Below are 144179 nucleotides of genomic sequence, written 5' to 3' on the forward strand. Positions count from 1 at the left end.
GTTTGGCTGCTTTTCACTGCTGTGTTTATGCCGCTTTACACCCACTTGACTCACTTACAGAGAGATATCAATACATAGGTTTTAAGATTCTTACTGGTCAGATATATTCTTGGGCGGTGAATAGGGGGTGTTGAGTCCAGTTCACTGAGCGAGGAGTAGGTCTTGTCTATTACATATTGGGTTTATGGAACGGTATCTGAGCTAATTTGAAAGCCTTGTTTTATGCATCACCCCACCTCACCTTTCCCGTTAAGCAGCCATAGTGTGTTTTCTAAACGTGTGACTCTCTTCGGTTTTGTAATTCAGTTCAAGTGTAGCGGTTTTTACATTCCCTCTATAAGTGATATCTTATGACAAGTGTCTTTTTCTGTGTGACTTATTTCACTTAGAATCGTCGTACCTAAATCCTCTCATTATGCTGCTACTAGCCTTATGACGTTGATTTTATGGCTGAGTGATATTCCATTGTACATAAGGACCACAACTTCTTTATCCATTTTCCTCTTTCCTGGGATATTTAAGGTGCAACGAAGTGGAGGTTCTTGTCAAGAGAGCAGCCCTACACTTTGGGGTGCCTGTGTCTTGCTGATTTTTAGTTTTCCCAATTTATACGCCCATGAGTGGAAGTGCCCTATGCTCTCTAAGCTGAGTTTTTTAGATGTTTCAGGACACACCGTACACTTCTCCAGAGTGGCTGTTGGCAATTTACATCCCGCCCATCAGCGTAGCAAGGCTCCCATTTCTCCATGGCCTGTCCTGCATTGCTGGTTTTGAGACTTCATTCAGCATGGCCCTTTTGACCGATGGGAAGCGAGACTTCTTTGTAGCGCTGATTTGCCTTTCCAGGCTGCTTGGTTGGCCAAAAAGGGCGTATGCGTTTTTTCCTGAATATATTCAGGAAAAAACGCATACGCCCTTTTTGGCCAAGGGCATCATTGTCGAGGTTTTGCCGCTTTTCCTGTGCTTTCAAGGCGATTCGAATCTACCTCCTGAAATCTGTTTCCTGCAATTCTGCCTTGCTTTCAAATCCTCTTCGTTGCCTTTCCTCAAAATATTTGTGGACGAGAGTTATCATTTATAACTCTGCAGGTTTGTGAATTGCAGTGCCCCTGAGCTCCATTTTTCACCTCGCTTTCTTGGGAGCTGGCCGCAAAAGCGCAGGCTTGCTTCAGGCCCTATTCTGGTTCCGGTCGGCAGGCTGAGCCTGTGGTTAATTCTTCTTCCTGGTGGGAAAATAGAGTGACCTGTGCCTGTCCCAACACCTAGAGCTAGTCTGTCATTGGTTCCCCCTCTGACCGTTCATCCTCAGGAGAAATCGCAACCTGTACGGAACAGGAGGTTAAAGGTGCTGAGTCTCCAAGGAGGGAGATTGCTAGTAAAGCGGCTGGAATGGCGAACCCGAGCACAAGGAGATGAGAAATGAGGTGCGTTTTAGAAACCTTTCCCGATCACACGGTGTACCATCTTCTGGGTTTCTCATGCATGTTTTCGATGTAGGAAGATGCCCTTGAACCTGGAGATTTGGGACCCATGGGATGGGTACCACGCAGTATCACTTTAAAGGGTCTGCGTTTGCTCACCCAACCTCACCAAACCTCTCAGCCCCAAGAGTGTCCACCCTTACGTCTCCATCAGCTGTGGGTCTAGATATGGTCAATCCAGGTGGCATCACAGCCCCTGACCGAATTTTGTAAGAATTTCTCTCTCTTTCACTGTCTTTGTTTCACGGGTTTTTAAAAGGAATTGATTATTGTAATGGGGTTTGGCTGCTTTTCACTGCTGTGTTTATGCCGCTTTACACCCACTTGACTCACTTACAGAGAGATATCAATACATAGGTTTTAAGATTCTTACTGGTCAGATATATTCTTGGGCGGTGAATAGGGGGTGTTGAGTCCAGTTCACTGAGCGAGGAGTAGGTCTTGTCTATTACATATTGGGTTTATGGAACGGTATCTGAGCTAATTTGAAAGCCTTGTTTTATGCATCACCCCACCTCACCTTTCCCGTTAAGCAGCCATAGTGTGTTTTCTAAACGTGTGACTCTCTTCGGTTTTGTAATTCAGTTCAAGTGTAGCGGTTTTTACATTCCCTGTATAAGTGATATCTTATGACAAGTGTCTTTTTTTGTGTGCCTTATTTCACTTAGAATCGTCGTACCTAAATCCTCTCATCATGCTGCTACTAGCCTTATGACGTTGATTTCATGGCTGAGTGATATGCCATTGTACACAAGGACCACAACTTCTTTATCCATTTTTCTCTTTCCTGGGATATTTAAGGTGTAACGAAGTGGAGGTTCTTGTCAAGAGAGCAGCCCTACACTTTGGGGTGCCTGTGTCTTGCTGATTTTTAGTTTTCCCAATTTATACGCCCATGAGTGGAAGTGCCCTATGCTCTCTAAGCTGAGTTTTTTAGATGTTTCAGGACACACCGTACACTTCTCCAGAGTGGCTGTTGGCAATTTACATCCCGCCCATCAGCGTAGCAAGGCTCCCATTTCTCCATGGCCTGTCCTGCATTGCTGGTTTTGACACTTCATTCAGCATGGCCCTTTTGACCGATGGGAAGCGAGACTTCTTTGTAGCGCTGATTTGCCTTTCCAGGCTGCTTGGTTGGCCAAAAAGGGCGTATGCGTTTTTTCCTGAATATATTCAGGAAAAAACGCATACGCCCTTTTTGGCCAAGGGCATCATTGTCGAGGTTTGGCCGCTTTTCCTGTGCTTTCAAGGCGATTCGAATCTACCTCCTGAAATCTGTTTCCTGCAATTCTGCCTTGCTTTCAAATCCTCTTCGTTGCCTTCCCTCAATATATTTGTGGACGAGAGTTATCATTTATAACTCTGCAGGTTTGTGAATTGCAGTGCCCCTGAGCTCCATTTTTCACCTCGCTTTCCTGGGAGCTGGCCCCAAAAGCGCAGGATTGCTTCAGGCCCTGTTCTGGTTCCGGGCGGCAGGCTGAGCCTGTGGTTAATTCTTCTTCCTGGTGGGAAAATAGAGTGACCTGTGCCTGTCCCAACACCTAGAGCTAGTCTGTCATTGGTTCCCCCTCTGACCGTTCATCCTCAGGAGAAATCGCAACCTGTACGGAACAGGAGGTTAAAGGTGCTGAGTCTCCAAGGAGGGAGATTGCTAGTAAAGCGGCTGGAATGGCGAACCCGAGCACAAGGAGATGAGAAATGAGGTGCGTTTTAGAAACCTTTCCCGATCACACGGTGTACCATCTTCTGGGTTTCTCATGCATGTTTTCGATGTAGGAAGATGCCCTTGAACCTGGAGATTTGGGACCCATGGGATGGGTACCACGCAGTATCACTTTAAAGGGTCTGCGTTTGCTCACCCAACCTCACCAAACCTCTCAGCCCCAAGAGTGTCCACCCTTACGTCTCCATCAGCTGTGGGTCTAGATATGGTCAATCCAGGTGGCATCACAGCCCCTGACCGAATTTTGTAAGAATTTCTCTCTCTTTCACTGTCTTTGTTTCACGGGTTTTTAAAAGGAATTGATTATTGTAATGGGGTTTGGCTGCTTTTCACTGCTGTGTTTATGCCGCTTTACACCCACTTGACTCACTTACAGAGAGATATCAATACATAGCTTTTAAGATTCTTACTGGTCAGATATATTCTTGGGCGGTGAATAGGGGGTGTTGAGTCCAGTTCACTGAGCGAGGAGTAGGTCTTGTCTATTACATATTGGGTTTATGGAACGGTATCTGAGCTAATTTGAAAGCCTTGTTTTATGCATCACCCCACCTCACCTTTCCCGTTAAGCAGCCATAGTGTGTTTTCTAAACGTGTGACTCTCTTCGGTTTTGTAATTCAGTTCAAGTGTAGCGGTTTTTACATTCCCTCTATAAGTGATATCTTATGACAAGTGTCTTTTTCTGTGTGCCTTATTTCACTTAGAATCGTCGTACCTAAATCCTCTCATCATGCTGCTACTAGCCTTATGACGTTGATTTCATGGCTGAGTGATATGCCATTGTACACAAGGACCACAACTTCTTTATCCATTTTTCTCTTTCCTGGGATATTTAAGGTGTAACGAAGTGGAGGTTCTTGTCAAGAGAGCAGCCCTACACTTTGGGGTGCCTGTGTCTTGCTGATTTTTAGTTTTCCCAATTTATACGCCCATGAGTGGAAGTGCCCTATGCTCTCTAAGCTGAGTTTTTTAGATGTTTCAGGACACACCGTACACTTCTCCAGAGTGGCTGTTGGCAATTTACATCCCGCCCATCAGCGTAGCAAGGATCCCATTTCTCCATGGCCTGTTCTGCATTGCTGGTTTTGACACTTCATTCAGCATGGCCCTTTTGACCGCTCGGAAGCGAGACTTCTTTGTAGCGCTGATTTGCCTTTCCAGGCTGCTTGGTTGGCCAAAAAGGGCGTATGCGTTTTTTCCTGAATATATTCAGGAAAAAACGCATACGCCCTTTTTGGCCAAGGGCATCATTGTCGAGGTTTGGCCGCTTTTCCTGTGCTTTCAAGGAGATTCGAATCTACCTCCTGAAATCTGTTTCCTGCAATTCTGCCTTGCTTTCAAATCCTCTTCGTTGCCTTCCCTCAATATATTTGTGGACGAGAGTTATCATTTATAACTCTGCAGGTTTGTGAATTGCAGTGCCCCTGAGCTCCATTTTTCACCTCGCTTTCCTGGGAGCTGGCCCCAAAAGCGCAGGATTGCTTCAGGCCCTGTTCTGGTTCCGGGCGGCAGGCTGAGCCTGTGGTTAATTCTTCTTCCTGGTGGGAAAATAGAGTGACCTGTGCCTGTCCCAACACCTAGAGCTAGTCTGTCATTGGTTCCCCCTCTGACCGTTCATCCTCAGGAGAAATTGCAACCTGTACGGAACAGGAGGTTAAAGGTGCTGAGTCTCCAAGGAGGGAGATTGCTAGTAAAGCGGCTGGAATGGCGAACCCGAGCACAAGGAGATGAGAAATGAGGTGCGTTTTAGAAACCTTTCCCGATCACACGGTGTACCAGCTTCTGGGTTTCTCATGCATGTTTTCGATGTAGGAAGATGCCCTTGAACCTGGAGATTTGGGACCCATGGGATGGGTACCACGCAGTATTACTTTAAAGGGTCTGCGTTTGCTCACCCAACCTCACCAAACCTCTCAGCCCCAAGAGTGTCCACCCTTACGTCTCCATCAGCTGTGGGTCTAGATATGGTCAATCCAGGTGGCATCACAGCCCCTGACCGAATTTTGTAAGAATTTCTCTCTCTTTCACTGTCTTTGTTTCACGGGTTTTTAAAAGGAATTGATTATTGTAATGGGGTTTGGCTGCTTTTCACTGCTGTGTTTATGCCGCTTTACACCCACTTGACTCACTTACAGAGAGATATCAATACATAGGTTTTAAGATTCTTACTGGTCAGATATATTCTTGGGCGGTGAATAGGGGGTGTTGAGTCCAGTTCACTGAGCGAGGAGTAGGTCTTGTCTATTACATATTGGGTTTATGGAACGGTATCTGAGCTAATTTGAAAGCCTTGTTTTATGCATCACCCCACCTCACCTTTCCCGTTAAGCAGCCATAGTGTGTTTTCTAAACGTGTGACTCTCTTCGGTTTTGTAATTCAGTTCAAGTGTAGCGGTTTTTACATTCCCTCTATAAGTGATATCTTATGACAAGTGTCTTTTTCTGTGTGACTTATTTCACTTAGAATCGTCGTACCTAAATCCTCTCATTATGCTGCTACTAGCCTTATGACGTTGATTTTATGGCTGAGTGATATTCCATTGTACATAAGGACCACAACTTCTTTATCCATTTTCCTCTTTCCTGGGATATTTAAGGTGCAACGAAGTGGAGGTTCTTGTCAAGAGAGCAGCCCTACACTTTGGGGTGCCTGTGTCTTGCTGATTTTTAGTTTTCCCAATTTATACGCCCATGAGTGGAAGTGCCCTATGCTCTCTAAGCTGAGTTTTTTAGATGTTTCAGGACACACCGTACACTTCTCCAGAGTGGCTGTTGGCAATTTACATCCCGCCCATCAGCGTAGCAAGGCTCCCATTTCTCCATGGCCTGTCCTGCATTGCTGGTTTTGAGACTTCATTCAGCATGGCCCTTTTGACCGATGGGAAGCGAGACTTCTTTGTAGCGCTGATTTGCCTTTCCAGGCTGCTTGGTTGGCCAAAAAGGGCGTATGCGTTTTTTCCTGAATATATTCAGGAAAAAACGCATACGCCCTTTTTGGCCAAGGGCATCATTGTCGAGGTTTTGCCGCTTTTCCTGTGCTTTCAAGGCGATTCGAATCTACCTCCTGAAATCTGTTTCCTGCAATTCTGCCTTGCTTTCAAATCCTCTTCGTTGCCTTTCCTCAAAATATTTGTGGACGAGAGTTATCATTTATAACTCTGCAGGTTTGTGAATTGCAGTGCCCCTGAGCTCCATTTTTCACCTCGCTTTCTTGGGAGCTGGCCGCAAAAGCGCAGGCTTGCTTCAGGCCCTATTCTGGTTCCGGTCGGCAGGCTGAGCCTGTGGTTAATTCTTCTTCCTGGTGGGAAAATAGAGTGACCTGTGCCTGTCCCAACACCTAGAGCTAGTCTGTCATTGGTTCCCCCTCTGACCGTTCATCCTCAGGAGAAATCGCAACCTGTACGGAACAGGAGGTTAAAGGTGCTGAGTCTCCAAGGAGGGAGATTGCTAGTAAAGCGGCTGGAATGGCGAACCCGAGCACAAGGAGATGAGAAATGAGGTGCGTTTTAGAAACCTTTCCCGATCACACGGTGTACCATCTTCTGGGTTTCTCATGCATGTTTTCGATGTAGGAAGATGCCCTTGAACCTGGAGATTTGGGACCCATGGGATGGGTACCACGCAGTATCACTTTAAAGGGTCTGCGTTTGCTCACCCAACCTCACCAAACCTCTCAGCCCCAAGAGTGTCCACCCTTACGTCTCCATCAGCTGTGGGTCTAGATATGGTCAATCCAGGTGGCATCACAGCCCCTGACCGAATTTTGTAAGAATTTCTCTCTCTTTCACTGTCTTTGTTTCACGGGTTTTTAAAAGGAATTGATTATTGTAATGGGGTTTGGCTGCTTTTCACTGCTGTGTTTATGCCGCTTTACACCCACTTGACTCACTTACAGAGAGATATCAATACATAGGTTTTAAGATTCTTACTGGTCAGATATATTCTTGGGCGGTGAATAGGGGGTGTTGAGTCCAGTTCACTGAGCGAGGAGTAGGTCTTGTCTATTACATATTGGGTTTATGGAACGGTATCTGAGCTAATTTGAAAGCCTTGTTTTATGCATCACCCCACCTCACCTTTCCCGTTAAGCAGCCATAGTGTGTTTTCTAAACGTGTGACTCTCTTCGGTTTTGTAATTCAGTTCAAGTGTAGCGGTTTTTACATTCCCTCTATAAGTGATATCTTATGACAAGTGTCTTTTTCTGTGTGACTTATTTCACTTAGAATCGTCGTACCTAAATCCTCTCATTATGCTGCTACTAGCCTTATGACGTTGATTTTATGGCTGAGTGATATTCCATTGTACATAAGGACCACAACTTCTTTATCCATTTTTCTCTTTCCTGGGATATTTAAGGTGCAACGAAGTGGAGGTTCTTGTCAAGAGAGCAGCCCTACACTTTGGGGTGCCTGTGTCTTGCTGATTTTTAGTTTTCCCAATTTATACGCCCATGAGTGGAAGTGCCCTATGCTCTCTAAGCTGAGTTTTTTAGATGTTTCAGGACACACCGTACACTTCTCCAGAGTGGCTGTTGGCAATTTACATCCCGCCCATCAGCGTAGCAAGGCTCCCATTTCTCCATGGCCTGTCCTGCATTGCTGGTTTTGACACTTCATTCAGCATGGCCCTTTTGACCGATGGGAAGCGAGACTTCTTTGTAGCGCTGATTTGCCTTTCCAGGCTGCTTGGTTGGCCAAAAAGGGCGTATGCGTTTTTTCCTGAATATATTCAGGAAAAAACGCATACGCCCTTTTTGGCCAAGGGCATCATTGTCGAGGTTTTGCCGCTTTTCCTGTGCTTTCAAGGCGATTCGAATCTACCTCCTGAAATCTGTTTCCTGCAATTCTGCCTTGCTTTCAAATCCTCTTCGTTGCCTTCCCTCAAAATATTTGTGGACGAGAGTTATCATTTATAACTCTGCAGGTTTGTGAATTGCAGTGCCCCTGAGCTCCATTTTTCACCTCGCTTTCTTGGGAGCTGGCCGCAAAAGCGCAGGCTTGCTTCAGGCCCTATTCTGGTTCCGGTCGGCAGGCTGAGCCTGTGGTTAATTCTTCTTCCTGGTGGGAAAATAGAGTGACCTGTGCCTGTCCCAACACCTAGAGCTAGTCTGTCATTGGTTCCCCCTCTGACCGTTCATCCTCAGGAGAAATTGCAACCTGTACGGAACAGGAGGTTAAAGGTGCTGAGTCTCCAAGGAGGGAGATTGCCAGTAAAGCGGCTGGAATGGCGAACCCGAGCACAAGGAGATGAGAAATGAGGTGCGTTTTAGAAACCTTTCCCGATCACACGGTGTACCATCTTCTGGGTTTCTCATGCATGTTTTCGATGTAGGAAGATACCCTTGAACCTGGAGATTTGGGACCCATGGGATGGGTACAACGCAGTATTACTTTAAAGGGTCTGCGTTTGCTCACCCAACCTCACCAAACCTCTCAGCCCCAAGAGTGTCCACCCTTACGTCTCCATCAGCTGTGGGTCTAGATATGGTCAATCCAGGTGGCATCACAGCCCCTGACCGAATTTTGTAAGAATTTCTCTCTCTTTCACTATCTTTGTTTCACGGGTTTTTAAAAGGAATTGATTATTGTAATGGGGTTTGGCTGCTTTTCACTGCTGTGTTTATGCCGCTTTACACCCACTTGACTCACTTACAGAGAGATATCAATACATAGCTTTTAAGATTCTTACTGGTCAGATATATTCTTGGGCGGTGAATAGGGGGTGTTGAGTCCAGTTCACTGAGCGAGGAGTAGGTCTTGTCTATTACATATTGGGTTTATGGAACGGTATCTGAGCTAATTTGAAAGCCTTGTTTTATGCATCACCCCACCTCACCTTTCCCGTTAAGCAGCCATAGTGTGTTTTCTAAACGTGTGACTCTCTTCGGTTTTGTAATTCAGTTCAAGTGTAGCGGTTTTTACATTCCCTCTATAAGTGATATCTTATGACAAGTGTCTTTTTCTGTGTGCCTTATTTCACTTTGAATCGTCGTACCTAAATCCTCTCATCATGCTGCTACTAGCCTTATGACGTTGATTTCATGGCGGAGTGATATGCCATTGTATATAAGGACCACAACTTCTTTATCCATTTTTCTCTTTCCTGGGATATTTAAGGTGCAGCGAAGTGGAGGTTCTTGTCCAGAGAGCAGCCCTAAACTTTGGGGTGCGTGTGTCTTGCTGATTTTTAGTTTTCCCAATTTATACGCCCATGAGTGGAAGTGCCCTATGCTCTCTAAGCTGAGTTTTTTAGATGTTTCAGGACACACCGTACACTTCTCCAGAGTGGCTGTTGGCAATTTACATCCCGCCCATCAGCGTAGCAAGGCTCCCATTTCTCCATGGCCTGTCCTGCATTGCTGGTTTTGACACTTCATTCAGCATGGCCCTTTTGACCGATGGGAAGCGAGACTTCTTTGTAGCGCTGATTTGCCTTTCCAGGCTGCTTGGTTGGCCAAAAAGGGCGTATGCGTTTTTTCCTGAATATATTCAGGAAAAAACGCATACGCCCTTTTTGGCCAAGGGCATCATTGTCGAGGTTTGGCCGCTTTTCCTGTGCTTTCAAGGCGATTCGAATCTACCTCCTGAAATCTGTTTCCTGCAATTCTGCCTTGCTTTCAAATCCTCTTCGTTGCCTTCCCTCAATATATTTGTGGACGAGAGTTATCATTTATAACTCTGCAGGTTTGTGAATTGCAGTGCCCCTGAGCTCCATTTTTCACCTCGCTTTCTTGGGAGCTGGCCGCAAAAGCGCAGGATTGCTTCAGGCCCTGTTCTGGTTCCGGGCGGCAGGCTGAGCCTGTGGTTAATTCTTCTTCCTGATGGGAAAATAGAGTGACCTGTGCCTGTCCCAACACCTAGAGCTAGTCTGTCATTGATTCCCCCTCTGACCGTTCATCCTCAGGAGAAATTGCAACCTGTACGGAACAGGAGGTTTAAGGTGCTGAGTCTCCAAGGAGGGAGATTGCTAGTAAAGCGGCTGGAATGGCGAACCCGAGCACAAGGAGATGAGAAATGAGGTGCGTTTTAGAAACCTTTCCCGATCACACGGTGTACCATCTTCTGGGTTTCTCATGCATGTTTTCGATGTAGGAAGATGCCCTTGAACCTGGAGATTTGGGACCCATGGGATGGGTACCACGCAGTATCAGTTTAAAGGGTCTGCGTTTGCTCACCCAACCTCACCAAACCTCTCAGCCCCAAGAGTGTCCACCCTTACGTCTCCATCAGCTGTGGGTCTAGATATGGTCAATCCAGGTGGCATCACAGCCCCTGACCGAATTTTGTAAGAATTTCTCTCTCTTTCACTGTCTTTGTTTCACGGGTTTTTAAAAGGAATTGATTATTGTAATGGGGTTTGGCTGCTTTTCACTGCTGTGTTTATGCCGCTTTACACCCACTTGACTCACTTACAGAGAGATATCAATACATAGGTTTTAAGATTCTTACTGGTCAGATATATTCTTGGGCGGTGAATAGGGGGTGTTGAGTCCAGTTCACTGAGCGAGGAGTAGGTCTAGTCTATTACATATTGGGTTTATGGAACGGTATCTGAGCTAATTTGAAACCCTTGTTTTATGCATCACCCCACCTCACCTTTCCCGTTAAGCAGCCATAGTGTGTTTTCTAAACGTGTGACTCTCTTCGGTTTTGTAATTCAGTTCAAGTGTAGCGGTTTTTACATTCCCTCTATAAGTGATATCTTATGACAAGTGTCTTTTTCTGTGTGACTTATTTCACTTAGAATCGTCGTACCTAAATCCTCTCATCATGCTGCTACTAGCCTTATGACGTTGATTTCATGGCGGAGTGATATGCCATTGTACATAAGGACCACAACTTCTTTATCCATTTTTCTCTTTCCTGGGATATTTAAGGTGCAACGAAGTGGAGGTTCTTGTCAAGAGAGCAGCCCTACACTTTGGGGTGCCTGTGTCTTGCTGATTTTTAGTTTTCCCAATTTATACTCCCATGAGTGGAAGTGCCCTATGCTCTCTAAGCTGAGTTTTTTAGATGTTTCAGGACACACCGTACACTTCTCCAGAGTGACTGTTGGCAATTTACATCCCGCCCATCAGCGTAGACAAGGCTCCCATTTCTCCAAGGCCTGTCCTGCATTGCTGGTTTTGACACTTCATTCAGCATGGCCCTTTTGACCGCTGGGAAGCGAGACTTCTTTGTAGCGCTGATTTGCCTTTCCAGGCTGCTTGGTTGGCCAAAAAGGGCGTATGCGTTTTTTCCTGAATATGTTCAGGAAAAAACGCATACGCCCTTTTTGGCCAAGGGCATCATTGTCGAGGTTTTGCCGCTTTTCCTGTGCTTTCAAGGCGATTCGAATCTACCTCCTGAAATCTGTTTCCTGCAATTCTGCCTTGCTTTCAAATCCTCTTCGTTGCCTTCCCTCAATATATTTGTGGACGAGAGTTATCATTTATAACTCTGCAGGTTTGTGAATTGCAGTGCCCCTGAGCTCCATTTTTCACCTCGCTTTCCTGGGAGCTGGCCCCAAAAGCGCAGGATTGCTTCAGGCCCTGTTCTGGTTCCGGGCGGCAGGCTGAGCCTGTGGTTAATTCTTCTTCCTGGTGGGAAAATAGAGTGACCTGTGCCTGTCCCAACACCTAGAGCTAGTCTGTCATTGGTTCCCCCTCTGACCGTTCATCCTCAGGAGAAATCGCAACCTGTACGGAACAGGAGGTTAAAGGTGCTGAGTCTCCAAGGAGGGAGATTGCTAGTAAAGCGGCTGGAATGGCGAACCCGAGCACAAGGAGATGAGAAATGAGGTGCGTTTTAGAAACCTTTCCCGATCACACGGTGTACCATCTTCTGGGTTTCTCATGCATGTTTTCGATGTAGGAAGATGCCCTTGAACCTGGAGATTTGGGACCCATGGGATGGGTACCACGCAGTATCACTTTAAAGGGTCTGCGTTTGCTCACCCAACCTCACCAAACCTCTCAGCCCCAAGAGTGTCCACCCTTACGTCTCCATCAGCTGTGGGTCTAGATATGGTCAATCCAGGTGGCATCACAGCCCCTGACCGAATTTTGTAAGAATTTCTCTCTCTTTCACTGTCTTTGTTTCACGGGTTTTTAAAAGGAATTGATTATTGTAATGGGGTTTGGCTGCTTTTCACTGCTGTGTTTATGCCGCTTTACACCCACTTGACTCACTTACAGAGAGATATCAATACATAGGTTTTAAGATTCTTACTGGTCAGATATATTCTTGGGCGGTGAATAGGGGGTGTTGAGTCCAGTTCACTGAGCGAGGAGTAGGTCTTGTCTATTACATATTGGGTTTATGGAACGGTATCTGAGCTAATTTGAAAGCCTTGTTTTATGCATCACCCCACCTCACCTTTCCCGTTAAGCAGCCATAGTGTGTTTTCTAAACGTGTGACTCTCTTCGGTTTTGTAATTCAGTTCAAGTGTAGCGGTTTTTACATTCCCTCTATAAGTGATATCTTATGACAAGTGTCTTTTTCTGTGTGACTTATTTCACTTAGAATCGTCGTACCTAAATCCTCTCATCATGCTGCTACTAGCCTTATGACGTTGATTTTATGGCTGAGTGATATTCCATTGTACATAAGGACCACAACTTCTTTATCCATTTTTCTCTTTCCTGGGATATTTAAGGTGCAACGAAGTGGAGGTTCTTGTCAAGAGAGCAGCCCTACACTTTGGGGTGCCTGTGTCTTGCTGATTTTTAGTTTTCCCAATTTATACGCCCATGAGTGGAAGTGCCCTATGCTCTCTAAGCTGAGTTTTTTAGATGTTTCAGGACACACCGTACACTTCTCCAGAGTGGCTGTTGGCAATTTACATCCCGCCCATCAGCGTAGCAAGGCTCCCATTTCTCCATGGCCTGTCCTGCATTGCTGGTTTTGACACTTCATTCAGCATGGCCCTTTTGACCGATGGGAAGCGAGACTTCTTTGTAGCGCTGATTTGCCTTTCCAGGCTGCTTGGTTGGCCAAAAAGGGCGTATGCGTTTTTTCCTGAATATATTCAGGAAAAAACGCATACGCCCTTTTTGGCCAAGGGCATCATTGTCGAGGTTTTGCCGCTTTTCCTGTGCTTTCAAGGCGATTCGAATCTACCTCCTGAAATCTGTTTCCTGCAATTCTGCCTTGCTTTCAAATCCTCTTCGTTGCCTTCCCTCAAAATATTTGTGGACGAGAGTTATCATTTATAACTCTGCAGGTTTGTGAATTGCAGTGCCCCTGAGCTCCATTTTTCACCTCGCTTTCTTGGGAGCTGGCCGCAAAAGCGCAGGCTTGCTTCAGGCCCTATTCTGGTTCCGGTCGGCAGGCTGAGCCTGTGGTTAATTCTTCTTCCTGGTGGGAAAATAGAGTGACCTGTGCCTGTCCCAACACCTAGAGCTAGTCTGTCATTGGTTCCCCCTCTGACCGTTCATCCTCAGGAGAAATTGCAACCTGTACGGAACAGGAGGTTAAAGGTGCTGAGTCTCCAAGGAGGGAGATTGCTAGTAAAGCGGCTGGAATGGCGAACCCGAGCACAAGGAGATGAGAAATGAGGTGCGTTTTAGAAACCTTTCCCGATCACACGGTGTACCATCTTCTGGGTTTCTCATGCATGTTTTCGATGTAGGAAGATGCCCTTGAACCTGGAGATTTGGGACCCATGGGATGGGTACCACGCAGTATTACTTTAAAGGGTCTGCGTTTGCTCACCCAACCTCACCAAACCTCTCAGCCCCAAGAGTGTCCACCCTTACGTCTCCATCAGCTGTGGGTCTAGATATGGTCAATCCAGGTGGCATCACAGCCCCTGACCGAATTATTTAAGAATTTCTCGCTCTTTCACTGTCTTTGTTTCACGGGTTTTTAAAAGGAATTGATTATTGTAATGGGGTTTGGCTGCTTTTCACTGCTGTGTTTATGCCGCTTTACACCCACTTGACTCACTTACAGAGAGATATCAATACATAGGTTTTAAGATTCTTACTGGTCAGATATATTCTTGGGCGGTGAATAGGGGGTGTTGAGTCCAGTTCACTGAGCGAGGAGTAGGTCTTGTCTATTACATATTGGGTTTATGGAACGGTATCTGAGCTAATTTGAAAGCCTTGTTTTATGCATCACCCCACCTCACCTTTCCCGTTAAGCAGCCATAGTGTGTTTTCTAAACGTGTGACTCTCTTCGGTTTTGTAATTCAGTTCAAGTGTAGCGGTTTTTACATTCCCTCTATAAGTGATATCTTATGACAAGTGTCGTTTTCTGTGTGCCTTATTTCACTTAGAATCGTCGTACCTAAATCCTCTCATCATGCTGCTACTAGCCTTATGACGTTGATTTCATGGCTGAGTGATATGCCATTGTACACAAGGACCACAACTTCTTTATCCATTTTTCTCTTTCCTGGGATATTTAAGGTGTAACGAAGTGGAGGTTCTTGTCAAGAGAGCAGCCCTACACTTTGGGGTGCCTGTGTCTTGCTGATTTTTAGTTTTCCCAATTTATACGCCCATGAGTGGAAGTGCCCTATGCTCTCTAAGCTGAGTTTTTTAGATGTTTCAGGACACACCGTACACTTCTCCAGAGTGGCTGTTGGCAATTTACATCCCGCCCATCAGCGTAGCAAGGATCCCATTTCTCCATGGCCTGTTCTGCATTGCTGGTTTTGACACTTCATTCAGCATGGCCCTTTTGACCGCTCGGAAGCGAGACTTCTTTGTAGCGCTGATTTGCCTTTCCAGGCTGCTTGGTTGGCCAAAAAGGGCGTATGCGTTTTTTCCTGAATATGTTTAGGAAAAAACGCATACGCCCTTTTTGGCCAAGGGCATCATTGTCGAGTTTTGGCCGCTTTTCCTGTGCTTTCAAGGCGATTCGAATCTACCTCCTGAAATCTGTTTCCTGCAATTCTGCCTTGCTTTCAAATCCTCTTCGTTGCCTTCCCTCAATATATTTGTGGACGAGAGTTATCATTTATAACTCTGCAGGTTTGTGAATTGCAGTGCCCCTGAGCTCCATTTTTCACCTCGCTTTCCTGGGAGCTGGCCCCAAAAGCGCAGGATTGCTTCAGGCCCTGTTCTGGTTCCGGGCGGCAGGCTGAGCCTGTGGTTAATTCTTCTTCCTGATGGGAAAATAGAGTGACCTGTGCCTGTCCCAACACCTAGAGCTAGTCTGTCATTGGTTCCCCCTCTGACCGTTCATCCTCAGGAGAAATTGCAACCTGTACGGAACAGGAGGTTAAAGGAGCTGAGTCTCCAAGGAGGGAGATTGCTAGTAAAGCGGCTGGAATGGCGAACCCGAGCACAAGGAGATGAGAAATGAGGTGCGTTTTAGAAACCTTTCCCGATCACACGGTGTACCATCTTCTGGGTTTCTCATGCATGTTTTCGATGTAGGAAGATGCCCTTGAACCTGGAGATTTGGGACCCATGGGATGGGTACCACGCAGTATCACTTTAAAGGGTCTGCGTTTGCTCACCCAACCTCACCAAACCTCTCAGCCCCAAGAGTGTCCACCCTTACGTCTCCATCAGCTGTGGGTCTAGATATGGTCAATCCAGGTGGCATCACAGCCCCTGACCGAATTTTGTAAGAATTTCTCTCTCTTTCACTGTCTTTGTTTCACGGGTTTTTAAAAGGAATTGATTATTGTAATGGGGTTTGGCTGCTTTTCACTGCTGTGTTTATGCCGCTTTACACCCACTTGACTCACTTACAGAGAGATATCAATACATAGGTTTTAAGATTCTTACTGGTCAGATATATTCTTGGGCGGTGAATAGGGGGTGTTGAGTCCAGTTCACTGAGCGAGGAGTAGGTCTTGTCTATTACATATTGGGTTTATGGAACGGTATCTGAGCTAATTTGAAAGCCTTGTTTTATGCATCACCCCACCTCACCTTTCCCGTTAAGCAGCCATAGTGTGTTTTCTAAACGTGTGACTCTCTTCGGTTTTGTAATTCAGTTCAAGTGTAGCGGTTTTTACATTCCCTCTATAAGTGATATCTTATGACAAGTGTCTTTTTCTGTGTGACTTATTTCACTTAGAATCGTCGTACCTAAATCCTCTCATCATGCTGCTACTAGCCTTATGACGTTGATTTTATGGCTGAGTGATATTCCATTGTACATAAGGACCACAACTTCTTTATCCATTTTTCTCTTTCCTGGGATATTTAAGGTGCAACGAAGTGGAGGTTCTTGTCAAGAGAGCAGCCCTACACTTTGGGGTGCCTGTGTCTTGCTGATTTTTAGTTTTCCCAATTTATACGCCCATGAGTGGAAGTGCCCTATGCTCTCTAAGCTGAGTTTTTTAGATGTTTCAGGACACACCGTACACTTCTCCAGAGTGGCTGTTGGCAATTTACATCCCGCCCATCAGCGTAGCAAGGCTCCCATTTCTCCATGGCCTGTCCTGCATTGCTGGTTTTGACACTTCATTCAGCATGGCCCTTTTGACCGATGGGAAGCGAGACTTCTTTGTAGCGCTGATTTGCCTTTCCAGGCTGCTTGGTTGGCCAAAAAGGGCGTATGCGTTTTTTCCTGAATATATTCAGGAAAAAACGCATACGCCCTTTTTGGCCAAGGGCATCATTGTCGAGGTTTTGCCGCTTTTCCTGTGCTTTCAAGGCGATTCGAATCTACCTCCTGAAATCTGTTTCCTGCAATTCTGCCTTGCTTTCAAATCCTCTTCGTTGCCTTCCCTCAAAATATTTGTGGACGAGAGTTATCATTTATAACTCTGCAGGTTTGTGAATTGCAGTGCCCCTGAGCTCCATTTTTCACCTCGCTTTCTTGGGAGCTGGCCGCAAAAGCGCAGGCTTGCTTCAGGCCCTATTCTGGTTCCGGTCGGCAGGCTGAGCCTGTGGTTAATTCTTCTTCCTGGTGGGAAAATAGAGTGACCTGTGCCTGTCCCAACACCTAGAGCTAGTCTGTCATTGGTTCCCCCTCTGACCGTTCATCCTCAGGAGAAATTGCAACCTGTACGGAACAGGAGGTTAAAGGTGCTGAGTCTCCAAGGAGGGAGATTGCTAGTAAAGCGGCTGGAATGGCGAACCCGAGCACAAGGAGATGAGAAATGAGGTGCGTTTTAGAAACCTTTCCCGATCACACGGTGTACCATCTTCTGGGTTTCTCATGCATGTTTTCGATGTAGGAAGATGCCCTTGAACCTGGAGATTTGGGACCCATGGGATGGGTACCACGCAGTATTACTTTAAAGGGTCTGCGTTTGCTCACCCAACCTCACCAAACCTCTCAGCCCCAAGAGTGTCCACCCTTACGTCTCCATCAGCTGTGGGTCTAGATATGGTCAATCCAGGTGGCATCACAGCCCCTGACCGAATTATTTAAGAATTTCTCGCTCTTTCACTGTCTTTGTTTCACGGGTTTTTAAAAGGAATTGATTATTGTAATGGGGTTTGGCTGCTTTTCACTGCTGTGTTTATGCCGCTTTACACCCACTTGACTCACTTACAGAGAGATATCAATACATAGCTTTTAAGATTCTTACTGGTCAGATATATTCTTGGGCGGTGAATAGGGGGTGTTGAGTCCAGTTCACTGAGCGAGGAGTAGGTCTTGTCTATTACATATTGGGTTTATGGAACGGTATCTGAGCTAATTTGAAAGCCTTGTTTTATGCATCACCCCACCTCACCTTTCCCGTTAAGCAGCCATAGTGTGTTTTCTAAACGTGTGACTCTCTTCGGTTTTGTAATTCAGTTCAAGTGTAGCGGTTTTTACATTCCCTCTATAAGTGATATCTTATGACAAGTGTCGTTTTCTGTGTGCCTTATTTCACTTAGAATCGTCGTACCTAAATCCTCTCATCATGCTGCTACTAGCCTTATGACGTTGATTTCATGGCTGAGTGATATGCCATTGTACACAAGGACCACAACTTCTTTATCCATTTTTCTCTTTCCTGGGATATTTAAGGTGTAACGAAGTGGAGGTTCTTGTCAAGAGAGCAGCCGTACACTTTGGGGTGCCTGTGTCTTGCTGATTTTTAGTTTTCCCAATTTATACGCCCATGAGTGGAAGTGCCCTATGCTCTCTAAGCTGAGTTTTTTAGATGTTTCAGGACACACCGTACACTTCTCCAGAGTGGCTGTTGGCAATTTACATCCCGCCCATCAGCGTAGCAAGGATCCCATTTCTCCATGGCCTGTTCTGCATTGCTGGTTTTGACACTTCATTCAGCATGGCCCTTTTGACCGCTCGGAAGCGAGACTTCTTTGTAGCGCTGATTTGCCTTTCCAGGCTGCTTGGTTGGCCAAAAAGGGCGTATGCGTTTTTTCCTGAATATATTCAGGAAAAAACGCATACGCCCTTTTTGGCCAAGGGCATCATTGTCGAGTTTTGGCCGCTTTTCCTGTGCTTTCAAGGCGATTCGAATCTACCTCCTGAAATCTGTTTCCTGCAATTCTGCCTTGCTTTCAAATCCTCTTCGTTGCCTTCCCTCAATATATTTGTGGACGAGAGTTATCATTTATAACTCTGCAGGTTTGTGAATTGCAGTGCCCCTGAGCTCCATTTTTCACCTTGCTTTCCTGGGAGCTGGCCCCAAAAGCGCAGGATTGCTTCAGGCCCTGTTCTGGTTCCGGGCGGCAGGCTGAGCCTGTGGTTAATTCTTCTTCCTGATGGGAAAATAGAGTGACCTGTGCCTGTCCCAACACCTAGAGCTAGTCTGTCATTGGTTCCCCCTCTGACCGTTCATCCTCAGGAGAAATTGCAACCTGTACGGAACAGGAGGTTAAAGGAGCTGAGTCTCCAAGGAGGGAGATTGCTAGTAAAGCGGCTGGAATGGCGAACCCGAGCACAAGGAGATGAGAAATGAGGTGCGTTTTAGAAACCTTTCCCGATCACACGGTGTACCATCTTCTGGGTTTCTCATGCATGTTTTCGATGTAGGAAGATGCCCTTGAACCTGGAGATTTGGGACCCATGGGATGGGTACCACGCAGTATCACTTTAAAGCGTCTGCGTTTGCTCACCCAACCTCACCAAACCTCTCAGCCCCAAGAGTGTCCACCCTTACGTCTCCATCAGCTGTGGGTCTAGATATGGTCAATCCAGGTGGCATCACAGCCCCTGACCGAATTTTGTAAGAATTTCTCTCTCTTTCACTGTCTTTGTTTCACGGGTTTTTAAAAGGAATTGATTATTGTAATGGGGTTTGGCTGCTTTTCACTGCTGTGTTTATGCCGCTTTACACCCACTTGACTCACTTACAGAGAGATATCAATACATAGGTTTTAAGATTCTTACTGGTCAGATATATTCTTGGGCGGTGAATAGGGGGTGTTGAGTCCAGTTCACTGAGCGAGGAGTAGGTCTTGTCTATTACATATTGGGTTTATGGAACGGTATCTGAGCTAATTTGAAAGCCTTGTTTTATGCATCACCCCACCTCACCTTTCCCGTTAAGCAGCCATAGTGTGTTTTCTAAACGTGTGACTCTCTTCGGTTTTGTAATTCAGTTCAAGTGTAGCGGTTTTTACATTCCCTCTATAAGTGATATCTTATGACAAGTGTCTTTTTCTGTGTGACTTATTTCACTTAGAATCGTCGTACCTAAATCCTCTCATCATGCTGCTACTAGCCTTATGACGTTGATTTTATGGCTGAGTGATATTCCATTGTACATAAGGACCACAACTTCTTTATCCATTTTTCTCTTTCCTGGGATATTTAAGGTGCAACGAAGTGGAGGTTCTTGTCAAGAGAGCAGCCCTACACTTTGGGGTGCCTGTGTCTTGCTGATTTTTAGTTTTCCCAATTTATACGCCCATGAGTGGAAGTGCCCTATGCTCTCTAAGCTGAGTTTTTTAGATGTTTCAGGACACACCGTACACTTCTCCAGAGTGGCTGTTGGCAATTTACATCCCGCCCATCAGCGTAGCAAGGCTCCCATTTCTCCATGGCCTGTCCTGCATTGCTGGTTTTGACACTTCATTCAGCATGGCCCTTTTGACCGATGGGAAGCGAGACTTCTTTGTAGCGCTGATTTGCCTTTCCAGGCTGCTTGGTTGGCCAAAAAGGGCGTATGCGTTTTTTCCTGAATATATTCAGGAAAAAACGCATACGCCCTTTTTGGCCAAGGGCATCATTGTCGAGGTTTTGCCGCTTTTCCTGTGCTTTCAAGGCGATTCGAATCTACCTCCTGAAATCTGTTTCCTGCAATTCTGCCTTGCTTTCAAATCCTCTTCGTTGCCTTCCCTCAAAATATTTGTGGACGAGAGTTATCATTTATAACTCTGCAGGTTTGTGAATTGCAGTGCCCCTGAGCTCCATTTTTCACCTCGCTTTCTTGGGAGCTGGCCGCAAAAGCGCAGGCTTGCTTCAGGCCCTATTCTGGTTCCGGTCGGCAGGCTGAGCCTGTGGTTAATTCTTCTTCCTGGTGGGAAAATAGAGTGACCTGTGCCTGTCCCAACACCTAGAGCTAGTCTGTCATTGGTTCCCCCTCTGACCGTTCATCCTCAGGAGAAATTGCAACCTGTACGGAACAGGAGGTTAAAGGTGCTGAGTCTCCAAGGAGGGAGATTGCTAGTAAAGCGGCTGGAATGGCGAACCCGAGCACAAGGAGATGAGAAATGAGGTGCGTTTTAGAAACCTTTCCCGATCACACGGTGTACCATCTTCTGGGTTTCTCATGCATGTTTTCGATGTAGGAAGATGCCCTTGAACCTGGAGATTTGGGACCCATGGGATGGGTACCACGCAGTATTACTTTAAAGGGTCTGCGTTTGCTCACCCAACCTCACCAAACCTCTCAGCCCCAAGAGTGTCCACCCTTATGTCTCCGTCAGCTGTGGGTCTAGATATGGTCAATCCAGGTGGCATTACAGCCCCTGACCGAATTTTGTAAGAATTTCTCTCTCTTTCACTGTCTTTGTTTCACGGGTTTTTAAAAGGAAATGATTATTGTAATGGGGTTTGTCTGCTTTTCACTGCTGTGTTTATGCCGCTTTACACCCACTTGACTCACTGACAGAGAGATATCAATACATAGGTTTTAAGATTCTTACTGGTCAGATATATTCTTGGGCGGTGAATAGGGGGTGTTGAGTTCAGTTCACTGAGCAAGGAGTAGGTGTTGTCTATTACATATTGGGTTTATGGAACGGTATCTGAGCTAATTTGAAACCCTTGTTTTATGCATCACCCCACCTCACCTTTCCCGTTAAGCAGCCTTAGTGTGTTTTCTAAACGTGTGACTCTCTTCGGTTTTGTAATTCAGTTCAAGTGTAGCGGTTTTTACATTCCCTCTATAAGTGATATCTTATGACAAGTGTCTTTTTCTGTGTGACTTATTTCACTTTGAATCGTCGTACCTAAATCCTCTCATCATGCTGCTACTAGCCTTATGACGTTGATTTCATGGCGGAGTGATATGCCATTGTACATAAGGACCACAACTTCTTTATCCATTTTTCTCTTTCCTGGGATATTTAAGGTGCAACGAAGTGGAGGTTCTTGTCAAGAGAGCAGCCCTAAACTTTGGGGTGCCTGTGTCTTGCTGATTTTTACTTTTCCCAATTTATACGCCCATGAGTGGAAGTGCCCTATGCTCTCTAAGCTGAGTTTTTTAGATGTTTCAGGACACACCGTACACTTCTCCAGAGTGGCTGTTGGCAATTTACATCCCGCCCATCAGCGTAGCAAGGCTCCCATTTCTCCATGGCCTGTCCTGCATTGCTGGTTTTGACACTTCATTCAGCATGGCCCTTTTGACCGATGGGAAGCGAGACTTCTTTGTAGCGCTGATTTGCCTTTCCAGGCTGCTTGGTTGGCCAAAAAGGGCGTATGCGTTTTTTCCTGAATATATTCAGGAAAAAAGGCATACGCCCTTTTTGGCCAAGGGCATCATTGTCGAGGTTTTGCCGCTTTTCCTGTGCTTTCAAGGCGATTCGAATCTACCTCCTGAAATCTGTTTCCTGCAATTCTGCCTTGCTTTCAAATCCTCTTCGTTGCCTTCCCTCAATATATTTGTGGACGAGAGTTATCATTTATAACTCTGCAGGTTTGTGAATTGCAGTGCCCCTGAGCTCCATTTTTCACCTCGCTTTCTTGGGAGCTGGCCGCAAAACCGCAGGATTGCTTCAGGCCCTGTTCTGGTTCCGGGCAGCAGGCTGAGCCTGTGGTTAATTCTTCTTCCTGGTGGGAAAATAGAGTGACCTGTGCCTGTCCCAACACCTAGAGCTAGTCTGTCATTGGTTCCCCCTCTGACCGTTCATCCTCAGGAGAAATTGCAACCTGTACGGAACAGGAGGTTAAAGGTGCTGAGTCTCCAAGGAGGGAGATTGCTAGTAAAGCGGCTGGAATGGCGAACCCAAGCACAAGGAGATGAGAAATGAGGTGCGTTTTAGAAACCTTTCCCGATCACACGGTGTACCATCTTCTGGGTTTCTCATGCATGTTTTCGATGTAGGAAGATGCCCTTGAACCTGGAGATTTGGGACCCATGGGATGGGTACCACGCAGTATTACTTTAAAGGGTCTGCGTTTGCTCACCCAACCTCACCAAACCTCTCAGCCCCAAGAGTGTCCACCCTTACGTCTCCATCAGCTGTGGGTCTAGATATGGTCAATCCAGGTGGCATCACAGCCCCTGACCGAATTTTGTAAGAATTTCTCTCTCTTTCACTGTCTTTGTTTCACGGGTTTTTAAAAGGAATTGATTATTGTAATGGGGTTTGGCTGCTTTTCACTGCTGGGTTTATGCCGCTTTACACCCACTTGACTCACTGACAGAGAGATATCAATACATAGGTTTTAAGATTCTTATTGGTCAGATATATTCTTGGGCGGTGAATAGGGGGTGTTGAGTCCAGTTCACTGAGCGAGGAGTAGGTCTTGTCTATTACATATTGGGTTTATGGAACGGTATCTGAGCTAATTTGAAACCCTTGTTTTATGCATCACCCCACCTCACCTTTCCCGTTAAGCAGCCATAGTGTGTTTTCTAAACGTGTGACTCTCTTCGGTTTTGTAATTCAGTCCAAGTGTAGCGGTTTTTACATTCCCTCTATAAGTGATATCTTATGACAAGTGTCTTTTTCTGTGTGACTTATTTCACTTAGAATCGTCGTACCTAAATCCTCTCATCATGCTGCTACTAGCCTTATGACGTTGATTTCATGGCGGAGTGATATGCCATTGTACATAAGGACCACAACTTCTTTATCCATTTTTCTCTTTCCTGGGATATTTAAGGTGCAACGAAGTGGAGGTTCTTGTCAAGAGAGCAGCCCTAAACTTTGGGGTGCGTGTGTCTTGCTGATTTTTAGTTTTCCCAATTTATACGCCCATGAGTGGAAGTGCCCTATGCTCTCTAAGCTGAGTTTTTAGATGTTTCAGGACACACCGTACACTTCTCCAGAGTGGCTGTTGGCAATTTACATCCCGCCCATCAGCGTAGCAAGGCTCCCATTTCTCCATGGCCTGTCCTGCATTGCTGGTTTTGACACTTCAGTCAGCATGGCCCTTTTGACCGATGGGAAGCGAGACTTCTTTGTAGCGCTGATTTGCCTTTCCAGGCTGCTTGGTTGGCCAAAAAGGGCGTATGCGTTTCTTCCTGAATATATTCAGGAAAAAACGCATACGCCCTTTTTGGCCAAGGGCATCATTGTCGAGGTTTTGCCGCTTTTCCTGTGCTTTCAAGGCGATTCGAATCTACCTCCTGAAATCTGTTTCCTGCAATTCTGCCTTGCTTTCAAATCCTCTTCGTTGCCTTCCCTCAATATATTTGTGGACGAGAGTTATCATTTATATCTCTGAAGGTTTGTGAATTGCAGTGCCCCTGAGCTCCATTTTTCTCCTCGCTTTCCTGGGAGCTGGCCCCAAAAGCGCAGGATTGCTTCAGGCCCTGTTCTGGTTCCGGGCGGCAGGCTGAGCCTGTGGTTAATTCTTCTTCCTGGTGGGAAAATAGAGTGACCTGTGCCTGTCCCAACACCTAGAGCTAGTCTGTCAATGGTTCCCCCTCTGACCGTTCATCCTCAGGAGAAATTGCAACCTGTACGGAACAGGAGGTTAAAGGTGCTGAGTCTCCAAGGAGGGAGATTGCTAGTAAAGCGGCTGGAATGGCGAACCCGAGCACAAGGAGATGAGAAATGAGGTGCGTTTTAGAAACCTTTCCCGATCACACGGTGTACCATCTTCTGGGTTTCTCATGCATGTTTTCGATGTAGGAAGATGCCCTTGAACCTGGAGATTTGGGCCCCGTGGGATGGGTACCACGCAGTATTACTTTAAAGGGTCTGCGTTTGCTCACCCAACCTCACCAAACCTCTCAGCCCCAAGAGTGTCCACCCTTACGTCTCCATCAGCTGTGGGTCTAGATATGGTCAATCCAGGTGGCATCACAGCCCCTGACCGAATTTTGTAAGAATTTCTCTCTCTTTCACTGTCTTTGTTTCACGGGTTTTTAAAAGGCATTGATTATTGTAATGGGGTTTGGCTGCTTTTCACTGCTGTGTTTATGCCGCTTTACACCCACTTGACTCACTTACAGAGAGATATCAATACATAGGTTTTAAGATTCTTACTGGTCAGATATAGTCTTGGGCGGTGAATAGGGGGTGTTGAGTCCAGTTCACTGAGCAAGGAGTAGGTCTTGTCTATTACATATTGGGTTTATGGAACGGTATCTGAGCTAATTTGAAAGCCTTGTTTTATGCATCACCCCACCTCACCTTTCCCGTTAAGCAGCCATAGTGTGTTTTCTAAAAGTGTGACTCTCTTCGGTTTTGTAATTCAGTCCAAGTGTAGCGGTTTTTACATTCCCTCTATAAGTGATATCTTATGACAAGTGTCTTTTTCTGTGTGACTTATTTCACTTAGAATCGTCGTACCTAAATCCTCTCATCATGCTGCTACTAGCCTTATGACGTTGATTTCATGGCTGAGTGATATGCCATTGTACATAAGGACCACAACTTCTTTATCCATTTTTCTCTTTCCTGGGATATTTAAGGTGCAACGAAGTGGAGGTTCTTGTCAAGAGAGCAGCCCTAAACTTTGGGGTGCGTGTGTCTTGCTGATTTTTAGTTTTCCCAATTTATACGCCCATGAGTGGAAGTGCCCTATGCTCTCTAAGCTGAGTTTTTAGATGTTTCAGGACACACCGTACACTTCTCCAGAGTGGCTGTTGGCAATTTACATCCCGCCCATCAGCGTAGCAAGGCTCCCATTTCTCCATGGCCTGTCCTGCATTGCTGGTTTTGACACTTCAGTCAGCATGGCCCTTTTGACCGATGGGAAGCGAGACTTCTTTGTAGCGCTGATTTGCCTTTCCAGGCTGCTTGTTTGGCCAAAAAGGGCGTATGCGTTTCTTCCTGAATATATTCAGGAAAAAACGCATACGCCCTTTTTGGCCAAGGGCATCATTGTCGAGGTTTTGCCGCTTTTCCTGTGCTTTCAAGGCGATTCGAATCTACCTCCTGAAATCTGTTTCCTGCAATTCTGCCTTGCTTTCAAATCCTCTTCGTTGCCTTCCCTCAATATATTTGTGGACGAGAGTTATCATTTATATCTCTGAAGGTTTGTGAATTGCAGTGCCCCTGAGCTCCATTTTTCACCTCGCTTTCCTGGGAGCTGGCCCCAAAAGCGCAGGATTGCTTCAGGCCCTGTTCTGGTTCCGGGCGGCAGGCTGAGCCTGTGGTTAATTCTTCTTCCTGGTGGGAAAATAGAGTGACCTGTGCCTGTCCCAACACCTAGAGCTAGTCTGTCAATGGTTCCCCCTCTGACCGTTCATCCTCAGGAGAAATTGCAACCTGTACGGAACAGGAGGTTAAAGGTGCTGAGTCTCCAAGGAGGGAGATTGCTAGTAAAGCGGCTGGAATGGCGAACCCGAGCACAAGGAGATGAGAAATGAGGTGCGTTTTAGAAACCTTACCCGATCACACGGTGTACCATCTTCTGGGTTTCTCATGCATGTTTTCGATGTAGGAAGATGCCCTTGAACCTGGAGATTTGGGCCCCGTGGGATGGGTACCACGCAGTATTACTTTAAAGGGTCTGCGTTTGCTCACCCAACCTCACCAAACCTCTCAGCCCCAAGAGTGTCCACCCTTACGTCTCCATCAGCAGTGGGTCTAGATATGGTCAATCCAGGTGGCATCACAGCCCCTGACCGAATTTTGTAAGAATTTCTCTCTCTTTCACTGTCTTTGTTTCACGGGTTTTTAAAAGGAATTGATTATTGTAATGGGGTTTGGCTGCTTTTCACTGCTGTGTTTATGCCGCTATACACCCACTTGACTCACTTACAGAGAGATATCAATACATAGGTTTTAAGATTCTTACTGGTCAGATATATTCTTGGGCGGTGAATAGGGGGTGTTGAGTCCAGTTCACTGAGCGAGGAGTAGGTCTTGTCTATTACATATTGGGTTTATGGAACGGTATCTGAGCTAATTTGAAAGCCTTGTTTTATGCATCACCCCACCTCACCTTTCCCGTTAAGCAGCCATAGTGTGTTTTCTAAACGTGTGACTCTCTTCGGTTTTGTAATTCAGTCCAAGTGTAGCGGTTTTTACATTCCCTCTATAAGTGATATCTTATGACAAGTGTCTTTTTCTGTGTGACTTATTTCACTTAGAATCGTCGTACCTAAATCCTCTCATCATGCTGCTACTAGCCTTATGACGTTGATTTCATGGCTGAGTGATATGCCATTGTACATAAGGACCACAACTTCTTTATCCATTTTTCTCTTTCCTGGGATATTTAAGGTGTAACGAAGTGGAGGTTCTTGTCAAGAGAGCAGCCCTAAACTTTGGGGTGCCTGTGTCTTGCTGATTTTTAGTTTTCCCAATTTATACGCCCATGAGTGGAAGTGCCCTATGCTCTCTAAGCTGAGTTTTTAGATGTTTCAGGACACACCGTACAGTTCTCCAGAGTGGCTGTTGGCAATTTACATCCCGCCCATCAGCGTAGCAAGGCTCCCATTTCTCCATGGCCTGTCCTGCATTGCTGGTTTTGACACTTCAGTCACCATGGCCCTTTTGACCGATGGGAAGCGAGACTTCTTTGTAGCGCTGATTTGCCTTTCCAGGCTGCTTGGTTGGCCAAAAAGGGCGTATGCGTTTCTTCCTGAATATATTCAGGAAAAAACGCATACGCCCTTTTTGGCCAAGGGCATCATTGTCGAGGTTTTGCCGCTTTTCCTGTGCTTTCAAGGCGATTCGAATCTACCTCCTGAAATCTGTTTCCTGCAATTCTGCCTTGCTTTCAAATCCTCTTCGTTGCCTTCCCTCAATATATTTGTGGACGAGAGTTATCATTTATATCTCTGAAGGTTTGTGAATTGCAGTGCCCCTGAGCTCCATTTTTCACCTCGCTTTCCTGGGAGCTGGCCCCAAAAGCGCAGGATTGCTTCAGGCCCTGTTCTGGTTCCGGGCGGCAGGCTGAGCCTGTGGTTAATTCTTCTTCCTGGTGGGAAAATAGAGTGACCTGTGCCTGTCCAACACCTAGAGCTAGTCTGTCAATGGTTCCCCCTCTGACCGTTCATCCTCAGGAGAAATTGCAACCTGTACGGAACAGGAGGTTAAAGGTGCTGAGTCTCCAAGGAGGGAGATTGCTAGTAAAGCGGCTGGAATGGCGAACCCGAGCACAAGGAGATGAGAAATGAGGTGCGTTTTAGAAACCTTTCCCGATCACACGGTGTACCATCTTCTGGGTTTCTCATGCATGTTTTCGATGTAGGAAGATGCCCTTGAACCTGGAGATTTGGGACCCATGGGATGGGTACCACGCAATATTACTTTAAAGGGTCTGCGTTTGCTCACCCAACCTCACCAAACCTCTCAGCCCCAAGAGTGTCCACCCTTACGTCTCCATCAGCTGTGGGTCTAGATATGGTCAATCCAGGTGGCATCACAGCCCCTGACCGAATTTTGTAAGAATTTCTCTCTCTTTCACTGTCTTTGTTTCACGGGTTTTTAAAAGGAATTGATTATTGTAATGGGGTTTGGCTGCTTTTCACTGCTGGGTTTATGCCGCTTTACACCCACTTGACTCACTGACAGAGAGATATCAATACATAGGTTTTAAGATTCTTACTGGTCAGATATATTCTTGGGCGGTGAATAGGGGGTGTTGAGTCCAGTTCACTGAGCAAGGAGTAGGTGTTGTCTATTACATATTGGGTTTATGGAACGGTATCTGAGCTAATTTGAAACCCTTGTTTTATGCATCACCCCACCTCACCTTTCCCGTTAAGCAGCCTTAGTGTGTTTTCTAAACGTGTGACTCTCTTCGGTTTTGTAATTCAGTTCAAGTGTAGCGGTTTTTACATTCCCTCTATAAGTGATATCTTATGACAAGTGTCTTTTTCTGTGTGACTTATTTCACTTTGAATCGTCGTACCTAAATCCTCTCATCATGCTGCTACTAGCCTTATGACGTTGATTTCATGGCGGAGTGATATGCCATTGTACATAAGGACCACAACTTCTTTATCCATTTTTCTCTTTCCTGGGATATTTAAGGTGCAACGAAGTGGAGGTTCTTGTCAAGAGAGCAGCCCTAAACTTTGGGGTGCCTGTGTCTTGCTGATTTTTACTTTTCCCAATTTATACGCCCATGAGTGGAAGTGCCCTATGCTCTCTAAGCTGAGTTTTTTAGATGTTTCAGGACACACCGTACACTTCTCCAGAGTGGCTGTTGGCAATTTACATCCCGCCCATCAGCGTAGCAAGGCTCCCATTTCTCCATGGCCTGTCCTGCATTGCTGGTTTTGACACTTCATTCAGCATGGCCCTTTTGACCGATGGGAAGCGAGACTTCTTTGTAGCGCTGATTTGCCTTTCCAGGCTGCTTGGTTGGCCAAAAAGGGCGTATGCGTTTTTTCCTGAATATATTCAGGAAAAAAGGCATACGCCCTTTTTGGCCAAGGGCATCATTGTCGAGGTTTTGCCGCTTTTCCTGTGCTTTCAAGGCGATTCGAATCTACCTCCTGAAATCTGTTTCCTGCAATTCTGCCTTGCTTTCAAATCCTCTTCGTTGCCTTCCCTCAATATATTTGTGGACGAGAGTTATCATTTATAACTCTGCAGGTTTGTAAATTGCAGTGCCCCTGAGCTCCATTTTTCACCTCGCTTTCTTGGGAGCTGGCCGCAAAACCGCAGGATTGCTTCAGGCCCTGTTCTGGTTCCGGGCAGCAGGCTGAGCCTGTGGTTAATTCTTCTTCCTGGTGGGAAAATAGAGTGACCTGTGCCTGTCCCAACACCTAGAGCTAGTCTGTCATTGGTTCCCCCTCTGACCGTTCATCCTCAGGAGAAATTGCAACCTGTACGGAACAGGAGGTTAAAGGTGCTGAGTCTCCAAGGAGGGAGATTGCTAGTAAAGCGGCTGGAATGGCGAACCCAAGCACAAGGAGATGAGAAATGAGGTGCGTTTTAGAAACCTTTCCCGATCACACGGTGTACCATCTTCTGGGTTTCTCATGCATGTTTTCGATGTAGGAAGATGCCCTTGAACCTGGAGATTTGGGACCCATGGGATGGGTACCACGCAGTATTACTTTAAAGGGTCTGCGTTTGCTCACCCAACCTCACCAAACCTCTCAGCCCCAAGAGTGTCCACCCTTACGTCTCCATCAGCTGTGGGTCTAGATATGGTCAATCCAGGTGGCATCACAGCCCCTGACCGAATTTTGTAAGAATTTCTCTCTCTTTCACTGTCTTTGTTTCACGGGTTTTTAAAAGGAATTGATTATTGTAATGGGGTTTGGCTGCTTTTCACTGCTGGGTTTATGCCGCTTTACACCCACTTGACTCACTGACAGAGAGATATCAATACATAGGTTTTAAGATTCTTATTGGTCAGATATATTCTTGGGCGGTGAATAGGGGGTGTTGAGTCCAGTTCACTGAGCGAGGAGTAGGTCTTGTCTATTACATATTGGGTTTATGGAACGGTATCTGAGCTAATTTGAAACCCTTGTTTTATGCATCACCCCACCTCACCTTTCCCGTTAAGCAGCCATAGTGTGTTTTCTAAACGTGTGACTCTCTTCGGTTTTGTAATTCAGTCCAAGTGTAGCGGTTTTTACATTCCCTCTATAAGTGATATCTTATGACAAGTGTCTTTTTCTGTGTGACTTATTTCACTTAGAATCGTCGTACCTAAATCCTCTCATCATGCTGCTACTAGCCTTATGACGTTGATTTCATGGCTGAGTGATATGCCATTGTACATAAGGACCACAACTTCTTTATCCATTTTTCTCTTTCCTGGGATATTTAAGGTGCAACGAAGTGGAGGTTCTTGTCAAGAGAGCAGCCCTAAACTTTGGGGTGCGTGTGTCTTGCTGATTTTTAGTTTTCCCAATTTATACGCCCATGAGTGGAAGTGCCCTATGCTCTCTAAGCTGAGTTTTTAGATGTTTCAGGACACACCGTACACTTCTCCAGAGTGGCTGTTGGCAATTTACATCCCGCCCATCAGCGTAGCAAGGCTCCCATTTCTCCATGGCCTGTCCTGCATTGCTGGTTTTGACACTTCAGTCAGCATGGCCCTTTTGACCGATGGGAAGCGAGACTTCTTTGTAGCGCTGATTTGCCTTTCCAGGCTGCTTGTTTGGCCAAAAAGGGCGTATGCGTTTCTTCCTGAATATATTCAGGAAAAAACGCATACGCCCTTTTTGGCCAAGGGCATCATTGTCGAGGTTTTGCCGCTTTTCCTGTGCTTTCAAGGCGATTCGAATCTACCTCCTGAAATCTGTTTCCTGCAATTCTGCCTTGCTTTCAAATCCTCTTCGTTGCCTTCCCTCAATATATTTGTGGACGAGAGTTATCATTTATATCTCTGAAGGTTTGTGAATTGCAGTGCCCCTGAGCTCCATTTTTCACCTCGCTTTCCTGGGAGCTGGCCCCAAAAGCGCAGGATTGCTTCAGGCCCTGTTCTGGTTCCGGGCGGCAGGCTGAGCCTGTGGTTAATTCTTCTTCCTGGTGGGAAAATAGAGTGACCTGTGCCTGTCCCAACACCTAGAGCTAGTCTGTCAATGGTTCCCCCTCTGACCGTTCATCCTCAGGAGAAATTGCAACCTGTACGGAACAGGAGGTTAAAGGTGCTGAGTCTCCAAGGAGGGAGATTGCTAGTAAAGCGGCTGGAATGGCGAACCCGAGCACAAGGAGATGAGAAATGAGGTGCGTTTTAGAAACCTTTCCCGATCACACGGTGTACCATCTTCTGGGTTTCTCATGCATGTTTTCGATGTAGGAAGATGCCCTTGAACCTGGAGATTTGGGCCCCGTGGGATGGGTACCACGCAGTATTACTTTAAAGGGTCTGCGTTTGCTCACCCAACCTCACCAAACCTCTCAGCCCCAAGAGTGTCCACCCTTACGTCTCCATCAGCAGTGGGTCTAGATATGGTCAATCCAGGTGGCATCACAGCCCCTGACCGAATTTTGTAAGAATTTCTCTCTCTTTCACTGTCTTTGTTTCACGGGTTTTTAAAAGGAATTGATTATTGTAATGGGGTTTGGCTGCTTTTCACTGCTGTGTTTATGCCGCTATACACCCACTTGACTCACTTACAGAGAGATATCAATACATAGGTTTTAAGATTCTTACTGGTCAGATATATTCTTGGGCGGTGAATAGGGGGTGTTGAGTCCAGTTCACTGAGCGAGGAGTAGGTCTTGTCTATTACATATTGGGTTTATGGAACGGTATCTGAGCTAATTTGAAAGCCTTGTTTTATGCATCACCCCACCTCACCTTTCCCGTTAAGCAGCCATAGTGTGTTTTCTAAACGTGTGACTCTCTTCGGTTTTGTAATTCAGTTCAAGTGTAGCGGTTTTTACATTCCCTCTATAAGTGATATCTTATGACAAGTGTCTTTTTCTGTGTGACTTATTTCACTTTGAATCGTCGTACCTAAATCCTCTCATCATGCTGCTACTAGCCTTATGACGTTGATTTCATGGCGGAGTGATATGCCATTGTACATAAGGACCACAACTTCTTTATCCATTTTTCTCTTTCCTGGGATATTTAAGGTGCAACGAAGTGGAGGTTCTTGTCAAGAGAGCAGCCCTAAACGTTGGGGTGCCTGTGTCTTGCTGATTTTTAGTTTTCCCAATTTATACGCCCATGAGTGGAAGTGCCCTATGATCTCTAAGCTGAGTTTTTTAGATGTTTCAGGACACACCGTACACTTCTCCAGAGTGGCTGTTGGCAATTTACATCCCGCCCATCAGCGTAGCAAGGCTCCCATTTCTCCATGGCCTGTCCTGCATTGCTGGTTTTGACACTTCAGTCAGCATGGCTCTTTTGACCGATGGGAAGCGAGACTTCTTTGTAGCGCTGATTTGCCTTTCCAGGCTGCTTGGTTGGCCAAAAAGGGCGTATGCGTTTCTTACTGAATATATTCAGGAAAAAACGCATACGCCCTTTTTGGCCAAGGGCATCATTGTCGAGGTTTTGCCGCTTTTCCTGTGCTTTCAAGGCGATTCGAATCTACCTCCTGAAATCTGTTTCCTGCAATTCTGCCTTGCTTTCAAATCCTCTTCGTTGCCTTCCCTCAATATATTTGTGGACGAGAGTTATCATTTATATCTCTGAAGGTTTGTGAATTGCAGTGCCCCTGAGCTCCATTTTTCACCTCGCTTTCCTGGGAGCTGGCCCCAAAAGCGCAGGATTGCTTCAGGCCCTGTTCTGGTTCCAGGCGGCAGGCTGAGCCTGTGGTTAATTCTTCTTCCTGGTGGGAAAATAGAGTGACCTGTGCCTGTCCCAACACCTAGAGCTAGTCTGTCAATGGTTCCCCCTCTGACCGTTCATCCTCAGGAGAAATTGCAACCTGTACGGAACAGGAGGTTAAAGGTGCTGAGTCTCCAAGGAGGGAGATTGCTAGTAAAGCGGCTGGAATGGCGAACCCGAGCACAAGGAGATGAGAAATGAGGTGCGTTTTAGAAACCTTTCCCGATCACACGGTGTACCATCTTCTGGGTTTCTCATGCATGTTTTCGATGTAGGAAGATGCCCTTGAACCTGGAGATTTGGGACCCATGGGATGGGTACCACGCAGTATTACTTTAAAGGGTCTGCGTTTGCTCACCCAACCTCACCAAACCTCTCAGCCCCAAGAGTGTCCACCCTTACGTCTCCATCAGCTGTGGGTCTAGATATGGTCAATCCAGGTGGCATCACAGCCCCTGACCGAATTTTGTAAGAATTTCTCTCTCTTTCACTGTCTTTGTTTCACGGGTTTTTAAAAGGAATTGATTATTGTAATGGGGTTTGGCTGCTTTTCACTGCTGTGTTTATGCCGCTTTACACCCACTTGACTCACTTACAGAGAGATATCAATACATAGGTTTTAAGATTCTTACTGGTCAGATATAGTCTTGGGCGGTGAATAGGGGGTGTTGAGTCCAGTTCACTGAGCGAGGAGTAGGTCTTGTCTATTACATATTGGGTTTATGGAACGGTATCTGAGCTAATTTGAAAGCCTTGTTTTATGCATCACCCCACCTCACCTTTCCCGTTAAGCAGCCATAGTGTGTTTTCTAAACGTGTGACTCTCTTCGGTTTTGTAATTCAGTCCAAGTGTAGCGGTTTTTACATTCCCTCTATAAGTGATATCTTATGACAAGTGTCTTTTTCTGTGTGACTTATTTCACTTAGAATCGTCGTACCTAAATCCTCTCATCATGCTGCTACTAGCCTTATGACGTTGATTTCATGGCTGAGTGATATGCCATTGTACATAAGGACCACAACTTCTTTATCCATTTTTCTCTTTCCTGGGATATTTAAGGTGTAACGAAGTGGAGGTTCTTGTCAAGAGAGCAGCCCTAAACTTTGGGGTGCCTGTGTCTTGCTGATTTTTAGTTTTCCCAATTTATACGCCCATGAGTGGAAGTGCCCTATGCTCTCTAAGCTGAGTTTTTAGATGTTTCAGGACACACCGTACAGTTCTCCAGAGTGGCTGTTGGCAATTTACATCCCGCCCATCAGCGTAGCAAGGCTCCCATTTCTCCATGGCCTGTCCTGCATTGCTGGTTTTGACACTTCAGTCAGCATGGCCCTTTTGACCGATGGGAAGCGAGACTTCTTTGTAGCGCTGATTTGCCTTTCCAGGCTGCTTGGTTGGCCAAAAAGGGCGTATGCGTTTCTTCCTGAATATATTCAGGAAAAAACGCATACGCCCTTTTTGGCCAAGGGCATCATTGTCGAGGTTTTGCCGCTTTTCCTGTGCTTTCAAGGCGATTCGAATCTACCTCCTGAAATCTGTTTCCTGCAATTCTGCCTTGCTTTCAAATCCTCTTCGTTGCCTTCCCTCAATATATTTGTGGACGAGAGTTATCATTTATATCTCTGAAGGTTTGTGAATTGCAGTGCCCCTGAGCTCCATTTTTCACCTCGCTTTCCTGGGAGCTGGCCCCAAAAGCGCAGGATTGCTTCAGGCCCTGTTCTGGTTCCGGGCGGCAGGCTGAGCCTGTGGTTAATTCTTCTTCCTGGTGGGAAAATAGAGTGACCTGTGCCTGTCCAACACCTAGAGCTAGTCTGTCAATGGTTCCCCCTCTGACCGTTCATCCTCAGGAGAAATTGCAACCTGTACGGAACAGGAGGTTAAAGGTGCTGAGTCTCCAAGGAGGGAGATTGCTAGTAAAGCGGCTGGAATGGCGAACCCGAGCACAAGGAGATGAGAAATGAGGTGCGTTTTAGAAACCTTTCCCGATCACACGGTGTACCATCTTCTGGGTTTCTCATGCATGTTTTCGATGTAGGAAGATGCCCTTGAACCTGGAGATTTGGGACCCATGGGATGGGTACCACGCAATATTACTTTAAAGGGTCTGCGTTTGCTCACCCAACCTCACCAAACCTCTCAGCCCCAAGAGTGTCCACCCTTACGTCTCCATCAGCTGTGGGTCTAGATATGGTCAATCCAGGTGGCATCACAGCCCCTGACCGAATTTTGTAAGAATTTCTCTCTCTTTCACTGTCTTTGTTTCACGGGTTTTTAAAAGGCATTGATTATTGTAATGGGGTTTGGCTGCTTTTCACTGCTGTGTTTATGCCGCTTTACACCCACTTGACTCACTTACAGAGAGATATCAATACATAGGTTTTAAGATTCTTACTGGTCAGATATATTCTTGGGCGGTGAATAGGGGGTGTTGAGTCCAGTTCACTGAGCAAGGAGTAGGTCTTGTCTATTACATATTGGGTTTATGGAACGGTATCTGAGCTAATTTGAAACCCTTGTTTTATGCATCACCCCACCTCACCTTTCCCGTTAAGCAGCCATAGTGTGTTTTCTAAACGTGTGACTCTCTTCGGTTTTGTAATTCAGTTCAAGTGTAGCGGTTTTTACATTCCCTCTATAAGTGATATCTTATGACAAGTGTCTTTTTCTGTGTGACTTATTTCGCTTAGAATCGTCGTACCTAAATCCTCTCATCCTGTTGCTACTACCCTTATGACGTTGATTTCATGGCGGAGTGATATTCCATTGTACATAAGGACCACAACTTCTTTATCCATTTTTCTCTTTCCTGGGATATTTAAGGTGCAACGAAGTGGAGGTTCTTGTCAAGAGAGCAGCCCTAAACTTTGGGGTGCCTGTGTCTTGCTGATTTTTACTTTTCCCAATTTATATGCCCATGAGTGGAAGTGCCCTATGCTCTCTAAGCTGAGTTTTTTAGATGTTTCAGGACACACCGTACACTTCTCCAGAGTGGCTGTTGGCAATTTACATCCCGCCCATCAGCGTAGCAAGGCTCCGTTTTCTCGATGGCCTGTCCTGCATTACTGGTTTTGACACTTCATTCAGCGTGGCCCTTTTGACTGATGGGAAGCGAGACTTCTTTGTAGCGCTGATTTGCCTTTCCAGGCTTCTTGGTTGGCCAAAAAGGGCGTATGCGTTTTTTCCTGAATATATTCAGGAAAAAACGCATACGCACTTTTTGGCCAAGGGCATCATTGTCGAGGTTTTGCTGCTTTTCCTGTGCTTTCAAGGCGATTCGAATCTACCTCCTGAAATCTGTTTCCTGCAATTCTGCCGTGCTTTCAAATCCTCTTCGTTGCCTTCCCTCATTATATCTGTGGACGAGCGTTATCATTTATAACTCTGCAGGTATGTGAATTACAGTGCCCCTGAGCTCCATTTTTCACCTCGCTTTCTTCGGAGCTGGCCGCAAAAGCACAGGATTGCTTCAGGCCCTGTTCTGGTTCCGGGCGGCAGGCTGAGCCTGTGGTTAATTCTTCTTCCTGGTGGGAAAATAGAGTGACCTGTGCCTGTCCCAACACCTAGAGCTAGTCTGTCATTGGTTCCCCCTCTGACCGTTCATCCTCAGGAGAAATTGCAACCTGTACGGAACAGGAGGTTAAAGGTGCTGAGTCTCCAAGGAGGGAGATTGCTAGTAAAGCGGCTGGAATGGCGAACCCGAGCACAAGGAGATGAGAAATGAGGTGCGTTTTAGAAACCTTTCCCGATCACACGGTGTACCATCTTCTGGGTTTCTCATGCATGTTTTCGATGTAGGAAGATGCCCTTGAACCTGGAGATTTGGGACCCATGGGATGGGTACCACGCAGTATTACTTTAAAGGGTCTGCGTTTGCTCACCCAACCTCACCAAACCTCTCAGCCCCAAGAGTGTCCACCCTTATGTCTCCGTCAGCTGTGGGTCTAGATATGGTCAATCCAGGTGGCATTACAGCCCCTGACCGAATTTTGTAAGAATTTCTCTCTCTTTCACTGTCTTTGTTTCACGGGTTTTTAAAAGGAAATGATTATTGTAATGGGGTTTGTCTGCTTTTCACTGCTGTGTTTATGCCGCTTTACACCCACTTGACTCACTGACAGAGAGATATCAATACATAGGTTTTAAGATTCTTACTGGTCAGATATATTCTTGGGCGGTGAATAGGGGGTGTTGAGTTCAGTTCACTGAGCAAGGAGTAGGTGTTGTCTATTACATATTGGGTTTATGGAACGGTATCTGAGCTAATTTGAAACCCTTGTTTTATGCATCACCCCACCTCACCTTTCCCGTTAAGCAGCCTTAGTGTGTTTTCTAAACGTGTGACTCTCTTCGGTTTTGTAATTCAGTTCAAGTGTAGCGGTTTTTACATTCCCTCTATAAGTGATATCTTATGACAAGTGTCTTTTTCTGTGTGACTTATTTCACTTTGAATCGTCGTACCTAAATCCTCTCATCATGCTGCTACTAGCCTTATGACGTTGATTTCATGGCGGAGTGATATGCCATTGTACATAAGGACCACAACTTCTTTATCCATTTTTCTCTTTCCTGGGATATTTAAGGTGCAACGAAGTGGAGGTTCTTGTCAAGAGAGCAGCCCTAAACTTTGGGGTGCCTGTGTCTTGCTGATTTTTAGTTTTCCCAATTTATACGCCCATGAGTGGAAGTGCCCTATGTTCTCTAAGCTGAGTTTTTTAGATGTTTCAGGACACACCGTACACTTCTCCAGAGTGGCTGTTGGCAATTTACATCCCGCCCATCAGCGTAGCAAGGCTCCCATTTCTCCATGGCCTGTCCTGCATTGCTGGTTTTGACACTTCATTCAGCATGGCCCTTTTGACCGATGGGAAGCGAGACTTCTTTGTAGCGCTGATTTGCCTTTCCAGGCTGCTTGGTTGGCCAAAAAGGGCGTATGCGTTTTTTCCTGAATATATTCAGGAAAAAAGGCATACGCCCTTTTTGGCCAAGGGCATCACTGTCGAGGTTTTGCCGCTTTTCCTGTGCTTTCAAGGCGATTCGAATCTACCTCCTGAAATCTGTTTCCTGCAATTCTGCCTTGCTTTCAAATCCTCTTCGTTGCCTTCCCTCAATATATTTGTGGACGAGAGTTATCATTTATAACTCTGCAGGTTTGTGAATTGCAGTGCCCCTGAGCTCCATTTTTCACCTCGCTTTCTTGGGAGCTGGCCGCAAAACCGCAGGATTGCTTCAGGCCCTGTTCTGGTTCCGGGCGGCAGGCTGAGCCTGTGGTTAATTTTTCTTCCTGGTGGGAAAATAGAGTGACCTGTGCCTGTCCCAACACCTAGAGCTAGTCTGTCATTGGTTCCCCCTCTGACCGTTCATCCTCAGGAGAAATTGCAACCTGTACGGAACAGGAGGTTAAAGGTGCTGAGTCTCCAAGGAGGGAGATTGCTAGTAAAGCGGCTGGAATGGCGAACCCGAGCACAAGGAGATGAGAAATGAGGTGCGTTTTAGAAACCTTTCCCGATCACACGGTGTACCATCTTCTGGGTTTCTCATGCATGTTTTCGATGTAGGAAGATGCCCTTGAACCTGGAGATTTGGGACCCATGGGATGGGTACCACGCAGTATTACTTTAAAGGGTCTGCGTTTGCTCACCCAACCTCACCAAACCTCTCAGCCCCAAGAGTGTCCACCCTTACGTCTCCATCAGCTGTGGGTCTAGATATGGTCAATCCAGGTGGCATCACAGCCCCTGACCGAATTTTGTAAGAATTTCTCTCTCTTTCACTGTCTTTGTTTCACGGGTTTTTAAAAGGAATTGATTATTGTAATGGGGTTTGGCTGCTTTTCACTGCTGTGTTTATGCCGCTTTACACCCACTTGACTCACTTACAGAGAGATATCAATACATAGGTTTTAAGATTCTTACTGGTCAGATATATTCTTGGGCGGTGAATAGGGGGTGTTGAGTCCAGTTCACTGAGCGAGGAGTAGGTCTTGTCTATTACATATTGGGTTTATGGAACGGTATCTGAGCTAATTTGAAAGCCTTGTTTTATGCATCACCCCACCTCACCTTTCCCGTTAAGCAGCCATAGTGTGTTTTCTAAACGTGTGACTCTCTTCGGTTTTGTAATTCAGTTCAAGTGTAGCGGTTTTTACATTCCCTCTATAAGTGATATCTTATGACAAGTGTCTTTTTCTGTGTGACTTATTTCACTTAGAATCGTCGTACCTAAATCCTCTCATCATGCTGCTACTAGCCTTATGACGTTGATTTCATGGCTGAGTGATATGCCATTGTACATAAGGACCACAACTTCTTTATCCATTTTTCTCTTTCCTGGGATATTTAAGGTGCAGCGAAGTGGAGGTTCTTGTCAAGAGAGCAGCCCTAAACTTTGGGGTGCGTGTGTCTTGCTGATTTTTAGTTTTCCCAATTTATACGCCCATGAGTGGAAGTGCCCTATGCTCTCTAAGCTGAGTTTTTAGATGTTTCAGGACACACCGTACAGTTCTCCAGAGTGGCTGTTGGCAATTTACATCCCGCCCATCAGCGTAGCAAGGCTCCCATTTCTCCATGGCCTGTCCTGCATTGCTGGTTTTGACACTTCAGTCAGCATGGCCCTTTTGACCGATGGGAAGCGAGACTTCTTTGTAGCGCTGATTTGCCTTTCCAGGCTGCTTGGTTGGCCAAAAAGGGCGTATGCGTTTCTTCCTGAATATATTCAGGAAAAAACGCATACGCCCTTTTTGGCCAAGGGCATCATTGTCGAGGTTTTGCCGCTTTTCCTGTGCTTTCAAGGCGATTCGAATCTACCTCCTGAAATCTGTTTCCTGCAATTCTGCCTTGCTTTCAAATCCTCTTCGTTGCCTTCCCTCAATATATTTGTGGACGAGAGTTATCATTTATATCTCTGAAGGTTTGTGAATTGCAGTGCCCCTGAGCTCCATTTTTCACCTCGCTTTCCTGGGAGCTGGCCCCAAAAGCGCAGGATTGCTTCAGGCCCTGTTCTGGTTCCGGGCGGCAGGCTGAGCCTGTGGTTAATTCTTCTTCCTGGTGGGAAAATAGAGTGACCTGTGCCTGTCACAACACCTAGAGCTAGTCTGTCAATGGTTCCCCCTCTGACCGTTCATCCTCAGGAGAAATTGCAACCTGTACGGAACAGGAGGTTAAAGGTGCTGAGTCTCCAAGGAGGGAGATTGCTAGTAAAGCGGCTGGAATGGCGAACCCGAGCACAAGGAGATGAGAAATGAGGTGCGTTTTAGAAACCTTTCCCGATCACACGGTGTACCATCTTCTGGGTTTCTCATGCATGTTTTCGATGTAGGAAGATGCCCTTGAACCTGGAGATTTGGGACCCATGGGATGGGTACCACGCAGTATTACTTTAAAGGGTCTGCGTTTGCTCACCCAACCTCACCAAACCTCTCAGCCCCAAGAGTGTCCACCCTTACGTCTCCATCAGCTGTGGGTCTAGATATGGTCAATCCAGGTGGCATCACAGCCCCTGACCGAATTTTGTAAGAATTTCTCTCTCTTTCACTGTCTTTGTTTCACGGGTTTTTAAAAGGAATTGATTATTGTAATGGGGTTTGGCTGCTTTTCACTGCTGTGTTTATGCCGCTTTACACCCACTTGACTCACTTACAGAGAGATATCAATACATAGGTTTTAAGATTCTTACTGGTCAGATATATTGTTGGGCGGTGAATAGGGGGTGTTGAGTCCAGTTCACTGAGCGAGGAGTAGGTCTTGTCTATTACATATTGGGTTTATGGAACGGTATCTGAGCTAATTTGAAACCCTTGTTTTATGCATCACCCCACCTCACCTTTCCCGTTAAGCAGCCATAGTGTGTTTTCTAAACGTGTGACTCTCTTCGGTTTTGTAATTCAGTCCAAGTGTAGCGGTTTTTACATTCCCTCTATAAGTGATATCTTATGACAAGTGTCTTTTTCTGTGTGACTTATTTCACTTAGAATCGTCGTACCTAAATCCTCTCATCATGCTGCTACTAGCCTTATGACGTTGATTTCATGGCGGAGTGATATTCCATTGTACATAAGTACCACAACTTCTTTATCCATTTTTCTCTTTCCTGGGATATTTAAGGTGCAACGAAGTGGAGGTTCTTGTCAAGAGAGCAGCCCTAAACTTTGGTGTGCGTGTGTCTTGCTGATTTTTAGTTTTCCCAATTTATACGCCCATGAGTGGAAGTGCCCTATGCTCTCTAAGCTGAGTTTTTAGATGTTTCAGGACACACCGTACACTTCTCCAGAGTGGCTGTTGGCAATTTACATCCCGCCCATCAGCGTAGCAAGGCTCCCATTTCTCCATGGCCTGTCCTGCATTGCTGGTTTTGACACTTCATTCAGCATGGCCCTTTTGACCGATGGGAAGCGAGACTTCTTTGTAGCGCTGATTTGCCTTTCCAGGCTGCTTGGTTGGCCAAAAAGGGCGTATGCGTTTTTTCCTGAATATATTCAGGAAAAAAGGCATACGCCCTTTTTGGCCAAGGGCATCACTGTCGAGGTTTTGCCGCTTTTCCTGTGCTTTCAAGGCGATTCGAATCTACCTCCTGAAATCTGTTTCCTGCAATTCTGCCTTGCTTTCAAATCCTCTTCGTTGCCTTCCCTCAATATATTTGTGGACGAGAGTTATCATTTATAACTCTGCAGGTTTGTGAATTGCAGTGCCCCTGAGCTCCATTTTTCACCTCGCTTTCTTGGGAGCTGGCCGCAAAACCGCAGGATTGCTTCAGGCCCTGTTCTGGTTCCGGGCGGCAGGCTGAGCCTGTGGTTAATTCTTCTTCCTGGTGGGAAAATAGAGTGACCTGTGCCTGTCCCAACACCTAGAGCTAGTCTGTCATTGGTTCCCCCTCTGACCGTTCATCCTCAGGAGAAATTGCAACCTGTACGGAACAGGAGGTTAAAGGTGCTGAGTCTCCAAGGAGGGAGATTGCTAGTAAAGCGGCTGGAATGGCGAACCCGAGCACAAGGAGATGAGAAATGAGGTGCGTTTTAGAAACCTTTCCCGATCACACGGTGTACCATCTTCTGGGTTTCTCATGCATGTTTTCGATGTAGGAAGATGCCCTTGAACCTGGAGATTTGGGCCCCGTGGGATGGGTACCACGCAGTATTACTTTAAAGGGTCTGCGTTTGCTCACCCAACCTCACCAAACCTCTCAGCCCCAAGAGTGTCCACCCTTACGTCTCCATCAGCTGTGGGTCTAGATATGGTCAATCCAGGTGGCATCACAGCCCCTGACCGAATTTTGTAAGAATTTCTCTCTCTTTCACTGTCTTTGTTTCACGGGTTTTTAAAAGGCATTGATTATTGTAATGGGGTTTGGCTGCTTTTCACTGCTGTGTTTATGCCGCTTTACACCCACTTGACTCACTTACAGAGAGATATCAATACATAGGTTTTAAGATTCTTACTGGTCAGATATAGTCTTGGGCGGTGAATAGGGGGTGTTGAGTCCAGTTCACTGAGCGAGGAGTAGGTCTTGTCTATTACATATTGGGTTTATGGAACGGTATCTGAGCTAATTTGAAAGCCTTGTTTTATGCATCACCCCACCTCACCTTTCCCGTTAAGCAGCCATAGTGTGTTTTCTAAACGTGTGACTCTCTTCGGTTTTGTAATTCAGTCCAAGTGTAGCGGTTTTTACATTCCCTCTATAAGTGATATCTTATGACAAGTGTCTTTTTCTGTGTGACTTATTTCACTTTGAATCGTCGTACCTAAATCCTCTCATCATGCTGCTACTAGCCTTATGACGTTGATTTCATGGCGGAGTCATATGCCATTGTACATAAGGACCACAACTTCTTTATCCATTTTTCTCTTTCCTGGGATATTTAAGGTGCAACGAAGTGGAGGTTCTTGTCAAGAGAGCAGCCCTAAACTTTGGGGTGCGTGTGTCTTGCTGATTTTTAGTTTTCCCAATTTATACGCCCATGAGTGGAAGTGCCCTATGCTCTCAAAGCTGAGTTTTTAGATGTTTCAGGACACACCGTACAGTTCTCCAGAGTGGCTGTTGGCAATTTACATCCCGCCCATCAGCGTAGCAAGGCTCCCATTTCTCCATGGCCTGTCCTGCATTGCTGGTTTTGACACTTCAGTCAGCATGGCCCTTTTGACCGATGGGAAGCGAGACTTCTTTGTAGCGCTGATTTGCCTTTCCAGGCTGCTTGGTTGGCCAAAAAGGGCGTATGCGTTTCTTCCTGAATATATTCAGGAAAAAACGCATACGCCCTTTTTGGCCAAGGGCATCATTGTCGAGGTTTTGCCGCTTTTCCTGTGCTTTCAAGGCGATTCGAATCTACCTCCTGAAATCTGTTTCCTGCAATTCTGCCTTGCTTTCAAATCCTCTTCGTTGCCTTCCCTCAATATATTTGTGGACGAGAGTTATCATTTATATCTCTGAAGGTTTGTGAATTGCAGTGCCCCTGAGCTCCATTTTTCACCTCGCTTTCCTGGGAGCTGGCCCCAAAAGCGCAGGATTGCTTCAGGCCCTGTTCTGGTTCCGGGCGGCAGGCTGAGCCTGTGGTTAATTCTTCTTCCTGGTGGGAAAATAGAGTGACCTGTGCCTGTCCCAACACCTAGAGCTAGTCTGTCAATGGTTCCCCCTCTGACCGTTCATCCTCAGGAGAAATTGCAACCTGTACGGAACAGGAGGTTAAAGGTGCTGAGTCTCCAAGGAGGGAGATTGCTAGTAAAGCGGCTGGAATGGCGAACCCGAGCACAAGGAGATGAGAAATGAGGTGCGTTTTAGAAACCTTTCCCGATCACACGGTGTACCATCTTCTGGGTTTCTCATGCATGTTTTCGATGTAGGAAGATGCCCTTGAACCTGGAGATTTGGGCCCCGTGGGATGGGTACCACGCAGTATTACTTTAAAGGGTCTGCGTTTGCTCACCCAACCTCACCAAACCTCTCAGCCCCAAGAGTGTCCACCCTTACGTCTCCATCAGCTGTGGGTCTAGATATGGTCAATCCAGGTGGCATCACAGCCCCTGACCGAATTTTGTAAGAATTTCTCTCTCTTTCACTGTCTTTGTTTCACGGGTTTTTAAAAGGCATTGATTATTGTAATGGGGTTTGGCTGCTTTTCACTGCTGTGTTTATGCCGCTTTACACCCACTTGACTCACTTACAGAGAGATATCAATACATAGGTTTTAAGATTCTTACTGGTCAGATATATTCTTGGGCGGTGAATAGGGGGTGTTGAGTCCAGTTCACTGAGAAAGGAGTAGGTCTTGTCTATTACATATTGGGTTTATGGAACGGTATCTGAGCTAATTTGAAACCCTTGTTTTATGCATCACCCCACCTCACCTTTCCCGTTAAGCAGCCATAGTGTGTTTTCTAAACGTGTGACTCTCTTCGGTTTTGTAATTCAGTTCAAGTGTAGCGGTTTTTACATTCCCTCTATAAGTGATATCTTATGACAAGTGTCTTTTTCTGTGTGACTTATTTCACTTTGAATCGTCGTACCTAAATCCTCTCATCATGCTGCTACTAGCCTTATGACGTTGATTTCATGGCGGAGTCATATGCCATTGTACATAAGGACCACAACTTCTTTATCCATTTTTCTCTTTCCTGGGATATTTAAGGTGCAACGAAGTGGAGGTTCTTGTCAAGAGAGCAGCCCTAAACTTTGGGGTGCGTGTGTCTTGCTGATTTTTAGTTTTCCCAATTTATACGCCCATGAGTGGAAGTGCCCTATGCTCTCAAAGCTGAGTTTTTAGATGTTTCAGGACACACCGTACAGTTCTCCAGAGTGGCTGTTGGCAATTTACATCCCGCCCATCAGCGTAGCAAGGCTCCCATTTCTCCATGGCCTGTCCTGCATTGCTGGTTTTGACACTTCAGTCAGCATGGCCCTTTTGACCGATGGGAAGCGAGACTTCTTTGTAGCGCTGATTTGCCTTTCCAGGCTGCTTGGTTGGCCAAAAAGGGCGTATGCGTTTCTTCCTGAATATATTCAGGAAAAAACGCATACGCCCTTTTTGGCCAAGGGCATCATTGTCGAGGTTTTGCCGCTTTTCCTGTGCTTTCAAGGCGATTCGAATCTACCTCCTGAAATCTGTTTCCTGCAATTCTGCCTTGCTTTCAAATCCTCTTCGTTGCCTTCCCTCAATATATTTGTGGACGAGAGTTATCATTTATATCTCTGAAGGTTTGTGAATTGCAGTGCCCCTGAGCTCCATTTTTCACCTCGCTTTCCTGGGAGCTGGCCCCAAAAGCGCAGGATTGCTTCAGGCCCTGTTCTGGTTCCGGGCGGCAGGCTGAGCCTGTGGTTAATTCTTCTTCCTGGTGGGAAAATAGAGTGACCTGTGCCTGTCCCAACACCTAGAGCTAGTCTGTCAATGGTTCCCCCTCTGACCGTTCATCCTCAGGAGAAATTGCAACCTGTACGGAACAGGAGGTTAAAGGTGCTGAGTCTCCAAGGAGGGAGATTGCTAGTAAAGCGGCTGGAATGGCGAACCCGAGCACAAGGAGATGAGAAATGAGGTGCGTTTTAGAAACCTTTCCCGATCACACGGTGTACCATCTTCTGGGTTTCTCATGCATGTTTTCGATGTAGGAAGATGCCCTTGAACCTGGAGATTTGGGACCCATGGGATGGGTACCACGCAGTATTACTTTAAAGGGTCTGCGTTTGCTCACCCAACCTCACCAAACCTCTCAGCCCCAAGAGTGTCCACCCTTACGTCTCCATCAGCTGTGGGTCTAGATATGGTCAATCCAGGTGGCATCACAGCCCCTGACCGAATTTTGTAAGAATTTCTCTCTCTTTCACTGTCTTTGTTTCACGGGTTTTTAAAAGGCATTGATTATTGTAATGGGGTTTGGCTGCTTTTCACTGCTGTGTTTATGCCGCTTTACACCCACTTGACTCACTTACAGAGAGATATCAATACATAGGTTTTAAGATTCTTACTGGTCAGATATATTGTTGGGCGGTGAATAGGGGGTGTTGAGTCCAGTTCACTGAGCGAGGAGTAGGTCTTGTCTATTACATATTGGGTTTATGGAACGGTATCTGAGCTAATTTGAAAGCCTTGTTTTATGCATCACCCCACCTCACCTTTCCCGTTAAGCAGCCATAGTGTGTTTTCTAAACGTGTGACTCTCTTCGGTTTTGTAATTCAGTCCAAGTGTAGCGGTTTTTACATTCCCTCTATAAGTGATATCTTATGACAAGTGTCTTTTTCTGTGTGACTTATTTCACTTAGAATCGTCGTACCTAAATCCTCTCATCATGCTGCTACTAGCCTTATGACGTTGATTTCATGGCGGAGTGATATTCCATTGTACATAAGTACCACAACTTCTTTATCCATTTTTCTCTTTCCTGGGATATTTAAGGTGCAACGAAGTGGAGGTTCTTGTCAAGAGAGCAGCCCTAAACTTTGGTGTGCGTGTGTCTTGCTGATTTTTAGTTTTCCCAATTTATACGCCCATGAGTGGAAGTGCCCTATGCTCTCTAAGCTGAGTTTTTAGATGTTTCAGGACACACCGTACACTTCTCCAGAGTGGCTGTTGGCAATTTACATCCCGCCCATCAGCGTAGCAAGGCTCCCATTTCTCCATGGCCTGTCCTGCATTGCTGGTTTTGACACTTCATTCAGCATGGCCCTTTTGACCGATGGGAAGCGAGACTTCTTTGTAGCGCTGATTTGCCTTTCCAGGCTGCTTGGTTGGCCAAAAAGGGCGTATGCGTTTTTTCCTGAATATATTCAGGAAAAAAGGCATACGCCCTTTTTGGCCAAGGGCATCACTGTCGAGGTTTTGCCGCTTTTCCTGTGCTTTCAAGGCGATTCGAATCTACCTCCTGAAATCTGTTTCCTGCAATTCTGCCTTGCTTTCAAATCCTCTTCGTTGCCTTCCCTCAATATATTTGTGGACGAGAGTTATCATTTATAACTCTGCAGGTTTGTGAATTGCAGTGCCCCTGAGCTCCATTTTTCACCTCGCTTTCTTGGGAGCTGGCCGCAAAACCGCAGGATTGCTTCAGGCCCTGTTCTGGTTCCGGGCGGCAGGCTGAGCCTGTGGTTAATTCTTCTTCCTGGTGGGAAAATAGAGTGACCTGTGCCTGTCCCAACACCTAGAGCTAGTCTGTCATTGGTTCCCCCTCTGACCGTTCATCCTCAGGAGAAATTGCAACCTGTACGGAACAGGAGGTTAAAGGTGCTGAGTCTCCAAGGAGGGAGATTGCTAGTAAAGCGGCTGGAATGGCGAACCCGAGCACAAGGAGATGAGAAATGAGGTGCGTTTTAGAAACCTTTCCCGATCACACGGTGTACCATCTTCTGGGTTTCTCATGCATGTTTTCGATGTAGGAAGATGCCCTTGAACCTGGAGATTTGGGCCCCGTGGGATGGGTACCACGCAGTATTACTTTAAAGGGTCTGCGTTTGCTCACCCAACCTCACCAAACCTCTCAGCCCCAAGAGTGTCCACCCTTACGTCTCCATCAGCTGTGGGTCTAGATATGGTCAATCCAGGTGGCATCACAGCCCCTGACCGAATTTTGTAAGAATTTCTCTCTCTTTCACTGTCTTTGTTTCACGGGTTTTTAAAAGGCATTGATTATTGTAATGGGGTTTGGCTGCTTTTCACTGCTGTGTTTATGCCGCTTTACACCCACTTGACTCACTTACAGAGAGATATCAATACATAGGTTTTAAGATTCTTACTGGTCAGATATAGTCTTGGGCGGTGAATAGGGGGTGTTGAGTCCAGTTCACTGAGCGAGGAGTAGGTCTTGTCTATTACATATTGGGTTTATGGAACGGTATCTGAGCTAATTTGAAAGCCTTGTTTTATGCATCACCCCACCTCACCTTTCCCGTTAAGCAGCCATAGTGTGTTTTCTAAACGTGTGACTCTCTTCGGTTTTGTAATTCAGTCCAAGTGTAGCGGTTTTTACATTCCCTCTATAAGTGATATCTTATGACAAGTGTCTTTTTCTGTGTGACTTATTTCACTTTGAATCGTCGTACCTAAATCCTCTCATCATGCTGCTACTAGCCTTATGACGTTGATTTCATGGCGGAGTCATATGCCATTGTACATAAGGACCACAACTTCTTTATCCATTTTTCTCTTTCCTGGGATATTTAAGGTGCAACGAAGTGGAGGTTCTTGTCAAGAGAGCAGCCCTAAACTTTGGGGTGCGTGTGTCTTGCTGATTTTTAGTTTTCCCAATTTATACGCCCATGAGTGGAAGTGCCCTATGCTCTCAAAGCTGAGTTTTTAGATGTTTCAGGACACACCGTACAGTTCTCCAGAGTGGCTGTTGGCAATTTACATCCCGCCCATCAGCGTAGCAAGGCTCCCATTTCTCCATGGCCTGTCCTGCATTGCTGGTTTTGACACTTCAGTCAGCATGGCCCTTTTGACCGATGGGAAGCGAGACTTCTTTGTAGCGCTGATTTGCCTTTCCAGGCTGCTTGGTTGGCCAAAAAGGGCGTATGCGTTTCTTCCTGAATATATTCAGGAAAAAACGCATACGCCCTTTTTGGCCAAGGGCATCATTGTCGAGGTTTTGCCGCTTTTCCTGTGCTTTCAAGGCGATTCGAATCTACCTCCTGAAATCTGTTTCCTGCAATTCTGCCTTGCTTTCAAATCCTCTTCGTTGCCTTCCCTCAATATATTTGTGGACGAGAGTTATCATTTATATCTCTGAAGGTTTGTGAATTGCAGTGCCCCTGAGCTCCATTTTTCACCTCGCTTTCCTGGGAGCTGGCCCCAAAAGCGCAGGATTGCTTCAGGCCCTGTTCTGGTTCCGGGCGGCAGGCTGAGCCTGTGGTTAATTCTTCTTCCTGGTGGGAAAATAGAGTGACCTGTGCCTGTCCCAACACCTAGAGCTAGTCTGTCAATGGTTCCCCCTCTGACCGTTCATCCTCAGGAGAAATTGCAACCTGTACGGAACAGGAGGTTAAAGGTGCTGAGTCTCCAAGGAGGGAGATTGCTAGTAAAGCGGCTGGAATGGCGAACCCGAGCACAAGGAGATGAGAAATGAGGTGCGTTTTAGAAACCTTTCCCGATCACACGGTGTACCATCTTCTGGGTTTCTCATGCATGTTTTCGATGTAGGAAGATGCCCTTGAACCTGGAGATTTGGGCCCCGTGGGATGGGTACCACGCAGTATTACTTTAAAGGGTCTGCGTTTGCTCACCCAACCTCACCAAACCTCTCAGCCCCAAGAGTGTCCACCCTTACGTCTCCATCAGCTGTGGGTCTAGATATGGTCAATCCAGGTGGCATCACAGCCCCTGACCGAATTTTGTAAGAATTTCTCTCTCTTTCACTGTCTTTGTTTCACGGGTTTTTAAAAGGCATTGATTATTGTAATGGGGTTTGGCTGCTTTTCACTGCTGTGTTTATGCCGCTTTACACCCACTTGACTCACTTACAGAGAGATATCAATACATAGGTTTTAAGATTCTTACTGGTCAGATATATTCTTGGGCGGTGAATAGGGGGTGTTGAGTCCAGTTCACTGAGAAAGGAGTAGGTCTTGTCTATTACATATTGGGTTTATGGAACGGTATCTGAGCTAATTTGAAACCCTTGTTTTATGCATCACCCCACCTCACCTTTCCCGTTAAGCAGCCATAGTGTGTTTTCTAAACGTGTGACTCTCTTCGGTTTTGTAATTCAGTTCAAGTGTAGCGGTTTTTACATTCCCTCTATAAGTGATATCTTATGACAAGTGTCTTTTTCTGTGTGACTTATTTCACTTTGAATCGTCGTACCTAAATCCTCTCATCATGCTGCTACTAGCCTTATGACGTTGATTTCATGGCGGAGTCATATGCCATTGTACATAAGGACCACAACTTCTTTATCCATTTTTCTCTTTCCTGGGATATTTAAGGTGCAACGAAGTGGAGGTTCTTGTCAAGAGAGCAGCCCTAAACTTTGGGGTGCGTGTGTCTTGCTGATTTTTAGTTTTCCCAATTTATACGCCCATGAGTGGAAGTGCCCTATGCTCTCAAAGCTGAGTTTTTAGATGTTTCAGGACACACCGTACAGTTCTCCAGAGTGGCTGTTGGCAATTTACATCCCGCCCATCAGCGTAGCAAGGCTCCCATTTCTCCATGGCCTGTCCTGCATTGCTGGTTTTGACACTTCAGTCAGCATGGCCCTTTTGACCGATGGGAAGCGAGACTTCTTTGTAGCGCTGATTTGCCTTTCCAGGCTGCTTGGTTGGCCAAAAAGGGCGTATGCGTTTCTTCCTGAATATATTCAGGAAAAAACGCATACGCCCTTTTTGGCCAAGGGCATCATTGTCGAGGTTTTGCCGCTTTTCCTGTGCTTTCAAGGCGATTCGAATCTACCTCCTGAAATCTGTTTCCTGCAATTCTGCCTTGCTTTCAAATCCTCTTCGTTGCCTTCCCTCAATATATTTGTGGACGAGAGTTATCATTTATATCTCTGAAGGTTTGTGAATTGCAGTGCCCCTGAGCTCCATTTTTCACCTCGCTTTCCTGGGAGCTGGCCCCAAAAGCGCAGGATTGCTTCAGGCCCTGTTCTGGTTCCGGGCGGCAGGCTGAGCCTGTGGTTAATTCTTCTTCCTGGTGGGAAAATAGAGTGACCTGTGCCTGTCCCAACACCTAGAGCTAGTCTGTCAATGGTTCCCCCTCTGACCGTTCATCCTCAGGAGAAATTGCAACCTGTACGGAACAGGAGGTTAAAGGTGCTGAGTCTCCAAGGAGGGAGATTGCTAGTAAAGCGGCTGGAATGGCGAACCCGAGCACAAGGAGATGAGAAATGAGGTGCGTTTTAGAAACCTTTCCCGATCACACGGTGTACCATCTTCTGGGTTTCTCATGCATGTTTTCGATGTAGGAAGATGCCCTTGAACCTGGAGATTTGGGCCCCGTGGGATGGGTACCACGCAGTATTACTTTAAAGGGTCTGCGTTTGCTCACCCAACCTCACCAAACCTCTCAGCCCCAAGAGTGTCCACCCTTACGTCTCCATCAGCTGTGGGTCTAGATATGGTCAATCCAGGTGGCATCACAGCCCCTGACCGAATTTTGTAAGAATTTCTCTCTCTTTCACTGTCTTTGTTTCACGGGTTTTTAAAAGGCATTGATTATTGTAATGGGGTTTGGCTGCTTTTCACTGCTGTGTTTATGCCGCTTTACACCCACTTGACTCACTTACAGAGAGATATCAATACATAGGTTTTAAGATTCTTACTGGTCAGATATATTCTTGGGCGGTGAATAGGGGGTGTTGAGTCCAGTTCACTGAGAAAGGAGTAGGTCTTGTCTATTACATATTGGGTTTATGGAACGGTATCTGAGCTAATTTGAAACCCTTGTTTTATGCATCACCCCACCTCACCTTTCCCGTTAAGCAGCCATAGTGTGTTTTCTAAACGTGTGACTCTCTTCGGTTTTGTAATTCAGTTCAAGTGTAGCGGTTTTTACATTCCCTCTATAAGTAATATCTTATGACAAGTGTCTTTTTCTGTGTGACTTATTTCGCTTAGAATCGTCGTACCTAAATCCTCTCATCCTGTTGCTACTACCCTTATGACGTTGATTTCATGGCGGAGTGATATTCCATTGTACATAAGGACCACAACTTCTTTATCCATTTTTCTCTTTCCTGGGATATTTAAGGTGCAACGAAGTGGAGGTTCTTGTCAAGAGAGCAGCCCGAAACTTTGGGGTGCCTGTGTCTTGCTGATTTTTACTTTTCCCAATTTATACGCCCATGAGTGGAAGTGCCCTATGCTCTCTAAGCTGAGTTTTTTAGATGTTTCAGGACACACCGTACACTTCTCCAGAGTGGCTGTTGGCAATTTACATCCCGCCCATCAGCGTAGCAAGGCTCCGTTTTCTCGATGGCCTGTCCTGCATTACTGGTTTTGACACTTCATTCAGCGTGGCCCTTTTGACTGATGGGAAGCGAGACTTCTTTGTAGCGCTGATTTGCCTTTCCAGGCTTCTTGGTTGGCCAAAAAGGGCGTATGCGTTTTTTCCTGAATATATTCAGGAAAAAACGCATACGCCCTTTTTGGCCAAGGGCATCATTGTCGAGGTTTTGCTGCTTTTCCTGTGCTTTCAAGGCGATTCGAATCTACCTCCTGAAATCTGTTTCCTGCAATTCTGCCGTGCTTTCAAATCCTCTTCGTTGCCTTCCCTCATTATATCTGTGGACGAGCGTTATCATTTATAACTCTGCAGGTTTGTGAATTACAGTGCCCCTGAGCTCCATTTTTCACCTCGCTTTCTTCGGAGCTGACCGCAAAAGCACAGGATTGCTTCAGGCCCTGTTCTGGTTCCGGGCGGCAGGCTGAGCCTGTGGTTAATTCTTCTTCCTGGTGGGAAAATAGAGTGACCTGTGCCTGTCCCAACACCTAGAGCTAGTCTGTCATTGGTTCCCCCTCTGACCGTTCATCCTCAGGAGAAATTGCAACCTGTACGGAACAGGAGGTTAAAGGTGCTGAGTCTCCAAGGAGGGAGATTGCTAGTAAAGCGTCTGGAATGGCGAACCCGAACACAAGGAGATGAGAAATGAGGTGCGTTTTAGAAACCTTTCCCGATCACACGGTGTACCATCTTCTGGGTTTCTCATGCATGTTTTCGATGTAGGAAGATGCCCTTGAACCTGGAGATTTGGGACCCATGGGATGGGTACCACGCAGTATTACTTTAAAGGGTCTGCGTTTGCTCACCCAACCTCACCAAACCTCTCAGCCCCAAGAGTGTCCACCCTTACGTCTCCGTCAGCTGTGGGTCTAGATATGGTCAATCCAGGTGGCATCACAGCCCCTGACCGAATTTTGTAAGAATTTCTCTCTCTTTCACTGTCTTTGTTTCACGGGTTTTTAAAAGGAAATGATTATTGTAATGGGGTTTGTCTGCTTTTCACTGCTGTGTTTATGCCGCTTTACACCCACTTGACTCACTGACAGAGAGATATCAATACATAGGTTTTAAGATTCTTACTGGTCAGATATAGTCTTGGGCGGTGAATAGGGGGTGTTGAGTCCAGTTCACTGAGCGAGGAGTAGGTCTTGTCTATTACATATTGGGTTTATGGAACGGTATCTGAGCTAATTTGAAAGCCTTGTTTTATGCATCACCCCACCTCACCTTTCCCGTTAAGCAGCCATAGTGTGTTTTCTAAACGTGTGACTCTCTTCGGTTTTGTAATTCAGTCCAAGTGTAGCGGTTTTTACATTCCCTCTATAAGTGATATCTTATGACAAGTGTCTTTTTCTGTGTGACTTATTTCACTTTGAATCGTCGTACCTAAATCCTCTCATCATGCTGCTACTAGCCTTATGACGTTGATTTCATGGCGGAGTCATATGCCATTGTACATAAGGACCACAACTTCTTTATCCATTTTTCTCTTTCCTGGGATATTTAAGGTGCAACGAAGTGGAGGTTCTTGTCAAGAGAGCAGCCCTAAACTTTGGGGTGCGTGTGTCTTGCTGATTTTTAGTTTTCCCAATTTATACGCCCATGAGTGGAAGTGCCCTATGCTCTCAAAGCTGAGTTTTTAGATGTTTCAGGACACACCGTACAGTTCTCCAGAGTGGCTGTTGGCAATTTACATCCCGCCCATCAGCGTAGCAAGGCTCCCATTTCTCCATGGCCTGTCCTGCATTGCTGGTTTTGACACTTCAGTCAGCATGGCCCTTTTGACCGATGGGAAGCGAGACTTCTTTGTAGCGCTGATTTGCCTTTCCAGGCTGCTTGGTTGGCCAAAAAGGGCGTATGCGTTTCTTCCTGAATATATTCAGGAAAAAACGCATACGCCCTTTTTGGCCAAGGGCATCATTGTCGAGGTTTTGCCGCTTTTCCTGTGCTTTCAAGGCGATTCGAATCTACCTCCTGAAATCTGTTTCCTGCAATTCTGCCTTGCTTTCAAATCCTCTTCGTTGCCTTCCCTCAATATATTTGTGGACGAGAGTTATCATTTATATCTCTGAAGGTTTGTGAATTGCAGTGCCCCTGAGCTCCATTTTTCACCTCGCTTTCCTGGGAGCTGGCCCCAAAAGCGCAGGATTGCTTCAGGCCCTGTTCTGGTTCCGGGCGGCAGGCTGAGCCTGTGGTTAATTCTTCTTCCTGGTGGGAAAATAGAGTGACCTGTGCCTGTCCCAACACCTAGAGCTAGTCTGTCAATGGTTCCCCCTCTGACCGTTCATCCTCAGGAGAAATTGCAACCTGTACGGAACAGGAGGTTAAAGGTGCTGAGTCTCCAAGGAGGGAGATTGCTAGTAAAGCGGCTGGAATGGCGAACCCGAGCACAAGGAGATGAGAAATGAGGTGCGTTTTAGAAACCTTTCCCGATCACACGGTGTACCATCTTCTGGGTTTCTCATGCATGTTTTCGATGTAGGAAGATGCCCTTGAACCTGGAGATTTGGGCCCCGTGGGATGGGTACCACGCAGTATTACTTTAAAGGGTCTGCGTTTGCTCACCCAACCTCACCAAACCTCTCAGCCCCAAGAGTGTCCACCCTTACGTCTCCATCAGCTGTGGGTCTAGATATGGTCAATCCAGGTGGCATCACAGCCCCTGACCGAATTTTGTAAGAATTTCTCTCTCTTTCACTGTCTTTGTTTCACGGGTTTTTAAAAGGCATTGATTATTGTAATGGGGTTTGGCTGCTTTTCACTGCTGTGTTTATGCCGCTTTACACCCACTTGACTCACTTACAGAGAGATATCAATACATAGGTTTTAAGATTCTTACTGGTCAGATATATTCTTGGGCGGTGAATAGGGGGTGTTGAGTCCAGTTCACTGAGCGAGGAGTAGGTCTTGTCTATTACATATTGGGTTTATGGAACGGTATCTGAGCTAATTTGAAACCCTTGTTTTATGCATCACCCCACCTCACCTTTCCCGTTAAGCAGCCATAGTGTGTTTTCTAAACGTGTGACTCTCTTCGGTTTTGTAATTCAGTTCAAGTGTAGCGGTTTTTACATTCCCTCTATAAGTGATATCTTATGACAAGTGTCTTTTTCTGTGTGACTTATTTCACTTTGAATCGTCGTACCTAAATCCTCTCATCATGCTGCTACTAGCCTTATGACGTTGATTTCATGGCGGAGTCATATGCCATTGTACATAAGGACCACAACTTCTTTATCCATTTTTCTCTTTCCTGGGATATTTAAGGTGCAACGAAGTGGAGGTTCTTGTCAAGAGAGCAGCCCTAAACTTTGGGGTGCGTGTGTCTTGCTGATTTTTAGTTTTCCCAATTTATACGCCCATGAGTGGAAGTGCCCTATGCTCTCAAAGCTGAGTTTTTAGATGTTTCAGGACACACCGTACAGTTCTCCAGAGTGGCTGTTGGCAATTTACATCCCGCCCATCAGCGTAGCAAGGCTCCCATTTCTCCATGGCCTGTCCTGCATTGCTGGTTTTGACACTTCAGTCAGCATGGCCCTTTTGACCGATGGGAAGCGAGACTTCTTTGTAGCGCTGATTTGCCTTTCCAGGCTGCTTGGTTGGCCAAAAAGGGCGTATGCGTTTCTTCCTGAATATATTCAGGAAAAAACGCATACGCCCTTTTTGGCCAAGGGCATCATTGTCGAGGTTTTGCCGCTTTTCCTGTGCTTTCAAGGCGATTCGAATCTACCTCCTGAAATCTGTTTCCTGCAATTCTGCCTTGCTTTCAAATCCTCTTCGTTGCCTTCCCTCAATATATTTGTGGACGAGAGTTATCATTTATATCTCTGAAGGTTTGTGAATTGCAGTGCCCCTGAGCTCCATTTTTCACCTCGCTTTCCTGGGAGCTGGCCCCAAAAGCGCAGGATTGCTTCAGGCCCTGTTCTGGTTCCGGGCGGCAGGCTGAGCCTGTGGTTAATTCTTCTTCCTGGTGGGAAAATAGAGTGACCTGTGCCTGTCCCAACACCTAGAGCTAGTCTGTCAATGGTTCCCCCTCTGACCGTTCATCCTCAGGAGAAATTGCAACCTGTACGGAACAGGAGGTTAAAGGTGCTGAGTCTCCAAGGAGGGAGATTGCTAGTAAAGCGGCTGGAATGGCGAACCCGAGCACAAGGAGATGAGAAATGAGGTGCGTTTTAGAAACCTTTCCCGATCACACGGTGTACCATCTTCTGGGTTTCTCATGCATGTTTTCGATGTAGGAAGATGCCCTTGAACCTGGAGATTTGGGCCCCGTGGGATGGGTACCACGCAGTATTACTTTAAAGGGTCTGCGTTTGCTCACCCAACCTCACCAAACCTCTCAGCCCCAAGAGTGTCCACCCTTACGTCTCCATCAGCTGTGGGTCTAGATATGGTCAATCCAGGTGGCATCACAGCCCCTGACCGAATTTTGTAAGAATTTCTCTCTCTTTCACTGTCTTTGTTTCACGGGTTTTTAAAAGGCATTGATTATTGTAATGGGGTTTGGCTGCTTTTCACTGCTGTGTTTATGCCGCTTTACACCCACTTGACTCACTTACAGAGAGATATCAATACATAGGTTTTAAGATTCTTACTGGTCAGATATATTCTTGGGCGGTGAATAGGGGGTGTTGAGTCCAGTTCACTGAGAAAGGAGTAGGTCTTGTCTATTACATATTGGGTTTATGGAACGGTATCTGAGCTAATTTGAAACCCTTGTTTTATGCATCACCCCACCTCACCTTTCCCGTTAAGCAGCCATAGTGTGTTTTCTAAACGTGTGACTCTCTTCGGTTTTGTAATTCAGTTCAAGTGTAGCGGTTTTTACATTCCCTCTATAAGTGATATCTTATGACAAGTGTCTTTTTCTGTGTGACTTATTTCGCTTAGAATCGTCGTACCTAAATCCTCTCATCCTGTTGCTACTACCCTTATGACGTTGATTTCATGGCGGAGTGATATTCCATTGTACATAAGGACCACAACTTCTTTATCCATTTTTCTCTTTCCTGGGATATTTAAGGTGCAACGAAGTGGAGGTTCTTGTCAAGAGAGCAGCCCGAAACTTTGGGGTGCCTGTGTCTTGCTGATTTTTACTTTTCCCAATTTATACGCCCATGAGTGGAAGTGCCCTATGCTCTCTAAGCTGAGTTTTTTAGATGTTTCAGGACACACCGTACACTTCTCCAGAGTGGCTGTTGGCAATTTACATCCCGCCCATCAGCGTAGCAAGGCTCCGTTTTCTCGATGGCCTGTCCTGCATTACTGGTTTTGACACTTCATTCAGCGTGGCCCTTTTGACTGATGGGAAGCGAGACTTCTTTGTAGCGCTGATTTGCCTTTCCAGGCTTCTTGGTTGGCCAAAAAGGGCGTATGCGTTTTTTCCTGAATATATTCAGGAAAAAACGCATACGCCCTTTTTGGCCAAGGGCATCATTGTCGAGGTTTTGCTGCTTTTCCTGTGCTTTCAAGGCGATTCGAATCTACCTCCTGAAATCTGTTTCCTGCAATTCTGCCGTGCTTTCAAATCCTCTTCGTTGCCTTCCCTCATTATATCTGTGGACGAGCGTTATCATTTATAACTCTGCAGGTTTGTGAATTACAGTGCCCCTGAGCTCCATTTTTCACCTCGCTTTCTTCGGAGCTGACCGCAAAAGCACAGGATTGCTTCAGGCCCTGTTCTGGTTCCGGGCGGCAGGCTGAGCCTGTGGTTAATTCTTCTTCCTGGTGGGAAAATAGAGTGACCTGTGCCTGTCCCAACACCTAGAGCTAGTCTGTCATTGGTTCCCCCTCTGACCGTTCATCCTCAGGAGAAATTGCAACCTGTACGGAACAGGAGGTTAAAGGTGCTGAGTCTCCAAGGAGGGAGATTGCTAGTAAAGCGTCTGGAATGGCGAACCCGAGCACAAGGAGATGAGAAATGAGGTGCGTTTTAGAAACCTTTCCCGATCACACGGTGTACCATCTTCTGGGTTTCTCATGCATGTTTTCGATGTAGGAAGATGCCCTTGAACCTGGAGATTTGGGACCCATGGGATGGGTACCACGCAGTATTACTTTAAAGGGTCTGCGTTTGCTCACCCAACCTCACCAAACCTCTCAGCCCCAAGAGTGTCCACCCTTACGTCTCCGTCAGCTGTGGGTCTAGATATGGTCAATCCAGGTGGCATCACAGCCCCTGACCGAATTTTGTAAGAATTTCTCTCTCTTTCACTGTCTTTGTTTCACGGGTTTTTAAAAGGAAATGATTATTGTAATGGGGTTTGTCTGCTTTTCACTGCTGTGTTTATGCCGCTTTACACCCACTTGACTCACTGACAGAGAGATATCAATACATAGGTTTTAAGATTCTTACTGGTCAGATATATTCTTGGGCGGTGAATAGGGGGTGTTGAGTTCAGTTCACTGAGCAAGGAGTAGGTGTTGTCTATTACATATTGGGTTTATGGAACGGTATCTGAGCTAATTTGAAACCCTTGTTTTATGCATCACCCCACCTCACCTTTCCCGTTAAGCAGCCATAGTGTGTTTTCTAAACGTGTGACTCTCTTCGGTTTTGTAATTCAGTTCAAGTGTAGCGGTTTTTACATTCCCTCTATAAGTGATATCTTATGACAAGTGTCTTTTTCTGTGTGACTTATTTCACTTAGAATCGTCGTACCTAAATCCTCTCATCATGCTGCTACTAGCCTTATGACGTTGATTTCATGGCGGAGTGATATGCCATTGTACATAAGGACCACAACTTCTTTATCCATTTTTCTCTTTCCTGGGATATTTAAGGTGCAACGAAGTGGAGGTTCTTGTCAAGAGAGCAGCCCTAAACTTTGGGGTGCGTGTGTCTTGCTGATTTTTAGTTTTCCCAATTTATACGCCCATGAGTGGAAGTGCCCTATGTTCTCTAAGCTGAGTTTTTTAGATGTTTCAGGACACACCGTACACTTCTCCAGAGTGGCTGTTGGCAATTTACATCCCGCCCATCAGCGTAGCAAGGCTCCCATTTCTCCATGGCCTGTCCTGCATTGCTGGTTTTGACACTTCATTCAGCATGGCCCTTTTGACCGATGGGAAGCGAGACTTCTTTGTAGCGCTGATTTGCCTTTCCAGGCTGCTTGGTTGGCCAAAAAGGGCGTATGCGTTTTTTCCTGAATATATTCAGGAAAAAAGGCATACGCCCTTTTTGGCCAAGGGCATCACTGTCGAGGTTTTGCCGCTTTTCCTGTGCTTTCAAGGCGATTCGAATCTACCTCCTGAAATCTGTTTCCTGCAATTCTGCCTTGCTTTCAAATCCTCTTCGTTGCCTTCCCTCAATATATCTGTGGACGAGAGTTATCATTTATAACTCTGCAGGTTTGTGAATTGCAGTGCCCCTGAGCTCCATTTTTCACCTCGCTTTCTTGGGAGCTGGCCGCAAAACCGCAGGATTGCTTCAGGCCCTGTTCTGGTTCCGGGCGGCAGGCTGAGCCTGTGGTTAATTTTTCTTCCTGGTGGGAAAATAGAGTGACCTGTGCCTGTCCCAACACCTAGAGCTAGTCTGTCATTGGTTCCCCCTCTGACCGTTCATCCTCAGGAGAAATTGCAACCTGTACGGAACAGGAGGTTAAAGGTGCTGAGTCTCCAAGGAGGGAGATTGCTAGTAAAGCGGCTGGAATGGCGAACCCGAGCACAAGGAGATGAGAAATGAGGTGCGTTTTAGAAACCTTTCCCGATCACACGGTGTACCATCTTCTGGGTTTCTCATGCATGTTTTCGATGTAGGAAGATGCCCTTGAACCTGGAGATTTGGGACCCATGGGATGGGTACCACGCAGTATCACTTTAAAGGGTCTGCGTTTGCTCACCCAACCTCACCAAACCTCTCAGCCCCAAGAGTGTCCACCCTTACGTCTCCATCAGCTGTGGGTCTAGATATGGTCAATCCAGGTGGCATCACAGCCCCTGACCGAATTTTGTAAGAATTTCTCTTTCTTTCACTGTCTTTGTTTCACGGGTTTTTAAAAGGAATTGATTATTGTAATGGGGTTTGGCTGCTTTTCACTGCTGTGTTTATGCCGCTTTACACCCACTTGACTCACTTACAGAGAGATATCAATACATAGGTTTTAAGATTCTTACTGGTCAGATATATTGTTGGGCGGTGAATAGGGGGTGTTGAGTCCCGTTCACTGAGCGAGGAGTAGGTCTTGTCTATTACATATTGGGTTTATGGAACGGTATCTGAGCTAATTTGAAAGCCTTGTTTTATGCATCACCCCACCTCACCTTTCCCGTTAAGCAGCCATAGTGTGTTTTCTAAACGTGTGACTCTCTTCGGTTTTGTAATTCAGTTCAAGTGTAGCGGTTTTTACATTCCCTCTATAAGTGATATCTTATGACAAGTGTCTTTTTCTGTGTGACTTATTTCACTTTGAATCGTCGTACCTAAATCCTCTCATCATGCTGCTACTAGCCTTATGACGTTGATTTCATGGCTGAGTGATATGCCATTGTACATAAGGACCACAACTTCTTTATCCATTTTTCTCTTTCCTGGGATATTTAAGGTGCAACGAAGTGGAGGTTCTTGTCAAGAGAGCAGCCCTAAACTTTGGGGTGCGTGTGTCTTGCTGATTTTTAGTTTTCCCAATTTATACGCCCATGAGTGGAAGTGCCCTATGCTCTCTAAGCTGAGTTTTTAGATGTTTCAGGACACACCGTACACTTCTCCAGAGTGGCTGTTGGCAATTTACATCCCGCCCATCAGCGTAGCAAGGCTCCCATTTCTCCATGGCCTGTCCTGCATTGCTGGTTTTGACACTTCAGTCAGCATGGCCCTTTTGACCGATGGGAAGCGAGACTTCTTTGTAGCGCTGATTTGCCTTTCCAGGCTGCTTGGTTGGCCAAAAAGGGCGTATGCGTTTCTTCCTGAATATATTCAGGAAAAAACGCATACGCCCTTTTTGGCCAAGGGCATCATTGTCGAGGTTTTGCCGCTTTTCCTGTGCTTTCAAGGCGATTCGAATCTACCTCCTGAAATCTGTTTCCTGCAATTCTGCCTTGCTTTCAAATCCTCTTCGTTGCCTTCCCTCAATATATCTGTGGACGAGAGTTATCATTTATAACTCTGCAGGTTTGTGAATTGCAGTGCCCCTGAGCTCCATTTTTCACCTCGCTTTCTTGGGAGCTGGCCGCAAAACCGCAGGATTGCTTCAGGCCCTGTTCTGGTTCCGGGCGGCAGGCTGAGCCTGTGGTTAATTCTTCTTCCTGGTGGGAAAATAGAGTGACCTGTGCCTGTCCCAAAACCTAGAGCTAGTCTGTCATTGGTTCCCCCTCTGACCGTTCATCCTCAGGAGAAATTGCAACCTGTACGGAACAGGAGGTTAAAGGTGCTGAGTCTCCAAGGAGGGAGATTGCTAGTAAAGCGGCTGGAATGGCGAACCCGAGCACAAGGAGATGAGAAATGAGGTGCGTTTTAGAAACCTTTCCCGATCACACGGTGTACCATCTTCTGGGTTTCTCATGCATGTTTTCGATGTAGGAAGATGCCCTTGAACCTGGAGATTTGGGCCCCGTGGGATGGGTACCACGCAGTATTACTTTAAAGGGTCTGCGTTTGCTCACCCAACCTCACCAAACCTCTCAGCCCCAAGAGTGTCCACCCTTACGTCTCCATCAGCTGTGGGTCTAGATATGGTCAATCCAGGTGGCATCACAGCCCCTGAACGAATTTTGTAAGAATTTCTCTCTCTTTCACTGTCTTTGTTTCACGGGTTTTTAAAAGGCATTGATTATTGTAATGGGGTTTGGCTGCTTTTCACTGCTGTGTTTATGCCGCTTTACACCCACTTGACTCACTTACAGAGAGATATCAATACATAGGTTTTAAGATTCTTACTGGTCAGATATAGTCTTGGGCGGTGAATAGGGGGTGTTGAGTCCAGTTCACTGAGCGAGGAGTAGGTCTTGTCTATTACATATTGGGTTTATGGAACGGTATCTGAGCTAATTTGAAAGCCTTGTTTTATGCATCACCCCACCTCACCTTTCCCGTTAAGCAGCCATAGTGTGTTTTCTAAACGTGTGACTCTCTTCGGTTTTGTAATTCAGTCCAAGTGTAGCGGTTTTTACATTCCCTCTATAAGTGATATCTTATGACAAGTGTCTTTTTCTGTGTGACTTATTTCACTTAGAATCGTCGTACCTAAATCCTCTCATCATGCTGCTACTAGCCTTATGACGTTGATTTCATGGCTGAGTGATATGCCATTGTACATAAGGACCACAACTTCTTTATCCATTTTTCTCTTTCCTGGGATATTTAAGGTGTGACGAAGTGGAGGTTCTTGTCAAGAGAGCAGCCCTAAACTTTGGGGTGCCTGTGTCTTGCTGATTTTTAGTTTTCCCAATTTATACGCCCATGAGTGGAAGTGCCCTATGCTCTCTAAGCTGAGTTTTTAGATGTTTCAGGACACACCGTACAGTTCTCCAGAGTGGCTGTTGGCAATTTACATCCCGCCCATCAGCGTAGCAAGGCTCCCATTTCTCCATGGCCTGTCCTGCATTGCTGGTTTTGACACTTCAGTCAGCATGGCCCTTTTGACCGATGGGAAGCGAGACTTCTTTGTAGCGCTGATTTGCCTTTCCAGGCTGCTTGGTTGGCCAAAAAGGGCGTATGCGTTTCTTCCTGAATATATTCAGGAAAAAACGCATACGCCCTTTTTGGCCAAGGGCATCATTGTCGAGGTTTGGCCGCTTTTCCTGTGCTTTCAAGGCGATTCGAATCTACCTCCTGAAATCTGTTTCCTGCAATTCTGCCTTGCTTTCAAATCCTCTTCGTTGCCTTCCCACAATATATTTGTGGACGAGAGTTATCATTTATATCTCTGAAGGTTTGTGAATTGCAGTGCCCCTGAGCTCCATTTTTCACCTCGCTTTCCTGGGAGCTGGCCCCAAAAGCGCAGGATTGCTTCAGGCCCTGTTCTGGTTCCGGGCGGCAGGCTGAGCCTGTGGTTAATTCTTCTTCCTGGTGGGAAAATAGAGTGACCTGTGCCTGTCCCAACACCTAGAGCTAGTCTGTCAATGGTTCCCCCTCTGACCGTTCATCCTCAGGAGAAATTGCAACCTGTACGGAACAGGAGGTTAAAGGTGCTGAGTCTCCAAGGAGGGAGATTGCTAGTAAAGCGGCTGGAATGGCGAACCCGAGCACAAGGAGATGAGAAATGAGGTGCGTTTTAGAAACCTTTCCCGATCACACGGTGTACCAGCTTCTGGGTTTCTCATGCATGTTTTCGATGTAGGAAGATGCCCTTGAACCTGGAGATTTGGGCCCCGTGGGATGGGTACCACGCAGTATTACTTTAAAGGGTCTGCGTTTGCTCACCCAACCTCACCAAACCTCTCAGCCCCAAGAGTGTCCACCCTTACGTCTCCATCAGCTGTGGGTCTAGATATGGTCAATCCAGGTGGCATCACAGCCCCTGACCGAATTTTGTAAGAATTTCTCTCTCTTTCACTGTCTTTGTTTCACGGGTTTTTAAAAGGAATTGATTATTGTAATGGGGTTTGGCTGCTTTTCACTGCTGTGTTTATGCCGCTATACACCCACTTGACTCACTTACAGAGAGATATCAATACATAGGTTTTAAGATTCTTACTGGTCAGATATATTCTTGGGCGGTGAATAGGGGGTGTTGAGTCCAGTTCACTGAGCGAGGAGTAGGTCTTGTCTATTACATATTGGGTTTATGGAACGGTATCTGAGCTAATTTGAAAGCCTTGTTTTATGCATCAACCCACCTCACCTTTCCCGTTAAGCAGCCATAGTGTGTTTTCTAAACGTGTGACTCTCTTCGGTTTTGTAATTCAGTCCAAGTGTAGCGGTTTTTACATTCCCTCTATAAGTGATATCTTATGACAAGTGTCTTTTTCTGTGTGACTTATTTCACTTTGAATCGTCGTACCTAAATCCTCTCATCATGCTGCTACTAGCCTTATGACGTTGATTTCATGGCGGAGTGATATGCCATTGTACATAAGGACCACAACTTCTTTATCCATTTTTCTCTTTCCTGGGATATTTAAGGTGCAACGAAGTGGAGGTTCTTGTCAAGAGAGCAGCCCTAAACTTTGGGGTGCGTGTGTCTTGCTGATTTTTAGTTTTCCCAATTTATACGCCCATGAGTGGAAGTGCCCTATGCTCTCTAAGCTGAGTTTTTAGATGTTTCAGGACACACCGTACAGTTCTCCAGAGTGGCTGTTGGCAATTTACATCCCGCCCATCAGCGTAGCAAGGCTCCCATTTCTCCATGGCCTGTCCTGCATTGCTGGTTTTGACACTTCAGTCAGCATGGCCCTTTTGACCGATGGGAAGCGAGACTTCTTTGTAGCGCTGATTTGCCTTTCCAGGCTGCTTGGTTGGCCAAAAAGGGCGTTTGCGTTTCTTCCTGAATATATTCAGGAAAAAACGCATACGCCCTTTTTGGCCAAGGGCATCATTGTCGAGGTTTTGCTGCTTTTCCTGTGCTTTCAAAGCGATTCGAATCTACCTCCTGAAATCTGTTTCCTGCAATTCTGCCGTGCTTTCAAATCCTCTTCGTTGCCTTCCCTCAATATATCTGTGGACGAGAGTTATCATTTATAACTCTGCAGGTTTGTGAATTACAGTGCCCCTGAGCTCCATTTTTCTCCTCGCTTTCTTCGGAGCTGGCCGCAAAAGCACAGGATTGCTTCAGGCCCTATTCTGGTTCCGGGCGGCAGGCTGAGCCTGTGGTTAATTCTTCTTCCTGGTGGGAAAATAGAGTGACCTGTGCCTGTCCCAACACCTAGAGCTAGTCTGTCATTGGTTCCCCCTCTGACCGTTCATCCTCAGGAGAAATTGCAACCTGTACGGAACAGGAGGTTAAAGGTACTGAGTCTCCAAGGAGGGAGATTGCTAGTAAAGCGGCTGGAATGGCGAACCCGAGCACAAGGAGATGAGAAATGAGGTGCGTTTTAGAAACCTTTCCCGATCACACGGTGTACCATCTTCTGGGTTTCTCATGCATGTTTTCGATGTAGGAAGATGGCCTTGAACCTGGAGATTTGGGACCCATGGGATGGGTACCACGCAGTATCACTTTAAAGGGTCTGCGTTTGCTCACCCAACCTCACCAAACCTCTCAGCCCCAAGAGTGTCCACCCTCACGTCTCCATCAGCTGTGGGTCTAGATATGGTCAATCCAGGTGGCATCACAGCCCCTGACCGAATTTTGTAAGAATTTCTCTCTCTTTCACTGTCTTTGTTTCACGGGTTTTTAAAAGGAATTGATTATTGTAATGGGGTTTGGCTGCTTTTCACTGCTGTGTTTATGCCGCTATACACCCACTTGACTCACTTACAGAGAGATATCAGTACATAGGTTTTAAGATTCTTACTGGTCAGATATATTCTTGGGCGGTGAATAGGGGGTGTTGAGTCCAGTTCACTGAGCGAGGAGTAGGTCTTGTCTATTACATATTGGGTTTATGGAACGGTATCTGAGCTAATTTGAAAGCCTTGTTTTATGCATCAACCCACCTCACCTTTCCCGTTAAGCAGCCATAGTGTGTTTTCTAAACGTGTGACTCTCTTCGGTTTTGTAATTCAGTTCAAGTGTAGCGGTTTTTACATTCCCTCTATAAGTGATATCTTATGACAAGTGTCTTTTTCTGTGTGACTTATTTCACTTTGAATCGTCGTACCTAAATCCTCTCATCATGCTGCTACTAGCCTTATGACGTTGATTTCATGGCGGAGTGATATGCCATTGTACATAAGGACCACAACTTCTTTATCCATTTTTCTCTTTCCTGGGATATTTAAGGTGCAACGAAGTGGAGGTTCTTGTCAAGAGAGCAGCCCTAAACTTTGGGGTGCCTGTGTCTTGCTGATTTTTAGTTTTCCCAATTTATACGCCCATGAGTGGAAGTGCCCTATGATCTCTAAGCTGAGTTTTTTAGATGTTTCAGGACACACCGTACACTTCTCCAGAGTGGCTGTTGGCAATTTACATCCCGCCCATCAGCGTAGCAAGGCTCCCATTTCTCCATGGCCTGTCCTGCATTGCTGGTTTTGACACTTCAGTCAGCATGGCTCTTTTGACCGATGGGAAGCGAGAATTCTTTGTAGCGCTGATTTGCCTTTCCAGGCTGCTTGGTTGGCCAAAAAGGGCGTATGCGTTTCTTACTGAATATATTCAGGAAAAAACGCATACGCCCTTTTTGGCCAAGGGCATCATTGTCGAGGTTTTGCCGCTTTTCCTGTGCTTTCAAGGCGATTCGAATCTACCTCCTGAAATCTGTTTCCTGCAATTCTGCCTTGCTTTCAAATCCTCTTCGTTGCCTTCCCTCAATATATTTGTGGACGAGAGTTATCATTTATAACTCTGCAGGTTTGTGAATTGCAGTGCCCCTGAGCTCCATTTTTCACCTCGCTTTCCTGGGAGCTGGCCCCAAAAGCGCAGGATTGCTTCAGGCCCTGTTCTGGTTCCGGGCAGCAGGCTGAGCCTGTGGTTAATTCTTTTTCCTGGTGGGAAAATAGAGTGACCTGTGCCTGTCCCAACACCTAGAGCTAGTCTGTCATTGGTTCCCCCTCTGACCGTTCATCCTCAGGAGAAATTGCAACCTGTACGGAACAGGAGGTTAAAGGTGCTGAGTCTCCAAGGAGGGAGATTGCTAGTAAAGCGGCTGGAATGGCGAACCCGAGCACAAGGAGATGAGAAATGAGGTGCGTTTTAGAAACCTTTCCCGATCACACGGTGTACCAGCTTCTGGGTTTCTCATGCATGTTTTCGATGTAGGAAGATGCCCTTGAACCTGGAGATTTGGGACCCATGGGATGGGTACCACGCAGTATTACTTTAAAGGGTCTGCGTTTGCTCACCCAACCTCACCAAACCTCTCAGCCCCAAGAGTGTCCACCCTTACGTCTCCATCAGCAGTGGGTCTAGATATGGTCAATCCAGGTGGCATCACAGCCCCTGACCGAATTTTGTAAGAATTTCTCTCTCTTTCACTGTCTTTGTTTCACGGGTTTTTAAAAGGAATTGATTATTGTAATGGGGTTTGGCTGCTTTTCACTGCTGTGTTTATGCCGCTATACACCCACTTGACTCACTTACAGAGAGATATCAATACATAGGTTTTAAGATTCTTACTGGTCAGATATATTCTTGGGCGGTGAATAGGGGGTGTTGAGTCCAGTTCACTGAGCGAGGAGTAGGTCTTGTCTATTACATATTGGGTTTATGGAACGGTATCTGAGCTAATTTGAAAGCCTTGTTTTATGCATCAACCCACCTCACCTTTCCCGTTAAGCAGCCATAGTGTGTTTTCTAAACGTGTGACTCTCTTCGGTTTTGTAATTCAGTTCAAGTGTAGCGGTTTTTACATTCCCTCTATAAGTGATATCTTATGACAAGTGTCTTTTTCTGTGTGACTTATTTCACTTTGAATCGTCGTACCTAAATCCTCTCATCATGCTGCTACTAGCCTTATGACGTTGATTTCATGGCGGAGTGATATGCCATTGTACATAAGGACCACAACTTCTTTATCCATTTTTCTCTTTCCTGGGATATTTAAGGTGCAACGAAGTGGAGGTTCTTGTCAAGAGAGCAGCCCTAAACTTTGGGGTGCCTGTGTCTTGCTGATTTTTAGTTTTCCCAATTTATACGCCCATGAGTGGAAGTGCCCTATGCTCTCTAAGCTGAGTTTTTAGATGTTTCAGGACACACCGTACAGTTCTCCAGAGTGGCTGTTGGCAATTTACATCCCGCCCATCAGCGTAGCAAGGCTCCCATTTCTCCATGGCCTGTCCTGCATTGCTGGTTTTGACACTTCAGTCAGCATGGCCCTTTTGACCGATGGGAAGCGAGACTTCTTTGTAGCGCTGATTTGCCTTTCCAGGCTGCTTGGTTGGCCAAAAAGGGCGTATGCGTTTCTTCCTGAATATATTCAGGAAAAAACGCATACGCCCTTTTTGGCCAAGGGCATCATTGTCGAGGTTTTGCCGCTTTTCCTGTGCTTTCAAGGCGATTCGAATCTACCTCCTGAAATCTGTTTCCTGCAATTCTGCCTTGCTTTCAAATCCTCTTCGTTGCCTTCCCTCAATATATTTGTGGACGAGAGTTATCATTTATATCTCTGAAGGTTTGTGAATTGCAGTGCCCCTGAGCTCCATTTTTCACCTCGCTTTCCTGGGAGCTGTCCCCAAAAGCGCAGGATTGCTTCAGGCCCTGTTCTGGTTCCGGGCGGCAGGCTGAGCCTGTGGTTAATTCTTCTTCCTGGTGGGAAAATAGAGTGACCTGTGCCTGTCCCAACATCTAGAGCTAGTCTGTCAATGGTTCCCCCTCTGACCGTTCATCCTCAGGAGAAATTGCAACCTGTACGGAACAGGAGGTTAAAGGTGCTGAGTCTCCAAGGAGGGAAATTGCTAGTAAAGCGGCTGGAATGGCGAACCCGAGCACAAGGAGATGAGAAATGAGGTGCGTTTTAGAAACCTTTCCCGATCACACGGTGTACCATCTTCTGGGTTTCTCATGCATGTTTTCGATGTAGGAAGATGCCCTTGAACCTGGAGATTTGGGACCCATGGGATGGGTACCACGCAGTATCACTTTAAAGGGTCTGCGTTTGCTCACCCAACCTCACCAAACCTCTCAGCCCCAAGAGTGTCCACCCTCACGTCTCCATCAGCTGTGGGTCTAGATATGGTCAATCCAGGTGGCATCACAGCCCCTGACCGAATTTTGTAAGAATTTCTCTCTCTTTCACTGTCTTTGTTTCACGGGTTTTTAAAAGGAATTGATTATTGTAATGGGGTTTGGCTGCTTTTCACTGCTGTGTTTATGCCGCTATACACCCACTTGACTCACTTACAGAGAGATATCAGTACATAGGTTTTAAGATTCTTACTGGTCAGATATATTCTTGGGCGGTGAATAGGGGGTGTTGAGTCCAGTTCACTGAGCGAGGAGTAGGTCTTGTCTATTACATATTGGGTTTATGGAACGGTATCTGAGCTAATTTGAAAGCCTTGTTTTATGCATCAACCCACCTCACCTTTCCCGTTAAGCAGCCATAGTGTGTTTTCTAAACGTGTGACTCTCTTCGGTTTTGTAATTCAGTTCAAGTGTAGCGGTTTTTACATTCCCTCTATAAGTGATATCTTATGACAAGTGTCTTTTTCTGTGTGACTTATTTCACTTTGAATCGTCGTACCTAAATCCTCTCATCATGCTGCTACTAGCCTTATGACGTTGATTTCATGGCGGAGTGATATGCCATTGTACATAAGGACCACAACTTCTTTATCCATTTTTCTCTTTCCTGGGATATTTAAGGTGCAATGAAGTGGAGGTTCTTGTCAAGAGAGCAGCCCTAAACTTTGGGGTGCCTGTGTCTTGCTGATTTTTAGTTTTCCCAATTTATACGCCCATGAGTGGAAGTGCCCTATGATCTCTAAGCTGAGTTTTTTAGATGTTTCAGGACACACCGTACACTTCTCCAGAGTGGCTGTTGGCAATTTACATCCCGCCCATCAGCGTAGCAAGGCTCCCATTTCTCCATGGCCTGTCCTGCATTGCTGGTTTTGACACTTCAGTCAGCATGGCTCTTTTGACCGATGGGAAGCGAGACTTCTTTGTAGCGCTGATTTGCCTTTCCAGGCTGCTTGGTTGGCCAAAAAGGGCGTATGCGTTTCTTACTGAATATATTCAGGAAAAAACGCATACGCCCTTTTTGGCCAAGGGCATCATTGTCGAGGTTTTGCCGCTTTTCCTGTGCTTTCAAGGCGATTCGAATCTACCTCCTGAAATCTGTTTCCTGCAATTCTGCCTTGCTTTCAAATCCTCTTCGTTGCCTTCCCTCAATATATTTGTGGACGAGAGTTATCATTTATAACTCTGCAGGTTTGTGAATTGCAGTGCCCCTGAGCTCCATTTTTCACCTCGCTTTCCTGGGAGCTGGCCCCAAAAGCGCAGGATTGCTTCAGGCCCTGTTCTGGTTCCGGGCAGCAGGCTGAGCCTGTGGTTAATTCTTTTTCCTGGTGGGAAAATAGAGTGACCTGTGCCTGTCCCAACACCTAGAGCTAGTCTGTCATTGGTTCCCCCTCTGACCGTTCATCCTCAGGAGAAATTGCAACCTGTACGGAACAGGAGGTTAAAGGTGCTGAGTCTCCAAGGAGGGAGATTGCTAGTAAAGCGGCTGGAATGGCGAACCCGAGCACAAGGAGATGAGAAATGAGGTGCGTTTTAGAAACCTTTCCCGATCACACGGTGTACCAGCTTCTGGGTTTCTCATGCATGTTTTCGATGTAGGAAGATGCCCTTGAACCTGGAGATTTGGGACCCATGGGATGGGTACCACGCAGTATTACTTTAAAGGGTCTGCGTTTGCTCACCCAACCTCACCAAACCTCTCAGCCCCAAGAGTGTCCACCCTTACGTCTCCATCAGCAGTGGGTCTAGATATGGTCAATCCAGGTGGCATCACAGCCCCTGACCGAATTTTGTAAGAATTTCTCTCTCTTTCACTGTCTTTGTTTCACGGGTTTTTAAAAGGAATTGATTATTGTAATGGGGTTTGGCTGCTTTTCACTGCTGTGTTTATGCCGCTATACACCCACTTGACTCACTTACAGAGAGATATCAATACATAGGTTTTAAGATTCTTACTGGTCAGATATATTCTTGGGCGGTGAATAGGGGGTGTTGAGTCCAGTTCACTGAGCGAGGAGTAGGTCTTGTCTATTACATATTGGGTTTATGGAACGGTATCTGAGCTAATTTGAAAGCCTTGTTTTATGCATCAACCCACCTCACCTTTCCCGTTAAGCAGCCATAGTGTGTTTTCTAAACGTGTGACTCTCTTCGGTTTTGTAATTCAGTTCAAGTGTAGCGGTTTTTACATTCCCTCTATAAGTGATATCTTATGACAAGTGTCTTTTTCTGTGTGACTTATTTCACTTTGAATCGTCGTACCTAAATCCTCTCATCATGCTGCTACTAGCCTTATGACGTTGATTTCATGGCGGAGTGATATGCCATTGTACATAAGGACCACAACTTCTTTATCCATTTTTCTCTTTCCTGGGATATTTAAGGTGCAACGAAGTGGAGGTTCTTGTCAAGAGAGCAGCCCTAAACTTTGGGGTGCGTGTGTCTTGCTGATTTTTAGTTTTCCCAATTTATACGCCCATGAGTGGAAGTGCCCTATGCTCTCTAAGCTGAGTTTTTAGATGTTTCAGGACACACCGTACAGTTCTCCAGAGTGGCTGTTGGCAATTTACATCCCGCCCATCAGCGTAGCAAGGCTCCCATTTCTCCATGGCCTGTCCTGCATTGCTGGTTTTGACACTTCAGTCAGCATGGCCCTTTTGACCGATGGGAAGCGAGACTTCTTTGTAGCGCTGATTTGCCTTTCCAGGCTGCTTGGTTGGCCAAAAAGGGCGTTTGCGTTTCTTCCTGAATATATTCAGGAAAAAACGCATACGCCCTTTTTGGCCAAGGGCATCATTGTCGAGGTTTTGCTGCTTTTCCTGTGCTTTCAAAGCGATTCGAATCTACCTCCTGAAATCTGTTTCCTGCAATTCTGCCGTGCTTTCAAATCCTCTTCGTTGCCTTCCCTCAATATATCTGTGGACGAGAGTTATCATTTATAACTCTGCAGGTTTGTGAATTACAGTGCCCCTGAGCTCCATTTTTCTCCTCGCTTTCTTCGGAGCTGGCCGCAAAAGCACAGGATTGCTTCAGGCCCTATTCTGGTTCCGGGCGGCAGGCTGAGCCTGTGGTTAATTCTTCTTCCTGGTGGGAAAATAGAGTGACCTGTGCCTGTCCCAACACCTAGAGCTAGTCTGTCATTGGTTCCCCCTCTGACCGTTCATCCTCAGGAGAAATTGCAACCTGTACGGAACAGGAGGTTAAAGGTACTGAGTCTCCAAGGAGGGAGATTGCTAGTAAAGCGGCTGGAATGGCGAACCCGAGCACAAGGAGATGAGAAATGAGGTGCGTTTTAGAAACCTTTCCCGATCACACGGTGTACCATCTTCTGGGTTTCTCATGCATGTTTTCGATGTAGGAAGATGGCCTTGAACCTGGAGATTTGGGACCCATGGGATGGGTACCACGCAGTATCACTTTAAAGGGTCTGCGTTTGCTCACCCAACCTCACCAAACCTCTCAGCCCCAAGAGTGTCCACCCTCACGTCTCCATCAGCTGTGGGTCTAGATATGGTCAATCCAGGTGGCATCACAGCCCCTGACCGAATTTTGTAAGAATTTCTCTCTCTTTCACTGTCTTTGTTTCACGGGTTTTTAAAAGGAATTGATTATTGTAATGGGGTTTGGCTGCTTTTCACTGCTGTGTTTATGCCGCTATACACCCACTTGACTCACTTACAGAGAGATATCAGTACATAGGTTTTAAGATTCTTACTGGTCAGATATATTCTTGGGCGGTGAATAGGGGGTGTTGAGTCCAGTTCACTGAGCGAGGAGTAGGTCTTGTCTATTACATATTGGGTTTATGGAACGGTATCTGAGCTAATTTGAAAGCCTTGTTTTATGCATCAACCCACCTCACCTTTCCCGTTAAGCAGCCATAGTGTGTTTTCTAAACGTGTGACTCTCTTCGGTTTTGTAATTCAGTTCAAGTGTAGCGGTTTTTACATTCCCTCTATAAGTGATATCTTATGACAAGTGTCTTTTTCTGTGTGACTTATTTCACTTTGAATCGTCGTACCTAAATCCTCTCATCATGCTGCTACTAGCCTTATGACGTTGATTTCATGGCGGAGTGATATGCCATTGTACATAAGGACCACAACTTCTTTATCCATTTTTCTCTTTCCTGGGATATTTAAGGTGCAACGAAGTGGAGGTTCTTGTCAAGAGAGCAGCCCTAAACTTTGGGGTGCCTGTGTCTTGCTGATTTTTAGTTTTCCCAATTTATACGCCCATGAGTGGAAGTGCCCTATGATCTCTAAGCTGAGTTTTTTAGATGTTTCAGGACACACCGTACACTTCTCCAGAGTGGCTGTTGGCAATTTACATCCCGCCCATCAGCGTAGCAAGGCTCCCATTTCTCCATGGCCTGTCCTGCATTGCTGGTTTTGACACTTCAGTCAGCCTGGCTCTTTTGACCGATGGGAAGCGAGAATTCTTTGTAGCGCTGATTTGCATTTCCAGGCTGCTTGGTTGGCCAAAAAGGGCGTATGCGTTTCTTACTGAATATATTCAGGAAAAAACGCATACGCCCTTTTTGGCCAAGGGCATCATTGTCGAGGTTTTGCCGCTTTTCCTGTGCTTTCAAGGCGATTCGAATCTACCTCCTGAAATCTGTTTCCTGCAATTCTGCCTTGCTTTCAAATCCTCTTCGTTGCCTTCCCTCAATATATTTGTGGACGAGAGTTATCATTTATAACTCTGCAGGTTTGTGAATTGCAGTGCCCCTGAGCTCCATTTTTCACCTCGCTTTCCTGGGAGCTGGCCCCAAAAGCGCAGGATTGCTTCAGGCCCTGTTCTGGTTCCGGGCAGCAGGCTGAGCCTGTGGTTAATTCTTTTTCCTGGTGGGAAAATAGAGTGACCTGTGCCTGTCCCAACACCTAGAGCTAGTCTGTCATTGGTTCCCCCTCTGACCGTTCATCCTCAGGAGAAATTGCAACCTGTACGGAACAGGAGGTTAAAGGTGCTGAGTCTCCAAGGAGGGAGATTGCTAGTAAAGCGGCTGGAATGGCGAACCCGAGCACAAGGAGATGAGAAATGAGGTGCGTTTTAGAAACCTTTCCCGATTACACGGTGTACCAGCTTCTGGGTTTCTCATGCATGTTTTCGATGTAGGAAGATGCCCTTGAACCTGGAGATTTGGGACCCATGGGATGGGTACCACGCAGTATTACTTTAAAGGGTCTGCGTTTGCTCACCCAACCTCACCAAACCTCTCAGCCCCAAGAGTGTCCACCCTTACGTCTCCATCAGCAGTGGGTCTAGATATGGTCAATCCAGGTGGCATCACAGCCCCTGACCGAATTTTGTAAGAATTTCTCTCTCTTTCACTGTCTTTGTTTCACGGGTTTTTAAAAGGAATTGATTATTGTAATGGGGTTTGGCTGCTTTTCACTGCTGTGTTTATGCCGCTATACACCCACTTGACTCACTTACAGAGAGATATCAATACATAGGTTTTAAGATTCTTACTGGTCAGATATATTCTTGGGCGGTGAATAGGGGGTGTTGAGTCCAGTTCACTGAGCGAGGAGTAGGTCTTGTCTATTACATATTGGGTTTATGGAACGGTATCTGAGCTAATTTGAAAGCCTTGTTTTATGCATCAACCCACCTCACCTTTCCCGTTAAGCAGCCATAGTGTGTTTTCTAAACGTGTGACTCTCTTCGGTTTTGTAATTCAGTTCAAGTGTAGCGGTTTTTACATTCCCTCTATAAGTGATATCTTATGACAAGTGTCTTTTTCTGTGTGACTTATTTCACTTTGAATCGTCGTACCTAAATCCTCTCATCATGCTGCTACTAGCCTTATGACGTTGATTTCATGGCGGAGTGATATGCCATTGTACATAAGGACCACAACTTCTTTATCCATTTTTCTCTTTCCTGGGATATTTAAGGTGCAACGAAGTGGAGGTTCTTGTCAAGAGAGCAGCCCTAAACTTTGGGGTGCCTGTGTCTTGCTGATTTTTAGTTTTCCCAATTTATACGCCCATGAGTGGAAGTGCCCTATGCTCTCTAAGCTGAGTTTTTAGATGTTTCAGGACACACCGTACAGTTCTCCAGAGTGGCTGTTGGCAATTTACATCCCGCCCATCAGCGTAGCAAGGCTCCCATTTCTCCATGGCCTGTCCTGCATTGCTGGTTTTGACACTTCAGTCAGCATGGCCCTTTTGACCGATGGGAAGCGAGACTTCTTTGTAGCGCTGATTTGCCTTTCCAGGCTGCTTGGTTGGCCAAAAAGGGCGTATGCGTTTCTTCCTGAATATATTCAGGAAAAAACGCATACGCCCTTTTTGGCCAAGGGCATCATTGTCGAGGTTTTGCCGCTTTTCCTGTGCTTTCAAGGCGATTCGAATCTACCTCCTGAAATCTGTTTCCTGCAATTCTGCCTTGCTTTCAAATCCTCTTCGTTGCCTTCCCTCAATATATTTGTGGACGAGAGTTATCATTTATATCTCTGAAGGTTTGTGAATTGCAGTGCCCCTGAGCTCCATTTTTCACCTCGCTTTCCTGGGAGCTGTCCCCAAAAGCGCAGGATTGCTTCAGGCCCTGTTCTGGTTCCGGGCGGCAGGCTGAGCCTGTGGTTAATTCTTCTTCCTGGTGGGAAAATAGAGTGACCTGTGCCTGTCCCAACATCTAGAGCTAGTCTGTCAATGGTTCCCCCTCTGACCGTTCATCCTCAGGAGAAATTGCAACCTGTACGGAACAGGAGGTTAAAGGTGCTGAGTCTCCAAGGAGGGAAATTGCTAGTAAAGCGGCTGGAATGGCGAACCCGAGCACAAGGAGATGAGAAATGAGGTGCGTTTTAGAAACCTTTCCCGATCACACGGTGTACCATCTTCTGGGTTTCTCATGCATGTTTTCGATGTAGGAAGATGCCCTTGAACCTGGAGATTTGGGACCCATGGGATGGGTACCACGCAGTATCACTTTAAAGGGTCTGCGTTTGCTCACCCAACCTCACCAAACCTCTCAGCCCCAAGAGTGTCCACCCTCACGTCTCCATCAGCTGTGGGTCTAGATATGGTCAATCCAGGTGGCATCACAGCCCCTGACCGAATTTTGTAAGAATTTCTCTCTCTTTCACTGTCTTTGTTTCACGGGTTTTTAAAAGGAATTGATTATTGTAATGGGGTTTGGCTGCTTTTCACTGCTGTGTTTATGCCGCTATACACCCACTTGACTCACTTACAGAGAGATATCAGTACATAGGTTTTAAGATTCTTACTGGTCAGATATATTCTTGGGCGGTGAATAGGGGGTGTTGAGTCCAGTTCACTGAGCGAGGAGTAGGTCTTGTCTATTACATATTGGGTTTATGGAACGGTATCTGAGCTAATTTGAAAGCCTTGTTTTATGCATCAACCCACCTCACCTTTCCCGTTAAGCAGCCATAGTGTGTTTTCTAAACGTGTGACTCTCTTCGGTTTTGTAATTCAGTTCAAGTGTAGCGGTTTTTACATTCCCTCTATAAGTGATATCTTATGACAAGTGTCTTTTTCTGTGTGACTTATTTCACTTTGAATCGTCGTACCTAAATCCTCTCATCATGCTGCTACTAGCCTTATGACGTTGATTTCATGGCGGAGTGATATGCCATTGTACATAAGGACCACAACTTCTTTATCCATTTTTCTCTTTCCTGGGATATTTAAGGTGCAACGAAGTGGAGGTTCTTGTCAAGAGAGCAGCCCTAAACTTTGGGGTGCCTGTGTCTTGCTGATTTTTAGTTTTCCCAATTTATACGCCCATGAGTAGAAGTGCCCTATGATCTCTAAGCTGAGTTTTTTAGATGTTTCAGGACACACCGTACACTTCTCCAGAGTGGCTGTTGGCAATTTACATCCCGCCCATCAGCGTAGCAAGGCTCCCATTTCTCCATGGCCTGTCCTGCATTGCTGGTTTTGACACTTCAGTCAGCATGGCTCTTTTGACCGATGGGAAGCGAGACTTCTTTGTAGCGCTGATTTGCCTTTCCAGGCTGCTTGGTTGGCCAAAAAGGGCGTATGCGTTTCTTACTGAATATATTCAGGAAAAAACGCATACGCCCTTTTTGGCCAAGGGCATCATTGTCGAGGTTTTGCCGCTTTTCCTGTGCTTTCAAGGCGATTCGAATCTACCTCCTGAAATCTGTTTCCTGCAATTCTGCCTTGCTTTCAAATCCTCTTCGTTGCCTTCCCTCAATATATTTGTGGACGAGAGTTATCATTTATAACTCTGCAGGTTTGTGAATTGCAGTGCCCCTGAGCTCCATTTTTCACCTCGCTTTCCTGGGAGCTGGCCCCAAAAGCGCAGGATTGCTTCAGGCCCTGTTCTGGTTCCGGGCAGCAGGCTGAGCCTGTGGTTAATTCTTTTTCCTGGTGGGAAAATAGAGTGACCTGTGCCTGTCCCAACACCTAGAGCTAGTCTGTCATTGGTTCCCCCTCTGACCGTTCATCCTCAGGAGAAATTGCAACCTGTACGGAACAGGAGGTTAAAGGTGCTGAGTCTCCAAGGAGGGAGATTGCTAGTAAAGCGGCTGGAATGGCGAACCCGAGCACAAGGAGATGAGAAATGAGGTGCGTTTTAGAAACCTTTCCCGATCACACGGTGTACCAGCTTCTGGGTTTCTCATGCATGTTTTCGATGTAGGAAGATGCCCTTGAACCTGGAGATTTGGGACCCATGGGATGGGTACCACGCAGTATTACTTTAAAGGGTCTGCGTTTGCTCACCCAACCTCACCAAACCTCTCAGCCCCAAGAGTGTCCACCCTTACGTCTCCATCAGCAGTGGGTCTAGATATGGTCAATCCAGGTGGCATCACAGCCCCTGACCGAATTTTGTAAGAATTTCTCTCTCTTTCACTGTCTTTGTTTCACGGGTTTTTAAAAGGAATTGATTATTGTAATGGGGTTTGGCTGCTTTTCACTGCTGTGTTTATGCCGCTATACACCCACTTGACTCACTTACAGAGAGATATCAATACATAGGTTTTAAGATTCTTACTGGTCAGATATATTCTTGGGCGGTGAATAGGGGGTGTTGAGTCCAGTTCACTGAGCGAGGAGTAGGTCTTGTCTATTACATATTGGGTTTATGGAACGGTATCTGAGCTAATTTGAAAGCCTTGTTTTATGCATCAACCCACCTCACCTTTCCCGTTAAGCAGCCATAGTGTGTTTTCTAAACGTGTGACTCTCTTCGGTTTTGTAATTCAGTTCAAGTGTAGCGGTTTTTACATTCCCTCTATAAGTGATATCTTATGACAAGTGTCTTTTTCTGTGTGACTTATTTCACTTTGAATCGTCGTACCTAAATCCTCTCATCATGCTGCTACTAGCCTTATGACGTTGATTTCATGGCGGAGTGATATGCCATTGTACATAAGGACCACAACTTCTTTATCCATTTTTCTCTTTCCTGGGATATTTAAGGTGCAACGAAGTGGAGGTTCTTGTCAAGAGAGCAGCCCTAAACTTTGGGGTGCGTGTGTCTTGCTGATTTTTAGTTTTCCCAATTTATACGCCCATGAGTGGAAGTGCCCTATGCTCTCTAAGCTGAGTTTTTAGATGTTTCAGGACACACCGTACAGTTCTCCAGAGTGGCTGTTGGCAATTTACATCCCGCCCATCAGCGTAGCAAGGCTCCCATTTCTCCATGGCCTGTCCTGCATTGCTGGTTTTGACACTTCATTCAGCATGGCCCTTTTGACCGATGGGAAGCGAGACTTCTTTGTAGCGCTGATTTGCCTTTCCAGGCTGCTTGGTTGGCCAAAAAGGGCGTATGCGTTTCTTCCTGAATATATTCAGGAAAAAACGCATACGCCCTTTTTGGCCAAGGGCATCATTGTCGAGGTTTTGCCGCTTTTCCTGTGCTTTCAAGGCGATTCGAATCTACCTCCTGAAATCTGTTTCCTGCAATTCTGCCTTGCTTTCAAATCCTCTTCGTTGCCTTCCCTCAATATATTTGTGGACGAGAGTTATCATTTATATCTCTGAAGGTTTGTGAATTGCAGTGCCCCTGAGCTCCATTTTTCACCTCGCTTTCCTGGGAGCTGTCCCCAAAAGCGCAGGATTGCTTCAGGCCCTGTTCTGGTTCCGGGCGGCAGGCTGAGCCTGTGGTTAATTCTTCTTCCTGGTGGGAAAATAGAGTGACCTGTGCCTGTCCCAACATCTAGAGCTAGTCTGTCAATGGTTCCCCCTCTGACCGTTCATCCTCAGGAGAAATTGCAACCTGTACGGAACAGGAGGTTAAAGGTGCTGAGTCTCCAAGGAGGGAAATTGCTAGTAAAGCGGCTGGAATGGCGAACCCGAGCACAAGGAGATGAGAAATGAGGTGCGTTTTAGAAACCTTTCCCGATCACACGGTGTACCATCTTCTGGGTTTCTCATGCATGTTTTCGATGTAGGAAGATGCCCTTGAACCTGGAGATTTGGGACCCATGGGATGGGTACCACGCAGTATTACTTTAAAGGGTCTGCGTTTGCTCACCCAACCTCACCAAACCTCTCAGCCCCAAGAGTGTCCACCCTTACGTCTCCATCAGCTGTGGGTCTAGATATGGTCAATCCAGGTGGCATCACAGCCCCTGACCGAATTTTGTAAGAATTTCTCTCTCTTTCACTGTCTTTGTTCCACGGGTTTTTAAAAGGAATTGATTATTGTAATGGGGTTTGGCTGCTTTTCACTGCTGTGTTTATGCCGCTTTACACCCACTTGACTCACTTACAGAGAGATATCAATACATAGGTTTTAAGATTCTTACTGGTCAGATATATTCTTGGGCGGTGAATAGGGGGTGTTGAGTCCAGTTCACTGAGCGAGGAGTAGGTCTTGTCTATTACATATTGGGTTTATGGAACGGTATCTGAGCTAATTTGAAAGTCTTGTTTTATGCATCACCCCACCTCACCTTTCCCGTTAAGCAGCCATAGTGTGTTTTCTAAACGTGTGACTCTCTTCGGTTTTGTAATTCAGTTCAAGTGTAGCGGTTTTTACATTCCCTCTATAAGTGATATCTTATGACAAGTGTCTTTTTCTGTGTGACTTATTTCACTTAGAATCGTCGTACCTAAATCCTCTCATCATGCTGCTACTAACCTTATGACGTTGATTTCTTGGCTGAGTGATATGCCATTGTACATAAGGACCACAACTTCTTTATCCATTTTTCTCTTTCCTGGGATATTTAAGGTGCAACGAAGTGGAGGTTCTTGTCAAGAGAGCAGCCCTAAACTTTGGGGTGCGTGTGTCTTGCTGATTTTTAGTTTTCCCAATTTATACGCCCATGAGTGGAAGTGCCCTATGCTCTCTAAGCTGAGTTTTTAGATGTTTCAGGACACACCGTACAGTTCTCCAGAGTGGCTGTTGGCAATTTACATCCCGCCCATCAGCGTAGCAAGGCTCCCATTTCTCCATGGCCTGTCCTGCATTGCTGGTTTTGACACTTCAGTCAGCATGGCTCTTTTGACCGATGGGAAGCGAGACTTCTTTGTAGCGCTGATTTGCCTTTCCAGGCTGCTTGGTTGGCCAAAAAGGGCGTATGCGTTTCTTACTGAATATATTCAGGAAAAAACGCATACGCCCTTTTTGGCCAAGGGCATCATTGTCGAGGTTTTGCCGCTTTTCCTGTGCTTTCAAGGCGATTCGAATCTACCTCCTGAAATCTGTTTCCTGCAATTCTGCCTTGCTTTCAAATCCTCTTCGTTGCCTTCCCTCAATATATTTGTGGACGAGAGTTATCATTTATAACTCTGCAGGTTTGTGAATTGCAGTGCCCCTGAGCTCCATTTTTCACCTCGCTTTCCTGGGAGCTGGCCCCAAAAGCGCAGGATTGCTTCAGGCCCTGTTCTGGTTCCGGGCAGCAGGCTGAGCCTGTGGTTAATTCTTTTTCCTGGTGGGAAAATAGAGTGACCTGTGCCTGTCCCAACACCTAGAGCTAGTCTGTCATTGGTTCCCCCTCTGACCGTTCATCCTCAGGAGAAATTGCAACCTGTACGGAACAGGAGGTTAAAGGTGCTGAGTCTCCAAGGAGGGAGATTGCTAGTAAAGCGGCTGGAATGGCGAACCCGAGCACAAGGAGATGAGAAATGAGGTGCGTTTTAGAAACCTTTCCCGATCACACGGTGTACCAGCTTCTGGGTTTCTCATGCATGTTTTCGATGTAGGAAGATGCCCTTGAACCTGGAGATTTGGGACCCATGGGATGGGTACCACGCAGTATTACTTTAAAGGGTCTGCGTTTGCTCACCCAACCTCACCAAACCTCTCAGCCCCAAGAGTGTCCACCCTTACGTCTCCATCAGCAGTGGGTCTAGATATGGTCAATCCAGGTGGCATCACAGCCCCTGACCGAATTTTGTAAGAATTTCTCTCTCTTTCACTGTCTTTGTTTCACGGGTTTTTAAAAGGAATTGATTATTGTAATGGGGTTTGGCTGCTTTTCACTGCTGTGTTTATGCCGCTATACACCCACTTGACTCACTTACAGAGAGATATCAATACATAGGTTTTAAGATTCTTACTGGTCAGATATATTCTTGGGCGGTGAATAGGGGGTGTTGAGTCCAGTTCACTGAGCGAGGAGTAGGTCTTGTCTATTACATATTGGGTTTATGGAACGGTATCTGAGCTAATTTGAAAGCCTTGTTTTATGCATCAACCCACCTCACCTTTCCCGTTAAGCAGCCATAGTGTGTTTTCTAAACGTGTGACTCTCTTCGGTTTTGTAATTCAGTTCAAGTGTAGCGGTTTTTACATTCCCTCTATAAGTGATATCTTATGACAAGTGTCTTTTTCTGTGTGACTTATTTCACTTTGAATCGTCGTACCTAAATCCTCTCATCATGCTGCTACTAGCCTTATGACGTTGATTTCATGGCGGAGTGATATGCCATTGTACATAAGGACCACAACTTCTTTATCCATTTTTCTCTTTCCTGGGATATTTAAGGTGCAACGAAGTGGAGGTTCTTGTCAAGAGAGCAGCCCTAAACTTTGGGGTGCCTGTGTCTTGCTGATTTTTAGTTTTCCCAATTTATACGCCCATGAGTGGAAGTGCCCTATGCTCTCTAAGCTGAGTTTTTAGATGTTTCAGGACACACCGTACACTTCTCCAGAGTGGCTGTTGGCAATTTACATCCCGCCCATCAGCGTAGCAAGGCTCCCATTTCTCCATGGCCTGTCCTGCATTGCTGGTTTTGACACTTCAGTCAGCATGGCCCTTTTGACCGATGGGAAGCGAGACTTCTTTGTAGCGCTGATTTGCCTTTCCAGGCTGCTTGGTTGGCCAAAAAGGGCGTATGCGTTTCTTCCTGAATATATTCAGGAAAAAACGCATACGCCCTTTTTGGCCAAGGGCATCATTGTCGAGGTATTGCCGCTTTTCCTGTGCTTTCAAGGCGATTCGAATCTACCTCCTGAAATCTGTTTCCTGCAATTCTGCCTTGCTTTCAAATCCTCTTCGTTGCCTTCCCTCAATATATTTGTGGACGAGAGTTATCATTTATATCTCTGAAGGTTTGTGAATTGCAGTGCCCCTGAGCTCCATTTTTCACCTCGCTTTCCTGGGAGCTGGCCCCAAAAGCGCAGGATTGCTTCAGGCCCTGTTCTGGTTCCGGGCGGCAGGCTGAGCCTGTGGTTAATTCTTCTTCCTGGTGGGAAAATAGAGTGACCTGTGCCTGTCCAACACCTAGAGCTAGTCTGTCAATGGTTCCCCCTCTGACCGTTCATCCTCAGGAGAAATTGCAACCTGTACGGAACAGGAGGTTAAAGGTGCTGAGTCTCCAAGGAGGGAGATTGCTAGTAAAGCGGCTGGAATGGCGAACCCGAGCACAAGGAGATGAGAAATGAGGTGCGTTTTAGAAACCTTTCCCGATCACACGGTGTACCATCTTCTGGGTTTCTCATGCATGTTTTCGATGTAGGAAGATGCCCTTGAACCTGGAGATTTGGGACCCATGGGATGGGTACCACGCAATATTAATTTAAAGGGTCTGCGTTTGCTCACCCAACCTCACCAAACCTCTCAGCCCCAAGAGTGTCCACCCTTACGTCTCCATCAGCTGTGGGTCTAGATATGGTCAATCCAGGTGGCATCACAGCCCCTGACCGAATTTTGTAAGAATTTCTCTCTCTTTCACTGTCTTTGTTTCACGGGTTTTTAAAAGGAATTGATTATTGTAATGGGGTTTGGCTGCTTTTCACTGCTGGGTTTATGCCGCTTTACACCCACTTGACTCACTGACAGAGAGATATCAATACATAGGTTTTAAGATTCTTACTGGTCAGATTTATTCTTGGGCGGTGAATAGGGGGTGTTGAGTCCAGTTCACTGAGCAAGGAGTAGGTGTTGTCTATTACATATTGGGTTTATGGAACGGTATCTGAGCTAATTTGAAACCCTTGTTTTATGCATCACCCCACCTCACCTTTCCCGTTAAGCAGCCTTAGTGTGTTTTCTAAACGTGTGACTCTCTTCGGTTTTGTAATTCAGTTCAAGTGTAGCGGTTTTTACATTCCCTCTATAAGTGATATCTTATGACAAGTGTCTTTTTCTGTGTGACTTATTTCACTTTGAATCGTCGTACCTAAATCCTCTCATCATGCTGCTACTAGCCTTATGACGTTGATTTCATGGCGGAGTGATATGCCATTGTACATAAGGATCACAACTTCTTTATCCATTTTTCTCTTTCCTGGGATATTTAAGGTGCAACGAAGTGGAGGTTCTTGTCAAGAGAGCAGCCCTAAACTTTGGGGTGCCTGTGTCTTGCTGATTTTTACTTTTCCCAATTTATACGCCCATGAGTGGAAGTGCCCTATGCTCTCTAAGCTGAGTTTTTTAGATGTTTCAGGACACACCGTACACTTCTCCAGAGTGGCTGTTGGCAATTTACATCCCGCCCATCAGCGTAGCAAGGCTCCCATTTCTCCATGGCCTGTCCTGCATTGCTGGTTTTGACACTTCATTCAGCATGGCCCTTTTGACCGATGGGAAGCGAGACTTCTTTGTAGCGCTGATTTGCCTTTCCAGGCTGCTTGGTTGGCCAAAAAGGGCGTATGCGTTTTTTCCTGAATATATTCAGGAAAAAAGGCATACGCCCTTTTTGGCCAAGGGCATCACTGTCGAGGTTTTGCCGCTTTTCCTGTGCTTTCAAGGCGATTCGAATCTACCTCCTGAAATCTGTTTCCTGCAATTCTGCCTTGCTTTCAAATCCTCTTCGTTGCCTTCCCTCAATATATTTGTGGACGAGAGTTATCATTTATAACTCTGCAGGTTTGTGAATTGCAGTGCCCCTGAGCTCCATTTTTCACCTCGCTTTCTTGGGAGCTGGCCGCAAAACCGCAGGATTGCTTCAGGCCCTGTTCTGGTTCCGGGCGGCAGGCTGAGCCTGTGGTTAATTCTTCTTCCTGGTGGGAAAATAGAGTGACCTGTGCCTGTCCCAACACCTAGAGCTAGTCTGTCATTGGTTCCCCCTCTGACCGTTCATCCTCAGGAGAAATTGCAACCTGTACGGAACAGGAGGTTAAAGGTGCTGAGTCTCCAAGGAGGGAGATTGCTAGTAAAGCGGCTGGAATGGCGAACCCGAGCACAAGGAGATGAGAAATGAGGTGCGTTTTAGAAACCTTTCCCGATCACACGGTGTACCATCTTCTGGGTTTCTCATGCATGTTTTCGATGTAGGAAGATGCCCTTGAACCTGGAGATTTGGGACCCATGGGATGGGTACCACGCAGTATTACTTTAAAGGGTCTGCGTTTGCTCACCCAACCTCACCAAACCTCTCAGCCCCAAGAGTGTCCACCCTTACGTCTCCATCAGCTGTGGGTCTAGATATGGTCAATCCAGGTGGCATCACAGCCCCTGACCGAATTTTGTAAGAATTTCTCTCTCTTTCACTGTCTTTGTTTCACGGGTTTTTAAAAGGAATTGATTATTGTAATGGGGTTTGGCTGCTTTTCACTGCTGTGTTTATGCCGCTTTACACCCACTTGACTCACTTACAGAGAGATATCAATACATAGGTTTTAAGATTCTTATTGGTCAGATATATTCTTGGGCGGTGAATAGGGGGTGTTGAGTCCAGTTCACTGAGCGAGGAGTAGGTCTTGTCTATTACATATTGGGTTTATGGAACGGTATCTGAGCTAATTTGAAAGCCTTGTTTTATGCATCACCCCACCTCACCTTTCCCGTTAAGCAGCCATAGTGTGTTTTCTAAACGTGTGACTCTCTTCGGTTTTGTAATTCAGTTCAAGTGTAGCTGTTTTTACATTCCCTCTATAAGTGCTATCTTGTGATAAGTGTCTTTTTCTGTGTGACTTATTTCACTTTGAATCGTCGTACCTAAATCCTCTCATCATGCTGCTACTAGCCTTATGATGTTGATTTCATGGCGGAGTGATATGCCATTGTACATAAGGACCACAACTTCTTTATCCATTTTTCTCTTTCCTGGGATATTTAAGGTGCAACGAAGTGGAGGTTCTTGTCAAGAGAGCAGCCCTAAACTTTGGTGTGCGTGTGTCTTGCTGATTTTTAGTTTTCCCAATTTATACGCCCATGAGTGGAAGTGCCCTATGCTCTCTAAGCTGAGTTTTTAGATGTTTCAGGACACACCGTACACTTCTCCAGAGTGGCTGTTGGCAATTTACATCCCGCCCATCAGCGTAGCAAGGCTCCCATTTCTCCATGGCCTGTCCTGCATTGCTGGTTTTGACACTTCATTCAGCATGGCCCTTTTGATCGATGGGAAGCGAGACTTCTTTGTAGCGCTGATTTGCCTTTCCAGGCTGCTTGGTTGGCCAAAAAGGGCGTATGCGTTTTTTCCTGAATATATTCAGGAAAAAAGGCATACGCACTTTTTGGCCAAGGGCATCACTGTCGAGGTTTTGCCGCTTTTCCTGTGCTTTCAAGGCGATTCGAATCTACCTCCTGAAATCTGTTTCCTGCAATTCTGCCTTGCTTTCAAATCCTCTTCGTTGCCTTCCCTCAATATATTTGTGGACGAGAGTTATCATTTATAACTCTGCAGGTTTGTGAATTGCAGTGCCCCTGAGCTCCATTTTTCACCTCGCTTTCTTGGGAGCTGGCCGCAAAACCGCAGGATTGCTTCAGGCCCTGTTCTGGTTCCGGGCGGCAGGCTGAGCCTGTGGTTAATTCTTCTTCCTGGTGGGAAAATAGAGTGACCTGTGCCTGTCCCAACACCTAGAGCTAGTCTGTCATTGGTTCCCCCTCTGACCGTTCATCCTCAGGAGAAATTGCAACCTGTACGGAACAGGAGGTTAAAGGTGCTGAGTCTCCAAGGAGGGAGATTGCTAGTAAAGCGGCTGGAATGGCGAACCCGAGCACAAGGAGATGAGAAATGAGGTGCGTTTTAGAAACCTTTCCCGATCACACGGTGTACCATCTTCTGGGTTTCTCATGCATGTTTTCGATGTAGGAAGATGCCCTTGAACCTGGAGATTTGGGCCCCGTGGGATGGGTACCACGCAGTATTACTTTAAAGGGTCTGCGTATGCTCACCCAACCTCACCAAACCTCTCAGCCCCAAGAGTGTCCACCCTTACGTCTCCATCAGCTGTGGGTCTAGATATGGTCAATCCAGGTGGCATCACAGCCCCTGACCGAATTTTGTAAGAATTTCTCTCTCTTTCACTGTCTTTGTTTCACGGGTTTTTAAAAGGCATTGATTATTGTAATGGGGTTTGGCTGCTTTTCACTGCTGTGTTTATGCCGCTTTACACCCACTTGACTCACTTACAGAGAGATATCAATACATAGGTTTTAAGATTCTTACTGGTCAGATATAGTCTTGGGCGGTGAATAGGGGGTGTTGAGTCCAGTTCACTGAGCGAGGAGTAGGTCTTGTCTATTACATATTGGGTTTATGGAACGGTATCTGAGCTAATTTGAAACCCTTGTTTTATGCATCACCCCACCTCACCTTTCCCGTTAAGCAGCCATAGTGTGTTTTCTAAACGTGTGACTCTCTTCGGTTTTGTAATTCAGTCCAAGTGTAGCGGTTTTTACATTCCCTCTATAAGTGATATCTTATGACAAGTGTCTTTTTCTGTGTGACTTATTTCACTTAGAATCGTCGTACCTAAATCCTCTCATCATGCTGCTACTAGCCTTATGATGTTGATTTCATGGCTGAGTGATATGCCATTGTACATAAGGACCACAACTTCTTTATCCATTTTTCTCTTTCCTGGGATATTTAAGGTGCAACGAAGTGGAGGTTCTTGTCAAGAGAGCAGCCCTAAACTTTGGGGTGCGTGTGTCTTGCTGATTTTTAGTTTTCCCAATTTATACGCCCATGAGTGGAAGTGCCCTATGCTCTCTAAGCTGAGTTTTTAGATGTTTCAGGACACACCGTACACTTCTCCAGAGTGGCTGTTGGCAATTTACATCCCGCCCATCAGCGTAGCAAGGCTCCCATTTCTCCATGGCCTGTCCTGCATTGCTGGTTTTGACACTTCAGTCAGCATGGTCCTTTTGACCGATGGGAAGCGAGACTTCTTTGTAGCGCTGATTTGCCTTTCCAGGCTGCTTGGTTGGCCAAAAAGGGCGTATGCGTTTCTTCCTGAATATATTCAGGAAGAAACGCATACGCCCTTTTTGGCCAAGGGCATCATTGTCGAGGTTTTGCCGCTTTTCCTGTGCTTTCAAGGCGATTCGAATCTACCTCCTGAAATCTGTTTCCTGCAATTCTGCCTTGCTTTCAAATCCTCTTCGTTGCCTTCCCTCAATATATTTGTGGACGAGAGTTATCATTTATATCTCTGAAGGTTTGTGAATTGCAGTGCCCCTGAGCTCCATTTTTCACCTCGCTTTCCTGGGAGCTGGCCCCAAAAGCGCAGGATTGCTTCAGGCCCTGTTCTGGTTCCGGGCGGCAGGCTGAGCCTGTGGTTAATTCTTCTTCCTGGTGGGAAAATAGAGTGACCTGTGCCTGTCCCAACACCTAGAGCTAGTCTGTCAATGGTTCCCCTTTGACCGTTCATCCTCAGGAGAAATTGCAACCTGTACGGAACAGGAGGTTAAAGGTGCTGAGTCTCCAAGGAGGGAGATTGCTAGTAAAGCGGCTGGAATGGCGAACCCGAGCACAAGGAGATGAGAAATGAGGTGCGTTTTAGAAACCTTTCCCGATCACACGGTGTACCATCTTCTGGGTTTCTCATGCATGTTTTCGATGTAGGAAGATGCCCTTGAACCTGGAGATTTGGGACCCATGGGATGGGTACCACGCAGTATTACTTTAAAGGGTCTGCGTTTGCTCACCCAACCTCACCAAACCTCTCAGCCCCAAGAGTGTCCACCCTTACGTCTCCATCAGCTGTGGGTCTAGATATGGTCAATCCAGGTGGCATCACAGCCCCTGACCGAATTTTGTAAGAATTTCTCTCTCTTTCACTGTCTTTGTTTCACGGGTTTTTAAAAGGAATTGATTATTGTAATGGGGTTTGGCTGCTTTTCACTGCTGTGTTTATGCCGCTTTACACCCACTTGACTCACTGACAGAGAGATATCAATACATAGGTTTTAAGATTCTTACTGGTCAGATATATTCTTGGGCGGTGAATAGGGGGTGTTGAGTCCAGTTCACTGAGCGAGGAGTAGGTCTTGTCTATTACATATTGGGTTTATGGAACGGTATCTGAGCTAATTTGAAACCCTTGTTTTATGCATCAACCCACCTCACCTTTCCCGTTAAGCAGCCATAGTGTGTTTTCTAAACGTGTGACTCTCTTCGGTTTTGTAATTCAGTTCAAGTGTAGCGGTTTTTACATTCCCTCTATAAGTGATATCTTATGACAAGTGTCTTTTTCTGTGTGACTTATTTCACTTTGAATCGTCGTACCTAAATCCTCTCATCATGCTGCTACTAGCCTTATGACGTTGATTTCATGGCTGAGTGATATGCCATTGTACATAAGGACCACAACTTCTTTATCCATTTTTCTCTTTCCTGGGATATTTAAGGTGCAACGAAGTGTAGGTTCTTGTCAAGAGAGCAGCCCTAAACTTTGGGGTGCGTGTGTCTTGCTGATTTTTAGTTTTCCCAATTTATACGCCCATGAGTGGAAGTGCCCTATGCTCTCTAAGCTGAGTTTTTAGATGTTTCAGGACACACCGTACACTTCTCCAGAGTGGCTGTTGGCAATTTACATCCCGCCCATCAGCGTAGCAAGGCTCCCATTTCTCCATGGCCTGTCCTGCATTGCTGGTTTTGACACTTCAGTCAGCATGGCCCTTTTGACCGATGGGAAGCGAGACTTCTTTGTAGCGCTGATTTGCCTTTCCAGGCTGCTTGGTTGGCCAAAAAGGGCGTATGCGTTTCTTCCTGAATATATTCAGGAAAAAACGCATACGCCCTTTTTGGCCAAGGGCATCATTGTCGAGGTTTTGCCGCTTTTCCTGTGCTTTCAAGGCGATTCGAATCTACCTCCTGAAATCTGTTTCCTGCAATTCTGCCTTGCTTTCAAATCCTCTTCGTTGCCTTCCCTCAATATATTTGTGGACGAGAGTTATCATTTATAACTCTGCAGGTTTGTGAATTGCAGTGCCCCTGAGCTCCATTTTTCACCTCGCTTTCCTGGGAGCTGGCCCCAAAAGCGCAGGATTGCTTCAGGCCCTGTTCTGGTTCCGGGCGGCAGGCTGAGCCTGTGGTTAATTCTTCTTCCTGGTGGGAAAATAGAGTGACCTGTGCCTGTCCCAACACCTAGAGCTAGTCTGTCATTGGTTCCCCCTCTGACCGTTCATCCTCAGGAGAAATTGCAACCTGTACGGAACAGGAGGTTAAAGGTGCTGAGTCTCCAAGGAGGGAGATTGCTAGTAAAGCGGCTGGAATGGCGAACCCGAGCACAAGGAGATGAGAAATGAGGTGCGTTTTAGAAACCTTTCCCGATCACACGGTGTACCATCTTCTGGGTTTCTCATGCATGTTTTCGATGTAGGAAGATGCCCTTGAACCTGGAGATTTGGGCCCCGTGGGATGGGTACCACGCAGTATTACTTTAAAGGGTCTGCGTTTGCTCACCCAACCTCACCAAACCTCTCAGCCCCAAGAGTGTCCACCCTTACGTCTCCATCAGCTGTGGGTCTAGATATGGTCAATCCAGGTGGCATCACAGCCCCTGACCGAATTTTGTAAGAATTTCTCTCTCTTTCACTGTCTTTGTTTCACGGGTTTTTAAAAGGAATTGATTATTGTAATGGGGTTTGGCTGCTTTTCACTGCTGTGTTTATGCCGCTTTACACCCACTTGACTCACTGACAGAGAGATATCAATACATAGGTTTTAAGATTCTTACTGGTCAGATATATTCTTGGGCGGTGAATAGGGGGTGTTGAGTCCAGTTCACTGAGCAAGGAGTAGGTCTTGTCTATTACATATTGGGTTTATGGAACGGTATCTGAGCTAATTTGAAACCCTTGTTTTATGCATCACCCCACCTCACCTTTCCCGTTAAGCAGCCATAGTGTGTTTTCTAAACGTGTGACTCTCTTCGGTTTTGTAATTCAGTTCAAGTGTAGCGGTTTTTACATTCCCTCTATAAGTGATATCTTATGACAAGTGTCTTTTTCTGTGTGACTTATTTCACTTTGAATCGTCGTACCTAAATCCTCTCATCATGCTGCTACTAGCCTTATGACGTTGATTTCATGGCGGAGTGATATGCCATTGTACATAAGGACCACAACTTCTTTATCCATTTTTCTCTTTCCTGGGATATTTAAGGTGCAACGAAGTGGAGGTTCTTGTCAAGAGAGCAGCCCTAAACTTTGGGGTGCCTGTGTCTTGCTGATTTTTAGTTTTCCCAATTTATACGCCCATGAGTGGAAGTGCCCTATGCTCTCTAAGCTGAGTTTTTAGATGTTTCAGGACACACCGTACACTTCTCCAGAGTGGCTGTTGGCAATTTACATCCCGCCCATCAGCGTAGCAAGGCTCCCATTTCTCCATGGCCTGTCCTGCATTGCTGGTTTTGACACTTCATTCAGCATGGCCCTTTTGACCGATGGGAAGCGAGACTTCTTTGTAGCGCTGATTTGCCTTTCCAGGCTGCTTGGTTGGCCAAAAAGGGCGTATGCGTTTCTTCCTGAATATATTCAGGAAAAAACGCATACGCCCTTTTTGGCCAAGGGCATCATTGTCGAGGTTTTGCCGCTTTTCCTGTGCTTTCAAGGCGATTCGAATCTACCTCCTGAAATCTGTTTCCTGCAATTCTGCCTTGCTTTCAAATCCTCTTCGTTGCCTTCCCTCAATATATTTGTGGACGAGAGTTATCATTTATATCTCTGAAGGTTTGTGAATTGCAGTGCCCCTGAGCTCCATTTTTCACCTCGCTTTCCTGGGAGCTGTCCCCAAAAGCGCAGGATTGCTTCAGGCCCTGTTCTGGTTCCGGGCGGCAGGCTGAGCCTGTGGTTAATTCTTCTTCCTGGTGGGAAAATAGAGTGACCTGTGCCTGTCCCAACATCTAGAGCTAGTCTGTCAATGGTTCCCCCTCTGACCGTTCATCCTCAGGAGAAATTGCAACCTGTACGGAACAGGAGGTTAAAGGTGCTGAGTCTCCAAGGAGGGAAATTGCTAGTAAAGCGGCTGGAATGGCGAACCCGAGCACAAGGAGATGAGAAATGAGGTGCGTTTTAGAAACCTTTCCCGATCACACGGTGTACCATCTTCTGGGTTTCTCATGCATGTTTTCGATGTAGGAAGATGCCCTTGAACCTGGAGATTTGGGACCCATGGGATGGGTACCACGCAGTATTACTTTAAAGGGTCTGCGTTTGCTCACCCAACCTCACCAAACCTCTCAGCCCCAAGAGTGTCCACCCTTACGTCTCCATCAGCTGTGGGTCTAGATATGGTCAATCCAGGTGGCATCACAGCCCCTGACCGAATTTTGTAAGAATTTCTCTCTCTTTCACTGTCTTTGTTCCACGGGTTTTTAAAAGGAATTGATTATTGTAATGGGGTTTGGCTGCTTTTCACTGCTGTGTTTATGCCGCTTTACACCCACTTGACTCACTTACAGAGAGATATCAATACATAGGTTTTAAGATTCTTACTGGTCAGATATATTCTTGGGCGGTGAATAGGGGGTGTTGAGTCCAGTTCACTGAGCGAGGAGTAGGTCTTGTCTATTACATATTGGGTTTATGGAACGGTATCTGAGCTAATTTGAAAGTCTTGTTTTATGCATCACCCCACCTCACCTTTCCCGTTAAGCAGCCATAGTGTGTTTTCTAAACGTGTGACTCTCTTCGGTTTTGTAATTCAGTTCAAGTGTAGCGGTTTTTACATTCCCTCTATAAGTGATATCTTATGACAAGTGTCTTTTTCTGTGTGACTTATTTCACTTAGAATCGTCGTACCTAAATCCTCTCATCATGCTGCTACTAACCTTATGACGTTGATTTCTTGGCTGAGTGATATGCCATTGTACATAAGGACCACAACTTCTTTATCCATTTTTCTCTTTCCTGGGATATTTAAGGTGCAACGAAGTGGAGGTTCTTGTCAAGAGAGCAGCCCTAAACTTTGGGGTGCGTGTGTCTTGCTGATTTTTAGTTTTCCCAATTTATACGCCCATGAGTGGAAGTGCCCTATGCTCTCTAAGCTGAGTTTTTAGATGTTTCAGGACACACCGTACAGTTCTCCAGAGTGGCTGTTGGCAATTTACATCCCGCCCATCAGCGTAGCAAGGCTCCCATTTCTCCATGGCCTGTCCTGCATTGCTGGTTTTGACACTTCAGTCAGCATGGCTCTTTTGACCGATGGGAAGCGAGACTTCTTTGTAGCGCTGATTTGCCTTTCCAGGCTGCTTGGTTGGCCAAAAAGGGCGTATGCGTTTCTTACTGAATATATTCAGGAAAAAACGCATACGCCCTTTTTGGCCAAGGGCATCATTGTCGAGGTTTTGCCGCTTTTCCTGTGCTTTCAAGGCGATTCGAATCTACCTCCTGAAATCTGTTTCCTGCAATTCTGCCTTGCTTTCAAATCCTCTTCGTTGCCTTCCCTCAATATATTTGTGGACGAGAGTTATCATTTATAACTCTGCAGGTTTGTGAATTGCAGTGCCCCTGAGCTCCATTTTTCACCTCGCTTTCCTGGGAGCTGGCCCCAAAAGCGCAGGATTGCTTCAGGCCCTGTTCTGGTTCCGGGCAGCAGGCTGAGCCTGTGGTTAATTCTTTTTCCTGGTGGGAAAATAGAGTGACCTGTGCCTGTCCCAACACCTAGAGCTAGTCTGTCATTGGTTCCCCCTCTGACCGTTCATCCTCAGGAGAAATTGCAACCTGTACGGAACAGGAGGTTAAAGGTGCTGAGTCTCCAAGGAGGGAGATTGCTAGTAAAGCGGCTGGAATGGCGAACCCGAGCACAAGGAGATGAGAAATGAGGTGCGTTTTAGAAACCTTTCCCGATCACACGGTGTACCAGCTTCTGGGTTTCTCATGCATGTTTTCGATGTAGGAAGATGCCCTTGAACCTGGAGATTTGGGACCCATGGGATGGGTACCACGCAGTATTACTTTAAAGGGTCTGCGTTTGCTCACCCAACCTCACCAAACCTCTCAGCCCCAAGAGTGTCCACCCTTACGTCTCCATCAGCAGTGGGTCTAGATATGGTCAATCCAGGTGGCATCACAGCCCCTGACCGAATTTTGTAAGAATTTCTCTCTCTTTCACTGTCTTTGTTTCACGGGTTTTTAAAAGGAATTGATTATTGTAATGGGGTTTGGCTGCTTTTCACTGCTGTGTTTATGCCGCTATACACCCACTTGACTCACTTACAGAGAGATATCAATACATAGGTTTTAAGATTCTTACTGGTCAGATATATTCTTGGGCGGTGAATAGGGGGTGTTGAGTCCAGTTCACTGAGCGAGGAGTAGGTCTTGTCTATTACATATTGGGTTTATGGAACGGTATCTGAGCTAATTTGAAAGCCTTGTTTTATGCATCAACCCACCTCACCTTTCCCGTTAAGCAGCCATAGTGTGTTTTCTAAACGTGTGACTCTCTTCGGTTTTGTAATTCAGTTCAAGTGTAGCGGTTTTTACATTCCCTCTATAAGTGATATCTTATGACAAGTGTCTTTTTCTGTGTGACTTATTTCACTTTGAATCGTCGTACCTAAATCCTCTCATCATGCTGCTACTAGCCTTATGACGTTGATTTCATGGCGGAGTGATATGCCATTGTACATAAGGACCACAACTTCTTTATCCATTTTTCTCTTTCCTGGGATATTTAAGGTGCAACGAAGTGGAGGTTCTTGTCAAGAGAGCAGCCCTAAACTTTGGGGTGCCTGTGTCTTGCTGATTTTTAGTTTTCCCAATTTATACGCCCATGAGTGGAAGTGCCCTATGCTCTCTAAGCTGAGTTTTTAGATGTTTCAGGACACACCGTACACTTCTCCAGAGTGGCTGTTGGCAATTTACATCCCGCCCATCAGCGTAGCAAGGCTCCCATTTCTCCATGGCCTGTCCTGCATTGCTGGTTTTGACACTTCAGTCAGCATGGCCCTTTTGACCGATGGGAAGCGAGACTTCTTTGTAGCGCTGATTTGCCTTTCCAGGCTGCTTGGTTGGCCAAAAAGGGCGTATGCGTTTCTTCCTGAATATATTCAGGAAAAAACGCATACGCCCTTTTTGGCCAAGGGCATCATTGTCGAGGTATTGCCGCTTTTCCTGTGCTTTCAAGGCGATTCGAATCTACCTCCTGAAATCTGTTTCCTGCAATTCTGCCTTGCTTTCAAATCCTCTTCGTTGCCTTCCCTCAATATATTTGTGGACGAGAGTTATCATTTATATCTCTGAAGGTTTGTGAATTGCAGTGCCCCTGAGCTCCATTTTTCACCTCGCTTTCCTGGGAGCTGGCCCCAAAAGCGCAGGATTGCTTCAGGCCCTGTTCTGGTTCCGGGCGGCAGGCTGAGCCTGTGGTTAATTCTTCTTCCTGGTGGGAAAATAGAGTGACCTGTGCCTGTCCAACACCTAGAGCTAGTCTGTCAATGGTTCCCCCTCTGACCGTTCATCCTCAGGAGAAATTGCAACCTGTACGGAACAGGAGGTTAAAGGTGCTGAGTCTCCAAGGAGGGAGATTGCTAGTAAAGCGGCTGGAATGGCGAACCCGAGCACAAGGAGATGAGAAATGAGGTGCGTTTTAGAAACCTTTCCCGATCACACGGTGTACCATCTTCTGGGTTTCTCATGCATGTTTTCGATGTAGGAAGATGCCCTTGAACCTGGAGATTTGGGACCCATGGGATGGGTACCACGCAATATTAATTTAAAGGGTCTGCGTTTGCTCACCCAACCTCACCAAACCTCTCAGCCCCAAGAGTGTCCACCCTTACGTCTCCATCAGCTGTGGGTCTAGATATGGTCAATCCAGGTGGCATCACAGCCCCTGACCGAATTTTGTAAGAATTTCTCTCTCTTTCACTGTCTTTGTTTCACGGGTTTTTAAAAGGAATTGATTATTGTAATGGGGTTTGGCTGCTTTTCACTGCTGGGTTTATGCCGCTTTACACCCACTTGACTCACTGACAGAGAGATATCAATACATAGGTTTTAAGATTCTTACTGGTCAGATTTATTCTTGGGCGGTGAATAGGGGGTGTTGAGTCCAGTTCACTGAGCAAGGAGTAGGTGTTGTCTATTACATATTGGGTTTATGGAACGGTATCTGAGCTAATTTGAAACCCTTGTTTTATGCATCACCCCACCTCACCTTTCCCGTTAAGCAGCCTTAGTGTGTTTTCTAAACGTGTGACTCTCTTCGGTTTTGTAATTCAGTTCAAGTGTAGCGGTTTTTACATTCCCTCTATAAGTGATATCTTATGACAAGTGTCTTTTTCTGTGTGACTTATTTCACTTTGAATCGTCGTACCTAAATCCTCTCATCATGCTGCTACTAGCCTTATGACGTTGATTTCATGGCGGAGTGATATGCCATTGTACATAAGGATCACAACTTCTTTATCCATTTTTCTCTTTCCTGGGATATTTAAGGTGCAACGAAGTGGAGGTTCTTGTCAAGAGAGCAGCCCTAAACTTTGGGGTGCCTGTGTCTTGCTGATTTTTACTTTTCCCAATTTATACGCCCATGAGTGGAAGTGCCCTATGCTCTCTAAGCTGAGTTTTTTAGATGTTTCAGGACACACCGTACACTTCTCCAGAGTGGCTGTTGGCAATTTACATCCCGCCCATCAGCGTAGCAAGGCTCCCATTTCTCCATGGCCTGTCCTGCATTGCTGGTTTTGACACTTCATTCAGCATGGCCCTTTTGACCGATGGGAAGCGAGACTTCTTTGTAGCGCTGATTTGCCTTTCCAGGCTGCTTGGTTGGCCAAAAAGGGCGTATGCGTTTTTTCCTGAATATATTCAGGAAAAAAGGCATACGCCCTTTTTGGCCAAGGGCATCACTGTCGAGGTTTTGCCGCTTTTCCTGTGCTTTCAAGGCGATTCGAATCTACCTCCTGAAATCTGTTTCCTGCAATTCTGCCTTGCTTTCAAATCCTCTTCGTTGCCTTCCCTCAATATATTTGTGGACGAGAGTTATCATTTATAACTCTGCAGGTTTGTGAATTGCAGTGCCCCTGAGCTCCATTTTTCACCTCGCTTTCTTGGGAGCTGGCCGCAAAACCGCAGGATTGCTTCAGGCCCTGTTCTGGTTCCGGGCGGCAGGCTGAGCCTGTGGTTAATTCTTCTTCCTGGTGGGAAAATAGAGTGACCTGTGCCTGTCCCAACACCTAGAGCTAGTCTGTCATTGGTTCCCCCTCTGACCGTTCATCCTCAGGAGAAATTGCAACCTGTACGGAACAGGAGGTTAAAGGTGCTGAGTCTCCAAGGAGGGAGATTGCTAGTAAAGCGGCTGGAATGGCGAACCCGAGCACAAGGAGATGAGAAATGAGGTGCGTTTTAGAAACCTTTCCCGATCACACGGTGTACCATCTTCTGGGTTTCTCATGCATGTTTTCGATGTAGGAAGATGCCCTTGAACCTGGAGATTTGGGACCCATGGGATGGGTACCACGCAGTATTACTTTAAAGGGTCTGCGTTTGCTCACCCAACCTCACCAAACCTCTCAGCCCCAAGAGTGTCCACCCTTACGTCTCCATCAGCTGTGGGTCTAGATATGGTCAATCCAGGTGGCATCACAGCCCCTGACCGAATTTTGTAAGAATTTCTCTCTCTTTCACTGTCTTTGTTTCACGGGTTTTTAAAAGGAATTGATTATTGTAATGGGGTTTGGCTGCTTTTCACTGCTGTGTTTATGCCGCTTTACACCCACTTGACTCACTTACAGAGAGATATCAATACATAGGTTTTAAGATTCTTATTGGTCAGATATATTCTTGGGCGGTGAATAGGGGGTGTTGAGTCCAGTTCACTGAGCGAGGAGTAGGTCTTGTCTATTACATATTGGGTTTATGGAACGGTATCTGAGCTAATTTGAAAGCCTTGTTTTATGCATCACCCCACCTCACCTTTCCCGTTAAGCAGCCATAGTGTGTTTTGTAAACGTGTGACTCTCTTCGGTTTTGTAATTCAGTTCAAGTGTAGCTGTTTTTACATTCCCTCTATAAGTGCTATCTTGTGATAAGTGTCTTTTTCTGTGTGACTTATTTCACTTTGAATCGTCGTACCTAAATCCTCTCATCATGCTGCTACTAGCCTTATGATGTTGATTTCATGGCTGAGTGATATGCCATTGTACATAAGGACCACAACTTCTTTATCCATTTTTCTCTTTCCTGGGATATTTAAGGTGCAACGAAGTGGAGGTTCTTGTCAAGAGAGCAGCCCTAAACTTTGGGGTGCGTGTGTCTTGCTGATTTTTAGTTTTCCCAATTTATACGCCCATGAGTGGAAGTGCCCTATGCTCTCTAAGCTGAGTTTTTAGATGTTTCAGGACACACCGTACACTTCTCCAGAGTGGCTGTTGGCAATTTACATCCCGCCCATCAGCGTAGCAAGGCTCCCATTTCTCCATGGCCTGTCCTGCATTGCTGGTTTTGACACTTCAGTCAGCATGGTCCTTTTGACCGATGGGAAGCGAGACTTCTTTGTAGCGCTGATTTGCCTTTCCAGGCTGCTTGGTTGGCCAAAAAGGGCGTATGCGTTTCTTCCTGAATATATTCAGGAAGAAACGCATACGCCCTTTTTGGCCAAGGGCATCATTGTCGAGGTTTTGCCGCTTTTCCTGTGCTTTCAAGGCGATTCGAATCTACCTCCTGAAATCTGTTTCCTGCAATTCTGCCTTGCTTTCAAATCCTCTTCGTTGCCTTCCCTCAATATATTTGTGGACGAGAGTTATCATTTATATCTCTGAAGGTTTGTGAATTGCAGTGCCCCTGAGCTCCATTTTTCACCTCGCTTTCCTGGGAGCTGGCCCCAAAAGCGCAGGATTGCTTCAGGCCCTGTTCTGGTTCCGGGCGGCAGGCTGAGCCTGTGGTTAATTCTTCTTCCTGGTGGGAAAATAGAGTGACCTGTGCCTGTCCCAACACCTAGAGCTAGTCTGTCAATGGTTCCCCTTTGACCGTTCATCCTCAGGAGAAATTGCAACCTGTACGGAACAGGAGGTTAAAGGTGCTGAGTCTCCAAGGAGGGAGATTGCTAGTAAAGCGGCTGGAATGGCGAACCCGAGCACAAGGAGATGAGAAATGAGGTGCGTTTTAGAAACCTTTCCCGATCACACGGTGTACCATCTTCTGGGTTTCTCATGCATGTTTTCGATGTAGGAAGATGCCCTTGAACCTGGAGATTTGGGACCCATGGGATGGGTACCACGCAGTATTACTTTAAAGGGTCTGCGTTTGCTCACCCAACCTCACCAAACCTCTCAGCCCCAAGAGTGTCCACCCTTACGTCTCCATCAGCTGTGGGTCTAGATATGGTCAATCCAGGTGGCATCACAGCCCCTGACCGAATTTTGTAAGAATTTCTCTCTCTTTCACTGTCTTTGTTTCACGGGTTTTTAAAAGGAATTGATTATTGTAATGGGGTTTGGCTGCTTTTCACTGCTGTGTTTATGCCGCTTTACACCCACTTGACTCACTGACAGAGAGATATCAATACATAGGTTTTAAGATTCTTACTGGTCAGATATATTCTTGGGCGGTGAATAGGGGGTGTTGAGTCCAGTTCACTGAGCGAGGAGTAGGTCTTGTCTATTACATATTGGGTTTATGGAACGGTATCTGAGCTAATTTGAAACCCTTGTTTTATGCATCAACCCACCTCACCTTTCCCGTTAAGCAGCCATAGTGTGTTTTCTAAACGTGTGACTCTCTTCGGTTTTGTAATTCAGTTCAAGTGTAGCGGTTTTTACATTCCCTCTATAAGTGATATCTTATGACAAGTGTCTTTTTCTGTGTGACTTATTTCACTTTGAATCGTCGTACCTAAATCCTCTCATCATGCTGCTACTAGCCTTATGACGTTGATTTCATGGCTGAGTGATATGCCATTGTACATAAGGACCACAACTTCTTTATCCATTTTTCTCTTTCCTGGGATATTTAAGGTGCAACGAAGTGTAGGTTCTTGTCAAGAGAGCAGCCCTAAACTTTGGGGTGCGTGTGTCTTGCTGATTTTTAGTTTTCCCAATTTATACGCCCATGAGTGGAAGTGCCCTATGCTCTCTAAGCTGAGTTTTTAGATGTTTCAGGACACACCGTACACTTCTCCAGAGTGGCTGTTGGCAATTTACATCCCGCCCATCAGCGTAGCAAGGCTCCCATTTCTCCATGGCCTGTCCTGCATTGCTGGTTTTGACACTTCAGTCAGCATGGCCCTTTTGACCGATGGGAAGCGAGACTTCTTTGTAGCGCTGATTTGCCTTTCCAGGCTGCTTGGTTGGCCAAAAAGGGCGTATGCGTTTCTTCCTGAATATATTCAGGAAAAAACGCATACGCCCTTTTTGGCCAAGGGCATCATTGTCGAGGTTTTGCCGCTTTTCCTGTGCTTTCAAGGCGATTCGAATCTACCTCCTGAAATCTGTTTCCTGCAATTCTGCCTTGCTTTCAAATCCTCTTCGTTGCCTTCCCTCAATATATTTGTGGACGAGAGTTATCATTTATAACTCTGCAGGTTTGTGAATTGCAGTGCCCCTGAGCTCCATTTTTCACCTCGCTTTCCTGGGAGCTGGCCCCAAAAGCGCAGGATTGCTTCAGGCCCTGTTCTGGTTCCGGGCGGCAGGCTGAGCCTGTGGTTAATTCTTCTTCCTGGTGGGAAAATAGAGTGACCTGTGCCTGTCCCAACACCTAGAGCTAGTCTGTCATTGGTTCCCCCTCTGACCGTTCATCCTCAGGAGAAATTGCAACCTGTACGGAACAGGAGGTTAAAGGTGCTGAGTCTCCAAGGAGGGAGATTGCTAGTAAAGCGGCTGGAATGGCGAACCCGAGCACAAGGAGATGAGAAATGAGGTGCGTTTTAGAAACCTTTCCCGATCACACGGTGTACCATCTTCTGGGTTTCTCATGCATGTTTTCGATGTAGGAAGATGCCCTTGAACCTGGAGATTTGGGCCCCGTGGGATGGGTACCACGCAGTATTACTTTAAAGGGTCTGCGTTTGCTCACCCAACCTCACCAAACCTCTCAGCCCCAAGAGTGTCCACCCTTACGTCTCCATCAGCTGTGGGTCTAGATATGGTCAATCCAGGTGGCATCACAGCCCCTGACCGAATTTTGTAAGAATTTCTCTCTCTTTCACTGTCTTTGTTTCACGGGTTTTTAAAAGGAATTGATTATTGTAATGGGGTTTGGCTGCTTTTCACTGCTGTGTTTATGCCGCTTTACACCCACTTGACTCACTGACAGAGAGATATCAATACATAGGTTTTAAGATTCTTACTGGTCAGATATATTCTTGGGCGGTGAATAGGGGGTGTTGAGTCCAGTTCACTGAGCAAGGAGTAGGTCTTGTCTATTACATATTGGGTTTATGGAACGGTATCTGAGCTAATTTGAAACCCTTGTTTTATGCATCACCCCACCTCACCTTTCCCGTTAAGCAGCCATTGTGTGTTTTCTAAACGTGTGACTCTCTTCGGTTTTGTAATTCAGTTCAAGTGTAGCGGTTTTTACATTCCCTCTATAAGTGATATCTTATGACAAGTGTCTTTTTCTTTGTGACTTATTTCGCTTAGAATCGTCGTACCTAAATCCTCTCATCATGTTGCTACTATCCTTATGACGTTGATTTCATGGCGGAGTGATATTCCATTGTACATAAGGACCACAACTTCTTTATCCATTTTTCTCTTTCCTGGGATATTTAAGGTGCAACGAAGTGGAGGTTCTTGTCAAGAGAGCAGCCCTAAACTTTGGGGTGCCTGTGTCTTGCTGATTTTTAGTTTTCCCAATTTATACGCCCATGAGTGGAAGTGCCCTATGCTCTCTAAGCTGAGTTTTTAGATGTTTCAGGACACACCGTACACTTCTCCAGAGTGGCTGTTGGCAATTTACATCCCGCCCATCAGCGTAGCAAGGCTCCCATTTCTCCATGGCCTGTCCTGCATTGCTGGTTTTGACACTTCATTCAGCATGGCCCTTTTGACCGATGGGAAGCGAGACTTCTTTGTAGCGCTGATTTGCCTGTCCAGGCTGCTTGGTTGGCCAAAAAGGGCGTATGCGTTTTTTCCTGAATATATTCAGGAAAAAACGCATACGCCCTTTTTGGCCAAGGGCATCATTGTCGAGGTTTGGCCGCTTTTCCTGTGCTTTCAAGGCGATTCGAATCTACCTCCTGAAATCTGTTTCCTGCAATTCTGCCTTGCTTTCAAATCCTCTTCGTTGCCTTCCCTCAATATATTTGTGGACGAGAGTTATCATTTATAACTCTGCAGGTTTGTGAATTGCAGTGCCCCTGAGCTCCATTTTTCACCTCGCTTTCTTGGGAGCTGGCCGCAAAACCGCAGGATTCCTTCAGGCCCTGTTCTGGTTCCGGGCGGCAGGCTGAGCCTGTGGTTAATTCTTCTTCCTGGTGGGAAAATAGAGTGACCTGTGCCTGTCCCAACACCTAGAGCTAGTCTGTCATTGGTTCCCCCTCTGACCGTTCATCCTCAGGAGAAATTGCAACCTGTACGGAACAGGAGGTTAAAGGTGCTGAGTCTCCAAGGAGGGAGATTGTTAGTAAAGCGGCTGGAATGGCGAACCCGAGCACAAGGAGATGAGAAATGAGGTGCGTTTTAGAAACCTTTCCCGATCACACGGTGTACCATCTTCTGGGTTTCTCATGCATGTTTTTGATGTAGGAAGATGCCCTTGAACCTGGAGATTTGGGCCCCGTGGGATGGGTACCACGCAGTATTACTTTAAAGGGTCTGCGTTTGCTCACCCAACCTCACCAAACCTCTCAGCCCCAAGAGTGTCCACCCTTACGTCTCCATCAGCTGTGGGTCTAGATATGGTCAACCCAGGTGGCATCACAGCCCCTGACCGAATTTTGTAAGAATTTCTCTCTCTTTCACTGTCTTTGTTTCACGGGTTTTTAAAAGGAATTGATTATTGTAATGGGGTTTGGCTGCTTTTCACTGCTGTGTTTATGCCGCTTTACACCCACTTGACTCACTTACAGAGAGATATCAATACATAGGTTTTAAGATTCTTACTGGTCAGATATATTGTTGGGCGGTGAATAGGGGGTGTTGAGTCCAGTTCACTGAGCGAGGAGTAGGTCTTGTCTATTACATATTGGGTTTATGGAACGGTATCTGAGCTAATTTCAAAGCCTTGTTTTATGCATCACCCCACCTCACCTTTCCCGTTAAGCAGCCATAGTGTGTTTTCTAAACGTGTGACTCTCTTCGGTTTTGTAATTCAGTTCAAGTGTAGCGGTTTTTACATTCCCTCTATAAGTGATATCTTATGACAAGTGTCTTTTTCTGTGTGACTTATTTCACTTAGAATCGTCGTACCTAAATCCTCTCATCATGCTGCTACTAGCCTTATGATGTTGATTTCATGGCTGAGTGATATGCCATTGTACATAAGGACCACAACTTCTTTATCCATTTTTCTCTTTCCTGGGATATTTAAGGTGCAACGAAGTGGAGGTTCTTGTCAAGAGAGCAGCCCTAAACTTTGGGGTGCGTGTGTCTTGCTGATTTTTAGTTTTCCCAATTTATACGCCCATGAGTGGAAGTGCCCTATGCTCTCTAAGCTGAGTTTTTAGATGTTTCAGGACACACCGTACACTTCTCCAGAGTGGCTGTTGGCAATTTACATCCCGCCCATCAGCGTAGCAAGGCTCCCATTTCTCCATGGCCTGTCCTGCATTGCTGGTTTTGACACTTCAGTCAGCATGGTCCTTTTGACCGATGGGAAGCGAGACTTCTTTGTAGCGCTGATTTGCCTTTCCAGGCTGCTTGGTTGGCCAAAAAGGGCGTATGCGTTTCTTCCTGAATATATTCAGGAAGAAACGCATACGCCCTTTTTGGCCAAGGGCATCATTGTCGAGGTTTTGCCGCTTTTCCTGTGCTTTCAAGGCGATTCGAATCTACCTCCTGAAATCTGTTTCCTGCAATTCTGCCTTGCTTTCAAATCCTCTTCGTTGCCTTCCCTCAATATATTTGTGGACGAGAGTTATCATTTATATCTCTGAAGGTTTGTGAATTGCAGTGCCCCTGAGCTCCATTTTTCACCTCGCTTTCCTGGGAGCTGGCCCCAAAAGCGCAGGATTGCTTCAGGCCCTGTTCTGGTTCCGGGCGGCAGGCTGAGCCTGTGGTTAATTCTTCTTCCTGGTGGGAAAATAGAGTGACCTGTGCCTGTCCCAACACCTAGAGCTAGTCTGTCAATGGTTCCCCTTTGACCGTTCATCCTCAGGAGAAATTGCAACCTGTACGGAACAGGAGGTTAAAGGTGCTGAGTCTCCAAGGAGGGAGATTGCTAGTAAAGCGGCTGGAATGGCGAACCCGAGCACAAGGAGATGAGAAATGAGGTGCGTTTTAGAAACCTTTCCCGATCACACGGTGTACCATCTTCTGGGTTTCTCATGCATGTTTTCGATGTAGGAAGATGCCCTTGAACCTGGAGATTTGGGACCCATGGGATGGGTACCACGCAGTATTACTTTAAAGGGTCTGCGTTTGCTCACCCAACCTCACCAAACCTCTCAGCCCCAAGAGTGTCCACCCTTACGTCTCCATCAGCTGTGGGTCTAGATATGGTCAATCCAGGTGGCATCACAGCCCCTGACCGAATTTTGTAAGAATTTCTCTCTCTTTCACTGTCTTTGTTTCACGGGTTTTTAAAAGGAATTGATTATTGTAATGGGGTTTGGCTGCTTTTCACTGCTGTGTTTATGCCGCTTTACACCCACTTGACTCACTGACAGAGAGATATCAATACATAGGTTTTAAGATTCTTACTGGTCAGATATATTCTTGGGCGGTGAATAGGGGGTGTTGAGTCCAGTTCACTGAGCGAGGAGTAGGTCTTGTCTATTACATATTGGGTTTATGGAACGGTATCTGAGCTAATTTGAAACCCTTGTTTTATGCATCAACCCACCTCACCTTTCCCGTTAAGCAGCCATAGTGTGTTTTCTAAACGTGTGACTCTCTTCGGTTTTGTAATTCAGTTCAAGTGTAGCGGTTTTTACATTCCCTCTATAAGTGATATCTTATGACAAGTGTCTTTTTCTGTGTGACTTATTTCACTTTGAATCGTCGTACCTAAATCCTCTCATCATGCTGCTACTAGCCTTATGACGTTGATTTCATGGCTGAGTGATATGCCATTGTACATAAGGACCACAACTTCTTTATCCATTTTTCTCTTTCCTGGGATATTTAAGGTGCAACGAAGTGTAGGTTCTTGTCAAGAGAGCAGCCCTAAACTTTGGGGTGCGTGTGTCTTGCTGATTTTTAGTTTTCCCAATTTATACGCCCATGAGTGGAAGTGCCCTATGCTCTCTAAGCTGAGTTTTTAGATGTTTCAGGACACACCGTACACTTCTCCAGAGTGGCTGTTGGCAATTTACATCCCGCCCATCAGCGTAGCAAGGCTCCCATTTCTCCATGGCCTGTCCTGCATTGCTGGTTTTGACACTTCAGTCAGCATGGCCCTTTTGACCGATGGGAAGCGAGACTTCTTTGTAGCGCTGATTTGCCTTTCCAGGCTGCTTGGTTGGCCAAAAAGGGCGTATGCGTTTCTTCCTGAATATATTCAGGAAAAAACGCATACGCCCTTTTTGGCCAAGGGCATCATTGTCGAGGTTTTGCCGCTTTTCCTGTGCTTTCAAGGCGATTCGAATCTACCTCCTGAAATCTGTTTCCTGCAATTCTGCCTTGCTTTCAAATCCTCTTCGTTGCCTTCCCTCAATATATTTGTGGACGAGAGTTATCATTTATAACTCTGCAGGTTTGTGAATTGCAGTGCCCCTGAGCTCCATTTTTCACCTCGCTTTCCTGGGAGCTGGCCCCAAAAGCGCAGGATTGCTTCAGGCCCTGTTCTGGTTCCGGGCGGCAGGCTGAGCCTGTGGTTAATTCTTCTTCCTGGTGGGAAAATAGAGTGACCTGTGCCTGTCCCAACACCTAGAGCTAGTCTGTCATTGGTTCCCCCTCTGACCGTTCATCCTCAGGAGAAATTGCAACCTGTACGGAACAGGAGGTTAAAGGTGCTGAGTCTCCAAGGAGGGAGATTGCTAGTAAAGCGGCTGGAATGGCGAACCCGAGCACAAGGAGATGAGAAATGAGGTGCGTTTTAGAAACCTTTCCCGATCACACGGTGTACCATCTTCTGGGTTTCTCATGCATGTTTTCGATGTAGGAAGATGCCCTTGAACCTGGAGATTTGGGCCCCGTGGGATGGGTACCACGCAGTATTACTTTAAAGGGTCTGCGTTTGCTCACCCAACCTCACCAAACCTCTCAGCCCCAAGAGTGTCCACCCTTACGTCTCCATCAGCTGTGGGTCTAGATATGGTCAATCCAGGTGGCATCACAGCCCCTGACCGAATTTTGTAAGAATTTCTCTCTCTTTCACTGTCTTTGTTTCACGGGTTTTTAAAAGGAATTGATTATTGTAATGGGGTTTGGCTGCTTTTCACTGCTGTGTTTATGCCGCTTTACACCCACTTGACTCACTGACAGAGAGATATCAATACATAGGTTTTAAGATTCTTACTGGTCAGATATATTCTTGGGCGGTGAATAGGGGGTGTTGAGTCCAGTTCACTGAGCAAGGAGTAGGTCTTGTCTATTACATATTGGGTTTATGGAACGGTATCTGAGCTAATTTGAAACCCTTGTTTTATGCATCACCCCACCTCACCTTTCCCGTTAAGCAGCCATTGTGTGTTTTCTAAACGTGTGACTCTCTTCGGTTTTGTAATTCAGTTCAAGTGTAGCGGTTTTTACATTCCCTCTATAAGTGATATCTTATGACAAGTGTCTTTTTCTTTGTGACTTATTTCGCTTAGAATCGTCGTACCTAAATCCTCTCATCATGTTGCTACTATCCTTATGACGTTGATTTCATGGCGGAGTGATATTCCATTGTACATAAGGACCACAACTTCTTTATCCATTTTTCTCTTTCCTGGGATATTTAAGGTGCAACGAAGTGGAGGTTCTTGTCAAGAGAGCAGCCCTAAACTTTGGGGTGCCTGTGTCTTGCTGATTTTTAGTTTTCCCAATTTATACGCCCATGAGTGGAAGTGCCCTATGCTCTCTAAGCTGAGTTTTTAGATGTTTCAGGACACACCGTACACTTCTCCAGAGTGGCTGTTGGCAATTTACATCCCGCCCATCAGCGTAGCAAGGCTCCCATTTCTCCATGGCCTGTCCTGCATTGCTGGTTTTGACACTTCATTCAGCATGGCCCTTTTGACCGATGGGAAGCGAGACTTCTTTGTAGCGCTGATTTGCCTGTCCAGGCTGCTTGGTTGGCCAAAAAGGGCGTATGCGTTTTTTCCTGAATATATTCAGGAAAAAACGCATACGCCCTTTTTGGCCAAGGGCATCATTGTCGAGGTTTGGCCGCTTTTCCTGTGCTTTCAAGGCGATTCGAATCTACCTCCTGAAATCTGTTTCCTGCAATTCTGCCTTGCTTTCAAATCCTCTTCGTTGCCTTCCCTCAATATATTTGTGGACGAGAGTTATCATTTATAACTCTGCAGGTTTGTGAATTGCAGTGCCCCTGAGCTCCATTTTTCACCTCGCTTTCTTGGGAGCTGGCCGCAAAACCGCAGGATTCCTTCAGGCCCTGTTCTGGTTCCGGGCGGCAGGCTGAGCCTGTGGTTAATTCTTCTTCCTGGTGGGAAAATAGAGTGACCTGTGCCTGTCCCAACACCTAGAGCTAGTCTGTCATTGGTTCCCCCTCTGACCGTTCATCCTCAGGAGAAATTGCAACCTGTACGGAACAGGAGGTTAAAGGTGCTGAGTCTCCAAGGAGGGAGATTGTTAGTAAAGCGGCTGGAATGGCGAACCCGAGCACAAGGAGATGAGAAATGAGGTGCGTTTTAGAAACCTTTCCCGATCACACGGTGTACCATCTTCTGGGTTTCTCATGCATGTTTTTGATGTAGGAAGATGCCCTTGAACCTGGAGATTTGGGCCCCGTGGGATGGGTACCACGCAGTATTACTTTAAAGGGTCTGCGTTTGCTCACCCAACCTCACCAAACCTCTCAGCCCCAAGAGTGTCCACCCTTACGTCTCCATCAGCTGTGGGTCTAGATATGGTCAACCCAGGTGGCATCACAGCCCCTGACCGAATTTTGTAAGAATTTCTCTCTCTTTCACTGTCTTTGTTTCACGGGTTTTTAAAAGGAATTGATTATTGTAATGGGGTTTGGCTGCTTTTCACTGCTGTGTTTATGCCGCTTTACACCCACTTGACTCACTTACAGAGAGATATCAATACATAGGTTTTAAGATTCTTACTGGTCAGATATATTGTTGGGCGGTGAATAGGGGGTGTTGAGTCCAGTTCACTGAGCGAGGAGTAGGTCTTGTCTATTACATATTGGGTTTATGGAACGGTATCTGAGCTAATTTCAAAGCCTTGTTTTATGCATCACCCCACCTCACCTTTCCCGTTAAGCAGCCATAGTGTGTTTTCTAAACGTGTGACTCTCTTCGGTTTTGTAATTCAGTTCAAGTGTAGCGGTTTTTACATTCCCTCTATAAGTGATATCTTATGACAAGTGTCTTTTTCTGTGTGACTTATTTCACTTAGAATCGTCGTACCTAAATCCTCTCATCATGCTGCTACTAACCTTATGACGTTGATTTCATGGCTGAGTGATATGCCATTGTACATAAGGACCACAACTTCTTTATCCATTTTTCTCTTTCCTGGGATATTTAAGGTGCAACGAAGTGGAGGTTCTTGTCAAGAGAGCAGCCCTAAACTTTGGGGTGCGTGTGTCTTGCTGATTTTTAGTTTTCCCAATTTATACGCCCATGAGTGGAAGTGCCCTATGCTCTCTAAGCTGAGTTTTTAGATGTTTCAGGACACACCGTACAGTTCTCCAGAGTGGCTGTTGGCAATTTACATCCCGCCCATCAGCGTAGCAAGGCTCCCATTTCTCCATGGCCTGTCCTGCATTGCTGGTTTTGACACTTCAGTCAGCATGGCCCTTTTGACCGATGGGAAGCGAGACTTCTTTGTAGCGCTGATTTGCCTTTCCAGGCTGCTTGGTTGGCCAAAAAGGGCGTTTGCGTTTCTTCCTGAATATATTCAGGAAAAAACGCATACGCCCTTTTTGGCCAAGGGCATCATTGTCGAGGTTTTGCTGCTTTTCCTGTGCTTTCAAAGCGATTCGAATCTACCTCCTGAAATCTGTTTCCTGCAATTCTGCCGTGCTTTCAAATCCTCTTCGTTGCCTTCCCTCAATATATCTGTGGACGAGAGTTATCATTTATAACTCTGCAGGTTTGTGAATTACAGTGCCCCTGAGCTCCATTTTTCACCTCGCTTTCTTCGGAGCTGGCCGCAAAAGCACAGGATTGCTTCAGGCCCTATTCTGGTTCCGGGCGGCAGGCTGAGCCTGTGGTTAATTCTTCTTCCTGGTGGGAAAATAGAGTGACCTGTGCCTGTCCCAACACCTAGAGCTAGTCTGTCATTGGTTCCCCCTCTGACCGTTCATCCTCAGGAGAAATTGCAACCTGTACGGAACAGGAGGTTAAAGGTACTGAGTCTCCAAGGAGGGAGATTGCTAGTAAAGCGGCTGGAATGGCGAACCCGAGCACAAGGAGATGAGAAATGAAGTGCGTTTTAGAAACCTTTCCCGATCACACGGTGTACCATCTTCTGGGTTTCTCATGCATGTTTTCGATGTAGGAAGATGCCCTTGAACCTGGAGATTTGGGACCCATGGGATGGGTACCACGCACTATCACTTTAAAGGGTCTGCGTTTGCTCACCCAACCTCACCAAACCTCTCAGCCCCAAGAGTGTCCACCCTTACGTCTCCATCAGCTGTGGGTCTAGATATGGTCAATCCAGGTGGCATCACAGCCCCTGACCGAATTTTGTAAGAATTTCTCTCTCTTTCACTGTCTTTGTTTCACGGGTTTTTAAAAGGAATTGATTATTGTAATGGGGTTTGGCTGCTTTTCACTGCTGTGTTTATGCCGCTATACACCCACTTGACTCACTTACAGAGAGATATCAGTACATAGGTTTTAAGATTCTTACTGGTCAGATATATTCTTGGGCGGTGAATAGGGGGTGTTGAGTCCAGTTCACTGAGCGAGGAGTAGGTCTTGTCTATTACATACTGGGTTTATGGAACGGTATCTGAGCTAATTTGAAAGCCTTGTTTTATGCATCAACCCACCTCACCTTTCCCATTAAGCAGCCATAGTGTGTTTTCTAAACGTGTGACTCTCTTCGGTTTTGTAATTCAGTTCAAGTGTAGCGGTTTTTACATTTCCTCTATAAGTGATATCTTATGACAAGTGTCTTTTTCTGTGTGACTTATTTCACTTTGAATCGTCGTACCTAAATCCTCTCATCATGCTGCTACTAGCCTTATGACGTTGATTTCATGGCGGAGTGATATGCCATTGTACATAAGGACCACAACTTCTTTATCCATTTTTCTCTTTCCTGGGATATTTAAGGTGCAACGAAGTGGAGGTTCTTGTCAAGAGAGCAGCCCTAAACTTTGGGGTGCCTGTGTCTTGCTGATTTTTAGTTTTCCCAATTTATACGCCCATGAGTGGAAGTGCCCTATGATCTCTAAGCTGAGTTTTTTAGATGTTTCAGGACACACCGTACACTTCTCCAGAGTGGCTGTTGGCAATTTACATCCCGCCCATCAGCGTAGCAAGGCTCCCATTTCTCCATGGCCTGTCCTGCATTGCTGGTTTTGACACTTCAGTCAGCATGGCTCTTTTGACCGATGGGAAGCGAGACTTCTTTGTAGCGCTGATTTGCCTTTCCAGGCTGCTTGGTTGGCCAAAAAGGGCGTATGCGTTTCTTACTGAATATATTCAGGAAAAAACGCATACGCCCTTTTTGGCCAAGGGCATCATTGTCGAGGTTTTGCCGCTTTTCCTGTGCTTTCAAGGCGATTCGAATCTACCTCCTGAAATCTGTTTCCTGCAATTCTGCCTTGCTTTCAAATCCTCTTCGTTGCCTTCCCTCAATATATTTGTGGACGAGAGTTATCATTTATAACTCTGCAGGTTTGTGAATTGCAGTGCCCCTGAGCTCCATTTTTCACCTCGCTTTCCTGGGAGCTGGCCCCAAACGCGCAGGATTGCTTCAGGCCCTGTTCTGGTTCCGGGCAGCAGGCTGAGCCTGTGGTTAATTCTTTTTCCTGGTGGGAAAATAGAGTGACCTGTGCCTGTCCCAACACCTAGAGCTAGTCTGTCATTGGTTCCCCCTCTGACCGTTCATCCTCAGGAGAAATTGCAACCTGTACGGAACAGGAGGTTAAAGGTGCTGAGTCTCCAAGGAGGGAGATTGCTAGTAAAGCGGCTGGAATGGCGAACCCGAGCACAAGGAGATGAGAAATGAGGTGCGTTTTAGAAACCTTTCCCGATCACACGGTGTACCAGCTTCTGGGTTTCTCATGCATGTTTTCGATGTAGGAAGATGCCCTTGAACCTGGAGATTTGGGACCCATGGGATGGGTACCACGCAGTATTACTTTAAAGGGTCTGCGTTTGCTCACCCAACCTCACCAAACCTCTCAGCCCCAAGAGTGTCCACCCTTACGTCTCCATCAGCATTGGTCTAGATATGGTCAATCCAGGTGGCATCACAGCCCCTGACCGAATTTTGTAAGAATTTCTCTCTCTTTCACTGTCTTTGTTTCACGGGTTTTTAAAAGGAATTGATTATTGTAATGGGGTTTGGCTGCTTTTCACTGCTGTGTTTATGCCGCTATACACCCACTTGACTCACTTACAGAGAGATATCAATACATAGGTTTTAAGATTCTTACTGGTCAGATATATTCTTGGGCGGTGAATAGGGGGTGTTGAGTCCAGTTCACTGAGCGAGGAGTAGGTCTTGTCTATTACATATTGGGTTTATGGAACGGTATCTGAGCTAATTTGAAAGCCTTGTTTTATGCATCAACCCACCTCACCTTTCCCGTTAAGCAGCCATAGTGTGTTTTCTAAACGTGTGACTCTCTTCGGTTTTGTAATTCAGTTCAAGTGTAGCGGTTTTTACATTCCCTCTATAAGTGATATCTTATGACAAGTGTCTTTTTCTGTGTGACTTATTTCACTTTGAATCGTCGTACCTAAATCCTCTCATCATGCTGCTACTAGCCTTATGACGTTGATTTCATGGCGGAGTGATATGCCATTGTACATAAGGACCACAACTTCTTTATCCATTTTTCTCTTTCCTGGGATATTTAAGGTGCAACGAAGTGGAGGTTCTTGTCAAGAGAGCAGCCCTAAACTTTGGGGTGCCTGTGTCTTGCTGATTTTTAGTTTTCCCAATTTATACGCCCATGAGTGGAAGTGCCCTATGATCTCTAAGCTGAGTTTTTTAGATGTTTCAGGACACACCGTACACTTCTCCAGAGTGGCTGTTGGCAATTTACATCCCGCCCTTCAGCGTAGCAAGGCTCCCATTTCTCCATGGCCTGTCCTGCATTGCTGGTTTTGACACTTCAGTCAGCATGGCTCTTTTGACCGATGGGAAGCGAGACTTCTTTGTAGCGCTGATTTGCCTTTCCAGGCTGCTTGGTTGGCCAAAAAGGGCGTATGCGTTTCTTACTGAATATATTCAGGAAAAAACGCATACGCCCTTTTTGGCCAAGGGCATCATTGTCGAGGTTTTGCCGCTTTTCCTGTGCTTTCAAGGCGATTCGAATCTACCTCCTGAAATCTGTTTCCTGCAATTCTGCCTTGCTTTCAAATCCTCTTCGTTGCCTTCCCTCAATATATTTGTGGACGAGAGTTATCATTTATAACTCTGCAGGTTTGTGAATTGCAGTGCCCCTGAGCTCCATTTTTCACCTCGCTTTCCTGGGAGATGGCCCCAAAAGCGCAGGATTGCTTCAGGCCCTGTTCTGGTTCCGGGCAGCAGGCTGAACCTGTGGTTAATTCTTTTTCCTGGTGGGAAAATAGAGTGACCTGTGCCTGTCCCAACACCTAGAGCTAGTCTGTCATTGGTTCCCCCTCTGACCGTTCATCCTCAGGAGAAATTGCAACCTGTACGGAACAGGAGGTTAAAGGTGCTGAGTCTCCAAGGAGGGAGATTGCTAGTAAAGCGGCTGGAATGGCGAACCCGAGCACAAGGAGATGAGAAATGAGGTGCGTTTTAGAAACCTTTCCCGATCACACGGTGTACCATCTTCTGGGTTTCTCATGCATGTTTTCGATGTAGGAAGATGCCCTTGAACCTGGAGATTTGGGACCCATGGGATGGGTACCACGCAGTATTACTTTAAAGGGTCTGCGTTTGCTCACCCAACCTCACCAAACCTCTCAGCCCCAAGAGTGTCCACCCTTACGTCTCCATCAGCTGTGGGTCTAGATATGGTCAATCCAGGTGGCATCACAGCCCCTGACCGAATTTTGTAAGAATTTCTCTCTCTTTCACTGTCTTTGTTTCACGGGTTTTTAAAAGGAATTGATTATTGTAATGGGGTTTGGCTGCTTTTCACTGCTGTGTTTATGCCGCTTTACACCCACTTGACTCACTTACAGAGAGATATCAATACATAGGTTTTAAGATTCTTACTGGTCAGATATATTGTTGGGCGGTGAATAGGGGGTGTTGAGTCCAGTTCACTGAGCGAGGAGTAGGTCTTGTCTATTACATATTGGGTTTATGGAACGGTATCTGAGCTAATTTGAAAGCCTTGTTTTATGCATCACCCCACCTCACCTTTCCCGTTAAGCAGCCATAGTGTGTTTTCTAAACGTGTGACTCTCTTCGGTTTTGTAATTCAGTTCAAGTGTAGCGGTTTTTACATTCCCTCTATAAGTGATATCTTATGACAAGTGTCTTTTTCTGTGTGACTTATTTCACTTAGAATCGTCGTACCTAAATCCTCTCATCATGCTGCTACTAGCCTTATGACGTTGATTTCATGGCTGAGTGATATGCCATTGTACATAAGGACCACAACTTCTTTATCCATTTTTCTCTTTCCTGGGATATTTAAGGTGCAACGAAGTGGAGGTTCTTGTCAAGAGAGCAGCCCTAAACTTTGGGGTGCGTGTGTCTTGCTGATTTTTAGTTTTCCCAATTTATACGCCCATGAGTGGAAGTGCCCTATGCTCTCTAAGCTGAGTTTTTAGATGTTTCAGGACACACCGTACACTTCTCCAGAGTGGCTGTTGGCAATTTACATCCCGCCCATCAGCGTAGCAAGGCTCCCATTTTTCTATGGCCTGTCCTGCATTGCTGGTTTTGACACTTCAGTCAGCATGGCCCTTTTGACCGATGGGAAGCGAGACTTCTTTGTAGCGCTGATTTGCCTTTCCAGGCTGCTTGGTTGGCCAAAAAGGGCGTATGCGTTTCTTCCTGAATATATTCAGGAAAAAACGCATACGCCCTTTTTGGCCAAGGGCATCATTGTCGAGGTTTTGCTGCTTTTCCTGTGCTTTCAAGGCGATTCGAATCTACCTCCTGAAATCTGTTTCCTGCAATTCTGCCGTGCTTTCAAATCCTCTTCGTTGCCTTCCCTCAATATATCTGTGGACGAGAGTTATCATTTATAACTCTGCAGGTTTGTGAATTACAGTGCCCCTGAGCTCCATTTTTCACCTCGCTTTCTTCGGAGCTGGCCGCAAAAGCACAGGATTGCTTCAGGCCCTATTCTGGTTCCGGGCGGCAGGCTGAGCCTGTGGTTAATTCTTCTTCCTGGTGGGAAAATAGAGTGACCTGTGCCTGTCCCAACACCTAGAGCTAGTCTGTCATTGGTTCCCCCTCTGACCGTTCATCCTCAGGAGAAATTGCAACCTGTACGGAACAGGAGGTTAAAGGTACTGAGTCTCCAAGGAGGGAGATTGCTAGTAAAGCGGCTGGAATGGCGAACCCGAGCACAAGGAGATGAGAAATGAGGTGCGTTTTAGAAACCTTTCCCGATCACACGGTGTACCATCTTCTGGGTTTCTCATGCATGTTTTCGATGTAGGAAGATGCCCTTGAACCTGGAGATTTGGGACCCATGGGATGGGTATCACGCAGTATCACTTTAAAGGGTCTGCGTTTGCTCACCCAACCTCACCAAACCTCTCAGCCCCAAGAGTGTCCACCCTTACGTCTCCATCAGCAGTGGGTCTAGATATGGTCAATCCAGGTGGCATCACAGCCCCTGACCGAATTTTGTAAGAATTTCTCTCTCTTTCACTGTCTTTGTTTCACGGGTTTTTAAAAGGAATTGATTATTGTAATGGGGTTTGGCTGCTTTTCACTGCTGTGTTTATGCCGCTATACACCCACTTGACTCACTTACAGAGAGATATCAATACATAGGTTTTAAGATTCTTACTGGTCAGATATATTCTTGGGCGGTGAATAGGGGGTGTTGAGTCCAGTTCACTGAGCGAGGAGTAGGTCTTGTCTATTACATATTGGGTTTATGGAACGGTATCTGAGCTAATTTGAAAGCCTTGTTTTATGCATCAACCCACCTCACCTTTCCCGTTAAGCAGCCATAGTGTGTTTTCTAAACGTGTGACTCTCTTCGGTTTTGTAATTCAGTTCAAGTGTAGCGGTTTTTACATTCCCTCTATAAGTGATATCTTATGACAAGTGTCTTTTTCTGTGTGACTTATTTCACTTTGAATCGTCGTACCTAAATCCTCTCATCATGCTGCTACTAGCCTTATGACGTTGATTTCATGGCGGAGTGATATGCCATTGTACATAAGGACCACAACTTCTTTATCCATTTTTCTCTTTCCTGGGATATTTAAGGTGCAACGAAGTGGAGGTTCTTGTCAAGAGAGCAGCCCTAAACTTTGGGGTGCCTGTGTCTTGCTGATTTTTAGTTTTCCCAATTTATACGCCCATGAGTGGAAGTGCCCTATGATCTCTAAGCTGAGTTTTTTAGATGTTTCAGGACACACCGTACACTTCTCCAGAGTGGCTGTTGGCAATTTACATCCCGCCCATCAGCGTAGCAAGGCTCCCATTTCTCCATGGCCTGTCCTGCATTGCTGGTTTTGACACTTCAGTCAGCATGGCTCTTTTGACCGATGGGAAGCGAGACTTCTTTGTAGCGCTGATTTGCCTTTCCAGGCTGCTTGGTTGGCCAAAAAGGGCGTATGCGTTTCTTCCTGAATATATTCAGGAAAAAACGCATACGCCCTTTTTGGCCAAGGGCATCATTGTCGAGGTTTTGCCGCTTTTCCTGTGCTTTCAAGGCGATTCGAATCTACCTCCTGAAATCTGTTTCCTGCAATTCTGCCTTGCTTTCAAATCCTCTTCGTTGCCTTCCCTCAATATATTTGTGGACGAGAGTTATCATTTATATCTCTGAAGGTTTGTGAATTGCAGTGCCCCTGAGCTCCATTTTTCACCTCGCTTTCCTGGGAGCTGTCCCCAAAAGCGCAGGATTGCTTCAGGCCCTGTTCTGGTTCCGGGCGGCAGGCTGAGCCTGTGGTTAATTCTTCTTCCTGGTGGGAAAATAGAGTGACCTGTGCCTGTCCCAACACCTAGAGCTAGTCTGTCAATGGTTCCCCCTCTGACCGTTCATCCTCAGGAGAAATTGCAACCTGTACGGAACAGGAGGTTAAAGGTGCTGAGTCTCCAAGGAGGGAGATTGCTAGTAAAGCGGCTGGAATGGCGAACCCGAGCACAAGGAGATGAGAAATGAGGTGCGTTTTAGAAACCTTTCCCGATCACACGGTGTACCATCTTCTGGGTTTCTCATGCATGTTTTCGATGTAGGAAGATGCCCTTGAACCTGGAGATTTGGGACCCATGGGATGGGTACCACGCAGTATTACTTTAAAGGGTCTGCGTTTGCTCACCCAACCTCACCAAACCTCTCAGCCCCAAGAGTGTCCACCCTTACGTCTCCATCAGCTGTGGGTCTAGATATGGTCAATCCAGGTGGCATCACAGCCCCTGACCGAATTTTGTAAGAATTTCTCTCTCTTTCACTGTCTTTGTTTCACGGGTTTTTAAAAGGAATTGATTATTGTAATGGGGTTTGGCTGCTTTTCACTGCTGTGTTTATGCCGCTTTACACCCACTTGACTCACTTACAGAGAGATATCAATACATAGGTTTTAAGATTCTTACTGGTCAGATATATTCTTGGGCGGTGAATAGGGGGTGTTGAGTCCAGTTCACTGAGCGAGGAGTAGGTCTTGTCTATTACATATTGGGTTTATGGAACGGTATCTGAGCTAATTTGAAAGTCTTGTTTTATGTCTCACCCCACCTCACCTTTCCCGTTAAGCAGCCATAGTGTGTTTTCTAAACGTGTGACTCTCTTCGGTTTTGTAATTCAGTTCAAGTGTAGCGGTTTTTACATTCCCTCTATAAGTGATATCTTATGACAAGTGTCTTTTTCTGTGTGACTTATTTCACTTAGAATCGTCGTACCTAAATCCTCTCATCATGCTGCTACTAACCTTATGACGTTGATTTCATGGCTGAGTGATATGCCATTGTACATAAGGACCACAACTTCTTTATCCATTTTTCTCTTTCCTGGGATATTTAAGGTGCAACGAAGTGGAGGTTCTTGTCAAGAGAGCAGCCCTAAACTTTGGGGTGCGTGTGTCTTGCTGATTTTTAGTTTTCCCAATTTATACGCCCATGAGTGGAAGTGCCCTATGCTCTCTAAGCTGAGTTTTTAGATGTTTCAGGACACACCGTACACTTCTCCAGAGTGGCTGTTGGCAATTTACATCCCGCCCATCAGCGTAGCAAGGCTCCCATTTCTCCATGGCCTGTCCTGCATTGCTGGTTTTGACACTTCAGTCAGCATGGCCCTTTTGACCGATGGGAAGCGAGACTTCTTTGTAGCGCTGATTTGCCTTTCCAGGCTGCTTGGTTGGCCAAAAAGGGCGTTTGCGTTTCTTCCTGAATATATTCAGGAAAAAACGCATACGCCCTTTTTGGCCAAGGGCATCATTGTCGAGGTTTTGCTGCTTTTCCTGTGCTTTCAAAGCGATTCGAATCTACCTCCTGAAATCTGTTTCCTGCAATTCTGCCGTGCTTTCAAATCCTCTTCGTTGCCTTCCCTCAATATATCTGTGGACGAGAGTTATCATTTATAACTCTGCAGGTTTGTGAATTACAGTGCCCCTGAGCTCCATTTTTCACCTCGCTTTCTTCGGAGCTGGCCGCAAAAGCACAGGATTGCTTCAGGCCCTATTCTGGTTCCGGGCGGCAGGCTGAGCCTGTGGTTAATTCTTCTTCCTGGTGGGAAAATAGAGTGACCTGTGCCTGTCCCAACACCTAGAGCTAGTCTGTCATTGGTTCCCCCTCTGACCGTTCATCCTCAGGAGAAATTGCAACCTGTACGGAACAGGAGGTTAAAGGTACTGAGTCTCCAAGGAGGGAGATTGCTAGTAAAGCGCCTGGAATGGCGAACCCGAGCACAAGGAGATGAGAAATGAGGTGCGTTTTAGAAACCTTTCCCGATCACACGGTGTACCATCTTCTGGGTTTCTCATGCATGTTTTCGATGTAGGAAGATGCCCTTGAACCTGGAGATTTGGGACCCATGGGATGGGTATCACGCAGTATCACTTTAAAGGGTCTGCGTTTGCTCACCCAACCTCACCAAACCTCTCAGCCCCAAGAGTGTCCACCCTTACGTCTCCATCAGCTGTGGGTCTAGATATGGTCAATCCAGGTGGCATCACAGCCCCTGACCGAATTTTGTAAGAATTTCTCTCTCTTTCACTGTCTTTGTTTCACGGGTTTTTAAAAGGCATTGATTCTTGTAATGGGGTTTGGCTGCTTTTCACTGCTGTGTTTATGCCGCTATACACCCACTTGACTCACTTACAGAGAGATATCAATACATAGGTTTTAAGATTCTTACTGGTCAGATATATTCTTGGGCGGTGAATAGGGGGTGTTGAGTCCAGTTCACTGAGCGAGGAGTAGGTCTTGTCTATTACATATTGGGTTTATGGAACGGTATCTGAGCTAATTTGAAAGCCTTGTTTTATGCATCAACCCACCTCACCTTTCCCGTTAAGCAGCCATAGTGTGTTTTCTAAACGTGTGACTCTCTTCGGTTTTGTAATTCAGTTCAAGTGTAGCGGTTTTTACATTCCCTCTATAAGTGATATCTTATGACAAGTGTCTTTTTCTGTGTGACTTATTTCACTTTGAATCGTCGTACCTAAATCCTCTCATCATGCTGCTACTAGCCTTATGACGTTGATTTCATGGCGGAGTGATATGCCATTGTACATAAGGACCACAACTTCTTTATCCATTTTTCTCTTTCCTGGGATATTTAAGGTGCAACGAAGTGGAGGTTCTTGTCAAGAGAGCAGCCCTAAACTTTGGGGTGCCTGTGTCTTGCTGATTTTTAGTTTTCCCAATTTATACGCCCATGAGTGGAAGTGCCCTATGATCTCTAAGCTGAGTTTTTTAGATGTTTCAGGACACACCGTACACTTCTCCAGAGTGGCTGTTGGCAATTTACATCCCGCCCATCAGCGTAGCAAGGCTCCCATTTCTCCATGGCCTGTCCTGCATTGCTGGTTTTGACACTTCAGTCAGCATGGCTCTTTTGACCGATGGGAAGCGAGACTTCTTTGTAGCGCTGATTTGCCTTTCCAGGCTGCTTGGTTGGCCAAAAAGGGCGTATGCGTTTCTTACTGAATATATTCAGGAAAAAACGCATACGCCCTTTTTGGCCAAGGGCATCATTGTCGAGGTTTTGCCGCTTTTCCTGTGCTTTCAAGGCGATTCGAATCTACCTCCTGAAATCTGTTTCCTGCAATTCTGCCTTGCTTTCAAATCCTCTTCGTTGCCTTCCCTCAATATATTTGTGGACGAGAGTTATCATTTATATCTCTGAAGGTTTGTGAATTGCAGTGCCCCTGAGCTCCATTTTTCACCTCGCTTTCATGGGAGCTCTCCCCAAAAGCGCAGGATTGCTTCAGGCCCTGTTCTGGTTCCGGGCGGCAGGCTGAGCCTGTGGTTAATTCTTCTTCCTGGTGGGAAAATAGAGTGACCTGTGCCTGTCCCAACACCTAGAGCTAGTCTGTCAATGGTTCCCCCTCTGACCGTTCATCCTCAGGAGAAATTGCAACCTGTACGGAACAGGAGGTTAAAGGTGCTGAGTCTCCAAGGAGGGAGATTGCTAGTAAAGCGGCTGGAATGGCGAACCCGAGCACAAGGAGATGAGAAATGAGGTGCGTTTTAGAAACCTTTCCCGATCACACGGTGTACCATCTTCTGGGTTTCTCATGCATGTTTTCGATGTAGGAAGATGCCCTTGAACCTGGAGATTTGGGACCCATGGGATGGGTACCACGCAGTATTACTTTAAAGGGTCTGCGTTTGCTCACCCAACCTCACCAAACCTCTCAGCCCCAAGAGTGTCCACCCTTACGTCTCCATCAGCTGTGGGTCTAGATATGGTCAATCCAGGTGGCATCACAGCCCCTGACCGAATTTTGTCAGAATTTCTCTCTCTTTCACTGTCTTTGTTTCACGGGTTTTTAAAAGGAATTGATTATTGTAATGGGGTTTGGCTGCTTTTCACTGCTGTGTTTATGCCGCTTTACACCCACTTGACTCACTTACAGAGAGATATCAATACATAGGTTTTAAGATTCTTACTGGTCAGATATATTCTTGGGCGGTGAATAGGGGGTGTTGAGTCCAGTTCACTGAGCGAGGAGTAGGTCTTGTCTATTACATATTGGGTTTATGGAACGGTATCTGAGCTAATTTGAAAGTCTTGTTTTATGTATCACCCCACCTCACCTTTCCCGTTAAGCAGCCATAGTGTGTTTTCTAAACGTGTGACTCTCTTCGGTTGTGTAATTCAGTTCAAGTGTAGCGGTTTTTACATTCCCTCTATAAGTGATATCTTATGACAAGTGTCTTTTTCTGTGTGACTTATTTCACTTTGAATCGTCGTACCTAAATCCTCTCATCATGCTGCTACTAGCCTTATGACGTTGATTTCATGGCTGAGTGATATGCCATTGTACATAAGGACCACAACTTCTTTATCCATTTTTCTCTTTCCTGGGATATTTAAGGTGCAACGAAGTGGAGGTTCTTGTCAAGAGAGCAGCCCTAAACTTTGGGGTGCGTGTGTCTTGCTGATTTTTAGTTTTCCCAATTTATACGCCCATGAGTGGAAGTGCCCTATGCTCTCTAAGCTGAGTTTTTAGATGTTTCAGGACACACCGTACAGTTCTCCAGAGTGGCTGTTGGCAATTTACATCCCGCCCATCAGCGTAGCAAGGCTCCCATTTCTCCATGGCCTGTCCTGCATTGCTGGTTTTGACACTTCAGTCAGCATGGCCCTTTTGACCGATGGGAAGCGAGACTTCTTTGTAGCGCTGATTTGCCTTTCCAGGCTGCTTGGTTGGCCAAAAAGGGCGTTTGCGTTTCTTCCTGAATATATTCAGGAAAAAACGCATACGCCCTTTTTGGCCAAGGGCATCATTGTCGAGGTTTTGCTGCTTTTCCTGTGCTTTCAAAGCGATTCGAATCTACCTCCTGAAATCTGTTTCCTGCAATTCTGCGGTGCTTTCAAATCCTCTTCGTTGCCTTCCCTCAATATATCTGTGGACGAGAGTTATCATTTATAACTCTGCAGGTTTGTGAATTACAGTGCCCCTGAGCTCCATTTTTCACCTCGCTTTCTTCGGAGCTGGCCGCAAAAGCACAGGATTGCTTCAGGCCCTATTCTGGTTCCGGGCGGCAGGCTGAGCCTGTGGTTAATTCTTCTTCCTGGTGGGAAAATAGAGTGACCTGTGCCTGTCCCAACACCTAGAGCTAGTCTGTCATTGGTTCCCCCTCTGACCGTTCATCCTCAGGAGAAATTGCAACCTGTACGGAACAGGAGGTTAAAGGTACTGAGTCTCCAAGGAGGGAGATTGCTAGTAAAGCGGCTGGAATGGCGAACCCGAGCACAAGGAGATGAGAAATGAAGTGCGTTTTAGAAACCTTTCCCGATCACACGGTGTACCATCTTCTGGGTTTCTCATGCATGTTTTCGATGTAGGAAGATGCCCTTGAACCTGGAGATTTGGGACCCATGGGATGGGTACCACGCAGTATCACTTTAAAGGGTCTGCGTTTGCTCACCCAACCTCACCAAACCTCTCAGCCCCAAGAGTGTCCACCCTTACGTCTCCATCAGCTGTGGGTCTAGATATGGTCAATCCAGGTGGCATCACAGCCCCTGACCGAATTTTGTAAGAATTTCTCTCTCTTTCACTGTCTTTGTTTCACGGGTTTTTAAAAGGAATTGATTATTGTAATGGGGTTTGGCTGCTTTTCACTGCTGTGTTTATGCCGCTATACACCCACTTGACTCACTTACAGAGAGATATCAGTACATAGGTTTTAAGATTCTTACTGGTCAGATATATTCTTGGGCGGTGAATAGGGGGTGTTGAGTCCAGTTCACTGAGCGAGGAGTAGGTCTTGTCTATTACATATTGGGTTTATGGAACGGTATCTGAGCTAATTTGAAAGCCTTGTTTTATGCATCAACCCACCTCACCTTTCACATTAAGCAGCCATAGTGTGTTTTCTAAACGTGTGACTCTCTTCGGTTTTGTAATTCAGTTCAAGTGTAGCGGTTTTTACATTCCCTCTATAAGTGATATCTTATGACAAGTGTCTTTTTCTGTGTGACTTATTTCACTTTGAATCGTCGTACCTAAAACCTCTCATCATGCTGCTACTAGCCTTATGACGTTGATTTCATGGCGGAGTGATATGCCATTGTACATAAGGACCACAACTTCTTTATCCATTTTTCTCTTTCCTGGGATATTTAAGGTGCAACGAAGTGGAGGTTCTTGTCAAGAGAGCAGCCCTAAACTTTGGGGTGCGTGTGTCTTGCTGATTTTTAGTTTTCCCAATTTATACGCCCATGAGTGGAAGTGCCCTATGATCTCTAAGCTGAGTTTTTTAGATGTTTCAGGACACACCGTACACTTCTCCAGAGTGGCTGTTGGCAATTTACATCCCGCCCATCAGCGTAGCAAGGCTCCCATTTCTCCATGGCCTGTCCTGCATTGCTGGTTTTGACACTTCAGTCAGCATGGCTCTTTTGACCGATGGGAAGCGAGACTTCTTTGTAGCGCTGATTTGCCTTTCCAGGCTGCTTGGTTGGCCAAAAAGGGCGTATGCGTTTCTTCCTGAATATATTCAGGAAAAAACGCATACGCCCTTTTTGGCCAAGGGCATCATTGTCGAGGTTTTGCCGCTTTTCCTGTGCTTTCAAGGCGATTCGAATCTACCTCCTGAAATCTGTTTCCTGCAATTCTGCCTTGCTTTCAAATCCTCTTCGTTGCCTTCCCTCAATATATTTGTGGACGAGAGTTATCATTTATAACTCTGCAGGTTTGTGAATTGCAGTGCCCCTGAGCTCCATTTTTCACCTCGCTTTCCTGGGAGCTGGCCCCAAAAGCGCAGGATTGCTTCAGGCCCTGTTCTGGTTCCGGGCAGCAGGCTGAGCCTGTGGTTAATTCTTTTTCCTGGTGGGAAAATAGAGTGACCTGTGCCTGTCCCAACACCTAGAGCTAGTCTGTCATTGGTTCCCCCTCTGACCGTTCATCCTCAGGAGAAATTGCAACCTGTACGGAACAGGAGGTTAAAGGTGCTGAGTCTCCAAGGAGGGAGATTGCTAGTAAAGCGGCTGGAATGGCGAACCCGAGCACAAGGAGATGAGAAATGAGGTGCGTTTTAGAAACCTTTCCCGATCACACGGTGTACCAGCTTCTGGGTTTCTCATGCATGTTTTCGATGTAGGAAGATGCCCTTGAACCTGGAGATTTGGGACCCATGGGATGGGTACCACGCAGTATTACTTTAAAGGGTCTGCGTTTGCTCACCCAACCTCACCAAACCTCTCAGCCCCAAGAGTGTCCACCCTTACGTCTCCATCAGCAGTGGGTCTAGATATGGTCAATCCAGGTGGCATCACAGCCCCTGACCGAATTTTGTAAGAATTTCTCTCTCTTTCACTGTCTTTGTTTCACGGGTTTTTAAAAGGAATTGATTATTGTAATGGGGTTTGGCTGCTTTTCACTGCTGTGTTTATGCCGCTATACACCCACTTGACTCACTTACAGAGAGATATCAATACATAGGTTTTAAGATTCTTACTGGTCAGATATATTCTTGGGCGGTGAATAGGGGGTGTTGAGTCCAGTTCACTGAGCGAGGAGTAGGTCTTGTCTATTACATATTGGGTTTATGGAACGGTATCTGAGCTAATTTGAAAGCCTTGTTTTATGCATCAACCCACCTCACCTTTCCCGTTAAGCAGCCATAGTGTGATTTCTAAACGTGTGACTCTCTTCGGTTTTGTAATTCAGTTCAAGTGTAGCGGTTTTTACATTCCCTCTATAAGTGATATCTTATGACAAGTGTCTTTTTCTGTGTGACTTATTTCACTTTGAATCGTCGTACCTAAATCCTCTCATCATGCTGCTACTAGCCTTATGACGTTGATTTCATGGCGGAGTGATATGCCATTGTACATAAGGACCACAACTTCTTTATCCATTTTTCTCTTTCCTGGGATATTTAAGGTGCAACGAAGTGGAGGTTCTTGTCAAGAGAGCAGCCCTAAACTTTGGGGTGCCTGTGTCTTGCTGATTTTTAGTTTTCCCAATTTATACGCCCATGAGTGGAAGTGCCCTATGATCTCTAAGCTGAGTTTTTTAGATGTTTCAGGACACACCGTACACTTCTCCAGAGTGGCTGTTGGCAATTTACATCCCGCCCTTCAGCGTAGCAAGGCTCCCATTTCTCCATGGCCTGTCCTGCATTGCTGGTTTTGACACTTCAGTCAGCATGGCTCTTTTGACCGATGGGAAGCGAGACTTCTTTGTAGCGCTGATTTGCCTTTCCAGGCTGCTTGGTTGGCCAAAAAGGGCGTATGCGTTTCTTACTGAATATATTCAGGAAAAAACGCATACGCCCTTTTTGGCCAAGGGCATCATTGTCGAGGTTTTGCCGCTTTTCCTGTGCTTTCAAGGCGATTCGAATCTACCTCCTGAAATCTGTTTCCTGCAATTCTGCCTTGCTTTCAAATCCTCTTCGTTGCCTTCCCTCAATATATTTGTGGACGAGAGTTATCATTTATAACTCTGCAGGTTTGTGAATTGCAGTGCCCCTGAGCTCCATTTTTCACCTCGCTTTCCTGGGAGCTGGCCCCAAAAGCGCAGGATTGCTTCAGGCCCTGTTCTGGTTCCGGGCGGCAGGCTGAGCCTGTGGTTAATTCTTCTTCCTGGTGGGAAAATAGAGTGACCTGTGCCTGTCCCAACACCTAGAGCTAGTCTGTCAATGGTTCCCCCTCTGACCGTTCATCCTCAGGAGAAATTGCAACCTGTACGGAACAGGAGGTTAAAGGTGCTGAGTCTCCAAGGAGGGAGATTGCTAGTAAAGCGGCTGGAATGGCGAACCCGAGCACAAGGAGATGAGAAATGAGGTGCGTTTTAGAAACCTTTCCCGATCACACGGTGTACCATCTTCTGGGTTTCTCATGCATGTTTTCGATGTAGGAAGATGCCCTTGAACCTGGAGATTTGGGACCCATGGGATGGGTACCACGCAGTATTACTTTAAAGGGTCTGCGTTTGCTCACCCAACCTCACCAAACCTCTCAGCCCCAAGAGTGTCCACCCTTACGTCTCCATCAGCTGTGGGTCTAGATATGGTCAATCCAGGTGGCATCACAGCCCCTGACCGAATTTTGTAAGAATTTCTCTCTCTTTCACTGTCTTTGTTTCACGGGTTTTTAAAAGGAATTGATTATTGTAATGGGGTTTGGCTGCTTTTCACTGCTGTGTTTATGCCGCTTTACACCCACTTGACTCACTTACAGAGAGATATCAATACATAGGTTTTAAGATTCTTACTGGTCAGATATAGTCTTGGGCGGTGAATAGGGGGTGTTGAGTCCAGTTCACTGAGCGAGGAGTAGGTCTTGTCTATTACATATTGGGTTTATGGAACGGTATCTGAGCTAATTTGAAAGCCTTGTTTTATGCATCACCCCACCTCACCTTTCCCGTTAAGCAGCCATAGTGTGTTTTCTAAACGTGTGACTCTCTTCGGTTTTGTAATTCAGTTCAAGTGTAGCGGTTTTTACATTCCCTCTATAAGTGATATCTTATGACAAGTGTCTTTTTCTGTGTGACTTATTTCACTTAGAATCGTTGTACCTAAATCCTCTCATCATGCTGCTACTAGCCTTATGACGTTGATTTCATGGCTGAGTGATATGCCATTGTACATAAGGACCACAACTTCTTTATCCATTTTTCTCTTTCCTGGGATATTTAAGGTGCAACGAAGTGGAGGTTCTTGTCAAGAGAGCAGCCCTAAACTTTGGGGTGCGTGTGTCTTGCTGATTTTTAGTTTTCCCAATTTATACGCCCATGAGTGGAAGTGCCCTATGCTCTCTAAGCTGAGTTTTTAGATGTTTCAGGACACACCGTACAGTTCTCCAGAGTGGCTGTTGGCAATTTACATCCCGCCCATCAGCGTAGCAAGGCTCCCATTTCTCCATGGCCTGTCCTGCATTGCTGGTTTTGACACTTCATTCAGCATGGCCCTTTTGACCGATGGGAAGCGAGACTTCTTTGTAGCGCTGATTTGCCTTTCCAGGCTGCTTGGTTGGCCAAAAAGGGCGTATGCGTTTTTTCCTGAATATATTCAGGAAAAAACGCATACGCCCTTTTTGGCCAAGGGCATCATTGTCGAGGTTTGGCCGCTTTTCCTGTGCTTTCAAGGCGATTCGAATCTACCTCCTGAAATCTGTTTCCTGCAATTCTGCCTTGCTTTCAAATCCTCTTCGTTGCCTTCCCTCAATATATTTGTGGACGAGAGTTATCATTTATAACTCTGCAGGTTTGTGAATTGCAGTGCCCCTGAGCTCCATTTTTCACCTCGCTTTCTTGGGAGCTGGCCGCAAAAGCGCAGGATTCCTTCAGGCCCTGTTCTGGTTCCGGGCGGCAGGCTGAGCCTGTGGTTAATTCTTCTTCCTGGTGGGAAAATAGAGTGACCTGTGCCTGTCCCAACACCTAGAGCTAGTCTGTCATTGGTTCCCCCTCTGACCGTTCATCCTCAGGAGAAATTGCAACCTGTACGGAACAGGAGGTTAAAGGTGCTGAGTCTCCAAGGAGGGAGATTGCTAGTAAAGCGGCTGGAATGGCGAACCCGAGCACAAGGAGATGAGAAATGAGGTGCGTTTTAGAAACCTTTCCCGATCACACGGTGTACCATCTTCTGGGTTTCTCATGCATGTTTTCGATGTAGGAAGATGCCCTTGAACCTGGAGATTTGGGCCCCGTGGGATGGGTACCACGCAGTATCACTTTAAAGGGTCTGCGTTTGCTCACCCAACCTCACCAAACCTCTCAGCCCCAAGAGTGTCCACCCTTACGTCTCCATCAGCAGTGGGTCTAGATATGGTCAATCCAGGTGGCATCACAGCCCCTGACCGAATTTTGTAAGAATTTCTCTCTCTTTCACTGTCTTTGTTTCACGGGTTTTTAAAAGGAATTGATTATTGTAATGGGGTTTGGCTGCTTTTCACTGCTGTGTTTATGCCGCTATACACCCACTTGACTCACTTACAGAGAGATATCAATACATAGGTTTTAAGATTCTTACTGGTCAGATATATTCTTGGGCGGTGAATAGGGGGTGTTGAGTCCAGTTCACTGAGCGAGGAGTAGGTCTTGTCTATTACATATTGGGTTTATGGAACGGTATCTGAGCTAATTTGAAAGCCTTGTTTTATGCATCAACCCACCTCACCTTTCCCGTTAAGCAGCCATAGTGTGTTTTCTAAACGTGTGACTCTCTTCGGTTTTGTAATTCAGTTCAAGTGTAGCGGTTTTTACATTCCCTCTATAAGTGATATCTTATGACAAGTGTCTTTTTCTGTGTGACTTATTTCACTTTGAATCGTCGTACCTAAATCCTCTCATCATGCTGCTACTAGCCTTATGACGTTGATTTCATGGCGGAGTGATATGCCATTGTACATAAGGACCACTACTTCTTTATCCATTTTTCTCTTTCCTGGGATATTTAAGGTGCAACGAAGTGGAGGTTCTTGTCAAGAGAGCAGCCCTAAACTTTGGGGTGCCTGTGTCTTGCTGATTTTTAGTTTTCCCAATTTATACGCCCATGAGTGGAAGTGCCCTATGATCTCTAAGCTGAGTTTTTTAGATGTTTCAGGACACACCGTACACTTCTCCAGAGTGGCTGTTGGCAATTTACATCCCGCCCTTCAGCGTAGCAAGGCTCCCATTTCTCCATGGCCTGTCCTGCATTGCTGGTTTTGACACTTCAGTCAGCATGGCTCTTTTGACCGATGGGAAGCGAGACTTCTTTGTAGCGCTGATTTGCCTTTCCAGGCTGCTTGGTTGGCCAAAAAGGGCGTATGCGTTTCTTACTGAATATATTCAGGAAAAAACGCATACGCCCTTTTTGGCCAAGGGCATCATTGTCGAGGTTTTGCCGCTTTTCCTGTGCTTTCAAGGCGATTCGAATCTACCTCCTGAAATCTGTTTCCTGCAGTTCTGCCTTGCTTTCAAATCCTCTTCGTTGCCTTCCCTCAATATATTTGTGGACGAGAGTTATCATTTATAACTCTGCAGGTTTGTGAATTGCAGTGCCCCTGAGCTCCATTTTTCACCTCGCTTTCCTGGGAGCTGGCCCCAAAAGCGCAGGATTGCTTCAGGCCCTGTTCTGGTTCCGGGCAGCAGGCTGAGCCTGTGGTTAATTCTTTTTCCTGGTGGGAAAATAGAGTGACCTGTGCCTGTCCCAACACCTAGAGCTAGTCTGTCATTGGTTCCCCCTCTGACCGTTCATCCTCAGGAGAAATTGCAACCTGTACGGAACAGGAGGTTAAAGGTGCTGAGTCTCCAAGGAGGGAGATTGCTAGTAAAGCGGCTGGAATGGCGAACCCGAGCACAAGGAGATGAGAAATGAGGTGCGTTTTAGAAACCTTTCCCGATCACACGGTGTACCATCTTCTGGGTTTCTCATGCATGTTTTCGATGTAGGAAGATGCCCTTGAACCTGGAGATTTGGGACCCATGGGATGGGTACCACGCAGTATTACTTTAAAGGGTCTGCGTTTGCTCACCCAACCTCACCAAACCTCTCAGCCCCAAGAGTGTCCACCCTTACGTCTCCATCAGCTGTGGGTCTAGATATGGTCAATCCAGGTGGCATCACAGCCCCTGACCGAATTTTGTAAGAATTTCTCTCTCTTTCACTGTCTTTGTTTCACGGGTTTTTAAAAGGAATTGATTATTGTAATGGGGTTTGGCTGCTTTTCACTGCTGTGTTTATGCCGCTTTACACCCACTTGACTCACTTACAGAGAGATATCAATACATAGGTTTTAAGATTCTTACTGGTCAGATATATTGTTGGGCGGTGAATAGGGGGTGTTGAGTCCAGTTCACTGAGCGAGGAGTAGGTCTTGTCTATTACATATTGGGTTTATGGAACGGTATCTGAGCTAATTTGAAAGCCTTGTTTTATGCATCACCCCACCTCACCTTTCCCGTTAAGCAGCCATAGTGTGTTTTCTAAACGTGTGACTCTCTTCGGTTTTGTAATTCAGTTCAAGTGTAGCGGTTTTTACATTCCCTCTATAAGTGATATCTTATGACAAGTGTCTTTTTCTGTGTGACTTATTTCACTTTGAATCGTCGTACCTAAATCCTCTCATCATGCTGCTACTAGCCTTATGACGTTGATTTCATGGCTGAGTGATATGCCATTGTACATAAGGACCACAACTTCTTTATCCATTTTTCTCTTTCCTGGGATATTTAAGGTGCAACGAAGTGGAGGTTCTTGTCAAGAGAGCAGCCCTAAACTTTGGGGTGCGTGTGTCTTGCTGATTTTTAGTTTTCCCAATTTATACGCCCATGAGTGGAAGTGCCCTATGCTCTCTAAGCTGAGTTTTTAGATGTTTCATGACACACCGTACAGTTCTCCAGAGTGGCTGTTGGCAATTTACATCCCGCCCATCAGCGTAGCAAGGCTCCCATTTCTCCATGGCCTGTCCTGCATTGCTGGTTTTGACACTTCAGTCAGCATGGCCCTTTTGACCGATGGGAAGCGAGACTTCTTTGTAGCGCTGATTTGCCTTTCCAGGCTGCTTGGTTGGCCAAAAAGGGCGTATGCGTTTCTTCCTGAATATATTCAGGAAAAAACGCATACGCCCTTTTTGGCCAAGGGCATCATTGTCGAGGTTTTGCCGCTTTTCCTGTGCTTTCAAGGCGATTCGAATCTACCTCCTGAAATCTGTTTCCTGCAATTCTGCCTTGCTTTCAAATCCTCTTCGTTGCCTTCCCTCAATATATTTGTGGACGAGAGTTATCATTTATATCTCTGAAGGTTTGTGAATTGCAGTGCCCCTGAGCTCCATTTTTCACCTCGCTTTCCTGGGAGCTGGCCCCAAAAGCGCAGGATTGCTTCAGGCCCTGTTCTGGTTCCGGGCGGCAGGCTGAGCCTGTGGTTAATTCTTCTTCCTGGTGGGAAAATAGAGTGACCTGTGCCTGTCCCAACACCTAGAGCTAGTCTGTCATTGGTTCCCCCTCTGACCGTTCATCCTCAGGAGAAATTGCAACCTGTACGGAACAGGAGGTTAAAGGTGCTGAGTCTCCAAGGAGGGAGATTGCTAGTAAAGCGGCTGGAATGGCGAACCCGAGCACAAGGAGATGAGAAATGAGGTGCGTTTTAGAAACCTTTCCCGATCACACGGTGTACCATCTTCTGGGTTTCTCATGCATGTTTTCGATGTAGGAAGATGCCCTTGAACCTGGAGATTTGGGACCCATGGGATGGGTACCACGCAGTATTACTTTAAAGGGTCTGCGTTTGCTCACCCAACCTCACCAAACCTCTCAGCCCCAAGAGTGTCCACCCTTACGTCTCCATCAGCTGTGGGTCTAGATATGGTCAATCCAGGTGGCATCACAGCCCCTGACCGAATTTTGTAAGAATTTCTCTCTCTTTCACTGTCTTTGTTTCACGGGTTTTTAAAAGGAATTGATTATTGTAATGGGGTTTGGCTGCTTTTCACTGCTGTGTTTATGCCGCTTTACACCCACTTGACTCACTTAGAGAGAGATATCAATACATAGGTTTTAAGATTCTTACTGGTCAGATATAGTCTTGGGCGGTGAATAGGGGGTGTTGAGTCCAGTTCACTGAGCGAGGAGTAGGTCTTGTCTATTACATATTGGGTTTATGGAACGGTATCTGAGCTAATTTGAAAGCCTTGTTTTATGCATCACCCCACCTCACCTTTCCCGTTAAGCAGCCATAGTGTGTTTTCTAAACGTGTGACTCTCTTCGGTTTTGTAATTCAGTTCAAGTGTAGCGGTTTTTACATTCCCTCTATAAGTGATATCTTATGACAAGTGTCTTTTTCTGTGTGACTTATTTCACTTAGAATCGTTGTACCTAAATCCTCTCATCATGCTGCTACTAGCCTTATGACGTCGATTTCATGGCTGAGTGATATGCCATTGTACATAAGGACCACAACTTCTTTATCCATTTTTCTCTTTCCTGGGATATTTAAGGTGCAACGAAGTGGAGGTTCTTGTCAAGAGAGCAGCCCTAAACTTTGGGGTGCGTGTGTCTTGCTGATTTTTAGTTTTCCCAATTTATACGCCCATGAGTGGAAGTGCCCTATGCTCTCTAAGCTGAGTTTTTAGATGTTTCAGGACACACCGTACAGTTCTCCAGAGTGGCTGTTGGCAATTTACATCCCGCCCATCAGCGTAGCAAGGCTCCCATTTCTCCATGTCCTGTCCTGCATTGCTGGTTTTGACACTTCATTCAGCATGGCCCTTTTGACCGATGGGAAGCGAGACTTCTTTGTAGCGCTGATTTGCCTGTCCAGGCTGCTTGGTTGGCCAAAAAGGGCGTATGCGTTTTTTCCTGAATATATTCAGGAAAAAACGCATACGCCCTTTTTGGCCAAGGGCATCATTGTCGAGGTTTTGCTGCTTTTCCTGTGCTTTCAAGGCGATTCGAATCTACCTCCTGAAATCTGTTTCCTGCAATTCTGCCTTGCTTTCAAATCCTCTTCGTTGCCTTCCCTCAATATATTTGTGGACGAGAGTTATCATTTATAACTCTGCAGGTTTGTGAATTGCAGTGCCCCTGAGCTCCATTTTTCACCTCGCTTTCTTGGGAGCTGGCCGCAAAACCGCAGGATTCCTTCAGGCCCTGTTCTGGTTCCGGGCGGCAGGCTGAGCCTGTGGTTAATTCTTCTTCCTGGTGGGAAAATAGAGTGACCTGTGCCTGTCCCAACACCTAGAGCTAGTCTGTCATTGGTTCCCCCTCTGACCGTTCATCCTCAGGAGAAATTGCAACCTGTACGGAACAGGAGGTTAAAGGTGCTGAGTCTCCAAGGAGGGAGATTGCTAGTAAAGCGGCTGGAATGGCGAACCCGAGCACAAGGAGATGAGAAATGAGGTGCGTTTTAGAAACCTTTCCCGATCACACGGTGTACCATCTTCTGGGTTTCTCATGCATGTTTTCGATGTAGGAAGATGCCCTTGAACCTGGAGATTTGGGCCCCGTGAGATGGGTACCACGCAGTATTACTTTAAAGGGTCTGCGTTTGCTCACCCAACCTCACCAAACCTCTCAGCCCCAAGAGTGTCCACCCTTACGTCTCCATCAGCTGTGGGTCTAGATATGGTCAATCCAGGTGGCATCACAGCCCCTGACCGAATTTTGTAAGAATTTCTCTCTCTTTCACTGTCTTTGTTTCACGGGTTTTTAAAAGGAATTGATTATTGTAATGGGGTTTGGCTGCTTTTCACTGCTGTGTTTATGCCGCTTTACACCCACTTGACTCACTTACAGAGATATATCAATACATAGGTTTTAAGATTCTTACTGGTCAGATATATTGTTGGGCGGTGAATAGGGGGTGTTGAGTCCAGTTCACTGAGCGAGGAGTAGGTCTTGTCTATTACATATTGGGTTTATGGAACGGTATCTGAGCTAATTTGAAAGCCTTGTTTTATGCATCACCCCACCTCACCTTTCCCGTTAAGCAGCCATAGTGTGTTTTCTAAACGTGTGACTCTCTTCGGTTTTGTAATTCAGTTCAAGTGTAGCGGTTTTTACATTCCCTCTATAAGTGATATCTTATGACAAGTGTCTTTTTCTGTGTGACTTATTTCACTTAGAATCGTCGTACCTAAATCCTCTCATCATGCTGCTACTAGCCTTATGACGTTGATTTCGTGGCTGAGTGATATGCCATTGTACATAAGGACCACAACTTCTTTATCCATTTTTCTCTTTCCTGGGATATTTAAGGTGCAACGAAGTGGAGGTTCTTGTCAAGAGAGCAGCCCTAAACTTTGGGGTGCGTGTGTCTTGCTGATTTTTAGTTTTCCCAATTTATACGCCCATGAGTGGAAGTGCCCTATGCTCTCTAAGCTGAGTTTTTAGATGTTTCAGGACACACCGTACAGTTCTCCAGAGTGGCTGTTGGCAATTTACATCCCGCCCATCAGCGTAGCAAGGCTCCCATTTCTCCATGGCCTGTCCTGCATTGCTGGTTTTGACACTTCATTCAGCATGGCCCTTTTGACCGATGGGAAGCGAGACTTCTTTGTAGCGCTGATTTGCCTTTCCAGGCTGCTTGGTTGGCCAAAAAGGGCGTATGCGTTTTTTCCTGATTCAGGAAAAAACGCATACGCCCTTTTTGGCCAAGGGCATCATTGTCGAGGTTTGGCCGCTTTTCCTGTGCTTTCAAGGCGATTCGAATCTACCTCCTGAAATCTGTTTCCTGCAATTCTGCCTTGCTTTCAAATCCTCTTCGTTGCCTTCCCTCAATATATTTGTGGACGAGAGTTATCATTTATAACTCTGCAGGTTTGTGAATTGCAGTGCCCCTGAGCTCCATTTTTCACCTCGCTTTCTTGGGAGCTGGCCGCAAAAGCGCAGGATTCCTTCAGGCCCTGTTCTGGTTCCGGGCGGCAGGCTGAGCCTGTGGTTAATTCTTCTTCCTGGTGGGAAAATAGAGTGACCTGTGCCTGTCCCAACACCTAGAGCTAGTCTGTCATTGGTTCCCCCTCTGACCGTTCATCCTCAGGAGAAATTGCAACCTGTACGGAACAGGAGGTTAAAGGTGCTGAGTCTCCAAGGAGGGAGATTGCTAGTAAAGCGGCTGGAATGGCGAACCCGAGCACAAGGAGATGAGAAATGAGGTGCGTTTTAGAAACCTTTCCCGATCACACGGTGTACCATCTTCTGGGTTTCTCATGCATGTTTTCGATGTAGGAAGATGCCCTTGAACCTGGAGATTTGGGCCCCGTGGGATGGGTACCACGCAGTATCACTTTAAAGGGTCTGCGTTTGCTCACCCAACCTCACCAAAACTCTCAGTCCCAAGAGTGTCCACCCTTACGTCTCCATCAGCTGTGGGTCTAGATATGGTCAATCCAGGTGGCATCACAGCCCCTGACCGAATTTTGTAAGAATTTCTCTCTCTTTCACTGTCTTTGTTTCACGGGTTTTTAAAAGGCATTGATTATTGTAATGGGGTTTGGCTGCTTTTCACTGCTGTGTTTATGCCGCTTTACACCCACTTGACTCACTTACAGAGAGATATCAATACATAGGTTTTAAGATTCTTACTGGTCAGATATAGTCTTGGGCGGTGAATAGGTGGTGTTGAGTCCAGTTCACTGAGCGAGGAGTAGGTCTTGTCTATTACATATTGGGTTTATGGAACGGTATCTGAGCTAATTTGAAAGCCTTGTTTTATGCATCACCCCACCTCACCTTTCCCGTTAAGCAGCCATAGTGTGTTTTCTAAACGTGTGACTCTCTTCGGTTTTGTAATTCAGTCCAAGTGTAGCGGTTTTTACATTCCCTCTATAAGTGATATCTTATGACAAGTGTCTTTTTCTGTGTGACTTATTTCACTTAGAATCGTCGTACCTAAATCCTCTCATCATGCTGCTACTAGCCTTATGACGTTGATTTCATGGCTGAGTGATATGCCATTGTACATAAGGACCACAACTTCTTTATCCATTTTTCTCTTTCCTGGGATATTTAAGGTGCAACGAAGTGGAGGTTCTTGTCAAGAGAGCAGCCCTAAACTTTGGGGTGCGTGTGTCTTGCTGATTTTTAGTTTTCCCAATTTATACGCCCATGAGTGGAAGTGCCCTATGCTCTCTAAGCTGAGTTTTTAGATGTTTCAGGACACACCGTACACTTCTCCAGAGTGGCTGTTGGCAATTTACATCCCGCCCATCAGCGTAGCAAGGCTCCCATTTCTCCTTGGCCTGTCCTGCATTGCTGGTTTTGACACTTCAGTCAGCATGGCCCTTTTGACCGATGGGAAGCGAGACTTCTTTGTAGCGCTGATTTGCCTTTCCAGGCTGCTTGGTTGGCCAAAAATGGCGTATGCGTTTCTTCCTGAATATATTCAGGAAAAAACGCATACGCCCTTTTTGGCCAAGGGCATCATTGTCGAGGTTTGGCCGCTTTTCCTGTGCTTTCAAGGCGATTCGAATCTACCTCCTGAAATCTGTTTCCTGCAATTCTGCCTTGCTTTCAAATCCTCTTCGTTGCCTTCCCTCAATATATTTGTGGACGAGAGTTATCATTTATATCTCTGAAGGTTTGTGAATTGCAGTGCCCCTGAGCTCCATTTTTCACCTCGCTTTCCTGGGAGCTGGCCCCAAAAGCGCAGGATTGCTTCAGGCCCTGTTCTGGTTCCGGGCGGCAGGCTGAGCCTGTGGTTAATTCTTCTTCCTGGTGGGAAAATAGAGTGACCTGTGCCTGTCCCAACACCTAGAGCTAGTCTGTCAATGGTTCCCCCTCTGACCGTTCATCCTCAGGAGAAATTGCAACCTGTACGGAACAGGAGGTTAAAGGTGCTGAGTCTCCAAGGAGGGAGATTGCTAGTAAAGCGGCTGGAATGGCGAACCCGAGCACAAGGAGATGAGAAATGAGGTGCGTTTTAGAAACCTTTCCCGATCACACGGTGTACCATCTTCTGGGTTTCTCATGCATGTTTTCGATGTAGGAAGATGCCCTTGAACCTGGAGATTTGGGACCCATGGGATGGGTACCACGCAGTATTACTTTAAAGGGTCTGCGTTTGCTCACCCAACCTCACCAAACCTCTCAGCCCCAAGAGTGTCCACCCTTACGTCTCCATCAGCTGTGGGTCTAGATATGGTCAATCCAGGTGGCATCACAGCCCCTGACCGAATTTTGTAAGAATTTCTCTCTCTTTCACTGTCTTTGTTTCACGGGTTTTTAAAAGGAATTGATTATTGTAATGGGGTTTGGCTGCTTTTCACTGCTGTGTTTATGCCGCTTTACACCCACTTGACTCACTTACAGAGAGATATCAATACATAGGTTTTAAGATTCTTACTGGTCAGATATATTCTTGGGCGGTGAATAGGGGGTGTTGAGTCCAGTTCACTGAGCGAGTAGTAGGTCTTGTCTATTACATATTGGGTTTATGGAACGGTATCTGAGCTAATTTGAAAGTCTTGTTTTATGCATCACCCCACCTCACCTTTCCCGTTAAGCAGCCATAGTGTGTTTTCTAAACGTGTGACTCTCTTCGGTTTTGTGATTCAGTTCAAGTGTAGCGGTTTTTACATTCCCTCTATAAGTGATATCTTATGACAAGTGTCTTTTTCTGTGTGACTTATTTCACTTAGAATCGTCGTACCTAAATCCTCTCATCATGCTGCTACTAGCCTTATGACGTTGATTTCATGGCTGAGTGATATGCCATTGTACATAAGGACCACAACTTCTTTATCCATTTTTCTCTTTCCTGGGATATTTAAGGTGCAACGAAGTGGAGGTTCTTGTCAAGAGAGCAGCCCTAAACTTTGGGGTGCGTGTGTCTTGCTGATTTTTAGTTTTCCCAATTTATACGCCCATGAGTGGAAGTGCCCTATGCTCTCTAAGCTGAGTTTTTAGATGTTTCAGGACACACCGTACACTTCTCCAGAGTGGCTGTTGGCAATTTACATCCCGCCCATCAGCGTAGCAAGGCTCCCATTTCTCCATGGCCTGTCCTGCATTGCTGGTTTTGACACTTCAGTCAGCATTGGCCCTTTTGACCGATGGGAAGCGAGACTTCTTTGTAGCGCTGATTTGCCTTTCCAGGCTGCTTGGTTGGCCAAAAAGAGCGTATGCGTTTCTTCCTGAATATATTCAGGAAAAAACGCATACGCCCTTTTTGGCCAAGGGCATCATTGTCGAGGTTTTGCTGCTTTTCCTGTGCTTTCAAGGCGATTCGAATCTACCTCCTGAAATCTGTTTCCTGCAATTCTGCCGTGCTTTCAAATCCTCTTCGTTGCCTTCCCTCAATATATCTGTGGACGAGAGTTATCATTTATAACTCTGCAGGTTTGTGAATTACAGTGCCCCTGAGCTCCATTTTTCACCTCGCTTTCTTCGGAGCTGGCCGCAAAAGCACAGGATTGCTTCAGGCCCTATTCTGGTTCCGGGCGGCAGGCTGAGCCTGTGGTTAATTCTTCTTCCTGGTGGGAAAATAGAGTGACCTGTGCCTGTCCCAACACCTAGAGCTAGTCTGTCATTGGTTCCCCCTCTGACCGTTCATCCTCAGGAGAAATTGCAACCTGTACGGAACAGGAGGTTAAAGGTACTGAGTCTCCAAGGAGGCAGATTGCTAGTAAAGCGGCTGGAATGGCGAACCCGAGCACAAGGAGATGAGAAATGAGGTGCGTTTTAGAAACCTTTCCCGATCACACGGTGTACCATCTTCTGGGTTTCTCATGCATGTTTTCGATGTAGGAAGATGCCCTTGAACCTGGAGATTTGGGACCCATGGGATGGGTACCACGCAGTATCACTTTAAAGGGTCTGCGTTTGCTCACCCAACCTCACCAAACCTCTCAGCCCCAAGAGTGTCCACCCTTACGTCTCCATCAGCTGTGGGTCTAGATATGGTCAATCCAGGTGGCATCACAGCCCCTGACCGAATTTTGTAAGAATTTCTCTCTCTTTCACTGTCTTTGTTTCACGGGTTTTTAAAAGGAATTGATTATTGTAATGGGGTTTGGCTGCTTTTCACTGCTGTGTTTATGCCGCTATACACCCACTTGACTCACTTACAGAGAGATATCAATACATAGGTTTTAAGATTCTTACTGGTCAGATATATTCTTGGGCGGTGAATAGGGGGTGTTGAGTCCAGTTCACTGAGCGAGGAGTAGGTCTTGTCTATTACATATTGGGTTTATGGAACGGTATCTGAGCTAATTTGAAAGCCTTGTTTTATGCATCACCCCACCTCACCTTTCCCGTTAAGCAGCCATAGTGTGTTTTCTAAACGTGTGACTCTCTTCGGTTTTGTAATTCAGTTCAAGTGTAGCGGTTTTTACATTCCCTCTGTAAGTGATATCTTATGACAAGTGTCTTTTTCTGTGTGACTTATTTCACTTTGAATCGTCGTACCTAAATCCTCTCATCATGCTGCTACTAGCCTTATGACGTTGATTTCATGGCGGAGTGATATGCCATTGTACATAAGGACCACAACTTCTTTATCCATTTTTCTCTTTCCTGGGATATTTAAGGTGCAACGAAGTGGAGGTTCTTGTCAAGAGAGCAGCCCTAAACTTTGGGGTGCCTGTGTCTTGCTGATTTTTAGTTTTCCCAATTTATACGCCCATGAGTGGAAGTGCCCTATGATCTCTAAGCTGAGTTTTTTAGATGTTTCAGGACACACCGTACACTTCTCCAGAGTGGCTGTTGGCAATTTACATCCCGCCCATCAGCGTAGCAAGGCTCCCATTTCTCCATGGCCTGTCCTGCATTGCTGGTTTTGACACTTCAGTCAGCATGGCTCTTTTGACTGATGGGAAGCGAGACTTCTTTGTAGCGCTGATTTGCCTTTCCAGGCTGCTTGGTTGGCCAAAAAGGGCGTATGCGTTTCTTCCTGAATATATTCAGGAAAAAACGCATACGCCCTTTTTGGCCAAGGGCATCATTGTCGAGGTTTGGCCGCTTTTCCTGTGCTTTCAAGGCGATTCGAATCTACCTCCTGAAATCTGTTTCCTGCAATTCTGCCTTGCTTTCAAATCCTCTTCGTTGCCTTCCCTCAATATATTTGTGGACGAGAGTTATCATTTATATCTCTGAAGGTTTGTGAATTGCAGTGCCCCTGAGCTCCATTTTTCACCTCGCTTTCCTGGGAGCTGGCCCCAAAAGCGCAGGATTGCTTCAGGCCCTGTTCTGGTTCCGGGCCGCAGGCTGAGCCTGTGGTTAATTCTTCTTCCTGGTGGGAAAATAGAGTGACCTGTGCCTGTCCCAACACCTAGAGCTAGTCTGTCATTGGTTCCCCCTCTGACCGTTCATCCTCAGGAGAAATTGCAACCTGTACGGAACAGGAGGTTAAAGGTGCTGAGTCTCCAAGGAGGGAGATTGCTAGTAAAGCAGCTGGAATGGCGAACCCGAGCACAAGGAGATGAGAAATGAGGTGCGTTTTAGAAACCTTTCCAGATCACACGGTGTACCATCTTCTGGGTTTCTCATGCATGTTTTCGATGTAGGAAGATGCCCTTGAACCTGGAGATTTGGGACCCATGGGATGGGTACCACGCAGTATTACTTTAAAGGGTCTGTGTTTGCTCACCCAACCTCACCAAACCTCTCAGCCCCAAGAGTGTCCACCGTTACGTCTCCATCAGCTGTGGGTCTAGATATGGTCAATCCAGGTGGCATCACAGCCCCTGACCGAATTTTGTAAGAATTTCTCTCTCTTTCACTGTCTTTGTTTCACGGGTTTTTAAAAGGAATTGATTATTGTAATGGGGTTTGGCTGCTTTTCACTGCTGTGTTTATGCCGCTTTACACCCACTTGACTCACTTACAGAGAGATATCAATACATAGGTTTTAAGATTCTTACTGGTCAGATATATTCTTGGGCGGTGAATAGGGGGTGTTGAGTCCAGTTCACTGAGCGAGGAGTAGGTCTTGTCTATTACATATTGGGTTTATGGAACGGTATCTGAGCTAATTTGAAAGTCTTGTTTTATGCATCACCCCACCTCACCTTTCCCGTTAAGCAGCCATAGTGTGTTTTCTAAACGTGTGACTCTCTTCGGTTTTGTAATTCAGTTCAAGTGTAGCGGTTTTTACATTCCCTCTATAAGTGATATCTTATGACAAGTGTCTTTTTCTGTGTGACTTATTTCACTTAGAATCGTCGTACCTAAATCCTCTCATCATGCTGCTACTAGCCTTATGACGTTGATTTCATGGCTGAGTGATATGCCATTGTACATAAGGACCACAACTTCTTTATCCATTTTTCTCTTTCCTGGGATATTTAAGGTGCAACGAAGTGGAGGTTCTTGTCAAGAGAGCAGCCCTAAACTTTGGGGTGCGTGTGTCTTGCTGATTTTTAGTTTTCCCAATTTATACGCCCATGAGTGGAAGTGCCCTATGCTCTCTAAGCTGAGTTTTTAGATGTTTCAGGACACACCGTACAGTTCTCCAGAGTGGCTGTTGGCAATTTACATCCCGCCCATCAGCGTAGCAAGGCTCCCATTTCTCCATGGCCTGTCCTGCATTGCTGGTTTTGACACTTCTGTCAGCATGGCCCTTTTGACCGATGGGAAGCGAGACTTCTTTGTAGCGCTGATTTGCCTTTCCAGGCTGCTTGGTTGGCCAAAAAGGGCGTATGCGTTTCTTCCTGAATATATTCAGGAAAAAACGCATACGCCCTTTTTGGCCAAGGGCATCATTGTCGAGGTTTTGCTGCTTTTCCTGTGCTTTCAAGGCGATTCGAATCTACCTCCTGAAATCTGTTTCCTGCAATTCTGCCGTGCTTTCAAATCCTCTTCGTTGCCTTCCCTCAATATATCTGTGGACGAGAGTTATCATTTATAACTCTGCAGGTTTGTGAATTACAGTGCCCCTGAGCTCCATTTTTCACCTCGCTTTCTTCGGAGCTGGCCGCAAAAGCACAGGTTTGCTTCAGACCCTATTCTGGTTCCGGGCGGAAGGCTGAGCCTGTGGTTAATTCTTCTTCCTGGTGGGAAAATAGAGTGACCTGTGCCTGTCCCAACACCTAGAGCTAGTCTGTCATTGGTTCCCCCTCTGACCGTTCATCCTCAGGAGAAATTGCAACCTGTACGGAACAGGAGGTTAAAGGTACTGAGTCTCCAAGGAGGCAGATTGCTAGTAAAGCGGCTGGAATGGCGAACCCGAGCACAAGGAGATGAGAAATGAGGTGCGTTTTAGAAACCTTTCCCGATCACACGGTGTACCATCTTCTGGGTTTCTCATGCATGTTTTCGATGTAGGAAGATGCCCTTGAACCTGGAGATTTGGGACCCATGGGATGGGTACCACGCAGTATCACTTTAAAGGGTCTGCGTTTGCTCACCCAACCTCACCAAACCTCTCAGCCCCAAGAGTGTCCACCCTTACGTCTCCATCAGCTGTGGGTCTAGATATGGTCAATCCAGGTGGCATCACAGCCCCTGACCGAATTTTGTAAGAATTTCTCTCTCTTTCACTGTCTTTGTTTCACGGGTTTTTAAAAGGAATTGATTATTGTAATGGGGTTTGGCTGCTTTTCACTGCTGTGTTTATGCCGCTATACACCCACTTGACTCACTTACAGAGAGATATCAATACATAGGTTTTAAGATTCTTACTGGTCAGATATATTCTTGGGCGGTGAATAGGGGGTGTTGAGTCCAGTTCACTGAGCGAGGAGTAGGTCTTGTCTATTACATATTGGGTTTATGGAACGGTATCTGAGCTAATTTGAAAGCCTTGTTTTATGCATCACCCCACCTCACCTTTCCCGTTAAGCAGCCATAGTGTGTTTTCTAAACGTGTGACTCTCTTCGGTTTTGTAATTCAGTTCAAGTGTAGCGGTTTTTACATTCCCTCTGTAAGTGATATCTTATGACAAGTGTCTTTTTCTGTGTGACTTATTTCACTTTGAATCGTCGTACCTAAATCCTCTCATCATGCTGCTACTAGCCTTATGACGTTGATTTCATGGCGGAGTGATATGCCATTGTACATAAGGACCACAATTTCTTTATCCATTTTTCTCTTTCCTGGGATATTTAAGGTGCAACGAAGTGGAGGTTCTTGTCAAGAGAGCAGCCCTAAACTTTGGGGTGCCTGTGTCTTGCTGATTTTTAGTTTTCCCAATTTATACGCCCATGAGTGGAAGTGCCCTATGATCTCTAAGCTGAGTTTTTTAGATGTTTCAGGACACACCGTACACTTCTCCAGAGTGGCTGTTGGCAATTTACATCCCGCCCATCAGCGTAGCAAGGCTCCCATTTCTCCATGGCCTGTCCTGCATTGCTGGTTTTGACACTTCAGTCAGCATGGCTCTTTTGACCGATGGGAAGCGAGACTTCTTTGTAGCGCTGATTTGCCTTTCCAGGCTGCTTGGTTGGCCAAAAAGGGCGTATGCGTTTCTTACTGAATATATTCAGGAAAAAACGCATACGCCCTTTTTGGCCAAGGGCATCATTGTCGAGGTTTGGCCGCTTTTCCTGTGCTTTCAAGGCCATTCGAATCTACCTCCTGAAATCTGTTTCCTGCAATTCTGCCTTGCTTTCAAATCCTCTTCGTTGCCTTCCCTCAATATAGTTGTGGACGAGAGTTATCATTTATATCTCTGCAGGTTTGTGAATTGCAGTGCCCCTGAGCTCCATTGTTCAACTCGCTTTCTTGGGATCTGGCCGCAAAAGCACAGGATTGCTTCAGGCCCTATTCTGGTCCCGGGCGGCAGGCTGAGTCTGTGGTTAATTCTTCTTCCTGATGGGAAAATAGAGTGACCTGTGCCAGTCCCAACACCTAGAGCTAGTCTCTCATTGGTTCCCCCTCTTCCCGTTCATCCTCAGGACAAATTGCAACCTGTACGGAACAGGAAGTTAAAGGTGCTGAGTCTCCAAGGAGGGAGATTGCTAGTAAAGCGGCTGGAATGGCGAACCCGAGCACAAGGAGATTAGAAATGAGGTGCGTTTTAGAAACCTTTCCCGATCACACGGTGTACCAGCTTCTGGGTTTCTCATGCATGTTTTCGATGTAGGAAGATGCCCTTGAACCTGGAGATTTGGGACCCATGGGATGGGTACCACGCAGTATTACTTTAAAGGGTCTGCGTTTGCTCACCCAACCTCACCAAACCTCTCAGCCCCAAGAGTGTCCACCCTTATGTCTCCATCAGCTGTGGGTCTAGATATGGTCAATCCAGGTGGCATCACAGCCCCTGAACGAATTTTGTAAGAATTTCTCTCTCTTTCACTGTCTTTGTTTCACGGGTTTTAAAAGTAATTGATTTTTATAATGGGGTTTAGCTGCTTTTCACTGCTGTGTTTATGCCGCTTTACACCCACTTGACTCACTTACAGAGAGATATCAAACATAGGTTTTAAGATTCTTACTAGTCAGATATATTCTTGGGCGGTGAGTAGGGGTGTTGAGTCCAGTTCCCTGAGCAAGGAGTAGGTCTTGTCTATTACATATTGGGTTTATGGAACGGTATCTGAGCTAATTTGAAACCCGTGTTTTATGCATCACCCCACCTCACCTTTCCCGTTGAGCAGCCATAGTGTGTTTTCTAAACGTGTGACTCTGTTCCGTTTTGTAATTCAGTTCAAGTGTAGCGGTTTTTACATTCCCTCCATAAGTGATATCTTATGACAAGTGTCTTTATCTGTGTGACTTTTTTCACTTAGAATCGTCGTACCTAAATCCACTCATCATGCTGCTACTAGCCTTATGACGTTGATTTCATGGCTGAGTGATATTCCATTGTACATAAGGACCACAACTTCTTTATCCTTTTTTCTCTTTCCTGGGATATTTAAGACGTAACGAAGTGCAGGTTCTTGTCAAGAGAGCACCCCTAAACTTTGGGGTGCGTGTGTCTTGCTGATTTTTAGTTTTCCCAATTTATACGCCCATGAGTGGAAGTGCCCTATGCTCTCTAAGCTGAGTTTTTTAGATGTTTCAGGACACACCGTACACTTCTCCAGAGTGGCTGTTGGCAATTTACATCCCGCCCATCAGCGTAGCAAGGCTCCCGTTTCTCCATGGCCTGTCCTGCATTTCTGGTTTTGACACTTTATTCAGCATGGCCCTTTTGACCGATGGGAAGCGAGACTTCTTTGTAGCGCTGATTTGCATTTCCAGGTTGCTTGGTTGGCCAACAAGGGCGTATGCGTATTTTCCTGAATATATTCAGGAAAAAACGCATACGCCCTTTTTGGCCAAGGGCATGATTGTCGAGGTTTGGCCGCTTTTCCTGTGCTTTCCAGGCGATTCGAATCTACCTCCTGAAATCTGTTTCCTGCAATTCTGCCTTGCTTTCAAATCCTGTTCGTTGCCTTCCCTCAATATAGTTGTGGACGAGAGTTATCATTTATAACTCTGCAGGTTTGTGAATTGCAGTGCCGCTGAGCTCCATTGTTCAACTCGCTTTCTTGGGAGCTGGCCGCAAAAGCGCAGGATTGCTTCAGGCCCTATTCTGGTCCCGGGCGGCAGGCTGAGCCTGTGGTTAATTCTTCTTCCTGACGGGAAAATAGAGTGACCTGTGCCAGTCCCAAAACCTAGAGCTATTCTCTCATTGGTTCCCCCTCTTCCCGTTCATCCTCAGGACAAATTGCAACCTGTACGGAAGAGGAGGTTAAAGGTGCTGAGTCTCCAAGGAGGGAGATTGCTAGTAAAGGGGCTGGAATGGCGAACCCGAGCACAAGGAGATGAGAAATGAGGTGCGTTTTAGAAACCTTTCCCGATCACACGGTGTACCAGCTTCTGGGTTTCTCATGCATGTTTTCGATGTAGGAAGATGCCCTTGAACCTGGAGATTTGGGACCCATGGGATGGGTACCACGCAGTATTACTTTAAAGGGTCTGCGTTTGCTCACCCAACCTCACCAAACCTCTCAGCCCCAAGAGTGTCCACCCTTATGTCTCCATCAGCTGTGGGTCTAGATATGGTCAATCCAGGTGGCATCACAGCCCCT

Source organism: Eschrichtius robustus, chromosome 8, assembly GCF_028021215.1.
Source record: "Eschrichtius robustus isolate mEscRob2 chromosome 8, mEscRob2.pri, whole genome shotgun sequence".
NCBI classification, from domain to species: domain Eukaryota; kingdom Metazoa; phylum Chordata; class Mammalia; order Artiodactyla; family Eschrichtiidae; genus Eschrichtius; species Eschrichtius robustus.